Source organism: Caretta caretta, chromosome 2, assembly GCF_965140235.1.
Source record: "Caretta caretta isolate rCarCar2 chromosome 2, rCarCar1.hap1, whole genome shotgun sequence".
Taxonomy (NCBI): domain Eukaryota; kingdom Metazoa; phylum Chordata; order Testudines; family Cheloniidae; genus Caretta; species Caretta caretta.
This window is the reverse complement of record NC_134207.1, coordinates 73,953,231-74,097,409: the sequence shown is the minus strand read 5'-3', so window position 1 is coordinate 74,097,409 and position 144,179 is coordinate 73,953,231. Positions and strand designations below refer to the sequence as shown.

At 41.5% G+C, this 144,179-nt stretch overlaps 1 protein-coding gene across 3 annotated transcripts; it reads left to right on the top strand.

Moving 5' to 3' along the window:
* Positions 1–54,918: 54,918 nt before the first annotated feature.
* LOC125630984 (chloride channel protein C-like) lies at positions 54,919–102,977 on the top strand. Of its 3 annotated transcripts, none has more exons than XM_075125244.1 (6): positions 54,919–55,082; positions 73,520–73,699; positions 90,156–90,302; positions 91,109–91,205; positions 91,756–91,851; positions 99,378–102,977. In XM_075125244.1, the coding sequence occupies exons 4-6, from the start codon at positions 91,122–91,124 to the stop codon at positions 99,606–99,608; spliced, it is 411 nt and encodes a 136-aa protein (XP_074981345.1). In that variant the 5' UTR covers positions 54,919–55,082; positions 73,520–73,699; positions 90,156–90,302; positions 91,109–91,121; the 3' UTR covers positions 99,609–102,977. The 3 variants fall into 3 exon arrangements, with proteins under 3 accessions (XP_074981345.1, XP_074981344.1, XP_048693138.1); XM_075125243.1 differs by having other exon boundaries at positions 90,096–90,302; XM_048837181.2 differs by lacking the exons at positions 54,919–55,082; positions 73,520–73,699; positions 90,156–90,302 and having other exon boundaries at positions 90,996–91,205.
* Positions 102,978–144,179: the final 41,202 nt, after the last annotated feature.

The following is a 144,179-nucleotide window of genomic DNA, read 5'->3' as shown; positions in this document are numbered from 1 at the left end:
CAATAGAAAACTTCAGTTTTCAGGGCTGAGAGTCTGGAACCTTCATGAGCACTGAATTCACAAGAGAGGAGGAAAAACACCTTTCTTTTTTTTGGTGCTTGGATACAGAAATACTACTACTTGGCCCTACTTGTTAAAAAGTTTTGACATCCCTCTGAGTGTTTGTTATGTTGTATCTACTATAAAATATATTTTAAAGTAGCATTATCTAGCTCCTTAGCCCAAAGGAAGATTGCTTTTTGTGAGTAGATGTAGTCTTCTGCTTAATATATCAGGTTTGTGTGGTTTGGCCTCTTTCAGTCACAGGTAGTAATCAAAACATGCATAACTTTTTGCGGGAGGCAATTTGACAAACCACCCTGAGCTCACTGCAAAGGACGAATGTTACTATTCCATCTTTAGAACTGACTGGGATCGATGGCTGTTGATGGGGCTAATTGGAACAGGAGTAGGAATGCTGGGATTCCTGACACACCAGATAATTGACTATCTCATCAAACTAAAATGGGAACTGGTGAAAAATTACCTCCAGGTGAGCAGAGGAAAAATAAATTGGCCTCTTTTTACTTTGTTCTGATTGGTAATAAAACTCCATGAGCATGAAGTTTTTACTCAGCTACTCTACTGGCATCTTTTGTAAATGATATTTTTGCTGAAGAATTTCTTCCTAAAGCCTTGAATGAAGCATCTGCTGACTCATTGGGAAATACAATAGCTGACATTCAGTACATGATAAGCAGTTGGTTTAGCAACTCTTCTGCATATACAGGCAACTATTCGGTAAATGCGATCATAACAAACTCTTCTGGACTGATCTGCAGATCTGAAAGGAGAATGAAGCTAGGTTTAATTTTCTAGAAAGCTGTTTCCATCAATCACTGTCTCAAAAGACTTCTATTTCTATTAACCAAAATTTAAGAGATTTCCTCACGTCTTGAAAAAGTAACACTATGCATGTCAGTTACTATATACCTCTGTAGCAAATTATGGGCCCAGTTATACAACCCACTACTCTCCTGAGTAATCACATGGCCAATGTGATTTATTGCATGAGTAAGGATAGCTGGTTTGAGAGTCAAATTTGCATCTGAATTTTAATACATTGTGTCTTGAAATTGGAACTAAATATGTACATGCCTATGGTAGCAGTTATAAATACAGTTCATCTGCATAACGGATAATACAAAAGCAACTAGAAGGGTGACTTGGATGCCTATGCTTCAGGTTTGTAATGGTTACATACGCTGGAACCAAAGGTACAAATCCTGGTGGAGTTAACTCAGGCTCAGTCTTTCTAAGACAGACAAACTGAGTACCATGCAGTTTATTGTGTGCTTATTTATTTATTTTATTTATTTATTTATAGATAGATTGATAGATAGGAGGAGGTGTGGACCTGATGGATGGGAAAGAAGGAAGCTGGTTGTTAGTACTTGGCAAGCCCACAGTTAAGAGGTTCATAACAGGAAAGGAGCTTTGCCATCTTGAGCAGAAACATCTAGACATTCTAGGCTGGACTTCGATACCTGAGCACAATGATCATGGGTAGAGACAGGTGTTCAGATATCAGTGATGAGCATGGTATGAATACCTAATGTGTTTGTTGTCTCTTGAGAAGTCAGGACTTTGAAATAATGCTTTCAAGGCCTTCTCACTTTGAGCACCCCAGGAAAATGCAGAGGTGGACTTGACATCTACAGGAGATGGGGGATGAGAAGATCAGTGTACCTCTGAGATATGAGAACAATTAAAATGGATTCCAGTAGTATGACCTATATGATGCTCTGAGTCCAAATCTGCCAAAAAACTAGACTTTGTCCCCAGGGTATTGTAACCGTCATAGTACTGGATCACACAAATTTCCACTGTGTGTGTCACTGCTTCCAAACAGTAGGCAGAACTCAGCCCACTGTCCTGGTGGTGGTGGTGGCGTTGCATTACAGTAGTGCCAGAGACCACACTAAGATCAGGGTCCCTTAGTGCTAGTTGCAGTACAAACAAGTATTGAGACGGTTCCTGCCATAAAGACCCCACAACCTACCTTCATTCTCCAACTAGAGAGCAGCTGAGTTCACTTCTGTGTACCTTGCCTCCCAGTTTTGCTGCTCTGTACAGTACACTTAAAAAAAAAGACGTGACATGAAGTGCAGACAGGAAGGCTGATGTGGCCTGCTGTACCACTATGATTTGGGAAACAAAGAGGACAGCTTTGGCTTGCATACACAGTGAATCAAAGCCCAACAGCTAGGAATTTTATAAGGTACCTGGGTGCTGATGTGCTTGTGATGAGTTCTGGAGACAGCATGACTGTGGTTAATCCAAACACAAACAGACCAAAAAACCCCAGCAGACTTGTTGGGGATACTGGGCACTACACTAGGTAACTCGGGAGGGTGGAAGACCACGAGTGTCGAGGAAACCCTCCTGCTCTAGGCCCGGATAAACCAAGGCCCCTTTGCTTCTTGAACCCTCTGTGATCCTGCATAACTCTGAGGAAGCTAGCACACAGACAGACAGGTTTGCACACGGCTCACCAGCCAAGGCCAGCTTCGGCCTGGGAAACAGATAGATAGGGCAGAAATGTTTAGCAAAAACTAGTAACAAATAGGACCAAATAAGGCAAGGCTTGGGCAATGCTACTGAGGAAAAATGCAACTGGCTGCTTTAGCTGATTGGCTACGGTATTGTACGGGGCAACAGGTAATTGGTTGCATAAGCTTGTGTAGTGAAATAGGAAAAGGTATAAAATGTATACTGGAATCTGCTGCACTGCTGCAGGATTTGAGACAGCTCAGTCTCCTTGCACCCTATTTGGAGCGCCAAATAAATCTTTCTGCTTCTCCACTCCGTTGTGGTCATTGGCGTGACGCATACCGGGCAACGAACCCAGCTGTTGCTTGCCTTGGGCACTCTGTGCCGGCAACAGACTGAAACATGTTTAAATTGAAAAGACTGAGTGCAAGATATGTCACTTTATTAAACAAATAACAAGGGAACTACCTAGATGAATTTATGGTTAGCATTACTCAGTAAAATATAAAAAGTTAATTATTGTAATAGATTCAGGCCAAAGTTCAGGAAAGCTTCATTCAGTATACTACTTAAGCACATAAGCAATGGAGTCAATGGAACTTGACAGGTTTCAGAGTAGCAGCCGTGTTAGTCTGTATTCGCAAAAAGAAAAGGAGTACTAGTGGCACCTTAGAGACTAACCAATTTATTTGGGCATAAGCTTTTGTGAGCTACAGCTCACTTCATTGGATGCATTCTGTCTTGATTTGGGGCCTTCAGGGAACACTAAAATACCGTTTGCTATGTTGTATGAGCCTGGGCAAATTGGTTTGGAAAACTAAGAGCCACTGTGAACCTTTGCCCTTATCTAAAACCCAGACTCAACCCCATATTTTTGAATAGTCTGCAACACTCTTTCCCCTGTTTTCATTCTTGTATGCTGTAAATTGTAGAACTTTCTACAGTGGGTTATGTAAGAAAATGGACAAATGAACAGGAAAATATATCTCTAAATATATATCACTATATAGTGTTGGCAGAGGGTTTGGGGCATACATGTACTTGTGTTCTATACCATTGCTGATGCTAATAAATTATTTGTAAAACTGGCAGAACAGCAACTTCCACATGACCTGGATTTGCATACTTGGGTCAGGGCTGGCCATGATTGTTGTATCTTCAGGGTTAGTGGTGGTAAGTATGTCTCTTACTCAAGTACTGTAAAATATCAGTGGAGTTCTGAGAGATGGAGGCTTAATTACAGAAAAGGAGTCTTAGAACATACACCCTGTATAGTCCTCACTGGGAAAAAGAGGCCCAACACAGTTCTATAATGCTGAGATCAGACAAATGCCTTGCTCTTGTGTTTTTTGTTGTTGTTGTGGCAGTGCCTTCTAAGTGCTACTGTAGTTAAGCATGATCAGGATTTCCCTATGATTTCTGTTTTACTGGCTATGTAGGGAGTCTGGGATTGATATCCAGTCTGAGATCCAAATTCAGGCCCTGTGAGCACCTGCAATTCCTATGGAAGTCTCGGGCAAATTAAATGGTGGTGTAAATGGTTGTGTAAGTGGTTGTGTAAGTTATACTTTAGATATACATTGGTCATAAAATGGATACAAGTGGCAAATTAGTGTAATTTGCACAGAGTTGGTGCCTGATCCTAAAATAAACACTCACAATGACTTCAAATGGGGTTTGGCTCAGACTTCTGTGTAAAATGAACGTAACTTACATTTCCAGTTCTCCTTTGAGGCTCCATCTCCTCTACCAGACTGCAAAGCCAACACAGAAAGCTGGTTTCCCATCTACCATCTTACTGGGTTCAATTTAATCACAAGAAGGCAGCTAGTAGCCTCATAGGAGGGTGGGGGAGGGAAGAGAAAAATAAACATTTCATTGAACTTTCCAAAAAATCTAAGGAAAAGGTATATGTGGGGTACACATATCTATTCGCTTAATACAGAAGTCTTGAGCTATGTAGGAGGAGGAACTGAAAGAATGGATGACTTGATAGAACAAGTAACTGTAAGTTGTGAGAAGTTATGAACTGTTTGTGAAAGCTGCAGTTATTAGCTGCAGGTGGATCTGAATTCATGTATTTGGAAATAATTTTTGACTTTCTCTTTACAGTTCTTTTGCCCAGCAGGTGCACTGTATGGGCTTCCAGAAGTCATTGGGCTTCTGAATGGTGCTTCTATTCAACACATTTTTAATATCAAGACTTTTTTTGGGACGTTTGTTTCTTGTGTGCTGGCTGTGGCTTCTGGGCTCTTCTGTGGACTGGATGGCCCTATGATTCACTTGGGGTAAGGAACACCATGCAAGAGTTTAAACTATCGGGCTGATTGTCCATTGCTCTACATCTTGTGTAATCACTTACACCTGTGCAAAGTGGGTATAAAATGCTCAAATCAGAATTGTTTTCTCACACAAGTGGTGGCATTTTACACCCTCTTTTCATGGGGTAAATGCCTGCACAAGGTGCAAAAGAGTGGAAAATTGGATGCTCAGGTTCTGTAAGATCCCTAGATTACAAAGAAGACAACCCCCAGTTATAGTCAATAGTGACCACAGAATTGGTCAAAACTGCTTCTCTTTGCAATTCCCACAGGATAGTAGATTGAAAGTCAGAATAGAGCTGCAAATTATTTAAATCCCAGTGTGGTGTCAGATTTGTAGTTTGGGAAAATAATATCAGAATATGCTTTTGTTGAAAGAAACATTTAATTTATTTTTTTCCTATTTAAATAAAAAGAAACAAACAGAAATCTTCCCAGTCCTTCAGCTGGGTCTGTGGGAGAGGAATCCTCTCCTTTTATTTCCTCCTACTAAGCAGTCTCATGAGTAGAGGTGATTAAAATCAGGTTCTTTCTATGTGTGTAGTAACATTTCCTTTTTTGGATGACTTATTATTTTATTTCTGACTCTCCCCCACACCTTTTTTTTCCTGTAAAGTATTTATCCTTGAGGTTTACTCTCCTCATCTCCATCAAACCCCTTTTCTCCACTCTTATCATTTTACTTGTACGTAGGTGCAGCAGCCCTCAAGGATGACTCAGGTTTTCAAAAATAAGAGAGTAAGGTTTAGTCAGAGGTGACCACAACCATTTCAGACAATGATTACTAAGGCCTAGCTCTCTTTTTTTAGATTTTTTTTTGTTTGCTTTACTTTCAGACTTTTGTCTCCAGGCGCTCAGTGGCTGCAGCTGTGATTCCACCCCCCGCCCCCCTCGTGTTTAGTTTTGTAATAGTGATGCATGAACCAAAAAACTGCAATCAAATTTCCATAAAGAAAATCAGCATAGTATTAACTTAGTGCCTTAAAACAGTGGCATAAAGAACCAATTTAATTAAATTTATTTTTTAAAGTATCCAATTTTTATTGTACATCAACACACACAATTTTGTTAAAGAGTCTTGTACAGAGAATATAAACGTTTTCATGATTTTAAATTTCAATGAAAACTGTTTTCTTGGATTTAAATGCAGCCCTGAAGCATTGTCTGAGACATGGCATAGTAAATGAAATCACTATGCATCTTCCACTGGGAGTGAAACTGCATTGCTCTCAATGGTAATTAAACTTGAAATGGACTATAATTAAGGTTACCATTTTGTCACGCAAGATCTTCCAGAGACCTCCGTGACATTTTCTGCTTCAGCACCAGGGCAGTGTGGCTGGAGGTGTCAGTTGGCGGGGGCCCAGTAGTTCTCAGTTGCCAGCTCTCAGCCACCGCAGGTAGTGGGGAGACCCTTCAGCACCAAACCAATGCAGGTGGATGGGAGCCTCCCAGTCACCGATGACAGTGGGGTTTCTGGGTCCCAGCCACTGTGGTTAATGAGGGGGGACCACGGAGCCCAAGCAGCTGTGGGTGCTGGACCCTCCTCACTTCCCATTTTGTCGTAGTTATTTCTAGTGAAAGTCAGGGACCAATCACAGGCTTTTGGGAATTTTTGGTCATTGCCCATGACCTGTCTGTGACTTGTACTAAAAATAATCGTGACGAAATCTTAGCCTTAACTATAATCCATTGTTGTATGCAGTGTACTTGTAGCCATGTTGGTCCCAGGATATTAGAGACATAAGGTGGGTGAGGTAATATCTTTTATTGGACCAACTTCTGTTGGTGAAAGAGACAAGCTTTTGAGACGCACAGAAGTTGGTCCAGTACAAGATAATATCTCACCCACCTTGTCTGTTTCTGTCTCTCTCTCTCTCTCTCTAATCCATCATGTCAGTACTCTTAGGCAGATGTTAACATGCAGCTTGTCAAAGGAGCCTTTAGAGTCTTTCTTCACAGTACATGTTCTGAGGGGCCCTTTTAATCTCTGAATTATTAACTTGGAAGCCTTTAATAGCTTCCTCTCTTGTGTCAACAGGACTTTGCATACTGAAAAGCAAATGTGTTCTACAGTCCCATTTTACACTTGTTGAAGTCAATTTAGCTTTGCTGCTCTACAGCAGCTGAGGATCTGGCCCTTTTATCTTTAACTTCAGTTGATATGTGAATAGCATATTAAAAATAACACTAACTTTTATATCATTATTTTAGGGCAATAATAGGATGTGGCCTGACCCAGTTCAAGTCAGACACCCTTGGAATTCAGCTGCCCTTCTTCACCAGGTTTTGGAATTCAGCTGATAAGTATGTAACTGATCAAATGTAATTGTTAGAAAGTCTTTTGAGAAACAGTTGCCATATGCTGACTCTCAAATCAGATGTATCAAGGGGTTAATCAAAAAGCTAGGGCCTAATAGAATCTGGCAGAGTGTTGGAGTGAATGATCTAATAAGATTCTAATCATCTCTGATATCTCTGATCTTAGGCAGAAAATACACCCCTGAGTTTGGGGAAGTGAATGAGACTGGGAGATATTCCTGGCCCTCTCCATCAGAAAGTAATCTCTTCCTCCCCCTGTGATTTCCATAGCTGAGCTGTGCTGGGCTCTAGCAAATGTAGCGCCATAATTAAAACAACTTGTGATAAATAGGTATGCTGAATGCTTATGAAAACAGTGTGCTTAACATTTGGGGCCTAATTCTCCATTGCTTTGCACCTCGTGTTGTCATTCACGCCGCTACAAAGTGAGTGTAAAATACTAGACTTTTGAATTTAGATTTGTCTAAATTAATACAACATTAAGATACTTCTATATTTAGTTAAAACCTTTTTTCTTCCTGGCTTTCCTGAGGATTCCACAGTTTCAGTTCAACCTACACACTGTGCATAGGAGGCACAGGTTTGTTTCCTCTTTTCCCCACTGTAAAATTATATAGACCATTCATACTTTCTTTAATCCGAATCTTCTCTGCTTATGAACGGGCTGGATCCTGCAAACCTGCTTTTGTAAATATTCCCACTGAAGTCAAAGGGATTACTCACATGAGTAAGGATTACTTGCATCAGTAAGGATTTGCAGGGTCAGGCTCTGTCTTCTGGATATTGCTCATTAAAGTAATAAATAAAAAGCCCCATACTGTATTGTGTTTTTTGTGGTTTTTTTTTTTTTTTGTTCCCAAGGCAAGGGCAAAGCAGGGAAAACCCCTCATTTGCCAAAAGAAAAGGCCACTGTGAACGATCTGTGGCTCAAAGGATAATCATAAAGTACAGCTCGAACGATATGTGATATGCTTTGTCTTTTAACTTTCATCTTCAGTTAGTGAAATAAATCCTGAGACATGCCTATTAAAACAAATTGTTACTCATGGAAGAAATTAGTAATTGCTGTGAGAGGAGCAGTAAAAGATTTTGCTTTTGTTTTGTAATAATACAATATAAGATAATTAGAGAACAATTGATTTACAGAGGCAGGAAAACTCCTGGGAGAAACATGTCTAGAAATCCTGTTTATACAGAAAGGATTAACTGTGAACAGCAAGTTCACTTTAGCTTCTCTTCCTTGTTGTTGTCTTTTGGGATGTGGGCTGAGAAGCATGCTAACTTCTCTCTGGTGTATTTCTGGAGCAGCAAATAGGTTTGGTACACTTTTAAAAGTTTTTTTTTTTTTTTAAAGTAAATGTTGTTTCAGAGGTGAAGCAACATTTCAGTAAGTATTCAGGCATCATGTAACCCTTACTCCACTAGACAGCACTAGTTGATATGTATAAGGGCATGTCTACGCAGCAATAAAAAAAGCCCTGTGGCACTGAGTCTCAGAGTTGTCTGACTTGGGCTTGCAGAGCTCTGGTTGTGAGGTTGAAAATTGCTGTGCAGACATTCCTGCTCAGACTGGAGCCCGGCCTCTGAGACCCTCCCCCCCTCGTGAGGTTTCAGTGCCCAGGTTCTAGCCCCAGGCCAAATGTCTACACTGTGATATTTAGCCCTGCAGCCTGAGTCCCACAAGCCTGAGTCAGCTGAACTGGGTCAGCTATGGCCATGTTACTCTCAGAAAAACTATGTTAAAAGAAGGTAAAGTCTCCAAAGTCAAGCAGTCAAAAATTAGGAAATGCCAGACTTAAGGTTGCCTGCATAGCCTTAACTCAGCCCTTTTGTGCATATGCATTATGATATGGTCTTTAATGACATGGTCACCTACTATTTTTTCCACCACACCTCTGCATCATTCAGTGCACAGGATGGACAGTGCTCACTGAATGAGCAGAAATTCAGTAATTTGTTTTCTCCTTATTTGTGTGGTCCCAAGCCTTATTTGTTGCATGCTGGTCAAACCTTGCTCTGAAGACTGAATTATTTATTTCCTGATCAGCTTTTCTATGGCATCACAAACAATGAATTAATTTATCTTTGTAAAACCCCTGTGAGGTGGTGGTGGTATCCACATTTCATACAAGAAGATTAAAAGATTTTAAGATCAGAAGGGACCATTAGATCATGAAGTTTGACCTCCTGTATCTCTCTGGCCATTAAATTTCAACCAGTTACCCTGGTGTTGAGCTTAAAGCATATCTTACAGAAAGGCATCCAGTCATGATGTGAAGAGATCAAGAGATGGAGAATCCACCATTTCCTCTTATAGTGTTTCCAGTGCTGCCCTTGCGCTGCAACCTTAATTCTGGTATTTCTTAACTTTTGTGTGCTCGACTCGGCAAATTTAATGTTCTTGTAACATAACTTTTTGAATATAACTTCCTTGATTTTTTTTTTAAGAAAAGCAAACTGAAAAAACAAATTAATCATGTGATACTATATTGACTCCCACATGGTTCATCAGTTGGGTTTGGATTTTTAGTTCAACAGCAGAGACATGTGCCACTTGAGCTAACAGAGTAACTATAGCAATAGTAGGTTGTCAGACTCTGGGGCCCAGCCACTGGAGGGAGGTGAGGCACACATTTTCCCAGTGGGTTCCGCAGCCATTTGCTGACAGCGGGGGAATGGTAAGACTCAGGAATCATAGGTTTTATTCCAGATTCATATGGGAGTGTACGGTTACGGTTTCAGATCCTTCTTCCCCTCTCTCTCTGCAAATCTGACCCCTTTCAGCCCTTGGCCTCTCTAGCTTGTCCCAGTCTCCCCTCCATGTCCTAGTCTTCCTCCTTGCCCATCTGTAGTCCAGGCCACTTCCTTGTCCTCCTCTTCACTGCATGGATACCAGTAGTGGAAGCACTGAGAGCACAAAAGTGACACTCGTTCTCAGCTCCTGTGCCGGCGTCATAGCCGCTCCCGGCAGTGTGGAGGAGCAATTGCAGGGAAAATCCTGCTCTGCCCCTTCAGTCTCAAACTGGAGCATGCTCCCTGAAGACAGAGTGTTCAGAGAATTTAGCAGTCAAGTTCTAGGAAATCTCCACTGAGGCTGTGCAAACTGAGATTTTTCAGAGGCCCATAACTTGACCAAATTTGGATGGATTTTCACAACGTTGGCAAAAGGCACATCCCTGATAACTGGGTGATACGCCTCCTGGTCCCCCTCATTGCCAAATTTCAAGTCCCTGCTGAAAAGCATGGAGGCAGTAGAGTTTCACAGTTAAACAGTTGGAAAGATTTTTTTTTATTATTGGCAAAACAATGTATTTTTCTTTAATAAACTGGTGAACCATGTGAATTGAAAATGTATAGAAAATGTCAGCCTGACCAGACACCCAATATGGGAAATTTCAACCCAAAAGTTTGGCAAAATTATAAACAAATGAAAACAGAGTGTTATAATAGAAAGTGTTGAGAAAACTTAACTATGGTGTCGCTACATAAAATACAGGCAGTGCTCTGAGGAATCAAGAAATTGATCAGCATACAAACACATTCTGAGTTCCTAATGCAATGCACTAGGAGAGAAGTTCATTGGGGACAGGGTTAAAAAAGAGAGAAACTCATTTTTCTATTTGCTTTATAAGATATTAATCAGTTAACCAATCAACACATCCCCTGCTGCCCAGTCCACAGCCCGTTTAGGCCTCAGAATGTAACCCTCATAGTATTACTAACATATGGATGCACAGGTAACAGTTCCAAGATTTTTGCTTATCTTTGGGCTCACTGACCCCTCTTTTGGCAGCCTAGTTTGACATGGACCTTTGTGTCCTTGGCAGTTGACTGAAATCAGCTCACTTCTCCTATGCTGCCAAACTGCCACTAGTTATTACAGTTGTTGTGGGTCAGGTTTGAATTTAGACTCCAGAGGTGAAAAGCTCTATGTCCCCAAAACAAGGCCCTGAACAACCCAGTCCCCCTATATTCAGCCTTTTAAAACCGGTTTGCTTTAACAATAAATAGGCAAGGATTTTTTTTACCATTGATCAGTTTTCTAAACATATAAGTCTTAAAGCATGCCTTGCTGTGCCTCACTGTTTTCCGATGAATTATTTTTCTCCATGTTGTAGGAGGAATTTCATCACAGCTGGTGCAGGAGCAGGAATAGCCTTGGTATTCCGTGCCCCAGTGGGTGGACTCTTGTTCACATTGGAAGAGGTGGCCTCTTTCTGGGACATCAGACTGGCCTGGCAAACTTTCTTCTGCTGCTTGATGGCTGCCTTCACTACGGATTTACTCTCTTCATCTCTTTCTGGGTTTGTTTACAGAGGTCATTTTGGATTTTTTCAAAGCAGAGAAAAGAATTTATTTTGGGTATGTACCAAATGAACTATTTTTGAATAAAAATATAGCTCATGGATTTGTAATGTATATGGCAAATACCCATATCTCTTTGGGCCTGTGATGGAATCTGGGAATAAATAATCTGTGGCACAAATCCTGTTTTCAGTCAAGGATCTTGAGAAGCATAAATGGAAATTAGCCCATGAAAATTAAAACTAGCATATGGACTGTTTTTAAGCCTTTGGGGCTCCAGCAGCAATTGACACTGACCAGAGGACCCCTTCTCTTACCATGCCATGCTGCATACCAGCTAATATTAAATGACTACCTCTGACAGCAACATCATTTCTGATGAAGCACTTAATGATACAGTCTTAGGCCTTATCTTAACTAGGAAAAGAGGTGTGTTCTTACCAAGTATTCATTAACAAGTGGTAACTAACATGAGGTATATCCTAGTGAAGCTGAGGCAGTTTGTATTTTAACTGTATTAGCAATTCGAAGTAAACCCAAGGCTCCACCTTAATGCTGGAGCTAGTCAGTGAAATCTCCAAGGTGAGAGAGGCTGACAAAGAAGGGGGGGGGACCAGCCCAGCCAGGAGAGGCACTACATTTAAAGCTTCACTCTCTTGTTGTCATCTTATCTGAGGGGTAAATTTCCCTCCCTGAGCATGCTACACCTGTGGGTAGGAAATGCGGAGAATTGCAATTTCCAATTTTCCTTGATGTGAATCTGGCCCATTCAGTTAAACTTTCTCTCAGGACCATCTTCTGTATGCAATTTTTTTTTCTTAAGCAACTTCTTAAAGCAGGGGTGGCCAACCTGTGGCTCCGGAGCCATATGCGTCTCTTTAGAAGTTAATATGCGGCTCCTTGTATAGGCACCGACTCCGGGGCTGGAGCTACAGGCGCCAATTTTCCCATGTGCCGGGGAGTGCTCACTGCTCAACGCCTGACTCTGCCACAGGCCCTGCCCCTACTCCACTCCACCCCTTCCCGCCCCCTCTCCTGAGCCTGCCCTCGCTCCTCCCCCTCTTTGTGCGAGCCTCCTGCATGCTATGAAACAGCTCGTCGGGAGGTGCTGGGAGGGAGCGGGAGGCGCTGATCAGCGGGAGGCGCTGGGAGCAGGGCAGGGGAGCTGATGCAGGCAGGGGAGGGGGGCTGCTGACATATTACTGTGGCTCTTTGGCAATGTACATTGGTAAATTCTGGCTCCTTCTCAGGCTCAGGTTGGCCACCCCGTCTTAAAGTCTCCTCCAACCTGTCCAATATGATTTCGGTCAACTATTAGTTAGAACAAACTCTATTAGCTGAATTTTGCTACATGCATGGGTGGAAGCTTAGATAGGTTTGACTGTAGTTACTTTAACTGTTGCAGTTTTTGCTGAGCTGGCATAAGAGTGAAACAACGCCAAGGGCAACCATGTTGATTTCTGCATGTGGTTTCTCTTTAATGGCTCAGCCTTGGAGTGGGAACTGCATTCCTGGTAATTAATAGAAAATGTTTAGCTCTTAACATAACAGAACAATTATTTCCAAAGCCCTTTTCCTTCCCCGTGGGGATCCTTGCATTGAGCTCAGGCTATTAGATGGCCAACAGCTTGCAGTGTTTTTGGCTGGGATTATCAAAGGGTTAGCTGCCCAATTTCCACTGAACTGGGAATTGGGCATATAGCTCCTTTTTATTAGGAGCTTTTCAAAATCCCAGCCCCGGCTGTTACCAGAGAACAATATGGGGTGCCCTGGGATAAGCAAGAAACATACCAAAAAATGTGAGGTATTGGGGGCAAAGATATCTTTTTTTTTTTTGGCATAACATTAATATCCATCATTTTCAACCTGCTGGGGCCAAAATCTGTGACATGTTGTTTTTTAAAATTTGATGATACTCAAAACACAGGATACATTGGAAAAATAGCAGATCGTTTCGGCAACAATAGGTGGGGAGACTTTGGTGGTGGTTTAACACTTGGCTCAGCTAAGTCTTGAATAGCTTCCTGGGAAGCTCTCTCTTTGTTGCTGTTTGCCAGCTGTTGCCTGTAAATGGATACAAATACAAAGAAAAATAAATAATACTTGGAAGACACAAGTATTTATTTACATGCTAAAAGATATTGTAGAACATGCCAGATCATGGCACTCAAACAAACTTCCCACCCCCACACAAATTTTGTTTGATCTCAGGAAGACTATACAACCACAGACATGAAATTCCATCATTTCCTTTGTTTATCAAAAGCAGCATGTATAAAATAACCCTAGGACAATAGCTGTCAATCTTTGCTCAAGTACTGTTGAGGGCTTGGGTCTGTATTCTGCAAAGTGCTGAGTGAGTGCCCTTGGTTCCCAGTGACTTCAAGCAGAGATAAGAGCACTCAAAACCCTATAGAACTGTGTGGTGTTGGTCAGATTTGAGATCCACTGGACAAGCTGTGTGGGGAAGTTTGCACCGAACAATATTGCTTGCAATATCCCTGCCTCTAACCAGTGCTTAGTAATACGTATTCTTCATCATAAGTACCAACAATTGTCCATCACCCTAGAAGAAGAAAGACTCTTTGCAGATGCTACTCAAAAATACTACCCTTTGTTTCTGAGGGGGGATGTAAGTGGACAATAATGCAATCATTTTTCCTTTGAAGGAAGTTTTTTTCCTAATCCTAAGTAGTTAATGGTTGGAGAACATCCTGAAGTCTGAGGGTTTTGATATTCCTTTTGAATTTTTATTCTGTCTGGTATAGCACTGGATATTTTTATTATTCACATAAATGTCTCACCCTATTTTGAATTCTACTAAGCTTTTTACTTCAATAATATTTTTGACAGCTACTTCCTTCATAGGTTAATTACACATTGCATTAATACCAAGCCATATGCTTCTTTCTGTACCATGGTATGGAGGGAAGCAACCGCATGCTATCCATGCAAAATTAGGTATGGGAGCATAGAGCAGCGGAAAGACCAGAAACCATTTCTTTCACTCCATTTAGCTGCCAGGAAATCTGCACCACTCTCCCAGGGTACACACTGTTATGTGTACACACTACCTTGTTTGTGTGGGGACTTCTCATCTCAGAATTTCATTGTCAGGAAGACAATGCAGAGTCAGGCTACATTCTCCCTTTCTTGATTTTCTTCCTGCTACTTTGTTATCTTCATGTTCCACTCTAACTCTCTTTGGTGTGTGAGCACTCTAAAATACTTATAGATTATTAGCTTGTCTTAACCTATAAATATTACCCAACTGTTATGTAATGCTTTTCATCTGTCGCTTATAAAGCACTTTATAATGGAGGTAAGTATCATTATCCTTATTTTACAGGTGAGGAAATTTAGGCAGGGAGAGATGAAATAACTTGCCCAAAGTCACACAACAGGCCAATGGCAGAACTGGGACTAGAACCTAGCTCTACTGAGTCCCAGCCGAGTATGTGTTCCTTAGTGCATTCCTCATAAGTAGACTTCATTGGCTCCGGATCATTTTTCATTGCTTTTCTCTAATTCCCTCCAGTTTGTCTCTGCATTTCTGGTAATGTAGTGCCCACAACTGAGGCAGTATTCCTGGCTGTGTAGGTAGGATTCATTACTTGCATGCTCCATGCTATGCTGACTCTGCATGTTCTGTGCAAAATTGTACTGGGCACTTCTGCTTCCATATTATATTAGACTTGCATCTAACTTTCTGTAACTGGTATCTTATCGCCGTAGGCTTTTATTAACTCAGCATGCTTGTTTAGTTACCAACCTCCTTTTGCATTTCTGGTAACTTTTTTTTTTTTAAACCTCATGTTTCTTAGCTATTCCTCGTGAAATCACAATAGTCACTCCCTGTTTTTTGAATTCTCTTTTTACAGAAAAACTGAAGTCTCCTGCTGTCTAGTTAGGGCATCTTTTAAAATTTCCCAGTCTTCTTTCACACTGACACATTTTAATACCTCTGCTGTGTACATGTCTTTTCACAGATGTCAACAGCACCCTGTTTTTTAATTCCTTGACATTTTCAGTCCTGAATTGTAACATATTTGTACTGTTGTGTTCTGTGAATTCAATACCCCACTCAAACTAGTTATCATGAACTGCAGTTGAAAACGTCTCATACTGCCATACAGTATTGGAAAAGTATATAAATATTCATAGCAATTATGAAAACAAACTGAAGGTTGATCCAACACAAAAGGAGAACCTTTCTGTACCAAAAACACACAAGAGGGTAAAATACAAGAATGACTGCTGTTTTTAGTATTTGTAGCCCTTTACAAACTCATATTAGGACATCTTCAGAAAAAGGGAGTGGATGTTGGCCCTCTCCATCTTCTTTTAGTGTCAGAGGAAAAACTGGATAGAATTACCACCACATGACTTCTGCTGGAGTTCTATAGGTTTTGGCTGTCCAGATGGTACAGATAATCAGAAGTATTTTCACTTCAGTTAGTTTCGGACTCAGGGGAAATTTAACTTCTTTCATGTTTGTGGCATTAACCAACACAGTTTATAGTGAATAAACTCTGAATTGAAAGTTGGTGGGTTATGTTTCTCAAGAAAAATATTTATTTTCCTCAGTTTCACTCTACACAGGATAATGTTACAAGAGGAATTTATTGCATGGCAGCTCCATGTGATTCTGCAGAGCTCAAGATTTTTAGGAAGCTTGACTTTATTTATTGTTACTTGGACCGCTGGGTTATTTACAAGGGTGAAGCTCACTGGGGCAGGTGACAGATCTCTCTTGGGGGCTGGTCTCAGATTGCAGCTCGAACTGTCACAGGAACTAAGATCCACCAATACACCTTGCCACTTTTTGTTCCAAATGCAAGGCCTACTTGCTTGTCCTTGCCTTTGCTAATACAAACGCACAGCGTACATGTAATATATTAAAATATATATATAAAAAAGTCCTCATGCAATTTCTCCCAGAGAAAGGGAGGCAGAAAGAAAGAACCACACATGACTGAGGTTAGTCACATAACTTAATGCAGTCTTGGAAGGCACTCCAATACTACAGTGCTGAGGATAGTGTGAGAAACTGAACAGAATAGAATTCTTGATATTTCAGATTTAGCAGCTGCCCTCTATATTTAAACAGTTAGGTCTGTGTAGACAGGATATTGTAATAAAGAGGATGATTTTGTTGTAGCAATTGCTGAAAATAATGCCAGGGTTGTACATCATGGTCAGATAGCATTGTTAAAGCCCTGACACTACTCTGTATCTGTGCAAATGTTTGGAAAAGGTTTTTGTCCCAGTTAGAGGGCTAGCTGCACTTTTGTCCCTTTCATAGTTTTTCCGAGTGCACCCCATCAGGTGTCAGGCCTCTTGCCTTCATCTTTTCTGAGTTGGAATCCCATAATTCTCCCACTCTTATACCTTATCCCAGGGCTACAGCATCCTGTGTATCAACACATGAGTGCTTAGCCGTCCCAGTTGGATTTAGCCCATGCATGCCTTTCCTGTAGGTGCTGTGCCCAGTGGTTAATACGGTGACCAAGCAGCTTTCTTAAAACTAAGTATTGTTTAATCTTAACAGTAGGAACAAAGCATAAGACAAAAAAGGTTTTAAAACAGTTAAGTCTATACACATCTATCTCACTTGAGGCTTTCCATGCCCTGGAAGATAAAGAAGGCCTCATGACTTCAAATCCGCTTTGCAGTCCCTGACAACTGCCCCTGCCCCCTCTTCTATTGAGTCACCTTTTAACTGTTTTGTGTCCTTTTGATCTGTCTGTTCCCAGCCTTGGCAAAACAGCAGTGTAACCTTGGGTTGGAGCAAAAGAAGTAGCATTTACCTAACTTAATAGCCCGGTATTGATTCTTAATGACCCTTGCCATGTTTACTAGGAGGCTACTGGTCTAGAGTACATAGAGTTCCTGCTGGTTTCCTAACAGTTCTGCTATAAACCAACATATGCATACAGTAAACATTCTAATATAAGTATAAAATAACTGTCCAAATAACTAGGTCATACACAGTATTAATACACATTTACAGATTAGCCATACCTCCTTCAGTTTTACTTGCAGTTTATTCAGTGATTTTGAAATGGGTAGTTGCAGATTGAAGCTTAATAAATGATTATGAATAATGAGGTGGTTTAAGGTACAGTGAGTGGAATCCTGGCCTCGCTGAAGTCAAGGTAAGTTTCTGCATTATACCCTGAAGTTCTGAGCTCTCTCAGTAATAAGAGATGCATCACAAAGATTTCTGCCTGATGGACTGCTTCTACTCATGGAAAGAGAGGCCCAAGAAGGAGCTGCAGTACTAAGTCTTCAGCCTGATTTGATCAAGTCCTTTCCAATCTTTTTAAAAATCAAACAACTGTCTGGTGGCGCTATGTGCTGCCTGGGTTTGTATTTTCTGATCCTGATCCTGCAAGGTTCTGAGGAGACGTGTCTTGGCTCCTCATGGGAACATCCCTAAATTTGAGAACTGCACTCCTTAATTTGCAAGGAAAGGTCTGTTTCTTATAAAGTAAATTTTGCTTATTTGTTGCATTGTTATATCATGTTTCACTTCGCAGAGTAGCTGCTGTATTTCAAATCACTGGCAGAATTCTTAGACCGTATAGTCTTTCTTTTCTCCTTCAATTCAGGTTAAAAATTTGCTGGATATGAGTGTCTTGGCCTTCGTTCCGACCATTTTCCTTGGAATACTTGGAGGACTTTTTGGAGCTCTCTTTGTTTCCCTAAATATAAAGATTAATAAATTACGTGAGCGTTTCTTTAGCTCAGTTAAAAAAAAACATCCCTCCAGAAAAACAAGCAAGCTCTTGGAATCTGTGCTGTTTCTTGTAAGTAAATAATGTGTGTTTCTCAATTGAAGTCATGTTTAAAATGGTTCAGGTAAGAGTGAAGGCCAGTCACAGGGTGGCTAGATGGAACAGCAGATGACAGGGAAAAGTGACTTTCTGGTGCACGATTTAGCATAATTGATGTGCAATGGGCAGAGGGGACCCAAAATGTTGTACAGGGATTTTCAATGTGTGTGTACATGGGTAGAAGTGTACAGTGTTTATTTGTTGTTGTTCATTATTTTTTTTATAGCACTTACCAAGGTACTTTCCGTATTGCCCCCAGCCACTCCTTCATTCTCATGATACTACATTTATTTAGCAGTATGGAGAACTGTTTTGCTGGGTTGATGGCTGTCACATTCATTTTTGGTGTTTTGGATGGTTGCCACAAGTCGGTTCCAAACATTTCCTTTCCCCTCATTCTTCCTCAGCAATGACAGACCACCTTGGCATTTGGGAGAGGCATGGTTGCCAGCATCCTCTCTCCATCCTCTCTGCTCTCATCAAGGGATAACATGTTCTCCTCCCTGGCCTTTGGTATCTTCAGGTGGCAGTCTGGCAGGCCTGTTTCCCCTCTAATCCACTTGTCATCTTGTGGGGTCAGTCTATTTCCCTGCTTTGGTGCAAAATAATCAATTAGATCCCTCTGCTACATCTGCACCTCTAAAATGTAAAAGGCAATTGGGAGTGTGACATATCCAAGTAACATGACACACCATGAAGAGGGATCTCTATTTGTTGGGGAAATGGCAGATGCATGGGGCATAAGGGTTTGAGAGGACCTCAGAACTTTGGATGAATTTTGAGAACTTTTTAAATGTTGCTTCATAGCTGGATTGAGGCCTGGGCTAGATGTGAAAGGATCTATCCTATTTCCAGTCCTTTGAGCTATCTAGTCTCCCACTGAGTACAGCTTTTAGTTTGTGGGAAGGATGTTTCCATAAGAACTAGAAAAGTACTGCGAGCCTAAAAGGTTTGTGTGTGTGTGTGTGTGTGTGTGTGTGTCTTTCCATCATTTTCAAATTCAAAAATATGATGAAAGACATGGAGAGGGGGCTTTGGGGTGGAGAGGTTGAAGTGTTTAGAGAATTCTTCTGTACTTTATTTGTAGATTACTCTGAGCTGGATTTCTCCACCAGTTTTATCTTCTGAATGCCGACTTTTCATTATTTTCCTTTCTCCATTTTTTGCAGAAGTTTGCAGGGTTTTCCGAGATTTTAAAGTGCCTGAATGACCCTATTGTACTCTTTTCTTCAGAGAAACGAGTGCAAACCAAAACCTCATGCTGTTGACATCTCTTAGGCGACTTGCCAGTTTATTTACTGAGTTCAAGCTCCCTCCTGAAGAGGAAACTTTATTAAAGGGCACTGAGCCTACCCATGCAAATCCTTGCCTGCCTGTCGGCCCGAATAACCCTATCAGCCAACCTCTGCTCTGAGACAGCAAAAGGATATTGGTGTCAGAGGAGAACAATGGTTACTGGTTTAATTCTTCTATACTTTTTGAGATATACTGACATTAGGTCCTGCTCTACAACACAATTACAACTGGAGTAGAGAGTATCAATTTACCACACAGTTGTACCCCATTGGTAGAGGCAGCATCCACCTCTGTTATAACAGGGTATATAATTATAAATAAATATATATAAAAAAGAGCCATACTGTGGCCCTGGGCAAAACCCAACAGTTTTAGAATGTGATTGGGTCACAACCTCATTGTAGCTGAATGCCCCAAGGGGATGCTAGTAATTGTTATGATAGTGTATAAAAGACTTAATTAAATGAGGCATTAAACCATATGTACAAAAACTGATTTCCATAAACCTCTTGAAACCCCTGCCCCTTATCAGTCTCTGATGTTTTACTTCAGAATTTCTTGTATTCCTTCACTTACTTACCTCATTTAGAAGAGGTAAAAGTGAGATGGTGTTCTTGTTCTAAAGCCTAAGGGCTCGTCCCCGCTGCCACTTAAGTCACTCAGGGGTGTGAAAAAGACACCCCACTCTGAGCAACATAAGTTACATTGACCTTAGTGCTGTCCACACCGGTGCTGTGTTGGTGGGTGACACTCTCCCTCTGACATAGCTTCCATCTCTCACAGAAGTGGAGTAATTATGCTGATGGGAGGCTCCAAACAGAATTACAATGCCATTGAGGCCTAATAATAACCAGGGGCTTTTCTATGTCCAGAAAGCTTCATGCTTTTCCTTGCTGCATAATGTCATGAATTGCAACTATTCATTTATCATTTGTAGATTGTCTGAGCTATGGAAGCCTCTGCTTCTTCCCTCTACAGCTTCACCTGTTGCCTTCTCATAAATACATTACAAACTCCTTGCATGAACTACTTACATGTACGAAAACAGACTATTACTTTATCAGGACACAGGATGGGATTTAAATTTAGGACCAGCGAGCTGAGATCTGGGGTCAGATATAAAGAGAAAACAAGATGTAATAAAATGTTTATTTTATATCGCTAAAGGGCCAATCCCACATGATACTGAGCACCAGCAAGATTCAGAAAGTGTCACAATTACCAGGTGAGCAGTGCTTTAGAGCCCTCTCGGTCAGTCTTGAGTGCACACCTCATGTGGCAGAGCTGGCTTGCCCTGCACCTCACTGTGTGTGGAACCACTCTTAGAATGATCTCTGGACTGCAGCCCCACCTCCTCTTGACCAAATACATTAACACAAGAGGCCCAACTGGGGTTAGGACCTATAAGTCCTTTCACCCTCGGGGTGCCTGTGACAGCAGTTGATTAAAGAGACTCAAATAGCTTCTTCAAAACAAAACATTATATATTCACCCAAAGATGCAGAGTAAAGGGATCAAACAATGAAAAGCCTAAAACCATGGGTCTTATTTACATCTTAATCTTTTCTTGCAGGCTTGGTAAATTCCCTTCAGCCCAGTTACCCCATCTCTGGCTGCGAGAAGCAGATGACTGTTGCAGCTTCTCCCTCCTTCTGTGGCTATGTCTAGTCTTGGAGCTGGGGGTGTGAGTCCCAGCTTGAGCAGACATTGAGCTAGTACAAACAGTAGTCATGGTAGCACAAGCAGTGGCAACGGCGGTGCAGGGATCGCTGCCCTGAGTATAAACCCACCCGGACCCTGTGGGTACGTACTTAGGGGAAAAGCCTGGGCTGCTTCAGCTATGCTACTATTTTTAGTGTGCTAGCTTGATGAGAGGTAGCCACGAGTATGTCTGCTCAAGCTGGGAATTGCCCGCCCCAGCTCCAACTGTAGACGTTGCCTGAGTGTGTCTGTCAGCCTGTGTGTTAGCCTCAATCTTTCTACCCCTCCCCTTCTGCCATGAATCCTTTAACTGACAAGTGTTGGGTTTTTTCTCTCTTTTTTGATATCTTAGTAACTTTGCTGGCACCAGCTTCTTTACAGCCAATTAACCTGGCTATTGTGGGATGCTTCTTATCTAGGTTTTTGTTTTGCCTTTCCTGTTTGATTCCTCTAAATCCCCTTTTGATCTCCCCTCATAGCAAGTAACCCAACATAAACACACAGAGGCATGCACAGTATTCCTAAAAATAATAAAGATAGTCCTCAGTTTGAGTCCATGGGAGTTGAGTGCATTCAGCATCTTGCTAAAGTCCTCAAAATAGCCCAAATATTTTAGCTATTAAAAATAGCTTTGCTTAAAGCTTCATATTTCCCATGGTTTAAGTATTTCATCCCTCCCCCCCCTTTACTTTTTAAAATAAACATTTTATGTAAGTTCTTCACCAAAGTTAATGAAAGCAACAAAGTGAACTCCTACTCAGGTTCTTTCCTTTTTATTAGCTTTAGAAGGTTACAAGCCTTGTTTTATCATGTCTTGGTCAAAGCAAGGCAGGGCAGTAGTGATTTGATCTGAAAGGAACCATATAATGCATTTATTGAAATGATATAGAGTCAGACAACTAAAATAATCTATGTCACTGTGACTTTAATTAACCAAGACTAATCCTACATAAACAAGTCAGCATTTAAACTTGGAAAGAAATCACAGTGGTATCTCCCACTCCCACAAGATAACCCTGAGCACCTTCCCTGTAACGGGAACTGAATTCCTAATCTCCAGCCCTTAGAAAAGGGGTGGTTGTCTTTATAAAGTGCCATACTGACCTATGGCCATATTTGCTTCTCCGGTTTCAGAAGAACAGCCGTGTTAGTCTGTATTCGCAAAAAGAAAAGGAGTACTTGTGGCACCTTAGAGACTAACCAATTTATTTGAGCATGAGCTTTCGTGAGCTACAGCTCACTTCATCGGAGTGAGCTGTAGCTCACGAAAGCTCATGCTCAAATAAATTGGTTAGTCTCTAAGGTGCCACAAGTACTCCTTTTCTATTTGCTTCTCCATAATTCATCACCTTTCCCTGAAAAAAGGAAATCACAATGCGGATAGTGTTTGCCAAAAATCTAGGGAACATATCTTTCATTTTCTTTGTATTTTTATCATGATGACTAATTAAGTTCCAAAAACTCGGTTTCCCTAGGTTGGGTGAACAGTTTCATGGCACATGTTTTAAAATTATCAAAACTTTTAAAAGTTGCTTGACTTAGCAATGAAAACCAGCCACAACTGGAATCCTCTAGCCAATCACCTGTCTCACACCCACCTACAAATGTTGGGGGCTTTGGATAAAGTTTGAGCTGGATCTGAACCATACCTGATTTTGATTTTGCAAAATCAAAATCCAACTTATGTTTTGTAAGACCCAAACCATTCCCAGTTCTGTTTAGAAGGGCTATGCCCATAAGCTTGTTATGTTTGAGATCTAGGGAAACAAAGACTGAGATACAATTGTATGACAAGCAGCTATAATTGCAGATACAATTGTATCTTAGCTCCTTGGTTTCCATAAATGTACTACCTAATGTGTTTTAATAACTATATAGAATCATAGGGTTAAAAAGGACTACAAGGGTCATCCAGTCTAAACCCCTGCTAAGATGCAGGATTTGTTGTGTCTAAACCATCCAGGACAGAGGGCTATACAGCCACCTTTTGAAAACCTCCCTAGGCAGTCTGTTCCATTGTCCTACTGTTTTTACAGTTAGGAAGTTTTAATTTCAATCTGTTATGCTGTAGTTTGAACCCACTGCCTCTTGTCCTGCTCTCTGTGGCAAGAGAGAACAACTTTTCTCCATATTTTTTATGGCAGCCTTTCAAGTATTTGAAAACCTCTATCGTGTTCCCCTTCAATCTCCGTTTTCCAAACTAAATATACCCAGTTCCTTCAGCCTTTGCCTGTATAGCTTACATTCCAGCCCTTTGATCATCTTATCGCTTGCCTCTGCATCCTTTCTATACATTGGTGACCAAAATTGGACACAATGCTATGGCTGAGGCCTACTAGCGCCGAGCAGAGCAGTACTATCCCCTCCTGTGACTTGCATGCTGTGCCTCTGTTAATGCAAACTAAAAGTGCATTTCCTTTTTTTGCAACAGCATCGCTTTGCTGACTCATGTTGAGGTTGTGATCCACCACAACTCCCAGATCTTTCTCACCAGTGCTGCTGCCAACCCAGTTATCCCCCATTCTGCATTTGTTTTTTCTTCCCTAAGTGTAGCACTTTACATTCCAGAGTAAGTCTGAATGTCTCACTCATGCCTAAAAAAGGGCACTTTTATAATGGCCCAGTGTGTTTCAGTAATTTCCTCATGGACACCTGCAGTTGTAGGGCAGATCTATTAAAAAAATCTTCTCCCTTTCCTGACAGTAATTTTATCTTTATTTGGCTAGAACTATAGATGGACCTAAATCATAGTTCAAGGTCCAACCAGTTTTGAGGTTTGGGGCAGTCAGGATTAAGATTTCAGCATTGTGGCTTGGTTCTGTCTGTAGCTGGAATACATTCAGACTTCTGATTTACACACTGTGGGTGCTTTTTAAACAAGAGCAAAACAAACAGGAAAAAAACCCCTCATTGGTTTTATTTTTAGTATCCTCTTCCAAATGGTACAATACAACTAGCAGAAGGAACATGGATGGTGAGGCCTCTCTTTTATGAAGGATTACAGTACCTGGCTAAACCTAATCTCTACTTGTCACTGTACAATATTTTATCTAATTTATTTCAGGCATTTGTAAGATGCCCATCACTATACTATAGTGTCTAAGAGCTTTTGTCACTGAACAGCAGAACAATATTTCTTTCAAACCTTTCAGAAGTCTCTTCTGAGTGGATTGGTTAAGCAATGAGGCTACAAGGCAGAAATAAGTACCTGTGTACTATGATGATGAGTGCTGTAAGCATGTCTGCAAATAAGTAATACTGTAGTTAAACAGAAATAGCCAGACATGACAGGGTTATAGGGGGGTGGGCTTGGGACTTTTTTAGAGCACGGATAATTTTAAGGTGCCCCAAAGTGTGCTAGATTTTTCCCAAAAGGTACATAGAACACAGTTTACAGTCTAAGATCTCTATTTTGCAAGGAGCTCTATTTGGGCTCTGTAACCCACCTGTGTTTGTGTTTTTACAGGTCCCCCTCCATGCCGATCCACAGAGAATAGGAGTTGATATAGCCCCGAGCTACAAAATCTTGATTCTTTAACTCAAGCTGTAGCAGCTCAGCTCATGCTTTTAGCTCTGGAGATCTCCAGTTCAATCCCTATGTGTTGGCCAAGGTGGTGGCTGTCACAGGTGGACTCCCATTGACTTCACTAGGGTTTGGTGTGGACACAGCTGTCTCACTGTGTGGGGGATGTTTCAGGATTGAGGTTTAAGTGACTGTAGTCAAACAAGGTTGATCTCTCAATATATGTTGGGCACATCCCACAGAACAATCTTCTTGTGATAGCTGCTGGTGTTGGTGATTCTAGATCCTTCACGTTTTCTTCTTCTGTGTTTCTACCTCACACGATGTTTTTGACTTTTTACATCTGCAGGTGTGCACCGTCACTGTTACAGTCTACTTGCCGTATTTCTTTTCTTGCACTCCAGTCATGAGTCTGAGAACTTTGCAGCTGAAGAACAGTTCAGAAATTTAAGTGGTGAGAATGGCGCAAGCATCTTTGTGTGAAATGCTAGTTATTACTACATTATTTCCATTAGTCTCTATGAACATCCAGGGATAAAAATTCATATAGATGCACCAGAATTGGGTGTTTGAAATGCACAATTTTATTTATGCATGTGAACTTTTCCAATGTGGCAGTTGGGAATGCAACAACCAGTGCATGCTTAAAGACAAATGCAAAAATGAATGAGCAGGCCTGGGATATGACCATTCATATAATTGAGCCTACAAATGCATTTTCAACTTGGGTTTTGCTTTAAAGTTTATCGATGATAAATATCTATGTTCGAAGAACTCAGAATTAAAGAAAAATTATTTTGCTCTCAATTTCTAACAAATCCATTTGCTAAGGGGCATATTTGATTGTGAACTTATCATGTTCTTTGTTTTCTTTTAAATTTCCCTTGTATTGCTTTGTCCCTAATTTTAAAAAGCAACGACAAAAGACCACTATTAATTGTGACAAAATACATAACAAAAGTGAACAAATCAGTTTTTCAGAAACAAGAAACCATATAAATCAAAGTAGAACAAGGTAACAGATACCTAACAGCCCTGACTATGCAAGAAATACTTGGGGTGGAACTTGGTGCAAGGCAGAGGGCCCATGCATTAAGCCATGAAGAAAACTTACTTTAAGATTTTACCTGGAGTTTATAGGGGTGGAGGGCCTTCCACCGATCCTCTGGAATGGGGTGCATTTTACTTATCCATGTCTGATCCATTAAGAGAGAAGAAGTAATTGGATTAATGTTAGTATTGTGGTAGAAGCCAGAATACCCAATCAGAATGGGTCCCCATTTTACCACGTATAGTACAAACATATAGGAGCACATGGTCCCTAGCTCAAGTAACTTACACTTTAAGGGCCTGGTTCAAAGCCCATGGAAAGATCCCACAGACTTTGGTAGGCTTTGGATTAGACTGTAGTGGACTGAACCTTCAACGTGTTCCATGCAACTTTCAACTTGTTCCATCTGTACCTATGACTCTCACTTGACTTCAACAGGCCTTTGCATGGTAGAAGGGTACACCAGCAAGGAATAAGTTTCAGGTAGGGGCCTAAGATGGCAAGTGTCATGTAAGAGTGATACAATCAAATGTATGTAAATTTTATAGGGATGTTATATAGGTGGTGAGCCTCAGATTTGATTTTGATCTTGCAGCCAAGTATATATCTTTTTCTAGCTAGTATCTGTGAAGAATCTAGGGGATTTGGACAAAGTTTAAGTTAAATGACAGTTTATCTCAGAATTTTCACCAGTTTACAAGGGTGAATATGGTACAATTACTCTGTAGAAAAGGATGGCAGCACATTATATTATATTGCATTAATTTTCTATGAAGATTTATTTGCTACTCAAGACAATGGACTCTGAGTGCCTTACAAAAGTCAAACAAAAATGCAGACATATATTACTTTGTATACCACTAGTTTCAGAGTATCATTTGATCTGTGTTACATGAATAAATGCTGTGTGCTGTAGTAAAGATTTTCTTTTCTTTTGAAAAAACATAAAAACTTGTCACCTTCTTAATATCAGGATTTGGCAAACTTATCACAGCTCTTTGGATCTTTACAGGGAAAAGCCTTTTCTTTCACCCCGACATCTTTTTTTTTTTTTATATTTTAAGGGCTAACTACTTACAAAATTCATTTTTTTTTTCAAAACAAAGCTGCTTTTGTTCTAAAGTTGCATAGAAAGTGCATCTGAAATCACAAGAATTTTATGTCTTTTTGCCTGTCTTTGAATCAAAAATTGTCCAGCTGATCTGTGTTAGAAGCTGTCAGTCTTAACGCCAACTTTTAGCGTGATGCAGCTTAAATAGGCCCAGTCATAAAGACTCCATCCCAGTGAAACTGGATAGACCTAAAGAGAAGTAAATGATAGGCTGTCATGAACTGTACCAGGCTATACATAGTCTCGCCAGGCTTCAGGCTATAATAAATCACAAGAATGAAAGTGGACTAAAGCCTTGTTCACGATTCTCTTAGAAACAAAGAAGCAGGCAGTGTATGACTGAGATCCATTGATCCTTGCCATTGTAGGAAGTTAGTACTGATCATCTATACTAGCGGGGAAGGGATAGCTCAGTGGTTTGAGCTTTGGCCTGCTAAACCCAGGGTTGTGAGCTCAGTTCTTGAGGGGGCCATTTAGAGATATGGGGCAAAAATTGGGGATTGGTCCTGCTTTGAGCAGGGGGTTGGATTAGATGACCTCCTGAGGTCCCTCCCAACCCTCGTATTCTATGATCTGGGATATGCCTATTCCAATGTATTATGACCCCTCACTCAGTGCTCATTTCAGTGCCTCCCCAAAAATAGCAAAAATTCTTTCCCCAATGCCTTTTTTTCATAGAACACATCCTGTCATAACACATCTAGGCCTGGCCTATGCTAGAGCTGGGCAAATAACTGATTCCTCAGTCCATTGGCGGTTTTTGAAAAAGCCCCCCACAAACTACCCAACCCCGAAAAAGCAAAACAACAAATAAACTGCAGTTGGGTCCAATTGAAATGGAAAATTCTGAAACATGGTGTCGAATTGAAGAAGTCAACAAAAATTAGTTTCAGTCAAACAAAATATTTTGTTTTCAGAGCTCCATTTTTAAGAAGAACGGCTAAATTCACAAAATGGCCAGGGGGACCACACTGACCCAGGATGTGGAAACTCAGGGTCGGTTCCCCCCTCAGCCTGATGTGGAGTAGGGATTTGAACTGGGGTCTCCCACAGTGTAGGTGAGTGTGCTAATCACTGGGCTGTGGGATCGTCTGGGGCAGAGTGTGCTCAGTCTCTGCTCTTAAAGCTGTTCCACTGTGTATAAATAATTTAAATAGCCATTGGAGCAGGGACTTGAATTTCGGGTCTTCCACATCTTAGGTTAGTGCCATAATGACTCTCTCTTTGGCCCAATTACTATTCAAATATTTTATACAAAATGGATCAGCTCCAGCAGAACAGATTGAGAGAGACCCACCTCACACTATCCTATTGCCCAGGGGTTAGGGCATTCTTGCAATATGGGAGTGAGAGAGGAAAAGACATGAGATGTTGCTGATGGGTGTATGGACCAATTATACAATTTCTGACCCCAGATGGGGATAAGAAGGTTGTTTTTCTTGGGCTATTGTGTGTGTCACTTTTTTAAAAATTGGCAATTCATCTCTTTTGTGTGGGTGAGACTGATGTAAGAAGGCAAATCAAAAATTGGGTTGAATCCTGTGTTCCTTTGGTTGCCAATTTGGGGTCTGGAAGAAATTTTCTTGCTCTGGATGTTGGCTAGAATCTTGATGTGTTTTCACTTTCTTCTGGAGTTCTGAGCAGGGATCAGGTGGGCTAGTTACCACCAATTTCCTGCTGTTGGTGGGACAAATGGGGTTCATATTGTTTGTGGTAATGGCCAAAATGTGGTGGGTACTTTCCAAACCCAAAGGAAGACACAATCCATGCCCTAAGACACACACAGTCTAAAAGGACAAAGAGACAGGGAAGAAGGGTGGCGAAAGTAATGCTAACAGGCACATCTCATTGGTTACAAGTTTGTATGAAATGAAATACCTAGTACCGACAAGGTGCACTCTTCTCTCCTTTGCAAAAAACAATCCAAACTGCAAACCCCACTCTGGTCTCGGGGCCCCTGTGATTTGGACTTACATAGAGAGAAATATCTATTAGGAACAATTTGGTGTGCTGATGATATTTTATAGTATTACAATAATACTCACCTGGTAAGGAGATTGTGACCAGATTGGACACTGGATTTTTAAAATAGATTTTTTTTCTCCAGCATTGTAGAATGAAACCCATGACTCCTTAATTTTGGAAACTAGCTTTTTCAGTGGCAGGAGAATATCTAGTGGAACACAGCCCTAGTTTATTAGTAGTCAACTTTAAGGGAGTTGGATTGGGCTACTAGAGAAGATACAGAAGGGCATTCCTTCTGGGAGATATCTATCAGAAGTGTCCAATAAATATATTTTGTACAGATGCTCTGCGTTACACTCATCCATTTAATATAATCCTTTTCCCTTTAATTTTTAAGCATAAGCCCATTTGAGAGAGAAATTTCAGAATATAGTTGTCCATCAGGCACATCTTGGATGGGACCAGATGAAGTCAAATATTCCAGTCAAACCTTTAATGAAGGTAAGGAGAAGTCTGCTGAAAGGTGGCTAAGAATAAATTGTGCTTGTGTAATTTGAACTTGGTCTCCAAATATCTTTAGCTGCAACAAAGGTTTTCTTTAAAGTGGATTTTATTTTCCCTCTCCAGAGACATACCAGAAGAACTGAGTCCCCCCATTTAAAATGTGTGAGTTGGGAAGTTTGTGAATTATAGCACTTCTGAGGTTTATACGAGAGGAAAAGAGAGTCTATCAGAGAGATTAAGAAAGGGAGAAGCCAAGAAGTTCCTTTTTCTTGGCTAAATGGCTACTGTTTCTCTCCATTTAGGTCATCTAAAAAATATCAGACTGCAGACTGCAAACACAAATGACACTTATTTTCCTGAAGTCTAGTATACCTCAACTAGCACTGTAGGATCAACCTGTTGACTGAACTTTATTCAATCATAATCAAGGTTGAAAGATATAAGAACTGTTAGTGGGTATTTTTAATGGATCTATTTAACTATCTGTACCCCTGCTTTTCTTTTCTCTCTCCCTTGAAGCGGCTGCACTCCTAGCTGAGAATGGTAAGCAAGGAATCATGTACTTGTTCAAACGTGGGACTCATGAAGAGTTTGGATATACCTCTCTCATTACAGCTCTGGCATTTTATTTCCTTCTCTCTTGCTGGACTGCGGGTTCTGCTGTTGCTAGTGGCTTGGTTATACCCATGCTGTAAGTATTGCATATCTAAATTCATAGCTTATATATAGGAAAGGTCTATGTTGGTGAGGCAGTCATAGGGGTTGGAAAATGAAGGCTGTCAATAGGAATGCTATCATTGCTTTCACTGGGTCACCTTGCTGGAACAGGGTGATGCAGCAGGAGTTTAGTTGGGTAGAGGGGTAAAATTGCAGAAGGAAAATGAGGGAGAAAACATCCCCATGTAGCTATGGATAGGCCATAACCAAAACCCTAAACTTGGAAACCCCTGACATTTGGAGCAAGCTGGTTTCGTCTCTGTAACAGTAGTTTGGAATCATTGTGGATAGTTCTCTGAAAACATCCCACTGCAGTCAAAAAAGCTAGCAGAATGTTGGGAATCATTAGGAAAGGGATAGATAATTACGTAGAAAATATCATTTTGCCACTATATAAACCCATGGTGTGTACACATCTTGAATACTGAGTGCAGATCTGGTTGCCCCATCTCCAAAAAGATATATTGGATTTGGAAAAAGGTACAGAAAAGAGCAACAAAAATGATTAGAGATATGGAACAGCTTCCATATGAAGAGAGATGAAAAAGACTGGGACTTTTCATCTTGGAAAAGAGATGACTAAGAGGGGATATGATAGAGGTCTATAAAATCATGGCTGGTGTGGAGACAATAAATAAGGAAGTGTTAGTTACTCCTTCACATAATACAAGACCTAGGGATCACCAAATGAAATTAATTGGCAGCAGGTTTAAAACAAACAAAAGGAAGTATTTTTTCACACAACGCACAATCAATCCATGGAACTCTTTGTCAGAGGATGTTGTGAAGGCCAAGACTATAACAGGGTTCAAAAAATAATTTCATGGAGGATAGGTCCATCAATGGCTATTAGCCAGGATGGGCAGGGGTGGTGTCCCTAGCCTCTGTTTTCCAGAAGTTGGGAATGGTCAAGAGGGGATGGATCAGTTTGATCACTGTTCTGTTAATTCCCTCTGAAGCACCTGACATTGGCCACTGTCTGAAGACCGGATACTAGGCTAGATGGACCTTTCGTCTGATCCAATATGGCTGTTCTTGTGGCATATTAATTGGAAGTGACAGAGGAGGAGAAAGACCTGGGTGTACTGGATGCTCACAGGATGACTCTGAGCCACCAATGTGATGTGGCTGTGAAAAAGGCTAATGCAGTGCTAGGATGTATCAGGTGAGGTATTTCCAGTAGAGATAGGGAAGTGTTAATACCCTTATGCAAGGCACTGGTGGGATGTCATCTGCAATAGTGTGTGCAATTCTGGTTTTCCATATTTAAGAAAGATGAATTCAAACTGGAACATGTGCAAAGAAGGGCTACTAGGATGAGCCAAGGAATGGAAAACTGGCCTTATGAGAAGAGACTCAAAGAGCTTGGCTTGTTGAGCCTAATCAAAAGAAGGCTGAGGGGAGATGTGATTGCTCTCTATAAAAACATCAGTGCCATAAGTTAAGTGCCAATGTGGATACAAGAACAAATGATACAAACTGGCCATCAACAAGTTTAGGCTTGAAATTAGATGTAGATTTCTATCCATCAGAGGAGTGAAGTTCTGGAATAGCCTTCCCAGGGGAGCAGTGGGAGACAAAAAATGCTAGAGGCTCGTTCACCTGCACATCCACCAATGTGATATATGCCATCATGTGCCAGCAATGCCCCTCTGCCATGTACATTGGTCAAACTGGACAGTCTCTACGTAAAAGAATAAATGGACACAAATCAGATGTCAAGAATCATAACATTCATAAACCAGTCGGAGAACACTTCAATCTCTCTGGTCACGCAATCACAGACATGAAGGTCGCTATCTTAAAACAAAAAAACTTCAAATCCAGACTCCAGCGAGAAACTGCTGAATTGGAATTCATTTGCAAATTGGATACTATTAATTTAGGCTTAAATAGAGACTGGGAGTGGCTAAGTCATTATGCAAGGTAGCCTGTTTCTTCTTGTTTTTTCCTACCCCCCCCCCCCCCAGATGTTCTGGTTTAACTTGGATTTAAACTTGGAGAGTGGTCAGTTTAGATGAGCTATTACCAGCAGGAGAGTGAGTTTGTGTGTGTATGGGGGTGGGGGGGATGTGAGAAAACCTTGATCTATGCAGGAAATAGCCCGACTTGATTATGTAAAGAGTTGTCACTTTGGATGGGCTAGCACCAGCAGGAGAGTGAATTTGTGTGGGGGGTGGAGGGTGAGAAAACCTGGATTTGTGCTGGAAATGGCCCACCTGTTGATCACTTTAGATAAGCTATTACCAGCAGGACAGTGGGGTGGGAGGAGGTATTGTTTCATATTCTCTGTGTGTATATAAAGTCTGCTGCAGTTTCCACGGTAAACATCTGATGAAGTGAGCTGTAGTTCACGAAAGCTCATGCTCAAATAAATTGGTTAGTCTCTAAGGTGCCACAAGTACTCCTTTTCTTTTGGCTTCAAGACTGGGTTTGATAAGTTTTATGGAGGGGATGGTATGATGAGATTGTCTACAATGGCATGTAGCTGATCTGAAACTGCTAGTAGCAGATATTCCTAATGGCTGGAGATGGGACACTAGATAGGCAGGGCCAGTAATAAGCTGCCAAAATCTTAACAACCGGTTCCCTCCTCACCCCGCAAGGGGGTCGTGGCCCACCCCCGCCCCCCAGGACTCCTGCCCCATCCAACTCCCCGCGTTCCTTGACTCCCCCCGCCCCCGGGATCCCTGCCCCATCTACCCCTCCCCTGTCCCCTGACTGCCACCAGAACCGGGCGGGAGGGTCTCGTGGGCCACTGTAGTGGGTGCCCATCCCACCCCTAAGAGCCAGAGGGACCTGCTGGGGCAAGGTGGGGAGTCCCGGCGGTGCTTACCTGGGGCAGCTCCCAGGAAGCATCCGGCAGGTCTCTCTGGCTCCTAGGGGCGGGGTAGCGAAGCTGGGGCGAGCAGGGGGAGTGGCTGCTCCCCCCACTGATCACATCAAAAGTGGTTCCTTAGGCGCTGACTCCCTGGGTGCTCTGGGGCTGGAGCCCCCACGGGGAAAATTTGGCGGATGCAGAGCACCCACCGGCAGCTCCTCGCCCCGCGCCCAGCCCCAGCTCTCCTCCGCCTCCTCCCCTGAAAGCGCCGCCCTGCTCTGCTTCTCCGCCCCCTCCCCCAGCTTCCTGCGAATCAGCTGTTTGCGTGGGAAGCTGGGGAGGGCTGAGATGCAGGCAGCAGCTTCGGCTTCCACAGGGAGGTGGAGGTGAACTGGGGTGGGGAGCGGTTCCCCTGTGCAGCTGCCCTCCCTCCCCGGGTTACCTGCTGCGGTGCAGGCGGCCCTCCTCGCACCTCCCCACCCCAGCTCACCTCCGCTCCGCCTCCCTGGACCTGAGCGCGAAGCCGCCGCCTGCTTCTCAGCACTCCCACTCTTCCCGCATGAACAGCTGATTCGCAGGAAGCCGGGTGGGGGTGGTGCGGAGAAGCAGAGCGGGGCGGCGCAGCGCGTTCAGGGGAGGAGGCGGAGCGTAGGTGAGGTGAGCTGGGGCTAGGCGCGGGGCGAGGAGGTGCCAGTTTTGGTGGGTGGTTAAATTTAGAAGGCCTTTTAGAACCGGTTCTCCCTCGCAGGACAACTGGTTCTAAAAGGGCTTCTAAATTTAACAACTGGTTCTAGCGAACCGGTGCAAACTGGCTCCAGCTCACCGCTGGGCAGGGCTCTGAGTTACTACAGAGAATTCTTTCCCAGGTGTCTGGCTGGTGGATCTTGCCCACATGCTCAGGGTTCAACTGATCATCATATTTGGAGTTAGGAAGGAATTTTCCCCTGGGTCAGATTGTCCGAGACCCTGGGGTTTTTTCCCTTCCCCTGCAGTATGGGGCAAGGGTCACTTGCAGGTTTAAATTAGTGTAAATGACAGATTTTCTATAACTTGAAGTCTTTAAATCATGATTTGAGGACTTCACTAATTCAGCCCCAGGTTAGGGGTCTATTACAGGAATGAGTGGGTGAGGTTCTGTGGCCTGCAATGTGCAGGAGGTCAGACTAGATGATCGTGATTATATTATATAAAATAAAATGAAAAGCAGTTTCAAAATGAAAAATAAGCTTAGTTCAAAAAAATGTTGAAACAGGACATTTTGACATAGTCAGAATCCTTTTCCACCAATTTTATTCTGAAAAAAATTTCTGGGGAAATCCACAGGGTTTTACAAAGCATTGTGTTTTTGATGGAACTGTGTATTCTGACAGTTTATAGTGGAAATTTCTCCAACCAGCTCTATTTGTCACCATTAACCCAGAGGTGGCTACATGTCAGAATGCTTTATGTATATGGTTTGTAAAGCATTTTTTGGCTCCTTCAGGATGAAAAGTGTTATGTATACATAAAATATTCTTTTTTTATTATGAAATGATGAACAGATGCTATTGTTTACTGAAGCCCTCTCTATCCCATGCCCACTTCCTTGCCTTTTAAGTGTGTATCTGCTAAAGTTCTCTCCTGCTGATTATCAGATTATAGATGTTACATTTTTTTTGAAGTTGGGGTATTGAAAATTCAGGGTTGATTGTGACCGGTTGTGAAATCTGGAGGAACTGGAGCTGGGATAGTTACTCCCTATACAGCTGCTTCAAGGTTTCTGAAAGCTACAAGATGGCACTAGCATCTTTAATGCCTGGATGTACACGCACTGACTCTATGAAAATCCAATTTAAATATCATTTGTATCCTGTCACTTTAAGAGCTTGTTGCTGATCTAGCACCTCAGTGGGAAGGCAGTTGATTGACGTCTTCCTTAGCTTGGTGCCTTAAAGGCTGTGGTTCACAGCAGGGAAATTCAAAATTATTTCTTGCCAGTACACTTAAACCAGAACTGTGTTTAACACAATTCTAATAAAGAGGCAGACACTGTAATTTTTGTTCTTTACAGCCCCCCTTCCCTGACGCCTGTTTTTCTGAGTGCCAACTTAGGAGCACACAAAATTAACATTGAACTGCTAAGACAACGGCACAAAAATCAGTTGAAAAGGCACCAAAAAAATGATTATGGTTGCACTGCAGTGTGCTCTGAAATCCCCTAGGTGTCATGTTCCAACTCCTCTGTGCCTCGTTGTTTTGCAAAGGGAGATTGTGCTTCAATTCAAGTTCACCCAAAATAAATAGCTGTATTGCTTTAGGAAATATTAATTTTTTGAGGGGGAATAAAAGGACTTGGACATGACAATGCAAAAACATAGTTATAAGGTTGTGCCCCCAAACCATAAAATGCGCATATTTTCCTGTATAGTCTGATAGGTTCAAAAAGAATTGGGAATGTTTGCTTTGGCTTTCCACATGGCCTTCCATTTGGAAACAGTTATGAATGTGGGGCTTGTAGTGAACAGGTTTGTAAAATGCTTTCTTTTCCTTTTGTGGCAGACCCCACAGGCATCTGGCCACCTCTTCTTTCTTGGCTGCCTCTTTCTACGCCCCCCCACCCCTTCATATTGACACTTGACCCTCCTCGTCTGCCCGTTGTGGCAAATGGTAGATGTACTCTCCAAGGGAAACATCACCACAAGAAGGGCAAGACCTCTGTCCCCACATCCTCCTGTTTCTCAAGGTTGTATAATTGTCCTGAGTCCATTGCAAGAGGATGCTCAGGGGGCAAGACCACATTTTATTGAAATAGATTTTTGTCTCAGTAACTTTTTTGTTTGTGACTAGACGTAGATACTTGGAAAGCTGTATCTGACTTACATGGCTTCCCAGGTATTAAAAAGGGAGGATGGGGCTGTCCTGGTGTGAGATTAGATTTCAAATCCTTACTCAGGGCTTGTCTCCAGACACAAATGGTCTTCTCTTTTACTAGTATAATTAAAGTGCTACAACCCCTGCTATTGGATGCAGTTATGCTGACATTGCTTTCTCTCTTAGCGAAGGGGAATAAGTTATACTGGTATGAGGCACTATTATGCTGATATCTAAACTAGGGGTTGCTTTGACTTAACTATTTTGATAGAAAATCACACCCCTGCCTGAAATAATTAAATCAGTCCAAAACTGTGTATACACCAGCCCCTTATCAGTAAGGGCTCCCTCTTCTGGTGGATATGGGGAATGGAGTTGCTGGCATTTAGATGGAGCTGTACCCAATGCTCCATCTCTGGAGGGAGAGTCTGTTTGACACCAGGCCTTTGTAGGAAGGGTGATAAAAAGGAGAAAATGTGGGATGTCCTTGGAGCTCAGAAGATTTCCCTCATGCTCAGGAAAGAAGGGCAAGCATAGTTTTACATAAAGCAAACTTAAACGAAAAATGGGCTGGATAGGTCAGCGGCCTAGTAATAGAGTACAGAGCATTTAACCTTGGGGCACCAGTCTGAATCTGACTCTAGTCCATAACGAGAAATATTCATTTAATTTTTTTCTGTGTTCAGAATGAACAACTCCCAGACCTCAAGTTTAGAATTTGAGTCTCTTCCTCTCCCACCTTTTCACCCTCTTGCTGTATCCCTGCCAGCAGAGGGTGTGGCTGCATAAGCATGTGCTTGGGAGTGGTAGGGGAACCCTGGTAGTGAATTAAAATTGCTAACCATCTGATGGTTGTTCAGTAGACTGTGTGATATTGTCTGAGTCCATTTCCTAATGGACACATGTTTGTATCGCAGAAACCACAAATGGTACTATCACTTGATGCTAGTTCAGCAGCAAATCCAAAGATTGATGAGGAATGGAGATTTACCTCGCATCTTAGCCTCACAAGTGCCCAGATCAAGACTGAGGCACGTTGGTAGGGCGTTGATTGTAGTTAATCAAAGAACATTGCAAATGAACCTCTTGTCCTATACTTTGGGAATAGTTGAATCTGGTCTACCTTTCTTTTCATGTACACTACTTCCTATTGATGTATGAGCATCTAAATGTAGAGCTGGCCAAAACTCCGAATTTCTAGTTCATGTGAAATTTGGACATTTTGAAAATTTCCATGAAGTGGAGATCCTCAGCACTTTTCCTTCTGGAAAATTTCCAGCCAGCCCTGCCCAAGTGTGGAAGGGGCACCCAAATTGTATTCTTAGCATACCTTTTTTCCTCTTTAAAAATCGCTTTCCCTACAGATTATCAGCTTCTGTTCCTTTATTCCTTCTAGTACAGTGCTTTTTCAAAAGCTTAACTTTGTCTAAAGTGTATAGGATATTTGAATATTACACATGGCAAATCCTGGCACTTCCAGTTCAGCTTTGGTCAGGTATTGCAACCCAGCAGTCAAATCTTAGGTGATGGTAACTAGACAGAGTCTATCCATTGTCTCCTTACTCCCTATCATGCAATGGCATTCTTGCGAAATCTAGGTTATGTTGCCAATACTGTGTGAAGGCATAGATTTTAATAGTACATGTTATATGGCATCCTTCACAGCAATGTTGTAGGGCATTAGAACGTACAACAGAATGTATTGAGAAGTGTTTTCAACAGGCTTGTGGGTCCTTTGAGTGTTCACATGAGATTCTGGTAATACATCAAATGTTGGCATCAACAGGACATACTGTAGTGATGGACATCTTAGAAATGCCTAAACAGAGACAAGCTTATAGCACAAACAAAGCAAATGATCCATAATTCAGATCCAATTGAATGGCTGGGGATGTATAAGTACAGCAGACTGGTTATGGAAGATGGGCTACAGCTATTCAAAGCTGAAAATATAAAGTATAAGGAATTTAAAATCAATGTGAATTTTGACAGGAAGCCAGTAGAAAGATTTAAAAATAGGAGGCATCTGCTCAGACAACCAAATGCTTATTAAGATGCAATCTGCTGGATTTTGAATGAGCTGCATCCTACGGTAGATCTGATAAAAGCTGGAGTTCCTGAAAACAAGACAGACTTGCAATAATCTGGCTTTGAAAACACTAAAATTGCTGACCAGAAATTCTAAATCCTCCTTTACTGAGTGAAGCTCTGATTCTGGCAATACATTACAGACCGGGACATGAGGCAATATGATGAAAATACAATCTAATAGTCAATGGCAGGGACTTTGGTTGTTTATGCCATCTGCAAAGAGACTGTCTTGGGTAAAGGGAGGCAGCAGCATCATTGTAGGCAAATCAATTCTGCACTATATGAGCAGTGTTGACACAATGGACCCCAGTTCTCCTGTTTAACAGGTGAAAATTTAGCAAGTGAAAATGGCTAGTTTGTGCAATAAAATCATGGAACTTATTGCACCCAGATTAAGCTTGGACTGTAAACACCAGAGTGTACTTTCTAGCTTGATGAGATTCAAGAAAAATGCCACTATAGGTGTGCCTTGTATCAGGCTGTGAGTAGCTGGATTGTGTATTCTCCACTTCAGCCTCCTCCTCTGGGATACATAAGAGCCACAAATTAGATTGCCAGCAGCTGTGGTTTGTTTTTGAGCTCCCCAGTTTTATGTTGTGGCATTTCTGTGAATTTTCTCTGCTACTTTGTGTGTCACTAATTCTGTGCTCTTTCTGAAGGGTTTTGTTCCATGCCATTCGCTTCATCCATTACTGGGTTGATCTTGTTTCAAGAACTTGAAACGCTGAGTAGTCCATATAATGTTTTAAAACTCCTAAGTATTCTGTCCTCTGATGAGAAGGAGTGGTAAGCAAGCAACTTTGTTTTCCTGGGGAGTTCCTATCAGAGCTCAAATGGTTCCTCCACACTGTCAGTTGCACGAGCTGTTACACTATGTCTACTGTATTATGTTGTATACTGTGCTAATAATCACGGTATCTGCCTCTTTACTATGCTCTTTCACTTCCCCTCTTTGAGACTCTAATATATAGGCAGGATCTTTTTTGGCAGAGGGAGAAGAAAGTACACAGGTAGCAGAACTGTAGCCTAGAGGATCTATATTCTCAGTCTCATAGTTTTCTGCCTTGGTGTTCCCCCTTATTTTGTGGTTTTGTGAGAACTTTCTCACTTGTGAGGGAGGTGGGACCTATAATGCGGGCTGGGTGTTACTTGGGAGAGTGATGGGAGAGGGGGTCTTCCCCTCTCCCCCCAAGTTGAATGACTAGGAAGGAGTTGGGGGTGAGGAGTGTGAGGTCTGCATATGTGGGGGAGAGACTCGTTCATCTGCTCTTCCTTCCAAACTACCTGTTCCCTAGCTCCAGTGATTTGGTGTAAGGGAGGGGTAGTACTAATTAATCCTATTCTTCCCATACCCTCCTTTTTAATCAAGGTATCTCTTGACTTTAAAACATCCACTAATTCCCCACTCCAGGTCTCTCTCTTTGGAGCCATAGTTTTCTCTATTTTGCATTAGTGTTTGTTAAATATATTCTCAAGTGCCCCAAATATATTGGTCCAGAGTTCAGGTTGCCCATTGGTGCCTCATGCCCTTCCAGAATGTGGGGGGGGGGGGTGGCTGACCTTGAGCTTTTGAGGATCAGGTGGTAAGGAGTTGGAGTGATGGGGTATAGACCTCTGAAAAGCAGGAGATGTGGGCTTGGGGTGCCTTCCCTCCCCCACAGTGGGGCCTTAACGTTCCTTCCTAGAGCTGGCAATAGCCAGTGGGAATGGTTTAGTGAGGATGGTGCAAAGGTTAAGAAACTACCAAGGTGGGTGCGGATTCTCTGTCTCTTCAAGTCTTCAGATCCAGACTGGATGCTTTTCTGGAAGTCAAACAAAATTTATTAGGCTCAGTACAGGGGTAATTGGCAGTTATAGAGAAGGTCAGACTAGATGATCTGAATGGTCCCCTGTGGCCTTAAAACCTATACATCTTGTTTTCAGAACACTCTCCCAAAATGAGAAGTATTGGCCAGCTAGTGAGACAGGATGGGATTCCCTTCTGAGGTTGTCATTCCTTTAAAAAGCAATAGGGTTCATGGTTAACAGGTGTTGCCTGATTACAAACGCTTCCTTCAGGAGCTGTGTGTTCTGCTTTTGTTGCACCAGCAGTCCTTGCTGAGCAAGTGCCTAGGCTGAGAATTGACCCAAGGTCTCCTGGGTGGTGAGAGCAGCACAACAATTACACACTGTTTTAAAAGAAATGAGTTTTATGTTTGATAGACCTAAACAGGCTTGCAGTTAAATACAGCAAATAAAGTGACTGCAAAAATGGCATGGCAGAATTCCATGTTTATAGAGTCAAACTGGTTAGAGTGGGTTGAACATTTTATATCAAAACTCTTTTCTGACAGAAAATTGGTTTTTTTGACTAAACAAATTATTTTGCAAGAAGTGGTTGTCTCATTTTACTGTGACTGGGCTCTCCAGCCAGATGACATCTCCCATGATACACCATGGCTAGAGATTTCTGTGATATAGCACAGAGGAACAGTAAGGGAGAAGACTGGCCAGGGAGAGCAATCCACAGAAGAAGATGGAAGCACGGGAGGCTCTGAAATGATGATTTCCATGAGGGATTGCGACAGCATTTCCATATCAAAATTTTTGATTTTAGATTTTTTTTTTGACAAATTGAAAATTTTCTGCAGGGAAAACAGCTGATTTGTTGACCAGCTCTAACACTGGTACCATAAAAAATTGTATAGTTTAAATAGGTGGGGTTTTTCCCCCTCTTCTGGCCCTGAAAACTCAAGCTGTGAGCCAAAAGTCAAACTGGGCTCTTACTGGTTCATGCATAATCACCAGTAGAGAAACGTCTCTACAGCTAGAATAGAATATAGTTAAAGATTGTGTAGATATTGCAAGCCAGAAGAAAATCCAGGTTTGTGTTTTTGATAGTGGTACACGCTTGGCTACCTGAAATAAAATACAGTAAAATTTCTTTGTCAGTTAAATAAGTAGACATGATTCTGAATTAGAAATAGACCAAAATCAAAACTCAAGATTCAAAAATCCTTGTACTGTGGGAAAGTTCAGACCTGGAGCTGAATTTTGCCACTCAGATTCATCTCTGCTGTAAGTACGCATTAAAAACAGAACTGTAGTGTAAGAAGATATAATTATATAGTCACTTTTCTGACCATATCTTACAGTAGATTTAAAAGTTATTTATCAAATGATCTAATATATTCCATTGTATAATTATACATTTGGGACATGTAGTACAAATATAAATGAAAATTCATGAGAATTTACTGTGCAGAAGTTATTTTTAATTCATATCTTTGTTTTTAATGTATTTCAAATTACAAAAAGCAGTTGGATTCTGCTACAAATTAAATCCTTGCCAAATGTAATTTGTTTCCAAATTAAATCCATGTTGAAGCTACACGGTCATAAAAAGTATCTGAAACCATTAAGTTATATTTTATTTTTAATTTATGCAACTCTAGAATACTGACACAATTTTTCCAAATTTTGAGAAAATGAATGATTTCTGGGACAAAGTCTGGTACAACAAGTTTCTTTCAGCATGGAGTATTTATCATCATCAGAATGAAAAAGCCCTAGGATTTATAATACGCATACTGGCACACTCTACAGTATTGCAAATGGCCAGGGTTCAGTATGCTGAACTCTAGAGCTAGTCAAAATATTTTCAACTAAAAGTATTTTTATGAAAAACGGGGTTTGGTCAAAAATAGTTTTGTTTTTTTTATTATTAATTTTGTTTTTGTTTATTTTTTATTACAAAATTGTTTGTGTTTTCACGTGGTTTTTTTGACTACCAAAAAGAAAATGTTTTGTTTTCCTCAAACTCAAATATTTTTGACAAAAAGGAAAAGAAAAATTTTTCATTGAAATTTTTCCTGAGGGGATGGGGAATCACAATGTTGTGACTAGTTCTACTGAGTTTCCCTCTCTGGCCTTGCTGCTGCTCCTCCTCTGAGACAGGGGTAACTTAGCAGATGCACAGCAGTCCTCTTGTGAATGCAGAGTTGAGTTCTCTTGTGTTTGCTGTCCTGCTCAATGCTCTTTTGTACTTACACATGTAGCATTGTACAAATGATGTGCAGAATCAAGACCTGCTCTGGGTTCAGTTACATGGTCATGAAGATTCTATGCCTTGCCTACACTAGCGTTTCCAATGGCAGTAGTGTGACCATAAGAAATGTCCCCAAATGTGCCAATGGAGGCACAATCCGAGAAGTGGTCAATCCAGGTCAGAACATATCAGTGAAGAAACTTGCACTGCTGTGATCAGTGTTGCAACCATGGGAGCATCTTTCCTCCTTTCCTGTCTGTTAGTTACCTTCTACAAGCATTAATTTTTACTAATGCTTGGGAGGAAGAATGGCACTGGGCAGTGATTTGGGAGACTCTGGTTGAATTCCTGACTACCACATGGATTAACCCAAGATCACACAAATCTAGCCAGTGATGTAAAATGGAGAGAATAATACTTCCTTATCTCACAGGAGTGCTGTGAGGATAAACTCCACTAATGAGAGTGAGCCATTCAGATACTAGGGTGATAAGAAAAGGAGTACTTGTAGCACCTTAGAGACTAACCAATTTATTTGAGCATGAGCTTTCGTGAGCTACAGCTCACTTCATCAGATGAAGTGAGCTGTAGCTCACGAAAGCTCACGAAAAGCTCATGCTCAAATAAATTGGTTAGTCTCTAAGGTGCTACAAGTACTCCTTTTCTTTTTGCGAATACAGACTAACACGGCTGTTACTCTGAAACCTGTCATTATGTAGGGTGATAAGGACCATATAAGTAACTATGTAGATTTTTTTTTTAAAAGACATGGGTGCCCCTCCCATACATTGATATATATCAGCATCCCTTATGGAAAAACATAAGAGAACATTATATGTGAGCGTTAGAAGATGCTATGAACAAAAATGTCTTTTAAAACATTTATTTGGCGGTCAGGCTTGTTGAAAGAGCTGTATTGCTTTTCTGTCCTTCCAGCCCAGTTTTAACCTCAAAACAGCCTCCTCAAAAATGTTTTATATTAAAATAGCAGGCAGTACAATGTAAACAGCTTCTGATGCAGCTCTTTCTGCCAAACTTAACACTAAGCCCCAAAACAAAAGGGTAAGAGAAGAGTGCATTTACTTGTAAGGCTCATCTTTCCCTTCCTTCTCCTTGCCTAGGAATGCTGCACCCAATTCTGAGGGGGACGCAGACAATGAGAGAGAGAGGGCTGTAAAAGGCTTTCCTTACTGTCCTGATGGCAACACCGATTTGGCGCGCGCTGTGTGTGTGTGTGTGTGTGTGTGTGTGTAAACCACCACCACACCATACACCTCAAGACAATGAAATGCCTTAAAGGGAAATCAAACTGACTGGACAAGTGCATTTCAGCTGAAGAAACTTGCATCAGCAATCTTGAGAGAAAGCAGTAGGAAAGACACTCCTGCCATTAAGAAAGAACTGTTTTGGTATAAATAAATATTAGATGACCTGGAAAATAGGTCATGTAGAAATAATATGAGGCTGCTGGAACTACCTGAGGGCTCAGACACAGGCAGTGTAGAGGATTTTCTGCAGGATTTGTGAGTTAAACCTCTGGAGCATGAAGCATTTCCTGCACCACTAGTCATTGACAAAGCACATACTACAGGGACTTCACCCAGAGGCTGCTTTTTTGGCTAGCAAGAGCAGACATGCATCCACTCCTAAGACAAGATCAAATTCTGCTCTCAGCTATGCCCATATTAAATGTAGAGATACTTTTTTGACTTTAATGGATTACTCCAAATTTACAATGGTGTCACTCAAGGCCAAATTTGGCTCATAGTCAGGGTCCTTCAAGCAGCCAAATATTTTAGCAAAACCACCACCAAGGGTTCTGCATTGTTGTTTTTCCTACTAGTTTTGGTCGGAAAGCTTTTAAAAAAGCATAAGTCTTTTGAGAAGCAAGGGCAAGCTTAGTGAAAGAAATGTTGACAACACCATATTTTTCCTTCAAAGCTGAGAGTGGACTTTTCAAGGAAGCATCTTCTCTTTGCTGACTGAAAGGAAGTGCTTTAATTAACTGGAAACTCACCCAGCAAGTTCTTCTCAGGGATAGAATGTCTAGTGAACCAGCCAGTCTCACTAAAATACTTTAGGGCTCAATTAACATTTTATCCCAACATCTTAGATGCTTCACAAAAGTTGTGTTGACGGGGTCTGGTTTCCTGTCACTCAGTTGTCTGATTTTTAAACTATGGGAATTTAAACTATACTAAGCTGCTAAGACCTATTCTTTAAAAATATCTTGGCCTTCAGACTTTCGTGGTAGGACAAGTGTTTCATTCTGCCTTATCTTTGCTGTCATGAGGAACTACTATAGTTCATCTTATTTCAAAAAGCAGCACCAGAGCCTCATAGATTATGAAGTCTAGCATCTTTTGTAAAGAAAGGGTGACACATGCTAGTGTTTATGCCCCAAATTTATGCTCTAGAATTATTTGAGGGAAGTTCTAAAACCTGAATTATACAGGAGGTCAGCCTAGATGATCACAATGGTCCCTTCTGAATTTGGAATCTCTAAAAGGAATTAACTCCAGTTTTATTTAAATTATCCCAGCTTCAGAATTGCAATTATAGATCTTTATACATCAGGATAATCACAAAACCTCAAATATATTAGTTATATACAGAACTGGATTTTTGCCTCTTTTTCTACCCGAGAAGCTAGTCAAAGTTTAGGGGCCTGGGGATGTTCCAGCTGGGAGTAGAAATTGGTGATAGTCAAAGCTATTTCTTTGATACAGTATTTTTTTTTTTTTAAACCAAGAATGTACAAAGTCCTGTTTCTCTGAACTCAGAAAGAATCAAATAGCAGGAAACAGCTTCTTTTTCTCACAGCACCACAAACACTCGTCAGCCAACACCAGACCCAAAAGCACACTTGCTAGCTTTTTCCAGGATCACACTGTGCTCACGGGATGTTGCTTGGCTTTGTTCCTCCTCTGAGTCTCTCTGTTTACATCTGCTCCTCCTCCACAATACTCAGGAAAAAGCCCTCCCGCCACAGTCCAAAACTCCTAATCAACCCAAGGATTGGCAACATTTGGTGTGCGGCCTGCCAGGGTAAGCCCCCGGCAGGCTGGGCTGGTTTGTTTACCTGCTGCGTCTGCAGGTTCAGCCGATCGTGGCTCCCACTAGCCGTGGTTCGTTGCTCCAGGCCATTGGGGGCTCCAGGAAGATGCGGCCAGCACATCCCTCGGCTCGTGCCGCTTCCCGCAGCCCCCATTGGCCTGGAACGGTGAACTGTGGCTAGCAGGAGCTGCAATCAGCTGAACCTGCGGACGTGGAAGGTAAACAAACCAGCCCGGCCCACCAGGGGCTTTCCCTGAACAAGCGGTGGCCCTAGTTTGAGAACCACTGCTGTAATAGACCTTGTTTTAGGTGCGGCCTGTTAACTGTCTCACAATTACTGTACCTTAAGCGAAGGATACATTCACACAACAGTTTGAACAAGGTTTTAAGTCTGCCCATAACAAGGTTTAACCCAGTTCATGACAGGGGCATTTGAAAGTTTCTGGTTTCAGTACTGCTTAAATTGGGCAGAGATCCACTCCTGACTCCTTCCTATGAACAAGTAATCCCTGTGAACAATGGTTTTAAGATTTTAAGCTCAATTGCAAGGTAGGAGAGTTGAAGGGTATTTACCTGGTTAACATACAATGTCCAATCTGGGTTTGTTTAGTACAGGGGTTCCCAAACTTCATTGCACCACGACCCCCTTCTGACAACAAATATTACTTCACGATCCTGGGAGGGGGGAGCGAAGCCTGACCCTGCCCAAGCCGCACTGCCCCCAGGGGCGGGGCAAAGCCTGAGCCCCACTGCTTTAGGCAGGGGGGCCAAAGCTGAAGCTCCAGGGCTTCAGCCCCTAGTCAGGGGGCCTGCGACCTGAACTCTGCCACCCAGGGCTGAAGCTCTCGGGCTTTGGCTTCGGCCCTGGGGAGTGTGGCTTGGGCTTCACCCCTGGGCCCCAGAAAGTCTAAGCCAGCCCTGGTGACCCCATTCAAAGTTTGAGAACTGCTGGTTTAGTAACACTCAACAGCTATACTTTCAAAAGGATCCCTACTTTGGTGGCTTCAATAAAGATCTTAGTCTGTCTATATGCAGTAGACTTACTTGGCACAGAGCAGGCTTTTGAACACATTGAGATGCTGATTTAGATGGAGTTGAGAGCTGCTTTCAGGGCTGGGTGTGTATTGTGTCCGGGGGCAAGGTGCAAGACTAAAAAAGTTCATGGGTGTCTAGGTCTCTTTCCAGGGAATATTGGTAAAGAGATATCTATTATAACCTTTATTGTTTGCCCTCTCAGGAGAATCATTGGCACACCTATTAGAATGGATACATCTATAGGTCTTTATGGATTGAAATCAGAAATAAAATATTTCACGCTTTTGTGTAGCATCTTCCATCCAAAGACCTCACAGCACTTTTCTGAGGCTCTGGATGTTTCTCTTTTTCAGATGTTATTCTGCTTTAATCTATTTACAGTTCTCTTTCCCAAACTTGTTGTTATGTTTTACCTTTACTTGGGATTCCACGGCATTAGTCTTGAATGAGCAATTCACACCCCCCCCCCCCCAAAAAAAAAAAAAAAAGCTGAGCATTCTGCCTTTTTGGTGGCTTCAGACAAGTGCAAATATTTAGGCTCACGTGGAGAATCAGACTAGATCACCCTGAATTTTTTTTCTATCAAAGCAAATTAAAAGTTAGCATACAGAAGTGTATTTATAGTTCACAGAAGTTGGGTACATCAATGTCAATAAAATGAGTATTACCTAAAGTTCTTTCTATGCTCTAGAGCCTTCCTGTACATTAACTGTGGGAGACAATATTTCAGAAGAACAGAAGACACCTTTGTCAGTTGGTTCATCTTGGAATAAGATTGCTATAGTGAGGCTAGAGCCACTTTTCTTTTAGAGAAATGAGCTATGTCAGACCCCTGTTTTCAGATATTTGGGCTACATATTTGTGGGTCCTGGAGATTACTTGTCTCTAGGATGCTAGAGACTTCCCACTCCTCTCCACAGCCCAGAAATTACTGAGGACCTGCAAGCTCTGAATCGAATTGTGCAATTCTCATAGCATTTGTAATTTGGCATGAAGTCCTTATAGACTGTAAATCTACTCAGGGTGTGTTGTCTTTGTGGAGTTTGATGCACAATCCCCATATGTGAGATGCTTTAAGAAGTAATATTTTTCAGCAGTGCGAAGAGCTGGAAATCATAACTTTTCAGGACCAGTGTGACAATAGAGTCTTTCGAGCGGATTTATTATTCTTGCTTACTATATCTCAGCATTCCATTTCTACAGCTACCTCCATCAGAGATGGTTTATTAAGGAAGTGACTGACTTTACAGTTCTTAATTAATCTGTTTTTCATCAATTTATGCTTACTGAACCACTCAGAGTGAATTTTTTTTATCAGTGTTTAAGAATAAAATAATAAGCATATATGTCTGGATGGGAGAGACATACTCATTTACAGACTATCTGAAGATGAATGGTGACAGAAAAGAAATTCCTGTTAATGGACATGGTCTTAGACAGGATAGTTTTCTTTAAAGATGAACTGTCCTGAACTGTCTTTTCTCCAAATGTTGAAGACAATTACACAGACTAGGAGACCTGCTTAGCAGGGAAATACACAGAGGATGTTCCTACCCTGAGAAGGCCTTCCCCATGGTCAGATCCCAAATTAAAAACGGGGGAGTTTGACAATCCAACCAATAGTCAGAAGTGTTGTAGGTATATTATTATTTTGGAGAGAATAAAATTATGAAGGACCACCTGATCATATCCTATATATAGATCAACAAGTTTGTTTACTGGAAACTTTTGATTCAACTGTCTGTACCCCATGAGCTGGTACTGACACTGTCAAATACCTTTAGACTGGGGTGGCATAGGTACCACCATTACTGCTGTAAAACCCATATCCTAAATGGGGTGTGTGTGTGTGTATATATATATGTGTATGTATATGTATGTATGTATATGTATATATGGTCATATCATAGGCTTGTTGGCATTTCCTCATGGGAAATGAGATAAATGATATAAAGGTTTCTGTTGACTACAGAAAACGGAAACAGCTGCTGAAGCCATAAGTGTTTTCTTTGGCTGCATTCAGCTCATGGCAGCATAAGCTTAAAGTGGAACAGCTCTGCTTCCACTTGTCAGAAAAGAGATGCTTTCCTTGCATCTCCTTTTCTGTAAAATTTTGTAGAGTGAAGGTCTCTAAGGGCATGCCAAGTGCCAGTCTTTACATGGAAACCATGGGATTTAAAGACCTAGCAGGACTAGAATGCCCATTGCTTAATTCTCCCCTGAAGCGCTAAATTGTTTTATACTTGCGAGAGGCTGTTCAGTATCTTCCCAAATTCTAAATAGCCAAGCAGGGTGAATATTATATTTGTCAAGAATAATGATGAATTCTTACAAAGGAGTCCTGCCTACCATGGACAACGGTCTGTAGATCTGGGGAGAGAGGGGGTCCCTTCCTTGATTTCTGCTCAATGAGGAAGGCAGCTTGTACGTTTGAAAGAATAGTCATACGTATTGCAGTCACTTGCATCTTTCCTGTTCATGAATGTAATCGTGAACTATGCCCTTTCTGCATTTGTAATGATAAGTGTAAATAAGTTGTCTTGCCAAATGACTATTCACTAGAAGAAGGTGATTCATTCCCTGTGACTGGGTATTACTTTTTCATGAATGGAAATAAAAAAGTCTTTGGGGGAAGTGTTTTTTCTATATCAGCAGCCTTGAGTGGAATTAAGTTCTGTTGTGACTGTATTCACAAAGGTAAAACAAAACCCAGAAACATGTTAACCATAGTTTGATTGAAAACTGGGGGAGGTTTTTAACAGCCTGTTTTAAGTAAACTGCATCTTTTAAACTTTCCTGAGCATCTGCCCTCTCGCTTTGGTGTGTCATGCCTGGTGATGCTGTTAATAAAATACATAATTATGTGTTATGTAATAAAACAGAACGAACATGAATGTGTCTAATGGATTATAATGATGTGAAGGCCTGGGAAACTCAGGGCCATGAAGCCTGCTGAAAAGTGACATGGGTAACAAAAGGAGATATTGTTTTGAAACATTTTGCTAGTAAACTAATTGCATAGCAAAAGGAAGGTGAAACTTACTAGCTTGCTGATCTATGAAGTGCCAGCTCAGAGTGCTTCCATGCTCTATCAGCACTGCTGGCTTTGGGCAAAGGATTTTTTGGCATGGCCTGTTGCGCCAATGAGATCAAAAGGAAAAAAGTTTGGCTATATATTAAAAATATGTGCGCCCACTTTGAATATATATGTATATAAAACTAAACTACATCTTCGAGAACTACCCCTAAAATGCTGGATGAACATGTAAGTGTTTTTGTTTGTTCTAACCTTTCCTTTGCTTCCATGTCTTTATCTTGTTCCATCTCCCACTTGCTTTTCTGTCTCTCTCCACACTCCACATCTGTTTTGTTCCCCTCCATGTCTTCTTCCACACTGGGATTAGCCTGAAGATTCTTCTTTCACAGTCTGGGCAGGCCTGATCCTCCAGCCTGGGCCAAAGTTCCTTTTGGTGTTGGGCTAGGGCTGGGCTGAGTTGCTGCTGTTGTGCACGTTTAAGGCTCTATACTTTGAACCTCTCAGCAACAGGGAGCAGATGGCACTTCTCTGAGCTGAGGATGCTAATAAAGTATTGTTAGCAGTGCTGTATGTTAAATATTTAGATCACGTGAATCCACCAGAGGTTTTACAAGTCAAGTTCTTTGCTTCTTAAATCTTACTGCGAGACCCCAAAAGACCATTTTTGTATCATTACTTTGCATCATCACTTTGAATCATCAGCAGAACTTTGTCCTTCAGCTGTATGTTTTTGACTGGTTTTTGCTGATGCATTTCTATGCAGTTAGTGCTAAGAGTGACATTTTTACAGAATGGTTGCTTTTATTTTACTCATGACACTGTACACCTTGTGCTGGACACCTTTTGTGTGTTGTGATTCCTTCCCCGCATATTGCAATCAAATCAGAACTCTGTTTGTTCTAGCCTTGTATTCTGTGTGCCTTTGTGTGCATTTTTAATGAGATGCACTTCAAGCCTTTCACTGCTTGCTAGGGTGACCAGATATCTGATTTTTAAAGGGACAGTCCTGTATTTAAGCCCTCCTGCAGGTGTCCTGACTTTCTTAAAAATGGGCAAATTGTCCCATATTTTCTGTCTCCCTCCTCCCAAGTACTGGCGGGTCCTGATGCTGGCCAGATCCCTGCTCGCCAGTTGCCCGCCCACCAGCACTGAGTGGGGGAAGGAGGGGTGTCCAGTGGCTGATGATGGGGGTGGGTGTGCAAGGCTGGTGGTGGGGCAAAGATGCAGCGCGCAGGGCTGACCACTTCCCCCGTTGGTCTGTCAGTGCAAACCCTGCTGTGTGCTGGTTCTCGGCCAGTGGGGCCCCACCCCCTGTCCCATTTCCGGATGGGGCTGGCTGCACGCTGCAGTGGATGGTGTGTGTGGGCAGGTGCCAGGTGGCTGCCAGTTGTCTCCTCTGCTGCCCACCCATTGTTCCTTTATGTGCTCCCCCCCTCTCTGTCCTCTCCCTGCTTTGCCCCTTCACCCCGCCTAGTCCTGTTGCTCTCCATATCCCACCCAGAGGGGCACGTCCCACTCCCAGTGCTGTGCGGAGAATCAGCCCCTGGTCGGAGCGCTCAACTCACCAACAGCCTGGTGGGCAGGCTCCTTCCTTCCCCCATTGCCTATGGCTGGGCTGGCCCCCTGGGAAAGCCCAAGACCCTCTGGCCTGTGCACATGTGCCAAAGCCCCACACAGCACTGGCATGGGGAAGCTTCTCCGCCCATTAGCTAAGCTCTGGAGTGGTGGGGGGGAAAAGTGATTTCCAGCCTGTTCCTGCCCTGAACCTGCAGCCTCCACAGCAGCCCCTGGGGCAGGGGCTTAGCACCCTCTTCACCCACCCCCTCCCGCCTGGGTCCTGCCTCCAGGGAACACGGGGCTGCTCCGTCCCCTAGGTACCCTCCCTGCTGAGCCATCTGTCTGGCCAAGTTCGCAGAACCCCCTGCAGTGAGGTTCCCTGGGCCCTGGTGTACAATGCATCCTGAGGGCTTAACCCCTTCCTGCCCGCACTGTAGCCAGCGGTGACTGGGTTATGTAGGTGGCCAGCAGCAGCCTGGAAGTGTTAGCTGCCTTTCAACATTGTGCGGGCAGGAAGGGACAAGCTGCTTCCAGCCACATGGCAGGGGAGAGATGAGAAGAGATGAGCTGAGCTCTGCAAAGATATGGGCCTTCCCCACACTCCTCCTCCCCTGTGGCTGGAAGCAGCTCCCATCTCTTCCCTCCCGCACAGTTCTGAAAGGCTGCTGCTGGCCACATTTTGGTGTGAATCCTGGCAGAAATCTGGGGAGAGGGGGCATGTGACCCTGTGTGCTCCCCCGCCCATGTGCAGCACCAGGTACCAGTAGAGGCGGGTCAGTCCCGGGGGCCCAGCCAGGCATGGAGCGCGGAGAGCGCCGGGCAGGGAGGGTTGGGTAGGTTGGTCACCCCCCCGCCCCTGTGTGAGAGAGGTGTACGGGAGTGTGTGTGTGTGGGGTAGCTATGGGTGTGTGTGTGTGTCACCCTGCCCCATGTGAACCCTAAAGCCTTAAAGATAAGAAGGTAAATAAAAAGAATCCAACTACGTAGCATTTCTTTTTAACAGGAGCTCAGTCAACTTGATGGTAATTTGAATGTTTGTATTGCATAGTTCTGATTGCCATTGAACTCACTTGAATATGAGTAATTTTACCAGGTGTCCCGTATTCAGCTTATGGAAATATGGTCGCCTTACTGCTTGCTAACAGTATCATTTGGGAAGCTCAATCTTCTTTAGCTCTGCGAAGCCAAGACCATTTTTCGTGACAAACTTACTTTAAACTGGTTATTGGTTGTGCCAATAACCAAAAACAATTTGTTCTCTAATTGGTTTATATGTTAACTATTCAAATTCATGTGACTATCAGGTCTTTAAGGTAAGGATCAATGGTCTTACTTGGCATCTGGTTTGCTTAAAAAGAAAAAGTGCCTATATCATGTGACATTCTTTCACAGATCAAAGTTTCCTTGACATTTATGAATCTTATTTTATTTAGCAGTTTGCTCTCCCCTTCATATTCCCACTTTGAATGAATTGTTGTTTCCCAAGGCCTCTGATATTTTTGCCCTCCCCATTTTAGCTTCAGTACCACTTGCTTCCAGGAAAATTTCAAAGCACTGTAATCGCCTCCTTCAGTTCCCTTATCTAACGAAGATGCAGGGGAACTTCATTTGCTCTATTTTTGGCAGATATTTAGTTTACTTCTGCCCCCATGTAATAAAGATGTGACATGCAAGAGTTCGGGTTACTGACCTGTCTTTATTAATTGGCCCTAACCATCTGACATAGACCTGTCTTATCAAAATTAGTATCTTTGGTGCACAACAGTAGTTAGAATTCACTGACTCCAGTGGCTAATGTTACACACAATGGCTATTGTTTCTTACTCTGGATGGTGCATTACAAATATTGAATGCTCCATTATAGAGAAGGATCTGAACCAAACCCCGGGATCACAACACCCCAGAACTTTGGGAAATTTCAGATCTGCACCTGCACTTTGCAGCTATGGCCCATTATAGCAAATACCTTTTGCCTATTTCAGTGCATGTCTCATTTGCTGTTTGTTGAACAGTCTGCTGTCTGCAACTGAAAGAAAGGAGGAAGCACATAGGTTGAAATAGAACTGAAGAAGGGATTAAAAACTAGTGAACATAGAAACTTTAATATTAATTATAAAGCAGGACTGTTAAGATCTAGGCAATTTAATGAATGAGATCTCAACATATTCTGAAGAAGATTATAAATGATGGAATCTCATGTTGATGTTGACATGAGGATTCAACAAACACTGAAGAAGAACATGTATATGTGAGTTCAGACCAATGCAAGAACCACAAACATGCTTACATGCGGGACAGACAAGATTGTCCATGACCATTAGAGGCTAAAATTTTGTAAAGATTGTAAATGTGTAACTGAAAAACTTAGCAAAATTCTTCATCTGTCCTTCATGAGAAGTCCTTTAGAATTTAGTAGAAATAATGATCTTTCTATAGAATTATATACCAATGTAGAGAATTCTATAATGTAATGCTCTATTAAATTCTATATGTTGACTTAAGAATTCTGTAGGAACAATACCATTCTTTATTGCTTTTTAAAGTAGTTTCTATAGAATCCTATTGGTTTTATGCCTATTGATTCTATAAAAGCTTTTCCATAAGGGAGAATGGCAAGATGCTTTTTAAATAGCCTTAAAAGGAATCCACAACTGAGTCTCCTTCCAAATGAGTGAGTTGTGGCACATATGATGAAGCAATTTTAAAAATCCCACAGTTGATGTTTTTCTTTTAAATGACATTTCACTGGTGTTTTTAAAATAAAGCAGTTGGATTCTAGGCTTATGAAGACATTCAAAGAATGCTGCAAAGTTATTAGATGTCATATTAACTATGTCCAAACAGAAAGGACAGTCACATGACCCTGCCGTACAAGGTCTCACATACCACACGAAACCCTTTAAATCACCCTTGATGTTATGATTTGGAACACAGAAATGAGGGCAGGATAGGGGTGAGAGTGTAATCATTGGGCAAATGTGCTACGGCTACCAGTTTATCAGGCAGGCTTACTGACATTCTTTGAACATAGGTTTTTTGGGGGTCCTTATTATTCTCTAGCTGTTGCAGTTTAACAGATATTATGCTATAATTCACTTTATCTAAAATGGAGTAAGGTCTTTGTGTGTGTGTCTGTCTGTCTTGCAGCACACTGGGAAGGAAGTTTGAATGGAAAAGAAACAAAAAACGTATCTTTAGAATGTAAGTGTAGGGGAAATAATGGTCAGTTGGAGAATACGGAGACTGGATAAAAATGTTTTAAAAAGAAAATTTGTGATGGAGTGATGCTGCACAATTATGTTAGCCAGCATAAATATTTGTTAATGGCTCAGTTGTCAGTTGTGCATAAATTGTGTTGGTTTCATCCATGTCACTTTTTTTATGACGCTGCACTGCTGTCCTGTAACCAAGAATGTAGTCTTGTATAGTGAAATGTAGTTAGTGTTTAGAAAGAAAGGAAGAGTGATTATCTTCAGTTTATTCCTACTAGATTTTTAGACCATTTTATGATAACACACTGTACACACATACATTGCACATCTACAGTCTGGTCTGCAATTGTTAATCCTGGGGTTGTGGAGAATGAGGGGCAGGGTGCTGTTTTGCTAGGAAAGAACAGCCCGAGAAGCATGCCTAATCATGGGGAATCCAATTCAATATTTGTAGCAGTAATAGTGTCACACTGCTAATGTTCTTCCTCCTCAGGTTTTGTGTGTCTTGAACCTGGGCTTTTACTTGGGGGCTTCTTGTTTCCTTCTCCAGCATCCTCTAGAATGATGTTCACCCAAGGCAGCCTGTACAAGAAGCTTGCTCTGTCAGGAAGGAGAATTGTGGGGAAACTGTTTGTCTGACTAATCTATCGTGAACCCAGCAAGAAAGGAAAATTAATAATTTGATTTGTTTGTTTTTCTTTGAAAGTATTTGTCACAGTGGCAAGGCATTACAAATCTGGTTGCTCCATCTCTCCTTACTCTGGCCCAGTGAGAGAGATTTTCACGAGCTACTTGAAATCTAGGAGTCAAATGTATTTTAAATATAAGGGCAGTTGTTACAGGATGAGGAGTTCACTTCTACTTTCAGCAGGGAAAGAGAGCGGTGCCCCTCCCTCCCTCCTTTTACCTTAACCCCTGTATTATGTCAAGGAGTTGTGGTCTTGTTCCAATTCCCATTGGATATGCATCACAGCCATTGCTACCACTGTTCTCTCCAAATATGTTAATAAAGTAACGGAAAGTTCCTCATTCTCCTTTTCAGGTAGAGATCACAAACGATGTACAGTCCTTGCTACTTGTGATACTGGCTGTCATGTGGCCAAGATGATCGGCGACTGGTGTAACATGTCCCTATATAGCTCTTTACTGAAGTTGAAAGGCATTCCCTACTTAGACTCTGAACCTCTTGCTAGCCACAGGAAAAAACGGTGAGTTTACTAATTTTTCTGGTGTTAAAAGATCATGGGCCTAATTCTGCCCTCAGATACAAGGGTGATCTTTGTTAATTTAGAACCTGATGCTCTGGAATATTGAATAAAGGACCAAAGACAGGGCATGTGCCACGCAAATACTATGGACAATGCCATGCAAATTAAATTACTGTGTTCAAGACTCAGATATGACTGTGATATGTGCTCTAGCAATGCCTAAGATAGCTAGGTAGGCAGTATTTAAAAGAAAGGTCTGATGGGTCTAATAGAGATTCTCTGAGACTTGTGAGGGACTTATGATAATTTTTATGGTTTGGTTATTGGCTAATGTGATTCTTGGCCTGGAGCATAGGAATTGCTATGCCACATCCAACTAGTATTTGTCTAGTGCATTAGTCTGCCTCTAACAGCAGCCACTGCCAAAAGCTTCATCACTGTAGTGGACTCTCATGTAATATCTGACCCATATGGGGAAGTTATTTCCTACAGGGTGGCTGGTTTTGCAAAGCATGAAGTTTTATGGGTCTTATATTTTTATGTTGTCTAAAGTAACTGTGTATTTTCTCATTATCCATATAAATTTCAGTTTAATTAGAAGTCTCCTTGCTCTTGTACTATAAGAGAAGGTAAAATGGAGTGTCTAATTTACATTCTCTGTACCATTCATTATTTTTCTCTTCTGTAAACTAAACAGCCCTAATCCTTGTTCCACATAATATTTGCTAACCAGGAGTAAAGTAGAGCAATCTTGAGGAAACTATGAGGGGAAAAAGTGAAACTCTTTATTTATTTATCGATCTGGGTTCTGACTGACTGAGATTATGTCTACGCTTTGAGCTGGAGGTGTAATTCCCAGATCAAGGAGGCATACCTATGCTAACCATGACTGAGTTAGCGCTCTAAAAATAAAAGTGTTTCTGCAGCAGTGCTAACAGTGGGAGGGGTTAGATGCTCCAAGTACTTGCCTAGTGTCTCAGACAGGATTGGACCTGGGATGGCTAGTATCTCCTGACACAATGGCTACACTTCTGTTCTTAGTGCATGAGCTTGATGAGAGATAATGAAGGTATGTCTACTGGAACTGGAAATTATACCTCCAGCTCAAAGTGTAGACACCCAAAGTTTCTTTCTGTTTAACAGACTCATTTAAATAATAGTTAGCCAGGTCCAATAGCTCTTCATAGATGACTACTGCTGTATTACCTATTTCCTCCAATATTATGGTCCATTGGACAGTTTTGATTCCTCAAAGGAACCTTTGGAAGAATCAGAACTATCAGGGATTCTTACTGTCCATGCTTTGTCACTTTTGGGTACCATTACATTTGATAAAAAGTCTCTATCAGGCACAGGGGATACTAACTGCATTTGATGCAAGAGAGAGCTAGCAATGTGGTAGGAGGAAATAAAAACAATCTGCAAAATTATCTATGTCCTATTTATGTAACATGGCAGATAAAATAGAGCAGAAAGGGAGATAAAGTCTCCCTTGGTAGTCCAGTCAAATGACATGGCCATGGAAAGAATTACAGCTAATTTCCCTGGTTCAGAGTGAGGTCTCATGCATTTGAAGGCACAGACAGAAAAATATATCCTCTCAGTCATTTACCTCCCACTCTGTTCCCTTTCCTCCCTTTCAGTCTCCTCCCAGGGCCATTTTTTTCAAAGAGCTTTTTGAAACAGCTCAGTTGCTCTGCATATTAATGTTCTTTTAAATAAGACACAAAAGATAGCAAGGTCAGCAATACAGAAACTAGCAATGAATTTACCCTTGAAAACAACTGATAATTTGCATAGCCAAGTTATCTACACACTCACAAACACAAACACACACACACCCACACACAATTAAGACATATCTGGAATTGCTTTCTCAAAAGCCATAATAAATTCCACTTGGCTCCTTCAAATAAAACTGGAAAGAACTTGGACTATCTATGTGTCGATCTGGTCACCCCATCTCCAAAAAGATATATTAGAAATGGAAAAGTTACAGAGAAGGGCAACAAAAATGGAACAGCTTCCGTATGAGGAGAGATTAAAAAGCCTTTTCAGCCTGGAAAAGAGACAACTAAGAGGGGATATGATAGAGGTCTATAACATCTTGACTGGTGTGGAGAAAGTGAATAAAGAAGTGTTATTTACCCCTTCACATAACACAAAAATTAGGGTTCACCCAATGAAACTAATAGTCAGCAGGTTTAAAACAAACAAAAGGAAGTACTTCTTCACACAATGCACAGTCAACCTGTGGAACTCATTGTCAGGGGATGTTGTGAAGACCAAAATATAACAGGATTCAAAAAAGAATTAGATAAGTTCATAGAGGACAGGTCCATCAATGGCTATTAGCCAGAATGGCCAAGGATTCAACACCCTGCTGAGTGTCTCTAGCCTCTGTTTGCTAGATGCTGGAAGTGGACGACAGGGGATGGATCGCTTGATGATTGCCAGCATTGGCCACTGTGGGAAGACAGAATACTGGGCTAGATGGACCATTGATCAGACCCAGTATGGCCTTTCTTAAATTATAATAACTTATTATTTGGTAATGAGGTGGAAATGAGGGAAAGAGAGAGGTCCTACATTTTTGGTCTTCAGCACCCATAGCTAAAGAGGCCCAGCTTGGGTCTCCCATTTCCCAGTACATCATAGATGTTAGAGATGGAAAAGAACTTTTCCATTAGCTCATCTAGTCCTTTAGGAACATAAGAATGGCCATACTTGGTCAGACCAAAGGTCTATCTAGCCAAGGATCCTGTCTTCAAACAGTGGCTGGTGCCAGATGCTTCAGAGGGAGTGAACAGAACAGTGCAATGTATCAAGTGATCCATCCCCTGTCATCCAATCCCAGCTGCCTTCCAAGGCCGGATATAATCAATCCCCAGACAGAAGATGTGTCAGATATTAAACTGAGACCAGCAAACTGTACATCAAAAAACAGGTGAACAATTAGGCCCAACTCTTTTGTTGCCTTTCTTGCTATGAAGCAGAGAAACTCACTTTGTTCTGCATTTCTGAACCTCATTGATCTTACAGTCTGTTACATTCTGTGCTTTGGATGATAAGGCTCCCAATACAGCTGTATCTAATTCATAGCTGCGACAGAGCACCACTACAGAGCACCAGCTATACTGCACACCGCTATAAACACCCTCCTTATAAAACCTAGTTCACTGGAACACTCAAAGCTGCTAGCTGCCAGGGAATGCTCTTTAATGAGGGTAAAGAGTACTTGAACACATCTACAACCTGGCAACTCTTCCTGCTTTTTATAAGCTACTATACACTTCAGAGAGAAAGTATCTTAGAGGCTACTTTTTAATGGAACAAGTTTATTTAAGAGCTGAGTCGATCTGGTGCCAGTAGTTCTGTTTTGTTCTAGCTTAATATTAGCCTTGTCAAGGTTCTTATAGTCTCCTGGGTGTTTCTGTATTACATACCATATAAAGATATATTTGGGAGCCAAGAATTCTGGCTGCAGAGTATGTTGTAGTGGGCTCATTATATGTCCCCCCCTTTTTTTTTAAAAAAAAAAGTATATCAGAAGTGGTTTCATATTAAAGATCCATGGAATAAGGATGAGATTTTCCTTCTCTGTCTACTTTTCCCTGAGCTCATGCTGCAGACTTCAGATCCAGATATCAAACTAACCAGAGTTTGAGGATTGTTTTGGATCCAAGGTCTTGGTTTGGCTCATTATGAAGATAGGGGCAATTAGTGAATTTCAGATGTGGTTTCGGATTTTGAAAATCCCTAGGCTTTGGGGGTGATCAGCCTTGGGGTTTTGGTAACAACCAAACTAAAAGATTCCATACTCATTTTGCTGATGCAAGTCTTAATTCAAATAGAGCTTTCCAAGACATACACAGCACATCTTGTTAAACCTCTGTTCAAAGCAGATGCATTTCATGCATAATCAGCGCTTACATCCTGATGAGCATTATAACAAAACAAAAGAGAAATGGAGAGAGAAATATTTGCACATCAGAGGGCACTGGCCCATCTGTTATGGAGAATTCGGGGCAAATCCTGGTCCCTGCATTGGCAGCACAAGGGAGGAGAGAGTTTCCCTAACGGAACAGCTGAGGGTTCCCTAGTGTGGGGTGCCATTCAACTGGCACATGAGACAAGCTGGAAGATGAGTGAGTGTGTTCTAAGTTAATCTGGGGCCCCAAATGGCCTCAGTTTTAGAGGAGTGTAAAGGTGGCATAAAGCCATCTTTGTTCTCTTCCCCTTTCAGCTCTGCTGCTCAGCATAGCTGAGAATTTTAGTAACATTCATTACCTGGGAAGCCAAATACAGTATCTACAGCCTAATAGTAAAGATACTTATTAAAGTACAACCAGTCTCCATTTATAAGTTCTGTTAGTTGAGAGAGGAGTTTTGGTCAGCCCACTTACCTGTGAACAAGCCTCCAGGTGGTTATTTATGGTTCTGAACTCTCAAGAACCATTCATAAAAATATCAGGATTTTGTAGATTTGTAACCGAGTGAGAAATGTTGTTTTATGTGAACATGAATGAGATGCTGAAATTATTGCCAGAGGTAGTCTTACTACTGTGTGTTCACCTGAATGCCCAATTTTTTTTTTGAGTTTTTCTAACTGTCAGGTAACCATAGCCAGGGCTATTTTGCATTTTTCTTTGTATGAGATCTGATCTGATATATCTGTCTATCCTTCTATATATGCTGTCCTTCTCTCTCCACGTTACAATATATATTATCTTATTATGTTGATTGTTCTAGATTTCTAGCAAGGCTGATTTCTAATAGACAGACTTTTTCTATTATGGCACAAATAAATAAAGTGTGTGTGTACACATACAGTTTCTTTATTCTTGCCATAATAGAAAAAGTCTGTCTTTCTAAAAATCAGTCTTGCTCAAGATATGGAATGGTGGTCATAACGATTATATATTAATGCAAGGTGGATAATCTCTCTCGCTCTCTCTCTCTCTCGCGCTCTCTCTCTCTCTTTCTCTGATAGATTCAAGTAATTTTAAAATATGAAGTTTGTTCCTAGATAATTTGAATGGATTTCTTAATATATTAATATTATATCATTCATAAATCAAGTTGTTCTCTGATCCATTTACAAGATGGTTTCAAGTTGTCATGTGAATGGAACTTTAAAGATGTCAAATCTGGCTTAAGTATGTGACGTGTCTGTACAAAGTACAGTGATTCGTACTTCAACCTCCAGCATGAATGGTGTTCTCCAGGTTACTTGCTCCTGTTGACATGGAGTGGACACACATGGAACTAGTCAGTGCACTGCAAGTGAAGCCCTGGACGTGTAAGACCATCACAGAGCTGTGGCTAGTCAGTCTTAGTTTGTAGGCTGAGTGCCACTTGTGCCTCTACAAATTTGGATGCTTAATGCTGGGTGGTTCCATGACCAGTTAGTATGCCAAAGTTCTAACATGCCCAAAGCTTAAACCAGAAAGCACCTGTTTGTGCCATACATAATAAATGGGTCAGGGGACAACTATATTGCAACCGGGTCCCTTGATTTGTTTTAATGATGGTGTAAATGGGGACTTAAAGGATAGGCTCTGAGGTGAGAAAGGATACCCCTTCTTGAACCTAGATCCTGTATGGTGAGACCTGGTTTTGGTGAGCCAGGTATGTTTGAGAGAGGATATTACATCAGACCACATGCCAAGAGCATTTCTTTCCTTCCCATAAATCTTTGATGTTTCTGATATCAGTTTCTCCTTATCAGATTTACATCTTTGAACCTACCTGTCCTATTTCTTCTTGACATTTTTGCTTTGTACCTTGTCCTTTGGATCTTACCATGGGATTCATTGGCTGTGTAATTTGTCTGATTATGGTGCCATTCTGGTTTGTAAAATGCATATTTTTAGGTCCTCCTGTCTGGACAGGATCATGTCAGCTGGTCTTTTATCAAGACAGAATTTTCATGGGTGATAATTTACACAATTAAGACTAACCCAAAGGCTTAGATACACAGAGTCAAATTCTGGTCTCTGTTATACTGCTGTAAATACAGAGAAGCGTTAATTAAGATTGGAATTTGGCTCTGTGTATGTAAGCATAAATCATCAAATTCTGTCTTGGTAAAAATACATGGGGACTTGATCCAGTCTGGAGTGGAGGTCTTAAGACAAGCAATTTACCAACCAGAAGGGCAGTATGATGAAGTTTTATTTAATAGAGTCACTCTGGATTTATACTGGTGTGAGCACAGAATTTGGCCCACAATATGCACCTTACTGTGCATCTGACCTTGTAGAATCATTGTCTTTCATTTAGGGTCTGATCTTGCACTATTGAAGTCAAGGGTGTTTCAACATTGACTTGAGAGCCAGTAGAATCAGACATTTACACTGGTATAGATCAGAAGTAACATAATTTAAACCAGTGGTACTACAACAATGTAAAACTGGTGTTAGTGAGAACAGAATCTACCTCGCTAGCAACTTTAGACATCTCACCAAGGCAGCTTTTTAGATCCTGCAGAACTCTTTCCAAAAACATCTTAGTTACCAGTATAACTCATTTTCTGTTGAGGGAGGAGAATGTCAAATCCATACTGTCTCTTGATATGTTTTCTATTTCTGAGGAGTCCCACAAAACCAAAAGGAGAGACTTCTACACACTTTCCACAGAAAGAAATGCACTACAGCAGCACATGAAATGAATAAGTTTTATTTCAGCAGTAGTGCATGAGCCATTCCAGCTTCCTATAGGCCATTATCTAAAAGATGCATTGAGTCACTTCCAGCTGGGGGAAGCTTGATACAGTTTCTCCTGGCTCAGCTAGAGGGAGACTCCTTTTTGGCTCACCTGGTGCAACTTGCTGCCTGTGGATCAGGAGGGTCGCAGTTCAGCTTTCAGATGTGGTAATGTACAGGTGGAACACACAGCAAGTTCAGCAACCGGATGGGATATTCCACTAATTGGTTAAGCCTGTTCTAATGTCTGGCCTCCAGTTGGCAGACACAACAAATTACTGACATTTTCCACTTAACAACCAAACCCACCAGAAAGCCAGCTATGCTTTCACAGCAGCCAGTCAGACAAGCCCATTTTTTTGAAGATGTCATTACAAGTGATTTGAATTCAAACAGTTGTTCAGCAGAATAACTAGTTTGAACCAAAGCCCATTGAAGTCATTTAGGAGTCTTTATATTAACTTCAAGGGGCTTTGGATCAGGCCCATGAGTGAGTGTATAGGGGAAAACGTATGTCTATGTTATGGTATCAGAATAAATATATTCATTGTAAATGTTTTAATGCTGTTGAGGTACAATGATATGTTTATTATCCTTCTTGGAAACCTTTCCAAATTCACTGCAAGCTGAAATTATTATTGTTATTTTTTGCTGATATTCAAATCTATAATTTCTTCTCTATTATAGCCCTTCCCACTTTTTGCCTCATCCTCAATAATAATAATTAATTAGCAATTGTGGTTGTCACAGCAGAAATTATCCTTTATTTACAATAAAAGTGGAAGCATACAGTACTTTAATTAATATTCAGTTGTTTGTCAGTGCACGTCATGAGAAGTCAAATATCCTTTTCAAAATAATATAAATTATTTAAAAACATTTTTATAGTATTTGACAAATAGTCATTGGAGGAACCCAGACTTCAGTACACTGGAAATATGTAGAATCAGATTAGGAAAAATACATGGAGGAGAATTGCTCAGCTGTAGAATGGCCAAGGTGATACAATCATGATTTTTGGGGGTGGGGGGTGCAGAAAGGAGGGGGAGGAGGAGGAGGAGGAAAGAACCAAATCCTGAAAGTCAATTTTTTTGTCATGGCCATGACAAACATACATTATAGATGGGCCAATAATTATAGATGGGTCAAAGCTATGAATTTCTGATCTGGAACCAAAAACCTATAAAATAGGGGTGGTGCTTATAGATCTACGTTTTTGGTTAAGGGAATATCTCTAACAATGACGATGAGTTTTGGCGATTTGTATAGTATCTTCTTTTTTTTGAAAATATCTGTACTTGTACAAATAGTAAATGTAACCTGGCAATATCTTTGCGAAGTAGGATTTAGTATCATCCTCATTTTACACACTGGAACACTGAGGCTTGAGGGGGTGAAACAACTTTCCTAAGGTCATACAGGATGTTTGTAGTACAGCTGGGAAAAGAGTCCATGGGTGAAATCCTAGCCTCATTGAAGTCAATGGCAAAACTCCCACTGAATTTACTGTGGCCAGGATTTCACCCCCATCTCCTGTCTGCCACTGCTGTGCTTTAGCCACAAGACTAGCCTTTTCCGACATTAACGGCCTGATCCAAAGACAGGCTAAGTGCCCTCAAATCCATGAGTTTATATTCCCTCATCTTGATGACTGCAATCTCCACTTTTATGGTCTCCCTAAGTCCCAGACCTCCAAACTTCAGTTTGTTTGAAAGGCCATCTGATAAACTCTACCTGAACATTAAAACACTTGTTGTCATTCTGCCCTGTCCAAATACTGTGTTAATCAGGGTTTCGAATTTTAGTCTGTGCTATCGTGCATCAGCCAGAATGGAAATGTTAAGGTGGCTGGTACAGTATATGATGGCGGAGGCCTTGCATGAAGCTTTCATAAAAATGGACCCCCAGGAGCCCTCCTCCCTCTCTCCAATTTTGAAATAGCTTTATTGGCACAGACTGCAAGAAACTCATCAGATTATTGCATCTGAACAGCAAGAGCCAATTTAGTATTTTTCAAATTTCCCATGGAAGGTGCTCTGAAATGATCCATCCAAAAAATGTTTATTTCCCTGTTCGGATTATGGGCTATTTATTTTAGCACACAGTATTACAGGTTTCTCTCTTTATGCCTTTGGAATTTTGTTTGGAACATTTGTTTGAATTTAAATAACTTGCATTTTGGGAAATAACTTTCTCGGACTCTAATTGGTTATACTGCCAGAACAGCTGGATTGTGGACAGGCCTAGCTTTTTAAGTGAACATTTTTGCAGACTCTTGTAATGGTCTGGAGAATGTAGGGATAGCTGAATTATTACCATACAACTCCTGTGAAATAACCCCGCAGCACCAAATCTCAGTGCTTGCGTCAGCTGACTCAGGCTTGCGGGGCTTGGGCTGCAGGGCTGTAAAACTGCAGTATAGACATTTGGGCTTGGGCTGGAGCCTGGGCTCTGAGACCCTTCAAGGTGGGAGAGTCTCAGAACCTGGGGTCCAGCCTGAGCCTGAATGTCTACGCTGCAATTTTATAGCCCCACAGCCTGAGATCCATGGGCCTGAGTAGGCTGACCCAAGCCAGCTGTGTCTGTACTAGGGGTCTTTTATCACAGTGTAGACATACCCTATCTCTACCAGTGTTAACCCATTTAAGTCAGCGGCTACATATATACAAACATAATTATCTCTCTCTTTCTTTGTTTTCTCACTCATATGCATTTTATATTTCCATCTGTCCACGTATCCTCTGCATGCATCAGTCCTGCCCTTCCCTCCTGGATATGTCAGTGTGGATAAGAATTACAGCTAGTCAAAAATTTCCAAGAAAACTGCTGTTCTATGAAAAAATTGGATCATCGTCTAAACAATATTTCATGAAAAGTGTCTGCTTTCTGTGAAAAAAATTCAATTTTTCATTACAAAAAATGGCATGTCCAAAACCCAAAATGTTTCTGGCCATAAACTAAAGGGTTTCAATTCTGAAATGCTGCTAGTAGCTCTTGGGAGCTGTAGTTCATGTGTCTCGCGGTCCCATTCTCCTCTGTGAGATAGGTTCCCATCAGTAAGGGTATGTCCATGTATCCTCCCCACCCACCCCGGCCTTCAGTTCAGCACACAGTGGTGTGTATTGTTTTGCCTCCCTGTTTAGGGCCTGACATTTGGAAGTGCTAAGTGTGAAGTCAGTGGACATTATGGGTGCTTGGAGCACCTCAAGATCAGGTCCTTAGACTGTAAGTTCCACAGGGTGTATCAATGTCTCCTGCTTTTAATGAACGTAGCTACTTATGCTGTAAATATTCCCTGAATAATAAACTATAATAGGCTAAATACTTCACTGGTGCAATCCAATTGGAATGAATGGATTTGAAGTTCATTTTTGTAGCAGGTTTGTATCAAGTACTTTTTCCTGTTTTGAATTTTATGCCAGTAAGAGCGACGAGCTCCAGCCCTGGAATTTGGATTCCCTAGACTGTGCAATCAAAACTGGGGAATGTGCAGATTGAGGTCAGAACCTAATGGCTTGAGTTCATCTCTTGCTGGCATGCTTTATTATGATTTGATTAGAGAGGAATAGGGAATTGTGTATATGGTTATCTTTAATATCAATATTTAGGAGCCATTTATATTGTTACTATTTGTATTTTGTTAGTGCTCACAATATTCTAGGCACTCTACATGCACACAAGACCCAATTCCTGCACTGAAGAGTTTCCAATCTAAGACCAGAAGCAGCAGAACTGAGGGTGCAGGGAAAGGATACAACATACAATAATTTTACTTTCTATTTATTTTGTCAGTATCAGATATCTTTAACTGTATCCTTGGCTAATTTTCCAGTGGCATCGCAGTTAGAAGATGGTCTGTGACAGGATCTGAAGCAAGAGAGGATAATGGCTTTGTGAACTAGTTCAGGGAAGGCTTTCCATACGTAAATGGCAGTGTGGAAGAGAACACAAAGACTGTTGGAGAAGCAGATAAATAGGAGGGCTGTGGCTGGTATTACTGGTGGAGTAGAAAGGGCAAAGGGAGTCACAGTTCCTGAGGCAATTCTCAGAGTTGCGCCATGCCCTGTGGAAATGTAGTCAAGAACTGCATTTTTCATATTTTGTACCCAGACCATAACCACTCAGTTTTGAGCATGTTGAGGCATGACTAGGTTAAGAAGCCACTTGGATACCTCCAGCACATTGATCAAAATACTGTCTGAGACATTTGTTAGCATGTCTACCTCAGTGGGTTAGATAATCACATTAAAAATTAATTAAACAGACAATTAGGGTTGCCAACTTTCTAATCGCACAAAACCGAATGCCTTAGCTCTGCGCCTTCCTGTGGCCCCGTCCCCGCTCACTACATTCCCCCTCCCTGGGTGGCTCGCTGTCCCCGACCCTCACTCACTTTCACGGGGCTGGGGTAGGGGGTCAGGGTGCGGGAAGAGGTGAGGGCTCTAACTGGGGGTGCAGACTCTGGGGTGGGACCGGGAATGAGGGGTTTGGGGTGTAGGGGGGGCTCAGGGCTGGGGCAGGAGGTTGGGGCTTGGGGTTGGAGCAGGGGCTTACCTTGGGCAGCTCTCGGTCAGTGGCGCAGCGGGGCTAAGGCAGGCTCACTGCCTGTCCTGACTCCGTGCTGTGCCCTGGAAGTGGCCAGCAGCAGGTCCAGTTCCTAGGTGGAGGTATGTGTGTGTGTGTGTGTGTGTGTGTGTGTGGGGGGGGCTCACCTGTAGGCACCACCAACTCCTCCCCCCCCGACCCAGCTCCCATTGGCTGCGGTTCCCAGCCAATCGGAGTGCGGAGCTGGTGCTCGGGGCACAGGCAGCGCATGGAGCCCTGTGGTTCCCCTGCCTACGAGCCGGACTTGCTGGCCGCTTCTGGGGTGCAGCGCTGTGCCAGGGCAGGTAGGGACTAGCCTGCATTAGATCTGCAGCACCGCTGGACTTTGAACGGCCCAATTGGCGATGGTGACCGGAGCCTCCAGGGTCTCTTTTCTACTGGGCGTGCTGATTGAAAACCGGACGCCTGGCAGCCCTACACACAATGGGCATGGTTTTCTACTGGCCTGTTCCTTGTGCCATCATTTATACCTTCTCAAACTGGGTATAAACTGCTGCTGTTCTGAATAGCTAGTATTGTATCTTCACTTTGCACTGATGTAAAAGACTTCACAAGGCGAACAGCTAGGGTAGCCTATTTTGGCTGGACATATTTCTGGAGGTTTGATCACATGACATAATCTTTAATTAAATATTAATCTTTAATTCCTGGAGACTCCAGGACAATCCTGGCAACCCTAGGAACAGCAACAAAGCATCAGGATTTGTGTTTTTAAAAAATGTTTGTGTTGTTTTCTGCAAACGCCCTAAGCTGCAGAATGTCTCCTTTCCAGAAATCATAAGTAAGACTAAGAGTTTGCCATGGTTATTTTTAGTAAAAGTCACAGGCAATAACCAAAAAATCACTGAAGCCTGTGATCTGTCCCTGACTTTTTCTGGAAATAACTATGACAAAATGGGAAGTGAGGAGGGTCCAGCAACCATGGCTTCTGGGGCTCAGAGGTTCCCCCTGCTGCCCACAGTGGCTAAGAGTGCAAGGTCCGCCATGGTGCTACTGCTAGTTGGGAGCTGTGGGGTCCCTACCGCAGCCCACGGTGGCTGGGAGCTGTGGGGTCTCCACCAGCTGACACATCCAGCCACGCTGCCCCTGGGCTGAAGCGGAAAATGTCAGGGCGGTCCCTGGAAGTCATAGATTCTTCCGTGAGCTCTGTGACAAAATTTTAGCCTTAGTCATAAGCATTCTCATCCATTCCTTCCCCCCCCCTCCTTTTTGCTCTGCATGTTCTCACATTGTAGAGGGGTCCTGTTTCCCAACAGACATCTGAGACCATGTGGAAATCCATTTGTCATCCGTGTACAGTAGTGGCTAAACAGATAGACCTTTTAAATCCTCTCTGGGAAACAAGTGACAGAGACATTCAGCTAACCTAAACAACACATTTCAAACTAAGTACTGTACTATCTAAATGACTTCTAGCGGGAACAGCCAAATCTCCTCTCATTTGAACAGCTTGAGAAAGCCAGGACCAGAGGATGCTGGGAAGCTTGCCTTTTGAGATCTCTCTATATATATACATACATACACTTGTAACTGTATTGAACTGAGGTTGAAGTCTCTGCCAAACCTTTGCCTCCTGATTTAACTAGAAGGCACTCTCAGTTAGTACTCAGCTAACCAGTAGATGGCATAGAGTCTCAGGTCATATCTGTATTAGAAAGTTTATCTAAAATTGATTTTAAATAGATCTAGTTCAAACAGTGCATACCCACACTGTAGACACACTTCAATAGGTTTAAATCTTGCTTTTATTGGTTTAGTTTGGTAATTTTTAATAAATTTAAATACCTGTATCTTAGGTGCTTGCATGGATTTAAGTAGATCAATTTTAAAATAAATCTAGTTAACCAGTGTGATTTTTCTAGCAGAGACAGGGTCTTATCATAGAATCATAGAATCATAGAATATAAGGGTTGGAAGGGACCCCAGAAGGTCATCTAGTCCAACCCCCTGCTCGAAGCAGGACCAAATCCCAGTTAAATCATCCCAGCCAGGGCTTTGTCAAGCCTGACCTTAAAAACCTCTAAGGAAGGAGATTCTACCACCTCCCTAGGTAACGCATTCCAGTGTTTCACCACCCTCTTAGTGAAAAAGTTTTTCCTAATATCCAATCTAAACCTCCCCCACTGCAACTTGAGACCATTACTCCTCGTTCTGTCATCTGCTACCATTGAGAACAGTCTAGAGCCATCCTCTTTGGAACCCCCTTTCAGGTAGTTGAAAGCAGCTATCAAATCCCCCCTCATTCTTCTCTTCTGCAGACTAAACAATCCCAGCTCCCTCAGCCTCTCCTCATAAGTCATGTGTTCCAGACCCCTAATCATTTTTGTTGCCCTTCGCTGGACTCTCTCCAATTTATCCACATCCTTCTTGAAGTGTGGGGCCCAAAACTGGACACAGTACTCCAGATGAGGCCTCACCAATGTCGAATAGAGGGGAACGATCACGTCCCTCGATCTGCTCGCTATGCCCCTACTTATACATCCCAAAATGCCATTGGCCTTCTTGGCAACAAGGGCACACTGCTGACTCATATCCAGCTTCTCGTCCACTGTCACCCCTAGGTCCTTTTCCGCAGAACTGCTGCCTAGCCATTCGGTCCCTAGTCTGTAGCTGTGCATTGGGTTCTTCCGTCCTAAGTGCAGGACCCTGCACTTATCCTTATTGAACCTCATCAGATTTCTTTTGGCCCAATCCTCCAATTTGTCTAGGTCCTTCTGTATCCTATCCCTCCCCTCCAGCGTATCTACCACTCCTCCCAGTTTAGTATCATCTGCAAATTTGCTGAGAGTGCAATCCACACCATCCTCCAGATCATTTATGAAGATATTGAACAAAACCGGCCCCAGGACCGACCCTTGGGGCACTCCACTTGATACCGGCTGCCCACTAGACATGGAGCCATTGATAACTACCCGTTGAGCCCGACAATCTAGCCAGCTTTCTACCCACCTTATAGTGCATTCTTCCAGCCCATACTTCCTTAACTTGCTGACAAGAATACTGTGGGAGACCGTGTCAGAAGCTTTGCTAAAGTCAAGAAACAATACATCCACTGCTTTCCCTTCATCCACAGAACCAGTAATCTCATCATAAAAGGCGATTAGATTAGTCAGGCATGACCTTCCCTTGGTGAATCCATGCTGGCTGTTCCTGATCACTTTCCTCTCATGCAATCTCCTCTTATACTGCTCTTGACTTGCATACATTGACATCAGTGGGAATTCTCCCTGTGAAATCAGTGTCAAAGCTCCCGTTGCCTTTAGTGGTACAGGATTGGTCTCTAAGGGCAGTATATATGTTGTATGTATTATTATCCTGACTCCAAAATATGACCAGATCAATTCTGGAATGCAAGGTTCCTGATTAGGATACTTTCATTGCTGGGCTTTTATTAATGACAGTGTGTACTTTTAAGCTAAAAATTTGTGTAAAAGAAAAGGGGTTAATACATAGCTAATATGCACTGAAACCTTTTTATTAAGTTAAAAAAAGAAAGTGGATTTTAAATGTAAACAGTCCCCTGCTATGCTGTGAGCCCCAGCACAGCCGGATTCCTGTATGCTTGAGAACCAGAAAGTGAACGTTAATGCAGTAGAGCCCAGAGGCCCCAGTAATAAGAGTGGGTGCTGTACTTGAATAGAAGTAATGAAACAAATCCAGCTAGTTTCACTGTCCAAACTGAGTGTATTTTTTAAAGCATACCTGGTGAACATAAATTATATTTAAACAGTTGAACAGTTTTGATGATCAATGGTGTTAATAACACAAGTAAGTATTTTTTACAATTTCCACCTAGGAATTGTCCCTTTAAGTTAATCACGCTGAACTTTCAATTATTAGGAGTTTGAATTGTTCTGTCTAAATGCTCTTGGCAACCATCACAAACATAAAGCAAACCCAACAACAAACTTTTGAGAACTATTTATATAAAAGCCAATAATCAGACAGGATAATAAAACAATAGTTTACAAGAAGCCCAAATAAAATCCAATGCTCTTCTGAGCAAGATGGTCTGTAGCTAGTCAATAGCTAAACATTCTCACCACATAAAGTGAAGGGTTGGAGTCACTGCTAAAAAGAGGAAAGCAAATAAATCTGAACAAGCAGTATGGCCTGTGTTCTTAATGCAACTCAATCCTTAGAAAATGGTCTGATTTGGATTTTTAAAAAATAACTTTAAATCCTTTAGTCATTTAAAAGTTGCTCAAAATTAAGAGAAAACTATATTTGAAGAGGCAAAGTGTCGTCCCCTTTAATTAAGTGAGCTGTTGTCTAAGGAGACCTCTGTATTATTAGAAGACCCTTTTGCAATGTACTTAAATGGGAAAATTTCCATTGAATTAGAGAGTAGCAGGACCAGAACCTATATTTTCATTAACCATTTCAAGACAGCCTACCTCTTGGGATATTCATTTTTTTTACCAAATGAATGTGTCTTGCTGAGTTCCTGTTGATTAAGGGGCAGATATTTTTTGTTCTGTATTGCTTGAAGAATTGTCTATGCAATTGTTACTGTTCATAGGAACTATGCAAGACATCTGTGCTCTGGTGAAAAAAGAATCTGAAACTTTGGTGTCCTCTGAAATACCCCAGTGCTATTGTATGGTATGTTATACTTAGTGATTCCCATTGGAAAACATTGTTCTCATGTGTCTTAATAAAAGAAGACCTGTGTCATCTCTATTTTAGTGATATAACAGTATTTAGGCAATGCCACTGTCAAATCCAATCCTGCATCCCTCCCTTATTGACTACTCACATCAGAAAGGTCTAAAGGATATAGATCCATAGTTAAGTATCTGTCGTTTCAAGTCTAAACTCTTTAAAGGGACTTTGAAGAGAGACAAATTTAAATGTTGTTGCTTAGAATTCAGCCTGGTTGATGAAGTCAAGGGACACATTGCATAAGTGGATATAACTCCACTGTGGCTTGATGTCCTCCAAGAAGCACCAAATCGGAAAGGGATGAAATTGGCCAATTATGTTTAAATTTCCCTTTGCCATGTAACTCTGTTTTATAAACAATACTGTTGTATGCTTTTCCTTAAAGCAGTGTTCTCCCTTAGAATAATGGACAAGTAAAAAAAAAAATTACTGCTGACGTTGAACAGAAACGTGAATTGTCTCACATCTGTAAAAGCTGACCTGTGATAATTCAGGCTCTGCCATTACAATAGCTGTAATAGACTCTTCGTGATCCCAGGCACAGCCAAGAATAGTTAACCATATAACAAGCCAGCTGTTTCTCCTACACTAATGACTTATTTGAGCAAACTTAAGGACGTTTCATGGCATATTACAATAATTTGAAACATTCATCCTGCATGCTAAATAGCAATGTTGAGGGGTGAGCGGAGAGCAAAGCCCAGATACTCTTTGGTGGTGAAGAAACAATTTTTCACCAATAAAAATGAATTGTAGAAGCTGCTGCTGTTCAATTGTAATCACCTAGCATTGATTTCCACATTTATTTTATTTACAAATTATATACATCTTTCATTTGCATCTTGTAATACTGGAAAGAGTTAATTGTATGTTTGCATTCAAATCCAGTACACTACGTGCAGTACATTTTGAAACAGTATAACTAATGATTTGTGGAGATATAATTTAAAATGGGAAGTATATTTTAAGTAGTCTATTTAAATGTTGGGGAAACAGGGATATTAAAAAAATAAAAGGTTACCCAAATACAGCAATTTACCCAACAATTCTGCCAGTCATGTCATGAAGAGTAGCACCTTTACTTTGTGAGTACTTCCATTGGTTAAAAAGGAAGAATTGATGTTACTCAATGAGAGTGAGGATAGAAGAATCTGACCTGGTTCTAGCAGCCTTATTTGCACTGAATAGCATTACATTCTGCATGCAGATCCATGTAAGTGTGAGTAAGAGTGACAGAATGTGGCCACTAGATTTTTATTTGGCCATAAGAACTGAGGATGGTGTGCCGTGTCTGTTATTGCCTGAAGCCTGTGTGGGATCAGTAGGAATAGAGTACTGTGTGGTGCAAGGGGACTTGCAAAGGGATTACAGGACTTTGCACCTGTATATGACTTGTTCAAAAATCCAGTCCAGATTGGTAGTGGCCGAAACTCATTGTTGTTTCATGGGTACTTAATGCCACACGGGAAGTGAGTTTGTCATCTCAGTTCAGGTCTTCCTGGACAGGTGACACATCACAAAACTACCACTACAGCTGGCATTATTTAGTACCTTTGTTGTGACTCTCAACAGGGAGGACAACAACTGACAGCATTCTTCTTGTACCTCCTGAGGTGGTATTTTCAGGACAGGGCTGAAAGATACCTTCATAAGTCAGGATGTAGATAAGTTTATCCTGATGTTAAAGGATTTTGGTCTCCAGGATTGTCACACAGACCTCTTTAAAAATGAATACATTACCTAAAATGAAAGACAATAAAATAATAAAACAACACAGGCCAGGTATACAGATGTAGTTCCATTGACCTCAGTGGTAAGGCTCTATCCCAGTATATGTCTTTAGAGGTTACTTTAGAATTTTGCAGAAAATATCTTATTATTTTACATCCCTTTCCACCATAAAAAAAAACAACCCCCACCCATAAAGTGTATCTACATCATTTGCAATTAATGAACAGCAGAGCTACAACCCATAAAGCTTGCCCAGGACCTTAAAGATGCTACAAGAGACTTAAAAAAATTCCTTACATTTGGTTTGTCAGAAATCTTCAAAGGCTCACCCCCCAGTCACCACCTTTACCATGAATACTTCAGCAAAGTTGAGTGGAAGCTTGAATTTTTCCAAAGTGCTTTACTTCAAACTGTCTAATCTGGGACAGATTTCCAGAGGATTTTAGTTCGGATTAAGATTCTTTTAAAGTGAGAAAAGTCATGGAGGTTGATGAATTGCTTTTACAACATCCTGCCATGCATATGTATCTTAATACACAGAGAGGCAAAGCTTGATAAGCAATTTTATTGGATAATTACTTTTTTTATATTCGCAAATAAAACAGATTGATTTCCAGCTTGAAGTAATTTACTAACACATTATAAACTCGTCAGATGCTAACGTGGTACAGTACGCCTCATTTCCTGTTTACTAAATAATCCTTTGGACGTCTGTTTTGTGTCTTTCAGGTTAAACCTGGAATTGTTTTTTGCCAGAGATGTCATGGAGCCTTGTGTTAGAGTCCTCCACTGAAGGGAAAACATTGCCTCACTGGCTCAGCTTCTTGCTAGCACCAGCCATGGTGGATTCCCAGTGGTTTACAAACCCAAGCCAGACCAAGCAGAGGTGTTCCTAGGAACTATTACAAGGTAAAACATTATCAAGCTATTTCTTTGTTGTGTGGCCTTTCTGGCCATCTTTCAGGTTATGAAAGAAATGTTTCACACACTGTGTTTATTAAGATTACAGGATGTAAATACAGGTCTTGGTCCTGCTTTCATTGAAGCCAATAGCAAATCTCCCTTTGATTGAAGCAGATTTGGGATGCTGATGTGTGTCGTATCAGATATTGCTTGAAGAGCTCCAAAGAGGTGACCCTGTGTGGTATGTGTGGGTCCACAGGAAATGGGAAATACCCCTAATCCTTGAAGACTCACAAGAATTATAAAGCAGAAGGAATTAGGTGACCAAACTAACCATAAAAATAAGCCACGTCAAAACAAAAATAACCTGCTGAGTAATCACAATTATCTTCCTTTTTTTCATATGTGCTTGTATTAGAATTAAATGCTATAAGATAAAACATACCATAGTCAAGATAAGACGACAAAGTCAGAAGCGCAAACAAGAGATTACCGTAAACAGGATTCAGTCTGAGCAAACTCCGTCACAGTGAGGACTATCAGAGGGTAAAGAAAATCTCTTGATAAAGGAACTATTGCTGGATCTCCATTTCATAATGACACAAGTTTGACTCCATTCCTGTAGGAATGGACCTTAAGATTGGTTCTTGGGAGGGCTGGGCCAGAAGTGGAAGAAATTGCAGCTTCATCACAACCTTGCTTATGGGGCGGGGGGGGGGGAAGAGAAGGAAAACAATGCACAAAAATGCTGGTAAACAGGAATTCACATCTCAAAAAGCAATACAATATTAATCCATATAATCACCGTACCATAAACATGCAGCCGCTCAGTTTCATCATAATAATATTATAGTGTCTTGTGCAATGAAAGACACTATGTAGACAGGTTTCAGAGGAACAGCCGTGTTAGTCTGTATTCGCAAAAAGAAAAGGAGGACTTGTGGCACCTTAGAGACTAACCAATTTATTTGAGCATGAGCTTTCGTGAGCTACAGCTCACTTCATCAGATGTTTACCGTGGAAACTGCAGCAGACTTTATATACACACAGAGAATATGAAACAATACCTCCTCCCACCCCACTGTCCTGCTGGTAATAGCTTATCTAAAGTGATCAACAGGTGGGCCATTTCCAGCACAAATCCAGGTTTTCTCACCCTCCACCCCCCCCCCCCCACAAATTCACTCTCCTGCTGGTGCTAGCCCATCCAAAGTGACAACTCTTTGCATAATCAAGTCGGGCTATTTCCTGCATAGATCCAGGTTTTCTCACATCCCCCCCACCCCCATACACACACAAACTCACTCTCCTGCTGGTAATAGCTCATCTAAACTGACCACTCTCCAAGTTTAAATCCAAGTTAAACCAGAACATGTAGATACAAGTTCCTAAAACTCTTGAGTCTTTTCAAACTTTCCTTAAAAGAAGTCCTTTAATCTATTGCTGGAATTCTACCACCACTGGAGTGGAAGCCAGAAGCTGTTTAATAACAACACAAGGATACAAATACTGTATCCAACTGAACTGGTAGAGTGAAGGGAGAGGCTCTTCAATTGAAATTTGGCCAGGACTTATTCTTAGAAGAAGTACTAAAGGATCTTTATGGATAATCAATGAGTCAAGGATCTTTATGGACAAGTCAATGAGATGGCATTTATCATCTGTTTGAATTAACCCCTGGAACAAGACTAAGGGCTTGTCTTCATGTACAGCTCTTTGTGGCACAGCTGTACTGGTATGCTGCACCAGTGTAGTGCTTTAGAGAAGATGCTATTAGTTTGATGGGAGAAGTGGTAGCTATGTCAGCAGGAGGAGCTCTCCCATCAATGTAGTGCTGTCTACCTGGAGGTGGTGGGGGAGGTCGGCATAACTATATCACTCAGTGTGTGGATTTTTTTATACCCCTGAGCAATGTCATCATACAGCTATAGGTCCATTGTGTAGACCTGGCCTCTGGAAGTTACAGCTAAAATCCTCTCCAAACCGACACATCAGAGGTCTAGAAACGCCACTTAGGAGAGGTGTATCATAATCTCTCCATTCTGTTGGAAGTGTCTAGCCAAGAACCATTGCCTCTGTTCCTCATAGGCCATGCTGATGACTTCTATAGATTCTTCCGCAAAACCTGCTAGCCAAATTACTGTCCCAAAATGACACTCAGCTTGAGGCACAGCATTAACTGTTTTTTGGAAAGACTCACATTACCACCTCTAGCCCTACCCTGATGGACAAACATCAAGAAGTGTGTGAATGAGTTCATTGCGGGTTGGGAGGCGGGAGCCTGAGAACATTTAAATAACATCTTTTTCTGTGACTGCCCAGAAAATGTCCTTCCCACACCCTAACCATTAATGTGTTTTTCCTGAGGGAAATTTGGAAGTAACTCTGTATGTACATAAGGTCCTCTTTAACATTTTAGTTCCAGCAAATTGAGACTGATGAGCTTTCAACAGGATCAGGCTGCCCACATATTTTGGGTGTTCCAGTTATCAAAGCAATCCCTAAAAAGAGGAGAACTTGATTTTAAACCTTGTACTTATTATTATTTGTCTGTATGAGGGTAGCACCTGCAAGCCCCCAATCAAAGCCCCATTTTGCTAGGTACTGTACAAACACATAACACAAAGATAGTCCTTATCCCCCAGAGCTTACAGTTTTGTTCTGAGATGTCTGTTTTCAAATAAATAAATAGACTGATACTTAGCAGTTTCCACTTGGTCATTATTAGGCTTATCTGATGGCTTTGTGGTCAGATAAAGTTTAGGTGAACAATTAAGGGCAAAAAGGTGTTTGAGAACATTTGCTTTAATAAAAACTGACTATGCTTCACTAAGAGGGACAACACTGTGTGGGATTCCCAAAGGGAGGGAAATAACTGCTTAGTACAAGGAAATCCACTGTTAGGTTTGCTTGGTGTGCAGTTTTCCAAACAGAATGTAGGCACCAATAAAGTGGAATGTCACATAGATAACACAGATTTGCTTGTTCCCTCATACTGTTGCTCTTGTTAATGTTATTAGTAAAGGATAAACCATTGAAACACAAATCCAATGGTTGACAAGCTGCAGTGTGCTGGTTTGAAGATGTTTCATAACATAAACTAACACATTCATTTATTTCATTTATCAATTTATGTCAAAAGAAGAGTCAAATCAATTAGTACCATATTTTACAGATGGGTGAATGGAAATGATTTTTCTGTAGGATTTGTGGTATACATGATATATTATCTGAGTCTCAATCTGGAAAAAGACCGAGGTAATGCTTGTAGGCTGGGGAGACAACAAGAAGAAGGTAGAAGATGTTGTTTTGACTGTCTTAGAGTTTGTCGCTCAGTTCAGTGGAGTTCTGCAGGCAAAGACTGCCCAGGGGATGTGCTGAATCCTGGTGTCCTGAGGACTCTAATTAACAACTTGCCCTCTCCAGGGTCTATTACAGCAGAAGCTTTGCTAGCCAGCTGCCTTGGTGAAATGAAGGTTGTGGACAATTTCCTTGTATTGCTGTATCACCCCTACACCCTCATGAGTGGAATTCTGTGTAGCCATTGTCTGAATCTATCCATTGAACTTGTGATGTGTCATGGATAGTTAGGGCTTGATTTTATGACTTACCTCCTGTAACACAAGGTATTTCTACACTGCAATTAGACACCCATGGCTGGCCCATGCCAGCTGGCTTGGAGCCATGGGGCTCAAGCTAAAGGTCTGTTTAATTGTGCTGCAGACTTTTGGGCTTGGACTGCAGCCTGAGCTCTGGGACTGTCCCTCCTTGCAGGGTCCTAGAGCCTGGGCTCCAACCCAAGCCTGAATTTCTGCACCACAATTCAACAGCCTCTTAGCCCGAGCCTAAGTTAGCTGGCATGGGCCAGCCATGAGTTTTTAATTGCAGTTTAGATATACCCACTGTGTCTTGTAAGACCATGATGAGAAATGCTTTAGAACTGATTCAGAGGGAAGAGTGTTGCTTACTGAATCTAAGACACCATTCTCTGTAGCTCCTTTGATTTCATTTAGATGTCTCCCATCCAAGTACTGAAGCTGCCTGACTCTGCTTATGTTGTGAGATCTGACATGATCACAAGCCAAGGTGGTGTGATTACAGGCAAAAAAATTTCCGTTTCAACATTTTTCCATTTTAAAAAAATGTACAGTGCCCCAAAGTTTTCATATGGACCTGTTTCGACATTGCAATTATATTATCAAATGGGCTTCCTCTGGCACCAAAATATGATGGTAATAGGTAAAAATAAATCAGAAAGAGGAACAAAGAGGGGAAAAGTAACAGCTCAGCCATGAACTCTGTGCTAAACTAGCTTCTTTCATGCACCAGGACTTGGAGCACATAATCTTAAAACTATTTCTCATTTGAAGATTTTCAGTCATTGGTGTTTCTCTGCCATTTCTCCTCATGAAATAGCTATGGCTGCCCCACAGTGAATATAAAAGCATATACTGAACTTTCCCACACTGTGAGATGCTGGAGATGAAAGGTGCTGTATGAGGGCAAAGTATTATTTATTGTAAGTGTGAATTATTCTGCCTCTAACAAGAAAAGGCTGGTGAACTTTAGTTCTTACGAAAGCAAAGACTAAAGCCAGACAGTGTTGGCAGGCACTTTGTGAGCTTTCTCGCACAGGTCTACAAATGCACCTCTGTGCTGACTTGTAACAAACACCCTACTAGTCCAACCCTGTTCAGACTTTCAGCCTTGCTTAATAGAGCCAAATTTTGTGTTAGCTTTTGTGATATGGACACACATCCACTTGGGGTTAGGATGAGATCACCACACTTATTTTTGCTTGGGTGACCTAAGCGTGAGGTCTTCCCTGGCTGAGAAAGTCCTATGTGAAACTAATAACATATTTGCAACAGAGACTAAAATTGTTAAAGAGAAAGGAGCTATAACTGAAGCACAAGCTTCCAAAGCAAAGGACTCCTTAGAGTAAGGATCTTGCCATTTTGCCACATTCAGTACACAGTGCAGTCTAGGGAAACCCGCACAGAATTCAGATTGAGGAACGTGTGTCTGGAGAACTTGATGCATGGAATTAATAGGAATGGGGGATTTATGCTGCTGAATATAGGACATTCAGAGTCTGGCTTTAAAAATGTCCCAGATGATCCCACCTTGCCAAAATAAGCTATTTTCTATCAGGGCAGGTGAAGCAGGATGCTTAGCAAACACAGCAAATGAAAAGCATTGTATAAATGGGTCACCCCTGGAGGTTCAGAGGGCTGTAAATTGCATTGCCCTGCTCCTATGGAAGTAACTGTGTCCAAGATGGGATTTACCCTTGACAGAGGCCAGAGGTACTGCTTCTACCCTCCCATGGGGTTCTGTAGGAGAAACGAGGTGCATCTTTAAACTCTTGCTGGGGATCAATAAGAGCATTTTCAGCAGAAGCTGCCTGGGAGATGCTCTGGCCTTCCCATTGTCTTGGCTGCTGTGGCATGTGTCTCACTCCTCTGTGAGACAACATGTGCTGCTCAGACGTGGTGTCCTCCCTCCACTTGACAACCCTTATATGGGCACCATCCTTCATGATATCTAGCCTGGCAACGTTTGTGCCTCCCAAGACACTGGCCTTCTCCACCCCCATGCAAGTGTACCTCTCCAACTTGCTCTCTTTCTTTCTTTGAGGAGTGAGGAAATAGCACCTTTTACCCAGTGTCTCTTCCAAAACCAGGGATAGCCTCTCAAGACTTAATTCCACATTGTCTAAGAAAGTGAAAAACTGGGTATTTCTTCAGTCAGATCCTCCCAACATTCACCCAGGAAAGGCAGGTGGATGGATGGCTTCTCATGGCAGGATCTGTTTCTTCTGCTTCCTTTTGATGATGTGACCCTGAGGAGTGAGGGAAGAATTTTTCATAGCCTGAGTTCTTCCCACCCTATCCTAATTGCTGCAGCTTTAAACTCTGCTCAGACAGGGCACTGAGTGCCCAGTGCTACAGCTGTATCATAGAGATTGCCTACAAAGTGGTCACTGACTAGCCTATTTGGGTATCGGTAACACAAAACAGGCCATTTTCTTTATACCTAAACCTGTAGGCTTTGTATCTTATACAATTTATCTGCTGGAAGGGACGGGGGCACTTTTCCGTATTTTTGCCATTGCATCATTACCTGCACAGCTGTTATCCATTATTTCCCATTTTAACTGAAGGAATTTTTTTAGGTTGATTTAGTTTGATCAGGAGAAGGTAATTGCACAGAAACCACAATGTCATAGAGTCTAAGCAGGACTTTACAGAATATGTTGGATCTAATGAAAAACTGGTAAAATCTTGGCTTATTGCCACTGAGTGGGATATTTCTGGCATCTTGCCCACATTTTGTGTGTGTACTTTTTTCACCTAGGAAACCCCATCTCCTGCCACCCATGATGTTCACTGAGACGTCAGCATTTATGGTTAATGGAAATTATTATACTTCAGACAAAAATAAATAAAAGTGCCAAAAATTTTACATCCAAACTGAAACTGTCACAAAGCACAAACAAACAAACCAATTTCACTTTGGTTGCAGCTATTTTAGCTGTTTTGGATATGCTGCACGGGACCAGGAGTGGCTGTGTCCTGTGCAATTGTCGCCCTCAGATCAAACTACCTCAGCTTAAAAGCTTTCAGGTAAAAATATCTCAATGATTTTAGGTGCCTAAGTCCCATTTTTCAAAACTAACTTGAGTTTGTTCCTTTGGGAAATGGAAATTAGGGTCCCCAGTCACTTAGGCACCTTAGTTCATTTTTACTCTTCCTCTAATTGAAAAGGTGGAAACTGAGGTCAAGATTTCAAAAGTGGCTAATGATTCTAAATGCTTCAAATAATGGGTGTCCATCTTCAGACATCTTAAAGGGGTCTATTATTTTTTTTTTCAGAGTTGGTACTTGGCATTGTTTGAAAGTCAGGCTCCTTTAAAGTATATCATACTTTTGCGTACTGAAAAGTTTGAGGCACCCAAACGTAAGCATAGGATTCCGTACAAGCTTATCCCCCCTTTTAATCAAGAAAGAAATCTGAGGGGGTTGTGCAGAGGGAAAGAAGGTACATACTTGTGAAAATGGGTCCAAATGGGTTTCAAAATGACTTTTGAAAATCTTGGCTTAAAAGCTGAATTAGGGCTTGATCCAGCATATTGGTGCCCTAATCATGTGAGTAGTCTGTATTCACGTGAGAACTTTCAATAAAATTGGTATTACTTGTGTGAGTAAGACTCCTTTTGTGATTAAAGGTTGAAAGTTTGCATTCCTGGAGAACAGGAAAACTGGTAGTTACCACACAGACAAACAGAGCTGCTGTTATGCTCTCATGAACAGTTCCTACACAGCACTGGATGTTAGTACCTGTTTTAGTTAGGCAGGGAATGCTGGCCAGGATACCCAGGGTTATTCTTTACTCATTTCAGGATGTGCATTGAGATATTGAACCTTCAACTACACAGCCATTAGAAAATTCTCTTTGACTTCCCATTCAGAGAACACCTTTAATGTCCAGTGCTGCAGTCCACACAGGAGTCCAAGCTATAGTGTGGGGCTTGAACTTCCAATAACCTTCTATCCAGATGCAAATCCAGATCCAGATTGCTACCAACAGAGGGAACCAAACAGCATTTATATTTGCAACACTCTTATTTGTTGTTGTTGTACTGGTCATTCTGCTTCCTTTGTGAGGAAACACTATATTCATAAACCCTCTATTGGCTAGTCTTGTTTTAAATTGTTTTAAATTCCCTGCTTGTAAACTAGTAAGGAAAGGAGATGCTTTGTTTTCCTCAATTTAAAGAGATGGTAGAGCAGCTGTTCCAAGTAACAATAATGACACTATTGCTGAGACAAACATTTTCATGATGATGCATGGGAACACTAAATCCAAACCACATTGTTTAGCTATTGCATGCTTTCACTCCAGTAAAGGGGAATGTCACAGACCTGAAAGTAAATCGAAGAGATCATAGTTTAGAAAATATGACAAAGTTGAAAACTTAAAGCTGTATTACACAGTAACATCCTTTAACAGGGAAATAATTGCTCCGAAGTACTGTATATATGTATATTTCATGGCAGTTTATTAGGTATGATTTGTATCTGGTCAGCAAAGTGAATAGAAACCATTGTGAGTGAAGAATCTTTTGTGGCAGGGTAAAGACTGCTGATATGTGCTGCTGGGAACGGAATATGGCACTGTGAAAAGTTACAGATGTGTTCAGGACATAGAAGCATTTCTATGATTCTATCACTTGAATGCATCCATAAGAGGGGACGGTTTTTTCTAGTTTACTTCCATCCACTTCACCAGATGGCTCCCCACATATACACACACATTCTCTCACACCCTTTTAATAAGCCAATGTCCCTATATTTTGTATGAGAAGCATTTGCATTTGGAAAGAAAAATGCAGTGCAACAGTTTGGGAGTGAATGGAAGGTTTAAGAAAAGATCCTAACATTCATGATGCCCAAAACACTTAATATGTGAAGTAATTCTTGAGTGTGACTGTGGAAAGATTTACCTTAATATCAGCAAAGTCTCTCTCTGCTGGCACCCTCTGAAATAATTTGTCATTTTGCAAGTTGGAGAACCTTTTCCTTCTGGCACTTTGTTGAGAGGATACTAAATTTAGATCCCAGGAATGCAAAGTTACTCAATCTGATACAGAAGGCTGCAAAGTTCATGCAATACGTGAGGAGATAAATGTATTGCATAAAGATTTTCTTTTCTTCTAGAAGATCATGCATGGTCTTCCCATCATCCCTTCTTCATAATGGTGATCCTTCGAGCACTGATCAGTGATAGAAATGATGCAAATTATGTGGACTACACTTTAAAATGCTGAATTTAAATTGAGCCAACAATAAAAGAAAAAAGCACATTACGTACATGAAAACTTTGTGTGTGTGCAAATGGGGTAGTTGACTGCATATAAAGATGCTTTTGAAATTATTTGAGTACAAGTATGGGATCTGAGAACATGTTTGTTTGTATGATGTCATAAATTCCTGAGTTTGAAAAGCTGACCCAGTTAGTTTAAATGTGAGATTTAAAAAAAAAAAAGATACAGTATACAGGAACCTGACATTTAAATTAGAACAACTCACTGAGAGCAATCTATTGCTGATTTGGGTTGCTTGTTAAAATAAATTGAATCCAGCACTTTCAAAAAACCCCTTTGACATTATACTCCTCCCCATATATTGTCAGACTCCTAGGACAGTGTAGCTCATGGGCAATGAAGATGGAGGAAGGTTACGGAGTTTATGGCAGAGATTTTTATTTTGGATCTTAATGTGAAACTTCTTACAAAGAACAACATTATTTGATACTTTCAAAATGAGTGGGCCTGTTTCATTATACAAATAATTGTGCAGGTGTTGCAGGATTCTGCCACACAGCCAGAGTGATGCAGAGTGTATGTGCTTAACTCACAAAGCTAAATTAAAAAAGTATGCAGCCACATGTGGGTGGCTTTTAGGCAAGTGCAGACTGTTGTTAATGTGGAAATCAAATATGGGCATGGGGAAAACTGGTGTGTGTATGGAAAGACTGATCACATATTTTGTTCTATAGTTTAAAAGTGTGGTTAAGTTCTAAAATTGAAAATCTGGATGGTAACAAACCAGATTTTGGGGGAGAGGAACAAATATGAATCCAATTCTGGGCTTTTGTCCATTTCTAGAATCAAACCAAATGGAACCTTTTGAAGATTCAGAAATATTAAGTTTGCATTTCCCCATTTGTTTTCCAATTTTGGTGTGATCTCTGCATTTTCACGTTGAGGCTAAGACTATGTCTATTTATTCATTCTCTCATTTACTTATTGCAGTGATGGGGTCCTAATAAATATGTATCTGAGAACTTTGCGACCTTTAAATATTTGACTTCATAACATGCCGTTGAGGTAGGGAAGATGATCCTCATTTTACAGAGTTGGAAACTGAGGCACTGAGATTAAATTTCTTGCCCCAGGTCACATGGGAAGCTTGTGGCATAGACAGTTTGTGATCCCAGAATTTTAGGATCCAAGTCCAGTGCATCACCCACAAGACGATCCCTTTGGAAGTCAGAGTGCCAAAATCTAATCAAAGACTGTTCTTACACAGGTTTCAGAGTAACAGCCGTGTTAGTCTGTATTTGCAAAAAGAAAAGGAGTACTTGTGGCACCTTAGAGACTAACCAATTTATTTGAGCATAAGCTTTCGTGAGCTACAGCTCACTTCATCGGATGCATACTGTAGAAAGTGTAGAAGATCTTTTATACACACAAAGCATGAAAAAATATACCTCCCCCCACCCCACTCTCCTGCCAACACCACTTTCTACAAGCCATTACCCTATGATCCCACTGAGAGTTACCAAAAGAAACTACAGCATGTGCTCAAGAAACTCCCTGAAAAAGCACAAGATCAAATCCGCACAGACACACCCCTGGAACACCGACCTGGGATATTCTATCTACTACCCAAGATCCATAAACCTGGAAATCCTGGGCGCCCCATCATCTCAGGCATTGGCACCCTGACAGCAGGATTGTCTGGCTATGTAGACTCCCTCTTCAGGCCCTACGCTACCAGCACTCCCAGCTACCTTCGAGACACCACTGACTTCCTGAGGAAACTACAATCCATCGGTGATCTTCCTGATAACACCATCCTGGCCACTATGGATGTAGAAGCCCTCTACACCAACATTCCACACAAAGATGGACTACAAGCCGTCAAGAACACTATCCCCGATAATGTCACAGCTAACCTGGTGGCTGAACTTTGTGACTTTGTCCTTACCCATAACTATTTTACATTTGGGGACAATGTATACCTTCAGATCAGTGGCACTGCTATGGGTACCCGCATGGCCCCACAGTCTGCCAACATTTTTATGGCTGACTTAGAACAACGCTTCCTCAGCTCTCGTCCCCTAACGCCTCTCTTCTATTTGCGCTACATTGATGACATCTTCATCATCTGGACCCATGGAAAAGAAGCCCTTGAGGAATTCCACCATGATTTCAACAATTTCCATCCCACCATCAACCTCAGCCTGGTCCAGTCCACACAAGAGATCCACTTCCTGGACACTACAGTGCTCATAAATGATGGTCACATAAACACCACCCTATACCCGAAACCTACTGACCGCTATTCCTACCTACATGCCTCCAGCTTTCACCCTGACCACACCACACGATCCATCGTCTACAGCCAAGCTCTGCGATACAACTGCATTTGCTCCAACCCCTCAGACAGAGACAAACACCTACAAGATCTCTATCAAGCATTCTTACAACTACAATACCCACCTGTGGAAGTGAAGAAACAGATTGATAGAGCCAGAAGAGTTCCCAGAAGTCACCTACTACAGGATAGGCCTAACAAAGAAAATAACAGAACGCCACTAGCCGTCACCTTCAGCCCCCAACTAAAACCCCTCCAACGCATTATTAAGGATCTACAACCTATCCTGAAGGATGACCCAACACTCTCACAAATCTTGGGAGACAGGCCAGTCCTTGCCTACAGACAGCCCCCCAACCTGAAGCAAATACTCACCAGCAACCACATACCACAAAACAGAACCACTAACCCAGGAACCTATCCTTGCAACAAAGCCCGTTGCCAACTGTGCCCACATATCTATTCAGGGGACACCATCACAGGGCCTAATAACATCAGCCACACTATCAGAGGCTCGTTCACCTGCACATCCACCAATGTGATATATGCCATCATGTGCCAGCAATGCACCTCTGCCATGTACATTGGTCAAACTGGACAGTCTCTACGTAAAAGAATAAATGGACACAAATCAGATGTCAAGAATTATAACATTCATAAACCAGTCGGAGAACACTTCAATCTCTCTGGTCACGCGATTACAGACATGAAAGTTGCGATATTACAACAGAAAAACTTCAAAACCAGACTCCAGCGAGAGACTGCTGAATTGAAATTCATTTGCAAATTGGATACAATTAACTTAGGCTTGAATAGAGACTGGGAGTGGCTAAGTCATTATACAAGGTAACCTATTTCCCCTTGTTTTTTCCTAACCCCCCCCCCACCAGACGTTCTTGTTAAACCCTGGATTTGTGCTGGAAATGGCCCACCTTGATTATCATACACATTGTAAGGAGAGTGGTCACTTTAGATAAGCTATTGCCAGCAGGAGAGTGGGGTGGGGGAGGTATATTTTTTCATGCTTTGTGTGTATAAAAGATCTTCTACACTTTCCACAGTATGCATCCGATGAAATGAGCTGTAGCTCACGAAAGCTTATGCTCAAATAAATTGGTTAGTCTCTAAGGTGCCACAAGTACTCCTTTTCTTTTTGTTCTTACAGTTTCCAGCCCAAGTTTGTAGGCTCAAGTGGTTTGGATAAACACTGGCAATTTTGGCTGCTTAACCTGAACTGACCCTCTAACCGTTCTGAGATTTTCCTGTCATAAATGAAAAATCTAAGCTCTCTAGCTATGCCATGTACCCAGGGATGTAATCCTCATCCCCTTGCTAATCCTCCCCAAACTTAATAAATCATTTTCCCATTTTACAAAAATGTCCGTTTTTCCACAATTTAAAGAAACACATGTGAAAATCATCTTTCCTAGTTTAACAGCAGCTATGTTAATACAAAGCATATAAATGACTCAGAGAAGTAGGCCTATTCGCCTCAAACTGGTTATCCCTCTTATAGTTGTATGCATAAAGTCTCTGCCATTGTATTATCTTGTGAAGGCCACATTACCGTGAGTATTAGAAAAAGTGCTTAACTTTTACTGAGTAGTACAGTTATCATCCAGTCCTGCTGAGGGTTTCCTGTAGGGTGCTGAGCACCCATAATTCTTATTGACTTCTGTAAAAAGTTGAAGGTACATGGTGGCAGATCCTCAGTTGCAGGAAACCGACATAGTGCCATTGATTTCAATGGAGCTTTTACAGCTTACACCAGCTAAGGATAGGATTGATGATTTTGGTTGGACATATCCCTGGAGGTTTCATCACATGACCTAATCTTTAATTAAAGATTAGCAGTCCTGGAGAGTTGGCAACCCTAACTAAGGATTTGCCTGCCAGTGCAGTGGATGGGGCAATCAGCAGCACCCCTACACAATTAGGATCATTAGAGACCACAGAGGGGCTTCTGTCTCATTTTATCATCCTATTTTGAAATTTATCTCCTTTACTTTACAAAAAGCATAGCTAGGATATGGAGCCTGGCCCAAAGCCCATTGAAACCAAGACTTGTCACTGGACCTTTGGATCATGCCTTAATGAAGATGCAACAGAGAAGCGGCTCTTTTTGCAGATGGAGGGATAATTATATTAAGTTCCTTCACTGTGCTCTGCTTCATACATGACACACATTAATTCACAGTCCATATCGAGCCACACATAGACAATAAAATTTCAGAAACAAAATACACACGCAAGAAGCAGTGCAGGTATCTTTGGTGAATTAATGAAGAAAAAATGGGTCTTAAACTTCAGTGAAAAAACTGAAATAAATACTCCAGGTTCTCCAATTTTCTCAATAAAATCCATGGCTATCCTTTACATTCATGGTGAAAGAATCATGCTCTGAATGGTTTGCCAGTGATAGGATTGTTTAATCTACTGTCTTTGTATTTATAGCTATTTTTGAGCTTGTGTTCCTCTTATGTCAGTCCCCCATGCACAGAATTTGCAGTGTCCTCTGGTAAATAGGCTTTTTTGACAAGAAAAGGGTGACGCTCTAAGTTGTCAGATACTTTTAATTCCTGAGTATCATGCCGAATGTGACACTTGGAGGTCGTGATAATAATGTGTTATCTTAATTATGTGTGTCCTCGTGATGCATGTTTTGTAACAGATATAGTATATCAAACTGCAACAGTGTCTTTGAAATGAGATTCATTACTTAAGGGTTTTCTTCCTTCTTAAATAAACAGAGTAAACGAACAATTGCTGAGTCCAAGTTTGAATCCTAGCACTTCCTGTTAAGTCCAAAAAATAGTGCAAGGAACATGTTTGGTCTGCTCTTTCTAAGGCTTGATGATGTGATAGGAAGGATGTTGTGTGTAACATCAAAGAGTTGTGATGTTATACCTCCAAAGCATGACTTCTGGAGGCCTAAATCAAATAATGTGCACTCATTTTTCTCTTGAATATGGCAGGCTTTAATAGAATTGGATTCTTATCAGAAATGTTCCAACAATTTCCTTCATTGTGTTTCTGTGTGCCTTTTTTGACTAGCCAAATTCCTCTCACTTCTCAAAGCCCTGCTAAGTGACTCCCCACTGAGTTTAGTTAAGAACAATTGAGCAAATTGCAAGCTGCGAAAACCAGCCAAGAAACCACTGGTGATGAGCAAATGTTTCTGCTCTTTAAGCTCATTGTAAATGTTGCCTGCTTTTTCCTCCAGTCTGACACTGTTCATGATACAAACCCTTTTGTTTTCCACTTTGACAGGCTCAAACCATATCCTGGATATGAACACCTCCAGACTTTGGAAAAGTACCGCTATGGATCAAAACTTAGCATTTGGGGCCCATGTCTAGTTGGTATAGCAATGTATCGTTGAAAGCCATAGATAGAATTCTGGCCCAGAGATCAACCATACAGTTTTGCTCCCTGAAGGTGGCTGCATTTCAGTGGTGAATGAAATGATCCCATAGGAGTTGTAAATGAATATCTGGGGGCAGATATTGGCCCCAGGTGTATAATTCACAGTTACTTAATGTGATTCGGAGGCTTGTGAAAAATGTTATATAATGTGAACCAATAAGTATAACTGAACAGGCGATCCTTGCAAGCAGAGGGCATAATACTATTAAAGACCAGACATTACTGGATTTTCATGTTGTCCATGTCCCCAGGCTGTAGTATCTGTTTTGGGGAAGAGTACTTGCTGATCTTCAGAAACAACTGTCTATCAAGAAGAGAAGGAGTACTTTTCTTTTTGCGAATACAGACTAACATGGCTGCTACTCTGAAACCTGTCTATCAAGAGTTATAACTGCACTAGTTAGGTACAGACCGAGGGCTGTCTCAGAGCTTTGCTCTCATTAATAATGTGAAAGTGATTTTAAAAAATGTCAGTGCCAAAAAAGAAAAGGAGTACTTGTGGCACCTTAGAGACTAACCAATTTATTTGAGCATGAGCTTTCGTGAGCTACAGCTCACTTCATCAAAAAAAAAAAAAAGGTTGTTTGGGGGGGATGTGGAGTGAGTAATTTTGTTGCAACAGTAAATCTGAGCTATGTTTAGTTATTTACTCATTTTTCTTGGGAGGGGAAAGTGTGTTTAATGGTTGGAGCAGCCGACTGGGACTCAGGGCTCCTGGGACCTCTTCCTGGCTCTGCCACTGATTTACTATGTGACCTTGGGCAAGTCATTTAATCTCTTTGTACCTCATCTGTGAAAAGGGCATATATATATGCCCCATTTACAGGGATGCTTAATAATCCTAAAGCTCTTTGAGAGCCCTGGAAGAAGGGTGAAATATCTCATTTTAAATTTCAGGAAGGTTTGATGAAAAGTGTTTTACAAAATACTGAACAAATAGAAGAGAAGAGAGGCTGAGGGAACTGGGCTTGTTTAGTCTGCAGAAGAGAATAGTGAGGGTGGGATTTGACAGCAGCTTTCAACTACCTGAAGGGGGGTTCCAAAGAGGATGGAGGTAGGCTGTTCTCAGTGGTGGCAAATGACAGAACAAGGAGCAATGGTCTGAAGTTGCAATGGGGGAGCTCTAGGTTGGATATTAGGAAACACTATTTCACTAGCAGGGTGGTGAAGCCCTGGAATGGGTTACCTAGGGAGGTGGTGGAATCTCCATCCTTAGAGGTTTTTAAGGCCTGGCTTGACAAAACCCTGGCTGGGATGATTTAGTTGATGTTGGTCCTGCTTTGAGCAGGGGATTGGACTAGATGACCTCCTAACGTATCTTCCAACCCTAATATTCTATGATTATCTGCCATAACACAAGATTGAGAAACACGGTCTCCTGGAGATTATCTTGAGTAAACCAAGAACAACTTGAATCACTATTAAACTGGATCAGCAAATCTATAGTTACTGTATATTCATCTAAAGCATAAATCCCTCTTTAACTTACTTCCAGGTAACCAAACTAGTGACTTGGTCATGTCTCTAGCTACTATGGGCAACATGCGTTTCTTCCCCCCCGCTTTTATAAAAAGTCCCAGGAATCAGAGGGAAAAAAACTATATTGCTGATGTTTTTCATTTTCAAATTCATTAAATATTTTGGTCATTTTTCCTCATAGTCCCCCTTTATTTAAATTTCTCCTACTGCCTACGAATTGAGCTATGCACTGATACATATCCTGGAAGTTTCTGTCATCATCTATGGTGGGATGGGGAGAGATGGATGTTCCTCCTGCTGGAGTCTATTATAGTCTTCCCTTATATCAGCCAGGAGGACTGCTAGTACCTTCGAAGGACCCATGCCATTCTGATCATTTTCTGGCTTAGGAAAGTTGGATGTTCCTCCATCTGGGAGCCTGTCAGTGCCTCATCTTCTGTCATCCAGAAGGTTCACTAGAGAGCAGTGATAGTGTTCCTACTGTTTCCTGTCTGGAAGCGAGGGATCTGAGGTTGGGTCTCCATCTTCAACCCTGTGTACGTGAGCATATTACACTCCCCTAGACTCTGCACTCTGAGAACACTGATGGGAGTTTATAACAACAACTTGTGAACTGGAGCTTTGACCCTAATTCTTCTTTCCCCGTTTAGAAAAGTCACTTTGTATTTCAATCTCTTCCCTGCCGAACTCCTAATTAAAAGTTGTGTGATTGCTATTCCAGGTGTACCTCTGTGGCCACAAATTTTACATATATCGATAAAGATGGCCATTTGAATTTGATTCAGACAGCAAAGATGAATGTCTCACACAGATCGTGGGTGCAATCCTGGTCCCACTGAAGTAATTGCATTCCAGGATTTCACCCCTTATTTAAACCACAATGAGTCTGAAAGAATTTTACAAACATGGGTCTCATGCTTTAATGTGGACATAAGGTGGAACTGAAAAAATCTATACAAACAAAGATGACAAACCTGACCCCCTTTGTAACTGCAATTATGACTTGATTGGAACAAACTAGACAGACTACATAAGCAGTTCTTGCCAATCATATTAATTCAGATAAAAAATAAAAATGTAGAGGAGATAAATCCATTTAAAAAAAATGTAGGTTTGTGAGGAGTTCCGCACCAAAACCCGAAGACATGCACACAATTTTTGTTGGAAATCTAGGAAAGCAAAACTTGCTTTGTATAAATAATGTATTCCCCACTAATATTAGACTCATCATATCTGTATATTTTTAGCATTGTCAGGCATTAGTTTCTGGAGATCATAATCTATTACGTAGGACCTTTTAAAATTTGGCTTTGATGGTGAATGTATTCCTTATAAAAACTAGGTTAGAGCTATGCATGCTGCTGGAACATGAACCCATCTTTGAAACAGAGACTAACCATGATTCTCTTTCCTGCTGTCCTCTTCTCCTCTACCAAAAGGTAATCACTTTTTTCTTTATTTCTCTATTTGGTTAATTGATGCTTATTTGATATGTCCAGGGATTGTACTAGGAATGAAAATAGTTATTAATATGTTGTTAAATAAGTAGTAAAATTATAAACTAAATAAAAGGGGAGCCCATAAACAGCCAGATAAAACTGCAATAAGTTACAGGCGCTCCTGGGAGGCACGCAGGAGTGGAAGCCAGAAATTTTTGTGTTCTAATCCTGGCTCTGACACTGTCCTTAAATCAGCTACTCCAATCTTCTCTCTGTTTCCTGTCTGTAAAATGGGGCAGATAATACTTAGCTCTGTGAGCGTAATCACCTTTGCAAATTTTAATTAATGTTGGTAAAGCATAACAAAGGTGCAAAGAACTATAGAAGTGCTAAGTTAATTTATCAAAATGAAGAAAGGATTTAAAAAAATCCTAAGTATGAGCTTGGTAAAAATAAATTAGGATGTACAGATGCAGATGAAAATCCATCATATGGTTTAGAGTCAAATTAGAAAGGTTTGGACGGAGAAATAGAATCTTGCCTATTGCAGATAACAGTGGAGAAGTTGCCTGATCCACCACAGGCGACCACGCTGCTGAATCGCTACAGTACAGATCCTCAGTATCAGCAACTCTTCATCAATCTGGTAAGAGTGAAGCCAACTCTAAAAACAAACATTTCCTCCATGAACAATGTATTTGTTATATTTTCTCATTTGTTTATGATGGCTGTGTCAGCCGCACTGACTTACATAAACACTGCCAATCCTGGGATGTTACACTCTCAACAAAAGTAGCTGAGTACAAAGAGCATTCCAGAGTTTTAATTCATATTGTATAAACGTAACAGATGTTGATAAAATGAGCCAACAAGAAAATACAACAAAGGAGACCATTTCAAGGGGGCTTTTGATTAAAATACATTCCAGATTGACCAAAAGATACAACGTTAATGGAATAGATCATTTAACTGTCATCATTTGGCTCCTTTAGCATTATAAAGCAAACAGAAAGCATTTCCATGTTTATTTCCTAAATACTGCACCAGAATATTGGGCCCAAGCACATTATAGTTTTTGGTGCACTGTACAAAGCTTAAGAAAAATAAATAAATAATTAAATAAAGCCAGTCTTTGCCTCAATGAGTTTACAATGCACAGAGTAGACAAGGATAAAATGTGGCACCCTGGGAAATTCAGAGTTGGGACTGACTTAGAGGGTTTTTATGTAAAAAATAGATATATTTTGAGCTCTGCTTGAGTTCACTGTAGTGATTCTGTTGAACACAAGAATTGCCATACTGGGTCAGACCCGATGTTACCCAGGGTTCTTTCAACCCAAAGCTCTTAGTAACTTTTACTCTGTGCGAGGTGGTGTCAGGAAATAAATCAGGGGAGTCACGGCCGTCCGACCGATAGATGGCTGGCACAAAGAGGACAACACAAGAGTGCTTTTACTTAAAGCTAAACTTTACATAGTCTCAAGCACTTATACACACGTCCTCAAGAGGTTAGTAAAACACCCCCAACCCTTGATAATTACCAAAGCTGAGTGTGGCTCTCGAGAGGCCGCAGGGAAACACAAGATGCATCCAGAAAGAGAGAGTCCAGTCCTGAAGAGTCCCACTACCTCAAACTTTTCCCCCTTATTTACACATTAGTAATAGAATGACATGTCCCTTAAAGCAAACTTGTTAAGTAAGCAGTTTCAATGGTCAAGCGAGAGGTTCCTTCTGATTATCGATTAACCAGCTGTGGGTTTTTCCAGAGTTTGTAGCCTTGAGGCCCCAATAGACATTCCTGGGGCACATCCTGCTCTTCTAAGATGCATGTATCAGCAACTTCAACACAGTTCTTATCAGGAAGGACATGGGGTCAAGCTGCCCTTTCTGTGGTACCCAAAAAGCCCCCTCCCCTCCTGCCTTGGTTAAGCTAAGCCTGCTGACTTGGCTAATTTACGGCCTGCTGACTTGGCTGCTTTTAGCAATAAGCCATAGTGGTTTCAGGCACTTTACTGGTTTGCCAAAGTCTCCCCGTACACCGAGGTCCATGTAGGTTGGTATTCTGTCTCTGGCATTGGCCAGGAACAGGTGCTTCAGAGGAAAGCATAAGAACCTTGCCTCCCTTCCAAGATAATCTGCCTCTTACATGGATCTCATCCTGATCTGTAATAGTTAGAGATGGGTTTAAACCCTGAGGCATAAGGTTTAATATCCCTTCTACATGTTTGTTATGAATTGTGATAACTCTGTATAGTCTTGATGTCCATATAAATGTCTCATCTCTTTTTGATTCTTGACCTCAATGACTTCCTGTGACAATGTCCACAGTTTAATAACACATTGGGTGCAAACATATTTCCTTTTATTGTTTTTGAATTTCCTTTCTTTCAGTTTCAGTAAATGTTCACTTGTTCTTGTATTATACTATAGGATTGGGAGAACACAAGTTCCTGATCTACCTTCTTGATATCATTCATTATCTTATTCTGTCCTCTCTGTTTCTCCTTTCCAAAGTAAACGTGACCTTAAGAGCCCCACAGTTCCAACTGGCAAAGCATTCACTGTCATGTAACAGCTACTCTTAACAGGCCTGACAAACTCACTACACCTAACACATTGCTGTCATAGTATTCACCTATAAAGAATGTCTTGTAAGGTATCAGATGAAAACTGGTAACATAACAGCCATTAATATAATTGTGAAACGTATGTGTTAGTACTATATGAAGAATTATGGATACTCACTGATATTGTGCTTTAAAGTCTGTAACCAAACAAAAGGAGAAACAGGTTTTTTTCCCAGACAGGAGGGAAGGTAGTTATCTCCCTGTTTCTCATGTAAATTGAGCATTGTGGAGCCAAATACAGTGGGAACTACCTTTGCATGGAAGTCAACAGGAAAAGCCAGGTTGATAGGGGTGTGTGAACTCTGCTTGGGAAAACACTGTAATCTGAACCCCAGCGGTTCACCCTGTTTCTGGGAATAAACTCCCTAGGAACTTTGGGAAATATAAGAAGAAGCAAAAGGACGTTCTGTTATCCATTTACTGAGGAGACCTCTGGTAATGAGTAGGGGAAATCATGAAAATCTGGATCTGGATTTGATTGAAAACCAGCAAGCTCTACAGAAAAACTCTGAGGATAAGAAAATGGCTTTATCCAAAGGATTTTGTAGCTTGCTAAAGTTATGTTTAGTTTCTTAGAAGTGTGTTGTACTTTTGTTTCATTTGTAACTAATTCTGTTTTCATTATCCTTGCTTTATATCACTTAAACCTCTTTGTTAATAAACTTCTGTGTTTTATGAGTAGATCTCTGTGCTGTAATATTAGCAAAATGTGAATCAAACAAGCTGGTGTGCACACTCTCTTTGGAGATAGTGGACTTTTTTGGGAAGTTCTATGGCCTGTGTTATGCAGGAGGTCAGACTAGATGGTCAAAATGGTCTATTCTGGCCTTAGAATCTATGAAGTTGGTAATTTTTGTGAGTGTCCAGTGACAGGGGCTGGGTACTCCGGGAGAACGATCTTTCAGGGGCTTAGGACTAGGGGTGCATCACATATTACCTGCAAAGCAAAGTAAGGGCCATCAGAGTCCTGAGAAATTTGTCTGGGATAGCTAGCAGATTGGGCTAACAGGGAGTTTCACCCAGTTTAGCACCAGCAAATCTCTCTCTTACTGAGGTAGAGGCATGGTAACCTGTAATTTTGGGCATCCTGAGAAAGAGTCACAAAACAATCTGTCTTTTTAATCTCTTTTTTCATTTGTGAGTTTTCTCAGGCCCTTGATCGTTCTCACTGCTCTTCTTTGACCGCCCCTACCCCTTTAGTTCTGCAGTATTCTTTTTGAGATGGGTTGACCAGCATTGCACACAGTATTCCAGATGAGGCCATGCCACTGATATAGATACAATTATTATAATATTCTTTGTATTATTCCAGTCCCATTCCTTATGCATCCTAACACTTTAGCTTTTTTTTTTTTTTTTTTTTTTTTTTTTTAAACCCACAGCTACGCATTAAGCAGAGGTCTTCATTGAGCTGTCTACAGGGAAGCCCAGGTCCCTTTTCTGAGCTGATAAAGTTAATTTACGACCTGTAATGCGTATTGGGCTGTCAAGTGATTCAAAATATTAATCACGTGATTCAAAAAATTAATCTCAATTAATCATGTGATTAATTGCACTGTTAAACAATAATTGAATACCATTTATTTCAGTATTTTTGGATGTCTTCTATATTTTCCAATATATTGATTTCAATTACAACACAGAATACAAAGAGCACAGTGCTCATTTTATATTTATTTTTTATTAAAAATATTTGCACTGTAAAAAAACCAAAGAAATAGTATATTTCAATTCACCTAATTACAAATACTGTCCTGCAATCTCTTTGTCATGAAAGTTGAACTTACAAATGTAGAATTATGTACAAAAAACCCCTGCATTAAATAATAAAATAATGTAAAATTATATCCAAATCCTCTCAGTCCTCCTTCAGTCAATCGCTCAGACAAACAAGTTTGGTTACAATTTGCAGGAGATGCTGCTGCCCTCTTCTTGTTTACAATGTCACCTGAAATTGAGAACAGGCGTTCAGATGCCACTGTTGTAGCCGGCGTCGCAAGATATTTACATGCCAGATGTGCTAAAGATTCATATGTCCCTTCATGCTTCAACCACCATTCCAGAGGATATGCGTCCATGCTGATGACTGGTTCTGCTTGATAACAATCCAAAGCAGTGCAGACCAACACATGTTCATTTTCATTATCTGAGTCAGATGCCACCAGCAGAAGTGTGATTTTCTTTTTCGGTGGTTCGGGTTCTGTAGTTTCTGCATTGGAGTGTTGCTCTTTTAAGACTTCTGAAAGCATGCTCCACACCTCGTCCCTCTCAGATTTTGGAAGGCACTTCAGATTCTTAACCTTGGGTTGAGAGCTGTAGCTATTTTTTAGAAATCTCACATTGGTACCTTCTTTGCATTTTGTCAAATCTGCTGTGAAAGTGTTCTTAAAACGAACAACATGTGCTGGATCATCATCCGAGACTGCTATAACACAAAATATATGGCAATGTGGATAAAACAGAGCAGGAGACGTACAATTCTCCCCCTAGTTCAGTCACAAATTTAATTAACGCATTATTTTTTTAATGAGCATCATCAGCATGTCAGCATGTCCTTTGGAATGGTGGCCAAAGCATGAAGGGGCATATGAATGTTTAGCATATCTGGCACATAAATACCTTGCAACACTGGCTACAAAAGTGCCATCTGAACACCTGTTCTCACTTTCTGGTGACATTGTAAATAAGAAGCAGGCAGTGTTATCTCCCATAAATGTAAACAAACTTGTTTCTCTTAGCGATTGGCTGAACAAGAAGTAGGACTGTAGCATCTCAACAGTGTCCTTATCTTCCTTAATTGCTCTCTTCATCCACTGGTGATCCAGTGAAGTCACTAATCCTTTTGTAAAAAGAAAAGGAGTACTTGTGGCACCTTAGAGACTCACCAATTTATTTGAGCATGAGCTTTCGTGAGCTACAGCTCACTTCATCGGATGCATACCGTGGAAACTGCAGCAGACTTTATATACACACAGAGAATATGAAACAATACCTCCTCCCACCCCACTGTCCTGCTGGTAATAGCTTATCTAAAGTGATCATCAAGTTGGGCCATTTCCAGCACAAATCCAGGTTTTCTCACCCTCCACCCCCCCACACAAATTCACTCTCCTGAGCTTTCTGCTTCTGAAACGTTTAAAGAATTTCATGTTTGTTTTTACACATTTAGTTATCTGCTCCTCAAAATGGTAGAGAAATGTGAAGGTAAAAGTAGTTGCTCATTTCCTTCATTGTGGATCATTAATTAGAAATTTCCCTACAGCTGATTAAACTGGCAGTAGGCAAAGATTTTGCTTGGGATTTTTGATAATGAATTTAATTTCCTGCAGCCTCTGAGTTTTCCCTGCTAGTCTCTCAACCACTATTGGCCCTATTTAGTTTGTGAGATTTGACTAGATTACATCTGGAGAGGTGATGTGACTGCAGACCAGACAAAAGAATACTAAGGAGTATATTATTATTCAACCACAGTATAGTTCATTCTCTAAATAGACTAAATGGAGAATGTGAAGTACATCTGAAGACTTGACTTGGCAAGAAGGTATATTTAAGGCTTCTATTTTTCAACAGATTTGACATTTTTTTTTTTCCTGAACTGACAACTAAATTGGAAATTTTCATTACAAAAGTTGGTAACCCTAAAAAAGTTCCTTCAAGGGAAAGCATGCACATTTGTTTGGTTTAAGGAAACTACTTTGTCTGTGATGACGATCTGGGCTGCACGTAGAAGTGGGCAAAATTTTTTGGCCAAAACTTTTTTTCTTTTGCAAAAATGCAGATTCCGTGGCACTGAAACATTTCATGAATTTGTTTGTTTCACGGAATTGTTAATTAAAAATCAAAGAAACACAAACTCCAAAATTCTGAAGAAAGTTGACCCATCTTATTTTGACATTTTTTTAAATGAAATGTTTCTATATTTTTACTTGAAATAATGTTTTCAAAATTTCTTTTAAGGTTTTTTTTTTAAAAATTCCAGAATGATGAAAAGGTTGAAACTGAAACAAAATGTTCTGTTGTTGAAATTAATATTATGTTTGTAATATTATGTTTACGAAACAATTTTTTTTCAATTTTTCAAAATTCCCAACAAACTACAAAGTGCATTATTCACTGAGCTTTAATCTTAACTACTAACCAACACTTGCTGATTTCCCTACTAGGTTAATCAGCGAGGTGTTTCTGCATTTTTTATGTTACACCTTGCCCATTTCACACTGTTTTAGTCAGTTTTGCACCAAGAAATGTCAAAAGTTTGACAATGGGAAGCAAGGAAATCTGTTTCATAGTACCAGAAAAAGAAACTCTGGCAAATAGCCATATAGCAGGTCAGGGCTAACGGGAGAAAAATGCCTGTAGAAAGAGCTTGAGAGCATATTTGTAGTGTTTCCTTTTGGGTGAAATACAACCTTAACTTAGGCATAAGCCAATGCATGGAGTCTCTGGTGGTGGAAAGTCTACTATGGAGGAGTTCGTGGAGGATAAAGTGGCTGTAACCTCACTTTGCCAGGTGGCCTAGATGCCAGAAATGGCTGGGGTGAGGGTATGGGCAGGGCAGTTGAGAGATGCACTGATTCAGTGCAGCAAACTCTTGATGGCCTTTGCTGATAGGCTCCTATAGAGCTCCTGGTCAGAACTCAAACTGACCTATGAGGATGAATCCTGCGGAGGGCCTCCCTGTTGCAGCAAGGTCCAATTTGTACTTCCTAATACTTTCTGGGTGGATCTTGCCCTTCATTAGTCCTTTTAAAAAAATTATTTTTCAAAGAAATCTGAATGCTCTCTCTCCTCTGGTTCCAATCTACCCACTATCCAAAAATATTCCTGGAGAGACTACAAGACGCACCATCCTCAGATGGGTGTGGGGAGCTTCCACTGATTTCCCTGTGCACCCATATGCACTCAAGGATAGAATTTGGCCCAAGTTATGAGTAGGATGCTGTATGGATAGGTAAGATATAGAAACTTGGTGAACACCTACTTAAAATACCAATATTTACCTGGGAAACTTACCGAATTAGCTATAGCTAAATCTAGAAACATTTATGTCTAAGGTGGGATTCAATGATCAGCATTCAGCACCCAGCAGACCTCATAGTATATAATTTTTCTTTTTGTCCTCTCTCATGCAGTATATATTTCTGATTTGCTGATTTTTACTAACATTAACTAAAGAATATTACAGGATGTCATAAATGGGTTGTTTAATGAAAGAGCAATTATTAAACATCTCTTTGACTTAATAAATACTTGGTCATTTACTATTTCCAAACAGGAATTCAGATCATATCAATGGAGCTCAGCTTAGCTGTTCCAGCCTGTGAGATTTGGTTATATTCCAGTCATAACAGCTTAATGTGAACCTGATCTTTTAGTGGAAAAGAAAGGGCTTATTACTGTGTACTTTATACTGATTTGGGCACAGCTGAAATAAAAAAAGAAAGTGTAGTAATCTAACCCCCCACCACTCATGAAGCCTGCTGCAACAGGAATGGCTACACACTTATTTTCTCCAACCCCCACCTTCTCTCTCTTTGTCTTGCAGGAGCCGTACATAAACAAATCAGCGGTGTCAGTTCAGGCTCATTTCTCTCTGCAATGCACATACATCATCTTTCGGACCTTGGGGCTTCGCCACCTGACAGTTGTTGACCTACAGAACCGAGTTGTTGGGATAATAACCAGGAATGATCTGATGTCTTTCCAGCTGGAGGAGAGGCTGGCGTGCCAGCTGGCATTGCAAAAACGTGACTCAGATGAGCAGCCCCTAGATTAGGAAAAGAGAACAGAACTGTTAATGTTTTGTTTCTTAAGCTGACAAACTTTATTTTTTTGTTTTTAATAAGCCTGCATTCTTCTTAGGTAAAGGAAAAATGGATAAGACTGTACTGTTTGATTCCTTTAGAGCAAGGAAGTTCAAAGGCATCCTACACAGGCCCTTAAATGTATCCTACCACTAGCTCCCTTGAACCATAGGATGATGCCAAAGTTCACTGACAGCAGATTTGGCAGGGCTCTGGGTTAGATGGACCATTGGCCTGACCCAGTATGGCTGTTCTTATGTATGTTCTTATATTTTTAAGGCTTGTGAACTAAATCAGGAATTTTCTACTCATCTACCATGGAAGGCAGAAGTACAATCAGATATGAAGGTTGTGGTTAAAGTGTCCAAAAGCATCTATTTTCAAAAGTGACATAGTCATTTAGCAGCCTAATTTTTAGCAGCCTGCTGATTTTCACTTAGGCGTTGTCAACACTTAAAGTTGTACTGCTATAACTATGCTGGCAAAGTTAGATGCAAAAATGCCCTAGCACAGATGATCTTATACTGGTAAAACTTATGCTGGTTTGGCGAAACAAAATAACCTATATCAGTATAACAACGTATCACTATAACTGTATCTACTCTAAGGCTTTTACTGACACATTTATGTCAGTAAAAAAATCACACCCCTTAGCTACATAATTATGCCAGTAAAACTTTAAGTGCAGACTAGAGCTCAGGTTCCTAAGTGTCTAACTCACTTTTAAAAAATAGGACCTAGGCTCCTAACTGACTTAGACGCTTTTAAAAAATTTACTGTGTGCACCTTTCTTTTTTATTTTAAAAGCATGTACTTGTAGGCTGATTTTAAACACCGCCTACAAGTACATGCTTTTAAAATGTACAACCAACTAAAATGAATGGAAATTGGGCATCCTACTTGTCTGAGATATATTTTAAAATCTTAGTTTCAATGAGTATGCCAGGCAGGCATAGTCCTGAGACCCTAGGGGGCAAACTGCTAATGTGGCTCGCAGTGGTGCAAAGTTTGAGTACATCTGCTCTTGACTACATTTCCTTTCATGTTTGCAGCTATTAGAACAGTTTCGCTTTCTGTTCACCCACCTGGTGTAATTTAATATGTAATGAGTGTCACACACAGAGGAGATGATCACAATTGCTCTCTGGTTTGGATGTAGCTGTTGTTTATATTTTAGCATATTTGGAAACCAGGCACCCAGAATATAATATACAAGGCCCCATCCTTTGTGATTTTTGGTTTCAAACATTATATGCTTCCATGGAAACTTCATTAAATGTTGATAAATGAATATGACAAATCTTTTGGATAAGAGACTGGTAGACTTCCTCTCTGACATCATAATTAATTGTTATTTTTGTTCTGCTAAATAATAAAGCATTTCCCATAAACATGCTTATTAAAACCACACTTTTGTCCCAAGGGTCTACCATGATTAATGTTATAATGATTACCAAGAAAAACTAGTAACTGTTTACTGGTTATAAAAAGTTGCCAGATTATCTGAAAGTTAGATTTCTGGTATTTGAATTGTGCAGCTTCTAGCCTCCTATTAGTCAGAGATTTATAGGACTTTCCCCCGATATAGTTCTTCACTTAGTAATGCAGTTTTTCTAGCACTGCAGAGGGTGCAGAGCGCATTAAAGTGTCTGAAGTTTACAAGACAAAGGGCAGAGAATGAAATGCTAAAGAGCTTGCAGTCCAAAGCCATAATTAGGTATAGGAGAGATAATGAACGAGGAATGTCTTATCGACCATCTAGCTGGTAGGCGGTGGGGAACAGGTGGATTTTTAATCATCTCCCTTTCAAACCAGTAATATTATAATAACTAGTATATTGGCTGGGTCACCGTCATTACTGACATGTGCTTCACCTACTCCAGGGATGTGGGGATGGAGTGTCCTGAGCTTTGTGGATCACTGAGCATCAGCAGGACAATAGATCTAATCTAGAGCCCTCTTGTGAATTCCCCTAAAAAACTGGTGCTATGAAGCTGGCTTTGAATCCCACTCCCTCTGGTAACTAATAACTAATCCCATATCTGGAGCATGCTTGCTGTAAACTTGTGCTCTTGGTTCAAGGCCCAGTACTCCAGCTGGTAAATGGGCTCCTTGATTCCTTGAGTGCATAAACAATGCCATTCCACTAGTACTCAGTCATTATGTGCCCACCCATGTAGTGTAAGTCTCCTTCATCTTTCCACTAATTACATCTCAGGCTGATTACCTCAGGAAAACAGTATCAACTATGTTCTGTAGTTGTGGTCTATTGAAATGAACATAAGGCTTAGAGAGTAAGATTCATCGAGTCAAATCCCAGCACTGCCACTGTCTCATCACATGACCTTGAGCAAGTCACTTAAGTTCCTGTGCCTCAGTTACTCCATCTGAAAAATGGGGACATTAATGGTGATCCACCTCTGTAAAGGGCTTTGTGCAATGCATATGAAAAGTTCTATATAAAAATATGAACTATTAATTTTAAATTATAATTATTTATCTTATACCAATGATAAAGCAGTGCTAATTTTGCCATCATGACAATGTTTCTTAGGAAACATTCATCCAATTTACCACATATCACCTAAATGCCCTGTTATGTATTATGGGGGTTGCATTCTCCCACATGTTACGCCCAATATCACCAACAGACGATGCCTAAAATGGTAAAATCATACATGATACAAGGGTAAGATGTGCATATACTACCACAAATAGAATTCCTTTCAACATTTCCCAAGAGACATGAAGATGAGGCTCAAAGGAAGAGAGAGATTGTGGGCCCCACAGTCAAGTGTCCCACTCAGAGACTCTGACAACACTCATGACACACTATGTACAAAATGGTGAAAAGAAATGGCATTCTGCAGTCTACTCTTCGTGATACTTCATCAACACATTGGCTCTCATGATCCCCACATCCAACAGGTTTCTAAAGAATGGAAATGGCAAACAGACCAGGCTCTTCAGCAAAGTGTGTTTTTTACAAGGGATGATGCCAGCTACTCTTCTCTGTTTTTGAGCGCCACTTTACTGAGAGGTGAACCTTTTGGTACTTAGGCATAATGATTTGAGAAACTGAGATGAAACTGTCTTATGGTTTTGCATGAGATATGTATTTAGATTATGGATGTTCACAATTTGCCAACACAAATCCCAGTGAAGAAGGGGAAGAAATCCTCAAGGGAAGGTCCATTTCAAGTCCTTCACCATCATTTTTGGTCTTTGTATGCAGTCATACATCTTCCCACTGACTCCATTTTTATGATGGTTTCCCACCACTTATTTGTACCCCAGAATGAAATCTATTTTGCAAATGACATGGCTTTTGTTTTGTCCAGATTTGAGACAGAAAGATCCAAAATAAAGTATATTGAGACAAAAAACTCCCTTTTGAGTTAAAAGGGTTTCTTTTTATCAACATTGTGTCTGACAATAGCTATTACAAATCCCTGTATGTGAGCATAAAATCCTATAAAGGGCCATTGCTGAGGTAAATAATTTTCTGCCACATGTCTCCTAAGAGAATGTAATACCACTTTATGACCCATGTGTTCTTAAGTACTTATTCCAGTATTCAGTGTATTAGTGTTCCTATCACACGGCACTGCTCTGATATGTACTTTGGAATTAGCTGTTTAGTACTTAAAGTGTAACTCATCATAATGCAAGATCCTTTTTAATTTCCTTGGTTTCTAAATGAGTTATTGGGTTCACTATATTAGTATTATTACTATTATAATATCTAAAAGGCAACTACGCAAAAGCCAACAAAGAGCTCTATTTATTATAGCCATTACAAAGTATAGACTAACGCCACACTTCATCTTTATTTATAGTGCCTAAACTTTTTCTCCCATTCTTGAGTGGGTGGTCTGGTTACAGTGATGGCAAATCATTTACATCACTTTCCCTAAAGTAACACAAAATCCACCCAAATGATGAAAAATGATTTTTTTTGTAGTAAGAAAGCTTTCTAAAGAAAATCTATAGCTCTATGTATAAGGTATCCCACTGGAACTTTCTTTTCCCTAAACTAATTTTCATATTGGTTCTCCCAGCAGTTTCCAATAGTGCCATGTTTTGAGGATCTCATTGTACTTTATATTTATTTAAGTAATATGGTGCAAAAATAATCTGTGTTCACTTGGAACTCTGCAAAATGTAACTTTTTACATTTTTACATTACTACACCAGTGATTCTCAAACTGGGGCACTTGCAGCCCCAGTCACAGACAGCTGGCTGGTCACATGGTGCTGGCTCCTCTGCCTTGTTGCTAGCTGCCAAACTACATTGAAAGAAGCTCTAAATACATTAAATATGTTCCAAATGTTACTTTTCCATGTAAGCAGTTGCTGTAGTTGCTAAAAGGAAGCTATGTGATGGTGAAGTAATTCGTGTGATAAAGACAATTTATCTATTAAAATGCAGCCCACATTATGAATGTCTTCATATTGGATGTGGAGCTTGCCAAGCTAATTTATGGCAGCCTCATCAGCTGTGCAGAGCCCTAAAACCACCATCAAATCTTGTCAGAGGGCAGTCGTCAGTGATGTGAGACATTGTCCATCTGTCTTCGGCCACAGCTGCATGTGGAATCTTCTCATTAGTCCCAGGTATGAAAACTGCCTGCACATTGACCCTGGCCCATTCAAAACTGGTGATGTGGTGGAACCAGGAACGTGTGTGGGCAGGTCAGTTATAAGAGACTGGTTTCTGACATCAGCTGCAGACAACTCTTCACGCCACATCGACGGCACAGAGAAATCTGGGCAGTGCCAGCAGGCATACAACAGGTGCCTTGATGACAAGCTTGCTCCTGAGAGGTTGTAGAAGCCTGTGTATTGTGGTAGACTTGGGTTTGCCCTGATCTTCTTAACCATTCTGACTGTAGCATCCTCACAATGGATGTGTGGAGGAGTGCTTAACACAGGAATGTTGCTTAACACAGGAAGCCATGGTACTGGCATGCATCAAATTGTCCCAGTTACGAGGAACATAGTTAAATATAATGGTCAAGCTATCTGGCTAGCCCTCAGAATACCGCAGCTCAGCACTGAGGACTGTTGGCAGCCAAACACATCATTATCGCCACTATGAATAGAAGATTAGGGTTGGAAGAGACCTCAGGAGGTCATCTAGTCCAACCCCCTGCTCAAAGCAGGACCAACACCAACTAAATCATCCCAGCCAGGGCTTTGTCAAGCCAGGTCTTAAAAGCCTCTAAGGATGGAGATTCCACCGCCTCGCTAGGTATCCCATTCCAGTGCTTCACCACCTTGCTAGTGAAATAGTGTTTCCTAATATCCAACCTAGACCTCCCTCACTGCAACTTCAGACCACTGCTCCTTGTTCTGTCATCTGCCACCACTGAGAACAGCCTACCTCCATCCTCTTTGGAACCCCCTTTCAGGTAGCTGAAGGCTGCTATCAAATCCCTTCTCTTCTCTTCTGCAAACTAAACAAGCCCAGTTCCCTCAGCCTCTCCTCGTAAGTCATGTGCACCAGCCCCTGATAATTTACGTTGGCCTCCACTGGACTCTCTCCAATTTCTCCACATCCTTTCTGTAGAGGGGGGCCCAAATCTGGATGCAAAATTCCAGATGTGGCCTTACCAGTGCCGAATAGAGGGGAACTGTATGACACAAGGTATTGGTAAACTGCTCTGGACTTTCTTACTTCCAGGTCCTCTGTTTGAATCTAGTTCAGATGGTTAAAGCATTGTCATCTGATGTGTATTTTAACATATGTGAAAAGTGTAGATTCTTAGTGATCAGGTGTTCACACCATAGAAAGACACCTTTCCAAGTGGCATCCTTTATGCCAGCCTCTTCACTGAGAAGCCAAAAACTGAATGGGAATGGAAAAAGAACTACCCATCGCTGCAAGAGGTGGTCCCCGTGGGCCTACATCTGGAGAATAACTGGTGAGGCAGTGCAGTAAAATCTGGGTTAATGTTGCCTGTGCTATACCTGCTTTTTATAAAGAGAGGATTTCAGTCAACAGAGCTGTCAGTGCACCTTGGGTGATCAATAAATTGATTACCTTCTAATTTTAGGGAAGGGGTTTGCTCTCAGCACAATTGCCTGGGTCTTGGACATTCATTCTAAAGCTGGTCTGGACTTTTTCAGCAAAACCTTTTCTCATCAGAAAGTGGTGATTCATCGAACTGAACTATTTTGTGGGAACATACTAGGGTCCATGAAATCAGGAAGGGTTTCTCAGCTCCACACGGGGCGTGAGAGTACCCCAAATAGCCACTAGCTCAGTGGTTAGGGCATACGCCTGGATATGGAAAACCTAGATACAAATCCCTCCTGTGCCTGATTTGGAGCAGGGACTTGAACCCAGCTTTCTTGCCTCCCAGGTGAGTGCCTTAATCACCAGGCTACAGAGTCTCTTTCTCAAGTTCTCCCGCAGGAGCTGTTCCACTCTGTATAAACAAACATTCCTCGGGCCAGGGAGAGACTGAGTGCATAGTCCAGTGGTCAGGGCATTCACCGGTGTTGTGGGAAGACAGGTTCAAGTCCCTGCCCCGAATCTAGCATTTTGTGGGTTGCAGGTCTTCCCTCTGGACAGCAGAGGCTGCTCCTCTGAGAGATGCTGAATAGCCATAGAACCCCATTCTGCAACTGCTGTTGATTCCTCCCCTCTGTTGCTTTCCTGGGGAAAAGGCAGAGGAAAGGGGCTGCTCCAGCTCAAACCCCATACAGGGGGAAAGCCCTGCAGTGTGTGCAGTGGTGGTGTGCGTCGAGAGGAGGGGAGAAGTACCAGGTCACTCAGTGGTGGTGATGGTGCTGGGAGACCAGAGATAGTAACGGGGAACCCTGTAGTGAATGTGGAGAAGAGAGAGCACAGGGAACCTCCCATAAGTTGAGTGAGAGAAGACAGAGCAGGAACTTTACAGGGGATTGAGGGAAAGAAAAGGGGAACATAAAAATGGGTGGAGGAGAGGGGATGGGAAAGAAGACCAGAAGGAAGAGCCTCCAGAGTTGGGAACTGGAAGAAGGAAGGAGGGATTGGAAGGGAAACCCTGAAAGGAGAATGCCACAGAAGAGAGCAGGCCCATTGGCTGCCTCTGATTATATCTTCTTTTAGTTACCTCTGAGCTGAGTTAGAGACATTTAGCTCTTACTTTCTTTCTTCATAGAGGACTCCAGCCAATTCCATAGTCTGTTTTGTTAGATTGCCCCGACCTACCTCCACTTTTTCTACTCCTTTCAGATGACCTGAACAGAATGTATTTTTCCAGGTGAGACCTTCCCCAAATCCCATACAGAGGGACTGCTGCTTCTCCTCTACAAGACTTGCTCTTGAGGGTATGGACTTGAAATGGTGTTGGCCTTTTTGGTTGACACTTTGCCATGTAAGATCAAATTGGATTTGCTGTCCATGATCACCCCTAAGTCTCTCTGAGCATTTCAGGTTTCTCTCTCCCATTGGATATCTGGGTTTCCCAGTATTTCTCTATAGCTGAATTAGCTGCATTTTTCCAAGCCGAATTTCATTGTGTCATTTCCTGCCCATATTTCTGTCCTTTATCTTCTTTTGCATTTATTTCTTTGATGGAGTTTGCATCTTCCTTATCACTTTTTAATGGAAATTATTTTATTGTTTGAGCTAAGACTGTCAAGCGATTAAAAAAATTAATCGCACGATTAAACAAATTAATCGTATGATTAATTGCACTGCTAAACAGTAATAGAATATAATTTATTTAAACAATTTTGGATGTCTTCTACATTTTCCAGTATATTGATTTCAGTTACTACACAGAATACAAAGTGTACAGTGCTCACTTTATATTTATTTTTTATTACAAATATTTGCACTGTAAAAAACCAAAAGAAATAGTATTTTTCAATTCACCTAATTACAAGTACTGTAGTGCAATCTCTTTATCATGAAAGTTGAACTTACAAATGTAGAATTAGGTACAAAAAACGCCTGCATTAAATAATAAAATAATGTAAAATTGTATCCAAATCCACTCAGTCCTACTTCAGCCAATCGCTCAGACAAACAAGTTTGGTTACAATTTGCAGGAGATGCTGCTGTCCTCTTCTTGTTTACAATGTCACCTGAAATTGAGAACAGGCGTTCAGATGCCACTGTTGTAGCTGGCGTCGCAAGATATTTACATGCACATTTACATGTGCTAAAGATTCATATGTCCCTTCATGCTTCAACCACCATTCCAGAGGACATGCATCCATGCTGATGACGGTTTCTGCTAGATAACAATCCAAAGCAGTGAGGACCGATGCATGTTCATTTTCATCATCTGAGTCAGATGCCACCTGCAGAAGGTTGATTTTCTTTTTTGGTGGTTTGGGTTGTGTAGTTTCCGCATCAGAATATTGCTCTTTTAAGACTTCTGAAAGCATGCTCCACACCTCATCCCTCTCAGATTTTGGTAGACACTTCAGATTCTTAAACCTTGGGTCGAGTGATGTAGATATCTTTAGAAATCTCACATTGGTACCTTCTTTGCATTTTGTCAAATCTGCAGTGAAAGTGTTCTTAAAATTAACAACATGTGCTGGATCATCATCCAAGATTGCTATAACATAAAATATATGGCAGAATGTGGGTAAAATGGAGCAGGAGACATACAGTTCTCCCCCTAGGAGTTCAGTCACAAATTTAATTAATGCTTTATTTTTTTAATGAGTGTCATCAGCCGGAAGCATGTCCTCTGGAATTGTGGTTGAAGCATGAAGACGCATGCGAATGTTTAGCATATCTGGCACGTAAATACCTTGTTGTGCTGGCTACAAAAGTGCTATGCAAATACCAGTTCTCACTTTCAGGTGACATTGTAAATAAGAAATGGGCAGCTCTATCTCCCATAAATGTAAACAAACTTTTTTCTCTATGCATGGCTGAACAAGAAGTAGGACTAAGTGGACTTGTAGGCTCTAAAGTTTTACCCTGTTTTGTTTTTGAGTTTAGTTATGTAACAAAAAAACTCTATATTTCTAAGTTGCACTTTCACGATAAAGAGATTGCACTACAGTACTTGTATGAGATGAAATGAAAAATACTATTTCTTTTATCATTTCTACAGTGCAAGTATTTGTAATAAAAAATAATATAAAGCGAGTACGGTGCACTTTGTATTTTGTGCTGTAATTTCAATCAATATCTTTAAAAATGTAGAAAAACATCCAAAAATATTTAATACATTTCAGTTGGTATTCTACTATTTAACAGTACGATTAAAACTGTGATTACTAGTGATTAATTTTCTAAATAGCGATTAATTTTTTTTGAGTTAATCACGGAAGTCGACAGCCCTAGTTTGGGCTAATTTCAGGAAATATTTTTCTCATGCTCCCACATAGTCTGGGCATTGGCAGAAAAAATGACGCTCTGTTTCAATCTATCTACCTATGATGCTTATATGGCTCCATCATTGTAGTATCTTTCCCCTATGAGGTAGGGAAGTGCTATTATATGCATTTTACAGACGGGCAAATGAGGCACAGAAAGACTTATTGACTTGCCCAGGGTCACACAGGATGTTTGTGGAAGAGCTGGAATTGAACCCTGGAATCCCTAGCCTAGGCTAGTCCTCTAACCATCCTTCCTCTAAATCTCTTTTCTCTGACACTAGTGATGTAGTGATTGTTCTCCAAGTTTGTGCTATGCTTCGTGTACCCCCTTTCTATTTCTAATTTAAGAGCAATAGCTCTGATTTCCCATGGCCCCCTACCCACTGTGTGTAACCATTTACATTTTTTCAAAGTGGATATAAAACACTACCAAATCAGAATGACCGTTTTTATGCCCACTGTGGCGGGATGGTCCCGCCGCCATGCCTTGAAGGGCTTAAAACAGCCCTGGGAGAGGGCTGAGAGGGAAAAAGCTGGGCTGTTTGGGAAAACAGCCATAGCTGTATCCTGTGTAATTAGGGCCCAGCTGGCCCTTATAAGAGGGCAGTGGGCCAGAAGGAGAGAGACACTTTCTCTAGCTACATGGAGAGAGGAGGACCTGGCTGCCTGGGAAGCTGAGGGGGGTACCTAGGGCAGAGCAGTACTTGGGAAGGGCAGAGGGAGCTGAGGAGCGCCAGCCTAGCAGAGCCGCAGGCTGAGGTAAAGGCCCATGAAAGCGTACTAAGGCTGCAGAGGAGCAGCCCAGACCTAGACAGAGGCAGCTGGTGTGACCCCCCCCCCCTTGCCGATGATGAGTGGTACAGACTGCAGTCTGCCCCAGGGAGTGGGGGCTAGATGATGACTGACAGTAGCCACTGAGGCAAGGGAGGGATAGGCGTTTGGGGGTTCCCCTGAGAGGGGAGACCCAGACTGAGGGGATACTGCCAGGGGACGGAACCCTAATCTAGAAGGGCACCGGGGTCCAGGAGGGGCACAGGGCCAGTGGCAGGCAAGACACCGACCGGTAGAGGGCACTCTTGGCTGAAAAGAGCTAATTCCCTGGACAACCAGCAGGAGGTGCTGCAGCGATGAGTCGTCACCCCATGAAACCCACCCACTCACTCTATACTAGTGCACATTATTCAACATGGTACATGGGAGTGGAGTCATGACACGTGATCCCAAATGCAGTGATAGTTTTCATTTTGCACATTGTAATGAATTGCAGTAGTTTGTCAGCATGAAATTTCTCTGCGGGGTGTTGTATGTTTCCTTCCATGATTTGTATATTAACTTAGGTATAGATTTTGTGTTCTGAGTTTTGGAGTTCAGCGTTGTTTCATTAGTATGTTGAGGCAGGCTTCAACAACAGTGTGCAAAACTAAGAATCTCACCGAATACAGGAATTTGATCCCCCTGTCATGTGTCCTATGTGGGAGTGAATTATGTTTCTATTTGGCTTTGTTCCTCAATTGCTCTGAAGCAGATAGAGTATAGACTGGCTGAGATGGCACAAGACACTGAATCTTCTTTTGGTCTACTGATAGGAGTAGGAACCCTTTCTCAGTCCCATTGATTTTAATGTGAGTTCTTTCTGAATTAAGTATTTCAGGGTTGGGTTCACTCTACTTGAATTTTTGATGGGGTAGAGGAGCATTACCTAATGGGTTTTCAGCTGCCATTGATAAAAAACACTTGTACGTACAATTACTAGCAAACCTAATTCATTTTATGATTGATTTCTATCAGATTTTTTGGTGAGAAAAATTTCTTCATGAAAAATATGAGCAATGGATTTCCAGACAAAAGACTGGAGGAGGAAGAATGAGCATAGAGGTAGACAGAGGAGGGCTGTGATTTCATCACAGCTTTGCACGATAAGCAGTATTATTCCAGGAGCTAGTATACTGGATGGGAGACTTGCATGGAAAAACCCAGGCTACAGGAAGTGGTGTTGGTGATTCAGTGATAGGAGTCTTCCCTCAGGATCATCACTGAACAAATGTCCCAGTGAGATGTAGGGGGACTGTGTTACTGGAGGTGCTGTCTTTCAGACAAGATTGGACACTGAGGTAATAACCACTTGAGGTCACTGAGAGTCAGTTTTTTGTGTAAGTAGGGACTTTGGTGCCTGCATCCTGGATAACTTCCAGTTGTGTTAGTTACATTGTGCAACCTAATTTTCCTTCCAGTTTCAATTGGACACAGAATTCTTCACATCCTGTTCTAAATTTTTGTTATATTGCTGTGTCCTTTTAACCTATTTTAATGTTCCCACCTGGAGGGGGCTGCATTTCAGTGGTAGGTGAAATGATTCTTCTTTCTGCATATAGTTCAATCAAAAAATGCTCTGCAAAGTTTCTAAATGAATGTAAGCTATTACTCTAGATAGCATACCTTCACTTTTCTTCTCTAATTATATCTATACTATGAGCATCAAGATATTGTAAAGGGTCCATTTATGGTTCTTATTTTTTAGTAATTATATGGGTCTTTACGTATTCAAAGCACTGTACACACTTAACTAAATAACTAGATTTTGGCAAATCTTATACATGGATTTTTATGCACCAATTAAGATTCCGGTTTAGAAAAGGCATTGTATTCAATGTTGCATTTGTGTCTGTTTGTTTGCCTTCAAGAGACAAAGTGATGGAGGTAATATGTTTTACTGGACCAACTTCTGTTGGTGAGAGAAACAAGCTTTGAGCTACACAAAGCTCTTTTTCCAATCTGGGAAAGATACACTCTGCATCACAGCTAAATATAAGGTAAAACAGATTGTTTTGCTTACGTAGTTAGCACATATTCTAAGGGACCATACAAGGTGGAGTGCCTGTTAACACCTTTGCAGTCATAGGACACACACACGGACACACACACACACACGGCAGGGATTGTTGTAATAAGCCATAAATCCAGTATGTGGGTCATATTCAGTCATGATTTTTAGTGTCTAGCAGAGTAGTGAATTTAAGTTCCCAGGCTCATCTTTTGAAAGTGTCATGCAGGTTTACTTTGATGAGAACTGAGAGGTCAGACATAGAGCGATCGCTTTGTGAAAAGCGTTCACTGACAGGTGAGAAGGTGTTTTGGTCTTTTATCATTTTCTTGTGTGAGTTCATTAGAGAGAGTAGTGATTGTCTGGTTTCACACACATAGTTGTTGTTGGGGCATTTAGTGCACTGGATCAGGTATACCACATGTTGTGACAGGCAAGTGTAGGATTTATGGCTCTTAAAAGGTGTGTTGCGGGGGGTGTTGATCATGGTAGTGATAGGGATATGTCTGCAGGTTTTGTGTCTGTTTTCCTTCGACCCAGCAATCTCCTTATCACTGCTGACATTATGCCCCATTATTATCTATGCCCCCACTTTTGATCATACAGCATCAAGAGTGAAAATGCCAATCAGCCCAGGGAGGAGAACAGTTAGTTACATAGGGAACGCTTTGTAAGCTGATACAGAGCTTGATGATCATTCGCCAGTCATATTCATGCTTTATCCATGGCAAATTCCTTCCTGTCTGATTGTTTCTGACATGCCACGTCTCATTCCTGTATAGTGAGTCTCACCCTGAAGAGCAGCTCATGAGGATACACCCACCTGCTTCAGCGTAAGGTTTGCTGCCTCCGGCAAAGCAATTCTGGCTCGTGGTTTAGCCAGATGAAAAAGCCTAACGAAAGCAATTTCCCACACAAACAAGGGAAATTTTCTGGCTAAGCTTTCTCTTCAGCATTCTTGTTCTTAATGTACAGTTTGTTTTTTAAAGAGCCATGTTATAACTGTCCATTTATCTTTGTTTCATTTCACCTCTGTAACCTTCTCATTAGTAAAGGTTTTGGTTTGACATGTGCAAATCAGCTGCTAATAGGAACCACTAGATGCCGCTCTTTCCAATATGTTCACAGGATAGACAGGTCTTACTAATGAACTGAGTGAGTCACACACAGCCTGCCGTGTTTGAACAGAACTGTAGCACCACAGTATTGCAAAAATGACCTCAGTAGAAGTTTATAGCTTTTGGACCATTTTCAGTGGTTTTGTGCCAAGCTAAAAATGAAGGCTAAAAGATGAATCAAAAAGAGCTAAACATCCCAGGGTATGGTTCTCAAAGTCTCTCATTGCTTAACTCTTGAAACGCTTTTTTTAAAAAAATGACTGTTGAAAGAGCTTGTTTACCTTTATGCTATTTTCCTGAAGCAGCAAGTTGTTTCATTTCTACGACGAAAGTTCTAAACACATCTAGGCACTGAGCAGCAACGCTAAACCAAAGAGACATTTCCGTTGGCCACTAGTGTTCTATGAGCACATAGCTACTTCAATGGTGGTTGCATTATACATATCAAAGGCAAATTGATAGATTAGCTATTGCAAAGATGTCGGTGATGGAGACTTCGTGTTTATTTCCTTTCTGCTGTCCTTTAGTGAAAGGCACCTCAGATGACACTTTATACGAGAGAACCCATTGAAGCAAATCACTTTTAATATTAAAATTGCAATAGTAAAGCTCTGTGCTGCACTTCTGGAGGATGTGCTTCTTCTTTTCCGCCTTGCAGTCTTCTCTTCAGAACAACAGATGCATTGGCTGCATAGTATTCAGCAATGAAATCTTCCAGAGCACATGACTGCACACCAGCATCTGGACGGCTGTGTAGATTACACTGGAGAAAATATTCAAGAGCAGTTAAACCACATGTGACGATTGCCTCTTATGGGTGCCAGGGACACAGAGACTTTGGGTTATTCATGCTTCTAGCCTGGTCATGCAAAATAAAATTATCCAAGGAAAATGTCATTTAAAAAATTGTACGTAGCTTAAAATAAATGAATGCAAGCACACACCTCATTAAGTAATTTGGCATTTGTGTGAGATGATGTATTGGCTGGACTCGTTTATTTGTACACAGAATGGGTAGCAGCAATGCAAGCTTTACCAATAATATGCTTAGATATGACCTGGCGTGACCCCCATAAATGAAGAGTGGGGGTTAGTAATGCACAAGTTGGAAACTTTCTCCTCTTAACTCTGGAGTATTAACATGCAGAAATTGCTTGGCTCCTCTGATGAGACTGCCATGGAGTTCCAGCCATCATGTAAACATATGTCCACTGAGCAACTGCACAGAAACCACCATTTCATTTTGTACAGGCCACTGAGCATCTGTCAGATGAGAATATCCTGGTTATTACAGGTCTGAATCAGTGTCCTAGATATGAAAGTTTCTTTAAGTCTTTATCAAGTCCTTGAGTTGTAACTTGCTTGTTTTGGACTAGATCCTTTTCTGCTCTGTGTTTTCAGCCTCTAAGTAGGTTTCTACAACAAGTGCCTACAGTGCGCTGGCTGCATAGTTCAAACAGTTGCACTGGAGTACGGAGTTCATTACGTTTTTCTGATGCAAGTTATTATCTATGGTAAGATCACTAAGGAGCGACTCCAAATTCTTTTGTGTATCTCCTGTCAGTCAGCATCTCATCGCCAAGAGGTTTTTTTTAATTTGTCTTGACAGGACCCATGCTGTATCAGGTTGTGAGCTAAAACCATCAGGCTATGAAAAGAGGATTCAGCAGATAACATTGTGAGTGACTGTAGCATCAGCAAAGTGGAGATCCCCAAACTGATTTTCCTTGCAGAGCATGGGTGCACCCACTGCTTTGCAATTGCACTGTCATTCAAGAGTGCTGGGCTGTTAATGGTGCCTCTCTTAGGAAAATACGCTGCGGATCTGAAGCGTTTTGTTTGGGGAAAAAAATACTCTTCATGTTTAAATATGGATTTTAGCAAACAAGAACTGGGCTGAGCAATTGCCAGACCAACTGAAATCCATGGGAGTTTGAATGTGCGTGGCTCCTCGTAAGAGAAACCATTGTTTAAAGTTAAAGAAACAACCTTATAAAAATGATGCTGCAGATCTTACAAGGTTTGGAATTTGGGTTCTGTTTAGGAGTTGGGATGCTCAGCAGAAGATTGTTCTGAAAGAATCATGAGAACAAGCTTGATTTCAAGATTGCCAGTACTTTCCACTTCTGGTAGGATTGAAAGTATCAGAAGCGTAGCCTTTTTTGTGGCATTCTGTTCATTCTGCATCTGGTATCAGGAAGTGCAGGGGGAAAATGGTGAGGGTGAATTTACCAAACTTTTTAAACTTTGAAAAAAGTTTGGATCAATTTGGGGAAAAGGTTGAGTGGTTCTTGTTTTTCATTTTTAGGGTGAGGAGGATGATTCCCTTCCCAGGAGGCTACATTGTAAAGCCTTTTTATTATACATGCAAAATTCCTCTAAGCAGACATTGAATAAGTGAAGAAGAATGAGATTTTACCAAAGCCGCAGAATTCATTTGAACTCTGCCAGGTGTTTGTCTGTAAGATTGTGAGGTCCCCTTTTTAACAGCTCATATACTTTATCAATAATACGTGAAGTGTTTCATTATCTTACACACTGTAGTTGGCACACATCTGTTTGCAGACAGAGAGTGATGGCTTACATATTTGCTGATTCCATATTTTGTTGTTGCCATGAAATGATGTGTGGCGTATGATAAGACAAGTATTCTAGGATGAAAGTCACTAGAGAAGGGCACAATATAATAAATACTTTCAGGTCAGTGGTAAGTAAAACCATAAATTATTAAAGTAACATCAGTGTTTTGCCTTTGCCCAAGCTCCCATAAGTGTTGGAGTGCTTGAGTTAAAGAAGCAACTCTATTTGTTCTTAGTCCACCCCATTGTTGCATAAGTAGTACACACCACAAATGATCATGAAAACTTTTTTGAGACACCTAAATTTCCTAGCCTCTGAGTGATTCAAGATCCACATTTCAGACCCACAAGGCCACATTTTCAAAAACTTGAGGCCAAGTTGCACAACCTCCATCCCTCCCCACCCCCAAACAACAAACCACCAACTCAACAACATGTATTGCTCATAAATCAGGTAAGTGAACATGAAAATTGGTATTTGAATGCACAAATACGTATTTAAATGCATAATTCAAGATTTTGTGGATGAAAAGGACAGATGCAAGCATTTTTAGAAGTGATTTTAGCAACGTAGCTCTCAATGTTACTTTTCTGTATTTTATTAATTTTAAGCTTTTTGGATTTAAAATGCTAAGAACTGGGTTCTACTGTGTCTCATGAAGGCATGTGCTTAACTTCTTTGATAAACAGGCATGGATTTAAGCATGTACTTAGGCCCTGATCCAGCAAAGTCCTTAAATTAGTGAGGAAAAATGACTCACTAGGGGATAGAGGATGGGAATTGGAACCATTGATTGAACACATAACACAAAGGCAGCCCATGCCCCAGAGAGCTTCTGATCTAGTATCTAGTACAGTGGTGGGCGACCTGCGGCCTGTGGGCTGCACGCGGCCTGTCAGGGTAATCTACTGGCAAGCCGCGAGACAGTTTGTTTACATCCCGCGGCTCCCAGTAGCTGCAGTTCGCCATTCCTGGCCAATGGGAGCTGCAGGTGGCTGTGCCAATGTAAACAAACTGTCTCGTGGCCCGCCAATGGATTACCCTGACGGGCTGCATACGGCATGCAGTTTGCCCACCACTGCTTTAGACAGTATGCAAGAGGTGACTAAAGACACAAATGAGGGCGGTGAAGGAAATGGGAGATCAAGGTAATTGTAGAAATTGGTGCATTTGTATAAAGTAGCGAAAGTGGCTACCATAATCATAGATAGTCACCAACACCAAATAAATGATTCCTTTTTAATACCTATTCTCTCCTCTGGTGAAACAGAACATTCTATACATTCTATTCTCAATATTTACAGCTGTCAGAGAAACAACAGGCAGGGCACAGGTGAAAATGTGCTATTTCTCTGGCATATAGTAGTTTATCTGAGGAATGTGGTAAAATTTCACCTTTTTGCAACAAATGTAAGGCTTCTTGTGGTGACGCTTTCATGATGACATTTACCCTCTCAGAACTGGGTACAGGTCAACTAATTTGTGAGGCCTCTCAATGGTAATGATGCTAACTCAGTAGCAGCAGGACTGGAAGGGTCCTACAGAGCCCAGTTTGTGCTTCTGCACTGTCGCTTTACTTCCACTGGAGACTGAAAGAAGCATCCTTGCCCTGTCAGTTTCCATCCGCACAAAGGCCCTGTAGGCATTTAGAGCCAGTGACTCCATTGGGACAACTCACATGAGTAAGGACTACTTCTGTGAGTCAGCTTTGGTCTGACTGGGTCATCATCAAGTACATTGCTGCATAGACATTGATTGCATGAAGTGGTTGGTTGCCCTGTTTGTCCTTGCAGCAGTTTAGTATGGCATGGCAACACTTTTTGTGAAAACCAGTGCATCCATGCAGAACGCACTTTCCATCCATTTATTTCAACGAGTCACTTTTGGATTTCTGAAGCACCTATCCAGTAGTACCTAGCTAATTATTTTTGAACACACGGTAATAACGAATGCTTGGACATGCATGGACAACTAATACTGACTTTTGAACAGCCATGGGAAAACATGAACACTCGGTACTGTGCTTGATTTGAACTATTGACCAAAAGGGGAGAGAGATTTTTGTCAGATCGCCAGTTCTTTGAGCCATTTCTCCCCAACCCAAATTTAATTTTAAAAAAAGGCCTGTAAGAAAACACTGAGCAATTATATAATCTAAAAGGTTGGGGATTTAATCAAATACTCTTTATTTGTTTTGGCTCTGCTCGGTCTTAAAAGTGAATCTGATAAAACCCTCAAGGTAAATTTTCGAATAATATGCAAGTGCACCTTGCATGGATGTGAATGGTAATCCCTGAATCCTAACTGCATCAAAAAATCTGTACTACTTAGAGCAAGCAGTTCTGATTTTAGCTGAAGGTAGCAAGAATCTGAGGCATAATTTCAATGGTCTTTGTCCTAAAAGGTCAGACTTAGCAATGCAGAGTCTGAAAGTAAATTGTAACCTGGAGAAAATTGAGTCACATACTGCCCATAACAAAGCACCCATTGCTGTGTCAGCAGAATTTGCATGTTTTGTTAGAAAAAGGTATATACGCTCGAAAGATAATGGTGACAGACCCTTAGTTATGGCAATTCTACAAGGCATTATCTTTTACATCGCTGTTACAAACTTGGCACACGCTGTTTGTGTTCAAAATTTAATTTCCTTGGTTTTGTATTTTTACAGTCCTCAAAATCTGCCATGTATCCAGGAATGAATGCAGGCAATTTAAGATAATCTCATAAACTTTAAAATTTAATATCTTGAGTGAAAAATAACTAGAAAACAGAACATTTTGTATCAGCATTTTATTTATTATAGTGACTATTCTCTCAATATATGCACTTGGCTCCCCATTGTCATTCATGGGAATAACGTGTGCTGAAGTACAGCAGAATCCAACTCTTATTAGCAGAGCTAGCGGTACTATCATTGTGCTCTGTAGATAAGATATTTCTTTTAAAATACTTTTTCAGAAGTCCATTTATAAATTTTATTACCTAGACTTCATGTCCATTACCTTATATTAATATATTATCCAATATCGAGGTTTTGAAGACTGCAATATGCTGTATAACGTCCTCTGTGTTCTCAATAAACCTAAAATTTCTCCTAGCAACTTCTTTTACTGAAATGCAATGGGAAACATGTCTGACCTTTACTGTTTCTTTAATTAAATGGTCTGGACCACTATTAGCATTGCAGTGTTATTAATTCTTCTTGGCCTCTGATGCTTTGCACTAACACTCCGAAGCAGGCCAGGACCCCAGGACCACCTCGGTTGCAGGGTCTCATAAGCGATGACCTTCCAATCTTACATCTGTAACAATCTTGCGGTTCATTGAATAACAAGCTAGTGAATGAAAAGGAATAAAACTCTAATAAAACAAACTGGAGAGCTTCTGTAGTGAACTGCTGCACACAGCCGTGTGGTGTTCCCAAACCCCATCTCTAAGGCACGTCTCCAAATTCCTATGTTCATAATACTGTCCTTATGAGGGGGTGTCTCTAATTTATAATCTCCTACAAACATATCTCTACATCTTCCTTCTTAAAGAAAAAAATCAACTGTCTTTATATATGTAAATAAGAGTTAACTATCTAATAACACATGCATCAAATTCTCAACCAATGTAGTACATTTTCATAAACCCAAACTGTCAACTACCTAGAGAGGAGAACTTATCGGAACATCACTCTTGAGTGAGTCTTTGCCACTCACTTTCCTCAAATACCCCTTCTCCAGGCAGGTTAACAAGTCTCTGAGTCTTTCAGGACATTTAATTTCTTGCTCTGATCATCTTAGTATCAGTCTTTTACTAGAATCTGGGTTGTTTTCTTGTTCCATGACAGTTTCTCCTTTGCGCGTTGATAAAGGATCAGTCAGGTGGGAAATGCCAGAGTCCATTTACTGTCAATGAGTTGAAACTTTCTGGGATTACTTGTAAATCCCTGGGATTATGTCAAAATGTGTCCCCCAGTCTGTCTGGACTGGCAACAGAAGACCTTGGATGCAGCTGTTCTTTAATGGCACCTCTCTGGCTCCAAGCATTTGAGGTGTGATTCCTCAGGCATGCTCTCCCACCTGGATTAAGAGATGGGCAATCCAGGCCCTTTTGTCAAAATAAGATTTCTGCTGCCATCTCCGATTTTCTTTCATCTTCCAAATGGCTACATTATTATGAGATTTCAGCAAATTATCAGTAATTGGTAAAATAGATCTGATCCTTCTTCCCATTAGCAGCAGAGCTGGAGAAAAGCCATTCTCCAGGGATGTACTTTGTATACCAGTAACTCTCTTTATACAAGTCACCCCCACTGTCAAAATTCTTTTTCATAAGGGACTTTACTTATCCATATAGATCTTTCCACATGTCCATTTTGATTGGGGGTAATTTGGATTTGATATTTTGTGATGAAAATCCCAATCTATGGCAAATTCCCTAAAATCTGCACTGGAAAACAGTGGCCCATTATCGCTAAAAGACTTCATATGGAATTCCATGTCTGGAGAAGATTCCCTTCATGCCAGCTATTGTTGATTTACTATTAGTACTGTGCAGAGTGCAAATTTCTGGATACAGAGAATAATAATAGGTGACCCCAAATAAACCTCTGATCGCCAGATAAATAAATCTGTGCCGACCTTCTCATAATGCCTTTATGGAACTGGATGAGGTCTCAGTGGCTCTGTCTGTTGCCGTGGCTTGTATTTCAAGCAGGAAAAGCAGTTTCCTACCACATTCGTAATGTCGTGATTGATCTGCGGCCAATGCTGCATCTCTTGTGCTCGTTGTTTGCCATTCTCAATTCCTAAGTGACCCTTGTGGATCTTCTGTAGCATTTCTTTTCAGAGGCTCATTGGAATTACAACCTTACTGCCCTTGAAAATCACCCCATCTGTCTCATTAAGTTCATTCTGCAGTTTCAATAGTCTCTTATACATGGACAGCAACTGCTTATTTCTTCAGGCCACCTTTTAATGATCACTTCTTTAAGGATTCCCAACAATTCATCTTTCTCCATTTCCTCTCTTATTTGTTGCAGTTTGCAGTTAGCTATGGGAATTGACTTTACAATCAAATCTACATAGGCTTGCGTCTCTGTCTCTAAAGTCTTTTCTGGTTTTGTGGGAGCCACTGCTCTGGAAAATGCATCTGCACTGAACATGAATTTACCGGGCATGTAGGTCACAACCAAATCATACTTTTGCAGCTTTATCATCATTCTTTGAATCATTAAGGTACAGTCATTTAGCGGTTTGCTAAATAATGCTATCAGGGGCTTGTGGTCCGTTTCAACTTCCATTTTCTGTCCATAAATATACTGATTGAATCTCTCACAGGCAAACAGTATTCCTAAAAGCTCCTTTTTAATCTCTGCATATATGGTTTCTTCCTTAGTCAGTGATTTGGATACATAAGCCACTGGTTGCCAACACTCCTCATGCTTCTGTAAAATCACTGCACTTAACCCAGACTGTGAAGCATCTGCTGAAATTTTAATAGGCCTTCCAGGTGCATAAAACTTCAACACTGGTTTTTGTATAAATTGTTGTTTTAAATGATCCCATGATTCCTCCTGTTCTGCACCCCAATATCATTCAGTTTTATTCTCTAGGAGTTTTCTCAAAGCTGCTGCTTTGGTAGATAGAGTAGGTATGAATTTTCCAAGATGATTAACCATTCCCAGGAACCGCTGGACATCTTTCTTTGACTGAGGACATGGCATAATTTCAATGGCTGAAATTTTCCTCTATCAGATTTTACATTTTTGTTGGAAATAATGTCCCCAACAAAAGTCAGTTCTGTACCTCCTAAAACACATTTCTCCCTATTTAGTTTGAGGTTTGCTATTCTAATTGCATCCAGGGCTTCCCAAAGTCTATGATCATGTTCCTCTTTCGTTGAGCCCCAGATGATGATATCATGCATTGAAGTGTCAACGCCATGAATATGTTCATAGATCAGATGTATGGTTTTGTGGTACACTTCAGGTGCTGAAGCTATGCCAAAAGGTAAGCATAAGAATCTGTATCTTCCAAATGGAGTATTAATTGTGTATAGTTTTGAGCTTTCTTCCATTAATTTTAGCTGCCAAAAACCAGAGGAGGCACCCAATTTACTGAAATATTGAGCATTTGCAAATTGAGCCATGATCTCTTCTCCGGTTGATAGTTTGAAATGTTCTGTTTTTTAATAGCCTTATTAAGGTCTCTGGGATCTATGTATATGCATAGCTGGCCATTACTTTTCTCTGTGATGACAAGGGAGCTCACCCATTCTGTTGGCTCCTCAATTTTTTTGTATTACTTGCACTGCTTCCATCCTTGCAGACTCAGCCTTGAGTTTATCATGGAGTGCAAATGGTACCTTTCTACATGGATGGATAACTGAAGGGACCTGCTTGTTTATCCAGATTGTATGTTCACCCTGCAAGCAACCCAACCCTTGAAACAGGGCATGATATTCCTGAAAGAGTGTTTTATAGCCAGGTTCACTATGATTTTGTAGTGAGAAAACTCATTTTACCACACTGAGTTTCTCACATGCATCCAGGGTTAATATCGGTGTCACCTCCTTTGACACTACAATGAACAGGAGCCTGTACATGGTGGTTTTATGGTTGAAGCTAGCAATGCACCTCCCCTTCACTGATATATTTGTTCCAGAATAACCAGTTATTTTTATATTGGTTCCAGTTTTGGTCTTATTTTCAGTCTCTCATAATCTTGTTCAGAAAGAACCTGAGCTTCTGTGTCCAGTTTTAGGGGAATAACTGTTTCATTCACTGTCAGAGGCAGTATCCAGTCCCTCTCATCAGGCTTGCTAGATCCCAGTAAGTCTATGAAAAACTCCTCAGCCAGATTGTCTTTAACTGAATGCGCTTGACTTTTTTCTGCATTTGGGATCTGCAGCATTTTGCAATATGATTATTTTCCCCATATTTATGAAAGTTTCCCAAAGGCAATACACTATTATGGGCCTTGCTGTGATTCACACCTTCCACATGACCATCTGTACCCAGTCTTCCCCTTAGCAGTGGTCTTCATAGCAAGTGGTTCCACTATTTGAATTGACCTATTCAGGCTATATTCTTTTGCACTTATTACATGGATAACTTCTTCTGGTGAATTCTTTGGCTTGTGCTTTCAGAGTTTCTGCTGCCCTGCATATTTGTAGAGCTTTTTATAAAGTTAAGTCTCCTTCATAGAGCAGTTTCTCTCTCTTAACACATTGTCTTTAATGCCATAAATGATTCTCTCTCTGGCCAGAAACCTTGTCAGCTCACCAAAGTCACAGGTTTTACTGAGTTTCCTTAATTCTGTGGCATATTACCATATGGTGTCAGTTTTTTTGCATGCATGTAAAAAACTGTCTCTCTCAAAGTTTTCATTCCTTTTTTGCAAGCAATGTTCCTCAAATTTAGTCAGTATTTTACTTAGCTTCATGCTTTCACCTTCTTCAAACTTAGTTGTTATAAATATCCAATGCTTCCTCCCCAACAACATGCAAAAAGATTGATGATTTCACTTTATCATTTTTCTCCTGTGCCCCTATGGCTGCTAAAAAGAATTCAAATCTCTGATTTTTTTTTCCCAGTTGTCTGCAATTATCAGGTAATGTTGCAGACTGGAAGGCAGTTGGAACTGTTAGGGGGCTTATTCCTTCACCCACTTTACTTCCCTGGTCCTTCTCGCATGAACAGAGAGCAACAATACTCGAAGTCCAAAGGTGCAAACAATTCAGTGTTTATTGGGGTGAACTTCCAACAAGCATGATTCCAGTTTCCTTCCTTAGTGGCCCCCTTCCCAGCTCTGACACCACAGAGCCTTACACCTGTGTCCCTGTTCCCATTCCTGCCCTTAGCTAAACATGATTCCAATTTCCTCAGCCCCATTCCCTGTTCCCATTTCCTCCCGCCACACTCACTTCCTGATTGACTGCAGACTATATAGTAAAACTTGAGTTCTGCTTAGCTATACCTTAACCAATCATTTTCCTGAAATTTAACTAACCAATCCTAACATACTGTAACATGATTATGTAACCAGTTATATCCCACCACCTTAATTAGTTTACACCTAGCAAAATTAATTATACAGCAGACAGGAACAATCACAGAACCAGACAGAGATTATACAGACAAACAATGGCAAAGTGTGAACTATAATGACAAAACAATACAGAATTGAGGATTTCACATCCCAGCTATTGAAAGTGAGTTCTTGCCAGACAGGATGCTATCAAACTAAGTTTCCTTTTACATCTTCTAGGCTCTTCCCTTTCTCTGGGGGCGATAGGCATTACCAGGACAGGATTGTATTCCTAACAGCCCAATAGCACCTTCTGTCAATGTGACTAGTTTGGAATGTGAAGATGTGACCGGTCACTTCCCAGCTTATGGCTGCTTCTGCTGCTTAGCCAAAGGCCTTAGCCTAAGAACAGGGCCTCAGACTGTCTCAGTAAGAGAAGGCTCTTACACCGACAGACAGTGATTTTGATTCTTTCTTTTATACCTCTATAACTAGCCAAGTGATAAGAATACACCTAAATTCTTAGAGTATAGGCGTTTACAGACAGGCTTGAATATTTATATCCTAACAGCAACATCCATTTTTGGCTTTTATTTCCCCTCCTTAAACTAGTCAAACTACTATTGTGCTCACCAAATACAGGCAAAAGCGTCTGTGCCTGGTGCTCCATGTAGTTCTCTGGTGCCTCCCTTTGTCTTTGCTTTCAGTTGCAAACACAGGAGTTAACTTCAAAATCACTACAGTTTCCTTCTCATTCAGCAATTCTGACACCATATAACAATCTTAGGGTTTATTAAATAACAAGCCAGTGAATGAGAAAGGAATAAAAGTTTAAGAAAAACAAACTGGAGAGCTTCTGTAGTGAGTTACTGCACACAGCCATGTGGTATTCCCAACACCCATCTCCAGGGCACATCTCCAAATTTCTATGTTCCTAATACTGTCCCTTATGAGGGATCATCTTTATATTATCTTCTACAAACGTATCTTTACAATATCCTGCCCTCCTGCTGATGAACTGAGTTTGTGGACTGGGTTTGGGTTTATTTATGAATGAGTCTTTTTTTTTTTTTAATAAAAAGTCAAAGAAATAAATCAGCACAGATCCCACTGAATCTTCCCAACTCTAGTTTTAAATTTAATTATTGGGGCATGGCCTCTTTTGGGAAAGGTGTTTTGTATTTGCTATTAAGAGTAGGTGTCAGAGTATTCCATTTAGAATGGAAAATTGGTCCCCCCCCAACTTTCCTTTGCCTTTGCCTTGCAGTTCCTGCTATCCTTCACTACTCAGGAATTTTGCAGTTCCCCATTCTTATAAATGTAACTGCATCTTCCTTCTGTCACATAGTTACAGTCCTACATCTTTACTCAGCCCTTCCTCAGGCAAAAGCACTACTAACTTAATAGGAGGTTTAAGCAAGACCTCTGGGATTTGGCCCATGCTCTCTTGGTATGAGAAGTTCAGCCAAAAGCACTGAGTTTCTTCTCCAGGTCTTGATCTAAAATTTTAAACCAGGATTACCCTTTTCACTGGCCCCCTTCCCACCAACAGGTCCTTGCATTTTGCTTTATTCTAGGGGCCTCCTCTCCCAATAACTTTGGGTGCTGATCAGGCCGGTTCCAACCTCCATTATTCAGGGGGCTGACAAGGAAAGTCCTACTTTCCTTCAAATCCTCAGGAAGAATCTTCTGAGGTACATGCAGCCTCTCTGTCTCAGAGTTGAGATGTGAGACCAAAAGGGTACATCTAGTCAGGCTTGGGCTGTTGCATTGCCAGCTGAGAGATGCTCTCTTTATCCTGCCAGAATCAACTGGGAAGAGATGTCTTCTCCATACGTGTGTGTGTGTGTGTGTGTGTATATACATGAAAATGAGACCGCAAGCTTCTCCTTAAAACGCTGACTTCCATGCTGGTGTTCCTTGAATGCAACAGTATGTCTGTGCTGCAGGTGTTTGGCTAAAAGAGCTCTGCAGTGCAAGGAACGTGCCTTACTCTGTTATGAAAAAGTGCTGTATACATTTACAGTACCCTATAAATGATTAATAATAACAATAGCTAATAATAAAATGGAGGTACCCTTATGGCTTTGATTTAGACTCAAGTCTTCGGCTAATCTTCTGCTGTCACAAGTAACAAACTTCTTTTGTGATCAGCTGAATCATTGTTAATAAAACAGCAACACCCATTGTGTCATTTTTGGCTTTGATACCTGGAGGACTCCCTAATGCCGCTGTAGGATTTGGGTGTGCACCACCTTTTATTGCAGAATGGGACACTGAGATGGGAGTTGCCTTGGGGAATTGAGGGAAATCAGCACTAGCATCACCACAGCTCTCTTCACTTGTCCTGTTTCTTCTGCCCCAGTTTTCACAATCCGCGTACCCTTTTCTCTAGCATGATCAGAGTGAGAGACTTAAGAAACTCAATTTATTTCAGTTGACCGAGAGAAGGTTAAGAGGGGACTTGATCACCTTGCATATATACCTTCATGAGGAGGAGATATCTGATGCTGGACAGTTCTTTAACCTTGCAGATGAAGGTACTACAAGGTATAATGGCTGGAAGTTGAAGTTAGGCAAATTCAAACAAAAAATAAGGTGCATATTTTTAAGAGAAGGTAATTACCAATTGGAAAAATTTAACTAAGGACTATGGAAGATTTTTCAACATTTGAAGTCTTTGAATTAAGACTGGATGGCTTTCTAAAAAGATATGCTCCAATTCAGCCATGAGTTATGACTTGAGGTGCAGGAGGCCAAATTAGATGATCATAATGGTCTCTCTTGGGTTTTAAAATACATAAATCTATAGACAGATTGTTTGGACTGCAAAAGAATTTTAAGGAAGAAGTCACTTGTCACTCTTTTTCTCTGGGCCACTAATGTTTTGTAGCTTTTCCTCTCTCTCAAATATGTTCTCATTATGAGAGGTGGGTTAAATATTGGCAAAAATGTAAAATGTTTAAAGTTTGAGCAATTTTTGATTTTTGTTGTTGTGATAATTCCATTCTTAAATTAAAATGTATACTATTTTCAATGAAAATAAGCCCAATTTTATGTGAAACTGTTTTAATTGTTAAAACATTTGCTCCATGCAGAGACCTTGAATGTTTACAAAACACTCAAGAGACAGGCTCGTTGGAAAGAAGTCACAGCATTTGTTTTAACTGCATAAATACGCACCTCTGTCTGAACTTGCTTAGGCTTCTGGAAGCATCCAGTTCGTGCTACACATATTCAGAGGCTTAGCACTGATATTAATGTAGACATTTTCATACTAGCATTAGATTAATATTTAGCAGTTGTTCCTATACTAGTTGTTAGTCTTTTTTAAACAGGAAATGATAACAAAAACAGCTAAAGACATAAATAAGCTTCCACACAGCTTGATTTCTAGCTTTGTCTGCCTCGTTTACCATACCCTGTCTGGAAGACTATATTACATGCAGAGACATCTAGTAGCTGAGTAATAAACTATGAGTAAATATATTACACTAACATGGAAGACCTAAAAGATAGTAGTAACCTGCACTGCATGAAGATTTGATGGGTGTTTCATAATCGTAACAGACCAGCTTGATAACCACTCATCTATTCCATCGTTCTTTCCTTCCATGAAACCAGTTAATTAAAAAGAAGACTCAGACATCAATAATAGCATCAAAACATTTAGATTAAACTTTTTTCCAGGAAAAATCAATTTTGTAATTTAAAAGCCCTATATACAAATCAGCTCTCCAGTCCTCTGCTCCTATGGGATTCATGGGTACATAAGGCTAGCTGTGCTTGAAAATTTTCATGATTGATTTATCATACAATAGCTATCAAGAAAACATACAGAATTCTTAGGAAAAAAAAATCTAGTGGGCAGCCTGTAATGTTTATGCCTGTATCAATGTCTCTCAGTACATACATGTTTCATAGCTCATTGGTTGAAGAAAAATCTTGGATTTTTCTCATGTATCAGTGTTTGTGAGGAAACAGTTTTTAATAACCACTTATTTTCTGGGGCTACAGACTAGCTGTAAACGTCCATTCTTTACTGAAAATTGAAGTACAAAAATCTCAGTTTAAAGACTGGATATTTTTATGCTATATATTAGAGAACAGATGGTACAGAAGAAGAGTGAAAGCTAAAAATAAATTCACTCACTAGTGATACAGTTTTTGCAGGGGACAGAAGGAAGAGAGTTATATATCACCATACAAATGAGTATGCAAATCAGCTATTTATTAATTAGTATTATTAATATTTACATTAGCTTTGCATTTTCAAGGATTTGAAGACAGAGGCACATGTCTCCCCGCTCCTCCCTGTGAAATAAATAGTTAACAGTGTGGGCATCTAAAATGGCCTGAGACAGCCTTTTCAATTAACACTTCACTTTGATAAATAGGAGGGATTTCACTAGGCATTGTTTTGGGTTTTCTTCCCGCAGACTCAGATAGCACACTGGTTTATATTTGGATGGTTTGGTACTTGGTTTACAGTCAGAAATGTTTCTTTTCAACCATAAGGACTACATTTTTTTAACGTAATCATAGACTCTTTAGGTTCTGATGGAAATTACTAGTTTGAGGACAATAATCCTTCCCTCTGCTGCAGATCTGCCCACTGTTCTGTCAAGTTTAAATATAAAATCTAGGTTTAGTCAATGTTCCTTAAAGGTAAGCGTGCCTATTCTGTCAATCAAAGAATCACCTCTGTATCACCTCCTCATCCCTAGTTTCCACTGGCCAGCATTTCTAAAGCCACTTAAGTGCTGATGCTGGCCCACAGCTAACAAGCTGTGTGGAGCCCTAGTTCAAGCCAAAGCTCTGAAGGCCCTGAAGCAGGATTCTCAAACTAGGCAGGGAACACCAACCTCACCAGCAGGGCCCAATCACATCAGCATGCTCTGAGTACACTTAAGACCTGATGTACCTGTCAAATGCTGCAGCAGGAGGGCTGGATGCAGGCTACAGATAGATGGAGGGGCAGCACAGCACCTGTACAAAAGACAGCCGGGTGCAGAGAGAAATGCAGGGTGTGTGTGAGAGATGCATTGAGTGTGAGCAGGAGACACAGAGAGAGAGAGAGAGAGTTTCAGCTGCTAGGGCATGAGCTTCCTAACTGTCTGACTTGTCTTCGGTGCCTGACTCCAGGAGAGTGTTCACAACTGAACAGGGGCATGTGCAGGAAATGAAATCAGAACGCTTTTAGAGGGGCACATTAAACACACACAACTGACCCCCTGCCCTGATTTCTCAAGACGCCTCTGGGGAGGATGCCCAGCAGCGAGGAGGCAGCGGCTCTCCCTGGCAGCGACACTCTCTGTGTCCCTGCAGCCCAGGGAGGGAAGAAGCAGCAGGGCCACTGGTTGTGCTCCTTCTCCTCTGACTCCTACAGCAGTAGCCTGCTACTGCTCCTTCCCTAATGCTGGAGTCCCACTCTTGCCTCTGCCTCCACCCCTGACTCACTTCAGTGGATGGTCTGCAAAGCAGCATCTGCAGGGACACATACGGGATTTGGGGGGGACATGCCCCTCTGTGCCCTCACCCAACATCCCTTGTGCATGCCCTTGCATCTGAAGATCCCACATGGAGGCAGAGGCCTATCTCTGACCTGTCAGTCAGGTGCACCAGATCACCTGCTTATCACCTAAGGCCCTGTCTTCTTCCCATCTCTCTCTGTGGCATTTCACGCCTGGCTAGCTTAAGTCTCTCCCTGATGAGCATGCTGGCTTCTGAAAACCCTTCCTTAGGTGCCCTGAGACTCCCCATGAGTGGTATGGGGGACCTGGGCACCTAGCTGAGGCCTGAAAAATCCACTGGCTGGCAGGCTGCCTACGGGTTAGGTGCTGCAATGCGGAGCAGAGCAATGCCTAAGTACCTTTAAGGAGCTGGGCCACTGCATCGGATGAAGTGAGCTGTAGCTCATGAAAGCTCATGCTCAAATAAATTGGTTAGTCTCTAAGGTGCCACAAGTACTCCTTTTCTTTTTGCGAATACAGACTAACACGGCTGTTACTCTGAAACCTGTTTGCTCAGTGTTCTTACTTTGGATATACGCATGTACACTGCTGTAAATGACATCAGACTCTGGCTGAAGATTTCCAAACTGAAACATGCTCTAGGATGCCAAAATGAGAAAATTCTGTTATTTTGAACTCCCAGTCCCTAAAGTGCAACTTCTAAACAGCAGCTCTGCATTTTGGGGACTGCTGATCAAAGAGGAAGTAGAACTGGGCAATGAAAAGGCATTGTTGGCTCCAAAAAGCAAGTCCCTCCCTCTGCCCCTGCTCAGAAAGGGAAAATGAAAAGAAAGCAAGTCCCTCAAATGAAGAAATGTGTTTGTGCTAACAAAGAGTGCTTATAGTATCTTCTTAATAAATACTTAACGTTTTCAGTGTACAACTCCTATTTTAAAGGAATTCCCAGTGAGATAAAGCAGATGTCTTGCAACTGAGCAGCATGAAATAAAGTAAAATGGAAAGATAAAAATCAAACCAGAATCACTGGTAAGAACAGGGTAATTCCAGAGAATAGTCGTTCCATCGTTGGCTATGTTTTATAACTTACCATAACTATTACAATTCTGTCAGATATTTGGGGGAAATCTTCCGGCCTCCACTCAACTATGTTCCATGGGAATTTGTGTGAGTAATTATCTCAGGATTCAGTCCATATTCTAGTTATGGAAGTAATTATCCTCACAAACAATCCAAGCTTGCAGCCCTTTCTTCCCGTAGATCTCTATGCAAGCTCAGTAAGGCACAGTCTTGAGAGCATCATTGTAGCTATTTTACTACTTGTGTCCAAACAACACTGTATTATGGAGTCAAATTTGAACTTTCCCAGACTTAGTTGGACCAATTTCTAGTAATTACTGAGCAGATCTCATAGCTATTTTTTTTTAAACTTTTAACATCTTAAGGGCCTCTGTTGTGCTTACCCTCCATCCCCTCAGGGTCCATTAACGTTACTTCTTGCAATATTAAAAAAATTCTGAGAAAAATTAAAAAGACAACCCTGACATGAGTGTCCCAAAGAAATGCTGTAATAAGCAAACTACAGTATTGACCTCACCTATTCATTCTTTCTAATTAAAGGAAATGCACAAAAGCTGTAAAGAAAATAAGTGATCATTTGCAATCCAAGAGGGCATGGTGAAACAAGATGAGTTCATCCCTTTTGAGATACTAAACATTCATGCTTCACTGCCAGCATCCAGATAACACATCACAGTTCCATTCAGTGGCATGAGCAAGGTAAGCATTAACACAATGAATACAGTCTCTGGGCAACAGACCCATGACAAAGGTTGCTGAAACTTACATGCTCACACACTTGCTAGTGGGGGCACAAAGAAAACGTGCATAGCCAACTCAAGAAATAGATGTATCAGTAACAGCAAGTTAGATGGTATTTAACAATACAACAAGGGGTGCATTGCTGGGCAATTACAGCAAGGCTTGGGTGGAGTTATAAGGCCCAATGCCAAAGTTTGAATGACTTTAACCACCAGAGAAGCATAATGAGCTCTAGATATGCACTGCCTGGAGTGCTGGAGATAGTGTGAGTAACAGGCTACCTGGGATGGAGGGCTGGTGAGGAGGGAGTGGTTGTATCACCCTTGCAGTGTGATACACAGTCAGGCCTAGGGTTGCCAACTTTCTATTTGCAGAAAACTGAACACCCTTGCCCCGCCCCTGCCCTGCCACTTCCCTGAGGCTCTGCACTGCTCACTCCAGCCACCCTCCCTCACTCATGCATTTTCACTGGGATGGGGCAGAGTCTTGGGGTGCAGGAAGGGTAGAGTACTCCAGCTAGGGGTGTGGTCTCCAGGGTGGGGCCAGGGATAAAGGGTTTGGGGTGCAGGAGGGGGCTCTGGGCTGGGGGGGGGGGTGGGGTTGAGGAGTTCAGAGTGTGGGAGGGAGCTCCAGGCTAGGTAGGAGGTTGGGGTATGGGAGGGTGTGTGTGGGGGGGTATGGGCTCCAGAGTGGGACCAGAAATGAGGTGTTCAGGGTGTGGGAAGGGGCTCCAGCTGGGGGATGCATGCTCTGGGGTGGGGCCGGGGATGATGGGTTTAGGGTGCAGGAGGGGGCTCCAGGCTGGACCTAAGGGGTTTGGAGTGCTGGAGGTGCTGGAGGGCTGGGTCAGAGGGTTGGGGTGTGCGAGGGAGTGAGGGCTCTGGCTGGGGGTGCAGACTCTGGGGTGGGGCTGGGGATGAAGGGTTTGGGGTGCAGGGGGAGCTCTGAGCTGGGACCAAGGGGTTTGGATTGTAGGGTGTAGTAGGGGGTTCAGTGGCGGGCTGTGGGAGGGAGTTTTGGAGGGAGCTCAGGGATGGGGCAGGGGGTTGGGGTGCAGGAAGGAGTTTGGGGTGCGGGCTCTGGGCAGTGCTTACCTCAGGTGGCTCCTGGAAGCGGCAACGTGTCCCTGGAGCTCCTAGGTGCAGGGGCAGCCAAGGGCCTTTGTGTGCCACTCCCACCTGCAGGTGCCACTCCCACAGTTCCCATTGGCTGCATTCCTGGCCAATGGGAGCTGTGGAGCCAGCACTTGGGGGCAGCGCACGGAGCCTCCTTTGTACAGTGTGACAGCAGGATGTGATCCCTTGTGGATGCAAGTCAAAAGTGAAATGAAATGTTTCAATTGACCTGAACCAAAAATTTTGGGGGAATTTAGGTTCATAAAAGATTTCAGGATTTTTGTCCTGATTCAGGCTGGAAAAATGTTTCAATATCTTAAAAATGTTAATGCGAGGGGATGAAAGTTTTCTGTACAGCTCTTGCCAATAGCACTGCACCACTTCATGGAAGAACCTAGTGTAATAACAAGAAAATACTAATAAATGCAGTAAAACAAAATCTAAGCCACTTTTTACTACAGCAATTAATGCTCTACAAGTACAACCAAGTTTACTGATTTTAGGCTTAAGCTGATTGTAATGCACTCAGAAATAAACTAAACACAGATGGTTCACTTTGAGCAACATTTTTCTTACTCAATATTTAACATTCAAGAAAGTCATAAAAATAAGTCCCAAATCACTATTGTGCAGCATATCCTGCTGATATGTTTATTTCTGTTGCCTGGATTTTAATCACTGGGATGTGCTAATTTCAGCTGTGATGCTAAACATTACTTGTTCATTGTGATTCAGTTCACAACAAAGTGCATTCTGACTGGTATGCAAAACACATGCTAAATTGCAAGGGAATCTTACAAACCAAGGGCTCAATCCTATAAACACATAGGCCTTGATTTTCCTTTACACTGAGGCCCCTTTACTCCAGAATGGCAATGTAAAGGGGCCTCAAAGTGGGTGAAAATTGCAGTTATAGCCACTGATTCTCATTTACAGTAAGACCACTTCAAACTTCCCAAAACAACGAGGAGTCCTTGTGGCACCTAAGAGTCTAACAAATTTATTTGGGCATAAGCTTTCATGGGCTAAAACCCACTTCATCAGATGCATGGAGTGGAAAATACAGTATAAAAAGCATCTTTAGTGTAAATGAGAATCAGGTTCCTAACAACCAAGTGGAATACTTACTACCGTGAGTTTGGCATGGACTTTAATGGTACTTCTCACAGATTCAGGAATATGCTTACTCATGTTTGCAGGGCTGGACTCCAAGTTCCTGTCTACTTTCTGTGGACATTAAAGCTCCCATGTTGGTTTTTATAAAAGTCGTGGTTTGTTTCAGTGTTCTTTGTCCATAATTCAATCCCCCTGCAACTGTTGTGCAATGAGATGTGAGCCAGCTGACTGCTACTCTCCAGTGCAGAAGTGGCTGCATTTCAGTAGTGGTGTGTTTTATGGAGCTCTTTGGGATCCTTCAGAATGAGAGGTGGTATATAATGAAGTGTTGTTATTGGTACTGTAAGGATAAATTTAGTGCCCTGACATTTCTCACATGTTAACTGTTTCCCATTTTTACATTGTAAGCATGTAATATAGTTATATAACATGTACAGTGAGGACAGAATTACTTGTTTGTATTTTTTAACAATAATAATAGTTGGCATTTTTATAGCACTTGATATGTTCAATGTACTGAACAGACATTAACTAATGGATCCTCACATGTCTACATAGAGAGTGGGTAAATGTTTATATCCAAAACACACCTTTCAAAATCCCTGGGTCCTACACATGCCTATCACAAACATGATGTATGTCCCAGTGCACTAAATGCCCCAGTGGCAACTATGTGGGTGAAACCAGACAATCACTATGCTCCTGAATGAACCTACACAGAAAAATGATAAAAGACAAAAACACCCTATTATCAATGGGCAAACACTTTTCACAACACAATGACTTGACTTCTGACCTCTCACTCCTTATCCTCAAAGGAAACCTGCACAACACTTTCAAAAGAAGAGCCTGGGAGTTTAAATTCATAACTTTGTTAGACACTAAGGCTTTGTCTGTTCTAGCATTTTTGTCAGCAAAACTTTTGTCAGTCAGGGGTGTGAACACCCGCCCCCTCAACTGACATAAGTTGAACTCATAAAGTTGCCGGTGTGGACAGCGCTACGTCGGTGGGAGAGCATCTCCCTCTGACAGAGCTACTGCCGCTCATTGGGGGTGGTCTTCTACCGGCATAAGATGGCTACACAGGAGACCTTACAGCAGTGCAGCTGCAGTTGTACAGCTGTGTTGCTGTAAGGTCCATAGTATAGACATGGCCTAAAAACCCTGGACTCAATAAAGACACTCATTATGACTCATTACAACAATCTGTGACCCACTTACCCTCCTTTGTCTGCTGACTGGAGAGGTGTTAACTATCCACTTCATCTTGAATGGTCTCCTGCAACATGTGTTAAGTCCTTAGACTTAACAATCTGTTCCATCTTGTATTTAGCTGTGATGCTCTGAGTATCTTTCCCAGACCTGAGGAAGAGCTCTGTGTAAGCCAGGGGTTCTCAAACTGGGGGTCAGGACCCCTCAGGGGGTCACGAGGTTATTACATGGCAGGGGGTGTCATGAGCTGTCAACCTACACCCTAAACCCCGCTTTGCCTCCAGCGTTTATAATGGTGTTAAATATATTAAAAAGTGTTTTTAATTTTTAAGGCTTGCTGTGTGAAAGGGGTCACCAGTAAAAAATTTTGAGAGCCACTGGTGTAAGCTCAAAAGTGTCTCTTTCACCCACACAAGTTGGCCAATAGATATATTACCTCACCCTCCTTGTCTCCCAACCTTGTACTCGTTCCACCAGACCCTGCTGGGTTATTAAACATAATGGGTCACATGATCATCCTAATGTTTCCTGCATAGAGTGGCTTCGGCCTCCCCTGTGTATGGTAACCAGAGTTATGAAGCCAAACACCTGAGTTCCTTTGTCACAGAAGAGAAAATGCAGGAGGGCTATGGCAACTTGGGGTGATTGTCATAAGATAATTCAGTACTCAGGAAAGTTTTTGCAGACTGGAGTCTGCCACTGATTCTCATTTACAGTAAGACCACTTCAAACTTCCCAAAACAACGAGGAGTCCTTGTGGCACCTAAGAGTCTAACAAATTTATTTGGGCATAAATTGGAGTCAGATTTGTTTGGGACACATTGGGATGGGGAGGAAAGTAGGATGGAGTAAATGCTACTGAGATTTGGAAGGTAGACTGCTTGGGGTGGAGAAGCACATGCCACTCGGGATATATGACAGAGAAATACCCATTCCCACTTGTGGTTTGCTAGTCCTACCCTGCAACACCTCTTGCAGCTTAAGCCCCATCCTTTGCTGCTATAATACAGCACAGTACAGTGGAGAGGTGCACATCAGGTTCAGTTCAGCAATATGTGGGAAGGAAAGGATGGGAATGGGTGGTAGGTGGGGCAGAGCAGAGGTGGGAAGAAGATACCACATTTCCATGTCATCCATCCTATTGAATCATAGAAGTTTAGGACCAGAAGAGACTTTGAGCGGTCTTCTAGTCCAGTCCCCTGAGCTCAGAGCAGCACTAAGTATTATCTAGACCATCCCTGACAGGTGTTTGGATAACCTGCTCTTAAAAACCTCCAGTGATGGAGATTCCACAACCTCCTTAGGCAATTTATTCTAAGGCAAAATCCTGATTTAGTTGAATTGGCTAAAATACCAGGCCTGAACCACTAAAACAAGAGACCTCTTCACTCTACAACTGTTTCAGATTTTTCTACCTTTTTTTCCTAGGATTTTTTTATGACACAAACACATTCTGATGCGTAGCTGTTGTCCTCTGTCTTCATCACATCACCAGGAGTGGCAGATTGGAACCTTTGTTAATCAACCAAGTTGTTCCTTTTCATCAGTCTGCATTCTGAGGTAAAACACAAAGCCCATCAACACTGTTTAAAATGGTCATAATAATAATTAATAAAAATACTCTTGGTGGGCACTGCTAACTGATCCTCAGCTGTGATTTCACAACGTTTAGGAAATGATGAAGTGCCCTTGTTCACATTGATTTGTTGTTATGTAGCTAACAGATCTCATGAAATGCTGGTGCACCATATCACCCTGCTCCAGCTTCATTTCATTATCATCCACTACTGCTTCTCTGGATTCCATGGGCAAATGGATTGTTTTCATTTGCATGGCGGTTTGTGGCACATTGATCTTTTACGATGACATTGTGAGAAATTGTTACAGTACAAGATATACTCTAATTTTTAATTTACATAAAAGAAGTCATGGTTAGGGTTGCTAGCTGGAACAAAACCACAATTTCACTAGGAGAAGGGACCTCATCCTCTTATCTTAGGATGTCATGCTCTCTACAATCCATTCAAGAGGCTCTAAAATGCAGTAATAAAATGGCAATCAAAAGCAACACATATGTAGCCCAGAGCATCAGCTAGTGGGTTTTTGTTTGGAACTTATTTATCTATCCCCCCACTACAAAGCTCCCACCTCACCACCCTTAGGGTAATTTAATACACTGAATATATTGTACTGTGCTGCTACAGAGGACAACAGAAACACAGACAGCACTGCCCTTTAGCATCTGTCTACACCAGAGCTGGAAAATGTAATTTCCAGCTCGAGAAGACATATCCACAGTCATGGTCATCTACATGTAGAGATGAGGAATTAATTCATAATAAAGTTGACAAATTTAGCCTCTTTTTCTCTTTGTGGAAGATCTAAGACCAGATCACAATCTTCTCTAATGTATTCATTAGTCACAATATTTTGACAAATGTATTTTGCAATTTTTTAACTCTGTGGATTGAACAGACAGAACTCTGTGGGTACTGACTACTTTCTCTGAGCTATGGTGGTTAATTGTGATTGTTCAGATAAGTTAAACGGTATTATTTCTGTTCCCTGATGGGATGAACACACAGCACTTCTGGCTCAAATAATGGTATGTGTGAATGTGAAGTTCAGTTTCTGTCACTACTTCAAGCACTTTCTGCAAACGTTCACACCAGTGAAACTTGTCTGCTCAAATAATGGGAAGCAAACACAAAAGTGGGGGCATGGCCTTGGCAGAATGAATATTGGCAGAAAATATTTTTTCACTACTTGCTCAGCTCCAATTTGCACGTTGCCCACCAGTGGTGGCCCGCCCCTTTTATTTTTGCACATTCCTGCCATAAGGCACTAATTAATGAGCAACAGGTAGAGCCAAGAAAAAATGAAAAAAAGTGTTTTCTGCAGTTTCCTAAAGCAGGTAGGTAATCCTGCTTGCAGGGGAGTAACACACAACTATGGAATGATCAGGTCCCAACTCACCATGACTGTAAGTTACTTTATTTTACTCTTTAAATATATATAAATTGTCTCTTCAGTCTTTCACGCTTCAGAATACGGGGCCTGCTTCTGCATTCTTCACTCAGGCAAACTTCTATTGAAGTCAATCCTCTATACCAGTGGTGGACAAGCTGCGGCCCACACATGTCCTGTCAGGGTAATCAGCTGGCGGGCCGTGAGACAGTTTGTTTACATTGACCGTCCGCAGGCATGGCCACCTGCAGCTCCCAGTGGCTGCAGTTCGCCGTTCCCGGCCAATGGGAGCTGTGGGAATCGGCGGCCAGCACGTCCCTGCGGCCCGCACCGCTTCCTGCAGCTCCCATTGGCCGGGAACGGCAAACTGCAGCCACTGGGAGCTGCGGGTGGCCATGTCTGCGGATGGTCAATGTAAACAAACTGTCTCAAGGTGTGCGTCCTGTGGGTCGCAGCTTTTCCACCACTGCTCTATACAGCCTAGTCAAAGTCAGTGGCTTGAGTGAAGAATATAGGATCCAGGCCCTAACAGTGTTGCTTTCAAATGGAAATATAGGGCTAGATTTTGATACTCTTACTTGTTTTACATACTTATCTGGCCCCTATTACTGCGGTATCTGAGCTCCTCACAATCTTTAATGAGTTAATCCTCGCAACACCTGTGTGAGGTAGGGAGAACTGAGGCACAGAGAATATGGCTACATGGAACCTGAGCAGTATGATTCCCAGCACATGCAGAAAGACTTGCACGAGCTCAAACAGCACTGTGGACATTATAGCACTGGCGGTGGCTTGGGCTAGCCGCCAAGCTCAGATGTAGGGAGCTGGGTGGGCTTAGACTCAGGCAGCTAGCGAGTGCTGCAACATCCACACTGCTATTTTTAGTGTGCTAGCTCAAGCTGATCAACAGCGAGTATGTCTACCCGTGCTAGGAATCGCACCTTGCAGCTCCAATGTAGACATACCCGGAAAGGCTAAAATGTTTGAGGTTTTAAAATGTATTTAGGCACCTAAAGATGCAGATAGGCACCTAATGAGTGCCTAGGTGCCTAACTCCCATGGTGGTGCTTTTGAAAATCCCAATAGGCTCCTAAATACCTTCAAAAATCTGGCCCTCGGGGACTTGCTCAAGGTCACACAGAAAGTCTGTCATTTGAACCCAGGATAATGTTCGAGTACTCAGCTAGTGTCCTAAGCATTGGGCCATCCTTCTCTTACTCACCCTGGGCAGTATCTTACTCTGTGAGTAGAACCATTGATTTGACAGGGACTTTCTGAGTAGCCAGGCACTACTCTGTGTGAGTAATGGTGGCAAAATCTAGCCCATATATAGTAAATCCTTTTTAGCAGTTAATTTTTAATGCTGAAAAATCTGGCAGCTTCACAGTACATGAATCTATCTATTTAGCCGCAGATGTTGGAAACTGAAGATTCCTTACCCAGCTGCGCTGCTGTTGGGCTAAAGAAATGCCATTTAAATGTGATTCCTATTTATATCAGCCCCCAAAAGGTATTTGCTTTTTCTTTGTAGAAGCAAAAGACCAGGGAAGTTAAAAAACCAAAACAAAACAGGGTAGCACAAAGGAAGAAAAAATAATTAGTTCAAAAGAATGTTCTCTTTCTTTCTCTCTCTCTCCAACTTCCTACCCCCAGCCTCCTCTTCCCTCTTTCTCTTTCTAAGGGTTAAATATGCAGAGGGAAAAATTGCTAGACTTTATGTCTGTGCTTGGTGGGAACTATTAAATTACAGCTGGATGTTTTTAATTATGCCACACATAAATGACTGAACACAACAGCATTTTAATCCAAATGTGAGCCTCATTTATGTGTGCTCTGCTTTCTCTCTGAAATGCACTGGCTGGCACTTGTTTGTGGTGGCCCCTTTGTGGCACTGTAACAGCATGGGTTCCCCTCCGCCCCCCCCCCCCCAAGTGCGAGGATGGGAGCTAGTGCTGGCAAGGAGGAAAGGAAATGGGTAATAAAACAGAGAGCTAAGCGGCTCACTGGAGCCAGTGATGCTGGGATCTGGTTAATTGCTCCAAAATGAAAAAGATTCGGGGGTTTTCATGAAATCCCATAGGTGCACTTGCCAAGCCTCAAATATTAGATTGAATTACAGCTTCTAATTCCTCCCCCCCTTTACCCACAGCCATGTGTCTTATTTCTTCCTAAGGTTCTTCCACATTTCAGAGCAGTGAATAGAAGGGGAAAGCTGAGTAAGGCCGGCCTACTACTTGTTTTATACCTTTCCCCTCCATCCATCTTCTTCTCATCCTGTCTCACATAAAATCTGTCTGCCTGGCTATCCTGGTCTGTTAGATCAGCCCTGTTTTTGGAGTGGTGCGTGGCATATAGAGGAAGACTCCTTATGCCCCTCACCCATTTAGCAACTAAGCACAGTTTAACCCTATAGGACTTGATTTTTAAAGGGCCTTTGACCTGGCCTCTTCATTTGAGGCATAATTTTGCACAAGCAATTAGTTGCACCAGCATTTTTTACAACTAACTGAGGGCAAAAACTTGTACCATTACAGTATTTAAGCATTTGATTTGAGGGTGAAAAAGGGACTCCAGTGGGAAATTACTGCTCAGATGAGTCACTGCCTCAGGATTCGCAAAAAGAAAAGGAGTACTTGTGGCACCTTAGAGACTAACCAATTTATTTGAGCATGAGCTTTCGTGAGCTACAGCTCACTTCATCAGATGTATACCGTGGAAACTGCAGCAGACTTTATATACACACAGAGAATATGAAACAATACCTCCTCCCACCCCACTGTCCTGCTGGTAATAGCTTATCTAAAGTGATCAACAGGTGGGCCATTTCCAGCACAAATCCAGGTTTTCTCACCCTCCACCCCCCCACACAAATTCACTCTCCTGCTGGTGCTAGCCCATCCAAAGTGACAACTCTTTACATAATCAAGTCGGGCTATTTCCTGCATAGATCCAGGTTTTCTCACATCCCCCCCACCCCCATACACACACAAACTCACTCTCCTGCTGGTAATAGCTCATCTAAACTGACCACTCTCCAAGTTTAAATCCAAGTTAAACCAGAACATCTGGAGGGGGGGGGGGGGTAGGAAAAAACAAGAGGAAACAGGCTACCTTGCATAATGACTTAGCCACTCCCAGTCTCTATTTAAGCCTAAATTAATAGTATCCAATTTGCAAATGAATTTCAATTCAGCAGTTTCTCGCTGGAGTCTGGATTTGAAGTTTTTTTGTTTTAAGATAGCGACCTTCATGTCTGTGATTGCGTGACCATTCCACCATGATTTCAACAATTTCCATCCCACCACCAACCTCAGCCTGGTCCAGTCCACACAAGAGATCCACTTCCTGGACACTACAGTGCTAATAAACAATGGCCACATAAACACCACCCTATACCGGAAACCTACTGACCGCTATTCCTACCTGCATGCCTCCAGCTTTCACCCTGACCACACCACACGATCCATCGTCTACAGCCAAGCTCTGCGATACAACCGCATTTGCTCCAACCCCTCAGACAGAGACAAACACCTACAAGATCTCTGTCAAGCTTTCTTACAACTACAATACCCACCTGCAGAAGTAAAGAAACAGATTGATAGAGCCAGAAGAGTTCCCAGAAGTTACCTACTACAGGACAGGCCTAACAAAGAAAATAACAGAACGCCACTAGCGGTCACCTTCAGCCCCCAACTAAAACCTCTCCAATGCATTATTAAGGATCTACAACCTATCCTAAAGGATGACCCAACACTCTCACAAGTCTTGGGAGACAGGCCAGTCCTTGCCTACAGACAGCCCCGCAACCTGAAGCAAATACTCACCAACAACCACATACCACACAACAGAACCACTAACCCAGGAACTTATCCTTGCAACAAAGCCCGTTGCCAATTGTGCCCACATATCTATTCAGGGGACACCATCACAGGGCCTAATAACATCAGCCACACTATCAGAGGCTCGTTCACCTGCACATCCACCAATGTGATATATGCCATCATGTGCCAGCAATGCCCCTCTGCCATGTACATTGGTCAAACTGGACAGTCTCTACGTAAAAGAATAAATGGACACAAATCAGATGTCAAGAATTATAACATTCATAAACCAGTCGGAGAACACTTCAATCTCTCTGGTCACGCAATCACAGACATGAAGGTCGCTATCTTAAAACAAAAAAACTTCAAATCCAGACTCCAGCGAGAAACTGCTGAATTGGAATTCATTTGCAAATTGGATACTATTAATTTAGGCTTAAATAGAGACTGGGAGTGGCTAAGTCATTATGCAAGGTAGCCTGTTTCCTCTTGTTTTTTCCTACCCCCCCCCCCCTCCAGATGTTCTGGTTTAACTTGGATTTAAACTTGGAGAGTGGTCAGTTTAGATGAGCTATTACCAGCAGGAGAGTGAGTTTGTGTGTGTATGGGGGTGGGGGGGATGTGAGAAAACCTGGATCTATGCAGGAAATAGCCCGACTTGATTATGTAAAGAGTTGTCACTTTGGATGGGCTAGCACCAGCAGGAGAGTGAATTTGTGTGGGGGGGTGGAGGGTGAGAAAACCTGGATTTGTGCTGGAAATGGCCCACCTGTTGATCACTTTAGATAAGCTATTACCAGCAGGACAGTGGGGTGGGAGGAGGTATTGTTTCATATTCTCTGTGTGTATATAAAGTCTGCTGCAGTTTCCACGGTATACATCTGATGAAGTGAGCTGTAGCTCACGAAAGCTCATGCTCAAATAAATTGGTTAGTCTCTAAGGTGCCACAAGTACTCCTTTTCTTTTTGCGAATACAGACTAACACAGCTGTTCCTCTGAAACCTGCCTCAGGATTGAATCCTTAAATGGTAGGAGTTGTGCCCACAAAAAATGAAGCTGGTGCTGAAAATCTGTGTATTATGCATATATTGAAATCCACCTCAATGTCTGGTACATTGTTCAGTTTTGTTTAATAAGCTGATGGTATATTCTCTGTCTGTCTGTCACATTTAATGGTCATCTTCAAGACTGCCAAAAAGTGCACCTTAGTTAGTAGACTTGTATCTAAATCCTAGTGTTTTTCTCTCCCTGGGAGGAACAGGAAACATCTATCTCAGCCATCACAGAGTTGGAAAGATCCTCTAGGTCATCTAGATCAGTCTCATGCATGGAGCAGAAACTTTCTAGAGATGTACTTTACTTATTTAGCTATCTTGCTCATAAATACCTCTAGCGATGGTACTCCAGCTACCCAGGATAGATCCTTCCAATGCCTAGTTGCATAACGATTTTTTTTCATGTCTAATTTATTTTTTGTTTGTTTTAGATACAGGCTGCTGCTCCATGCCATCCTCAGCCTTCTCCAATTAATCGTTCTCCCTCTTTTTAATGATTATTTCTATCTTACCTTATTATCTTACTCATAACTATCAGTGCAAGAGGTATTTGTGTGAGGTATTTGTACAAGATTTTCTTTTGCATTAAGAATAAAGTCCAAGTTCCTACTTTCAACCTAAAACATTTTTTGACACCCAAGTTTTAAGAGAGCCTTTTCTGAAGTGCAGGTAGGCTTAAGGAATTCATATGCGGGCAGTTTGGAAAGGGCACTCTTAAAACTTGAGTATCAAAAAATGTGGGATGGCTAGTTTTAGACAACTGGGCAACTAAACATACACTCTAGCAAAGCAGTCTGCTAAATCTATGGCTTCCTTTTCAGTGATTTCATAATGTATTGCTATGGAAAGACCCAACAATGTTTTGCCAACTCATTTTTAAGAATTGTTTTCAGAAAGGCAGATTTTTAATTGTTCAGTTGGATGCTGATTTATTATTGTCTGTTTTTTGGTGAGGGGTCCATTTTTAACCCTCTTCCCCCAAAATGATCAGAAATCCTGGATTTTTATTTAAGCACCTCCTACTGTTTTTGGCCGGCACATTTCAATTCTTGTTATCTCACCCAATTCCTTTCCCACCACTAGCCACAGTCTTACCATCCAGTCCCCACCCTGCAGGAGAAGGATTGGCATTAATGCCACTGTGTGAATCATTAGTCGATCCAGCATTACAATCCCCAGGGGATCAAGTATTTTACAAACCACTAGAGAAAAATTCTAGTATCAAATATGTGGCATGACTAATCCCAAATCTACCAAAATAACCCCAGGTAATACCAAGGAAGGTTACAGTGCTTAGACAGAGCAGGAGTGTGTGTATAATGGCCTGAAAGGGCAGAGTTAACAGAAACCTCTGTGATGCTACCGGCAACCACCCCCAAATGGTTCTCACACACCCCTCCCATGGATCTTATAGGTATTTTCCCTGCAAACCTCTAAGCAGCTCTCTTCCACTCGATCCTTTCCCCACAAAAATCTTGCCGCTGTATAATGGGAGCACTCCTAAACCTGTAAGTGGCTCTGCACCCCTCACTCCCAATAATCCAAGAGGGAGGGAGAGTAGTTTTTTTTTTTTAAAAAAAAGAGCACTGCAGTTTTGTTTCAAGGGGAAGGAGACGGAGAACTCCAAGAATTGCTACTTTATCACTATACACACTAATCTTCACAGCTACTGGAAACTGTTGTTAAGGCTGCCTCTGCAAGCCATGGTACCAGGGGTGGGCAAACTATGGGCCGGGGGCCGCATCTGGCCTTCCAGATGTTTTAATCTGGCCCTTGAGCTCCCGCTGGGGAGCAGGATCCGGGGCTTACCCCACTCCGGTGCTCTAGTCGGGGAGTGAGGTCTGGGGCTTGCCCCAGGACCATGAGGTAAGTGTTGCCTGGAGCCTGCACACCTGACCCCCTCCCGTGCCCCAACCTCCTGCCCCAACCCTGATCCCCCTCCTGCCCTCCGAACCCCTCAGTCCCAGCCTGGAGCATCCTCACCCACCTCCCCACACCCTAACTCCCAATTTTGTGAACATTCATGGCCTGTTGTACAATTTCCATACCCAGATATGGCCCTCTGGCCCAAAAGTTTGCCCACCCCTG

Bases quoted from the DNA above. Each gene is read 5' to 3' on its own strand.
- LOC125630984 (XM_048837181.2), top strand. From the start codon at position 91,080: ATGGTGAATGTATTCCTTATAAAAACTAGGTTAGAGCTATGCATGCTG. The intron at 91,206-91,755 runs GTAATCACTTTT...TGCCTATTGCAG, and splicing joins CTCTTCTCCTCTACCAAAAG to ATAACAGTGGAGAAGTTGCC. The intron at 91,852-99,377 runs GTAAGAGTGAAG...TTTGTCTTGCAG, and splicing joins AGCAACTCTTCATCAATCTG to GAGCCGTACATAAACAAATC.